The sequence below is a fragment of the Erinaceus europaeus genome, chromosome 8 (genome assembly GCF_950295315.1).
Source record: "Erinaceus europaeus chromosome 8, mEriEur2.1, whole genome shotgun sequence".
Lineage (NCBI taxonomy): Eukaryota > Metazoa > Chordata > Mammalia > Eulipotyphla > Erinaceidae > Erinaceus > Erinaceus europaeus.
This window is the reverse complement of record NC_080169.1, coordinates 35,465,877-35,610,055: the sequence shown is the minus strand read 5'-3', so window position 1 is coordinate 35,610,055 and position 144,179 is coordinate 35,465,877. Positions and strand designations below refer to the sequence as shown.

General features: G+C 37.3%; 1 protein-coding gene across 2 annotated transcripts; it reads left to right on the top strand.

The window, feature by feature from the left end:
- Positions 1 to 68,401: 68,401 nt before the first annotated feature.
- Positions 68,402 to 107,695, top strand: AHR (aryl hydrocarbon receptor). 2 transcript variants are annotated; one of them, XM_007534482.3, is made up of 11 exons: positions 68,402 to 69,120; positions 79,880 to 80,067; positions 91,754 to 91,854; positions 94,436 to 94,525; positions 96,771 to 96,894; positions 98,596 to 98,720; positions 99,230 to 99,432; positions 100,099 to 100,208; positions 100,754 to 100,895; positions 102,734 to 103,967; positions 105,243 to 107,695. In XM_007534482.3, the coding sequence occupies exons 1-11, from the start codon at positions 69,056 to 69,058 to the stop codon at positions 105,384 to 105,386; spliced, it is 2,526 nt and encodes an 841-aa protein (XP_007534544.1). In that variant the 5' UTR covers positions 68,402 to 69,055; the 3' UTR covers positions 105,387 to 107,695. The 2 variants fall into 2 exon arrangements, with proteins under 2 accessions (XP_007534544.1, XP_060052120.1); XM_060196137.1 differs by having other exon boundaries at positions 105,148 to 105,385.
- Positions 107,696 to 144,179: the final 36,484 nt, after the last annotated feature.

Below are 144,179 nucleotides of genomic sequence, written 5' to 3'. Positions count from 1 at the left end.
CCACTTGGTCGATTCCAAATTATATTCCTCCATGAGGATAATTTCTGGAACCATCCGTTCCACCCCGGTTCCATGGCTGCCAGTTCTTAGCAACATCGCCCAGCCAGATATTCATCGGGATGCGGCATCATCTAAGTTCATTTCCCACGTCTACGCTCGACCGGACCTGCCAATATACGTGGATATCTTCGCCCACCCTGTCCAACACTTGACGTCTCCTCACCCAATCTGGTCCCCTACGCCTACACTGAACTTCTCTGTTCCAGACTCTTGGAAACAGAGCTAGCAGTCAGCTGAGATAAAGAACAAACACCTCATCACAGACCCCTGCAAGCGTCAACCCGGCTTTGACCTAGCACGTTATGATTGGGCCCTCCTCAATCGCTATCGAACAGGCCATGGCCGCTATGTTCCATCGCTGGGGAGCCAGAGACAACCCGAACTGGCCCTGCGGCTACAGACAGACTATGACCCACATAGTCAACGACTGCCACCTCTCCAGATTCAAAGGAGGTCTCGAAACTTTACATCAGGCTCAACCTGATGCTGTTGACTGGCTATGGAAGAAGGGCAAATGCTAGAAGAAGAAGAGGGACTCTTTTGTAAACTAGTTAAATATCATTCTGATATGGAGCCACGTGCTTCCAGAAAATAGTACTTTATGCCTATGGAACTAGTCTACTGGATACAAATAACCACAACTTAGACTGTACATTTAACTTACAGCAAAAGGGAGTAGGAAGACTTCCAACCTAAATGGTTGAAGTTACTTTGGGACTCACTGAACCATGCATAGTGTTGAGACAACTGCCTCACACAAGAGTAAGTAATGCTGAAAATTTAGTCAATAACTGGCTAATTCCAAATAGTACAAATCCACAGAGCATTTCTTTAGCAGACTGTTTATTGTGAAACAGGAACAAATCAAGAATTTCTCCATTAAATACATGTACCTATGTACATGTGTGAATATGAGCATGCACAAGTGCATGTGCGCGCTCGCACACACACACACACACACAATTTTGGACAGATAATGGACATTAGTTTTTCAATAACTACTGAAAATATTTTCGTTTTGGAGTAACTTATTTGTACCTTCCTCTTTTTTAAAATTTTTTTTTATATAGGAAATCTAAATGCTCATTTGCAATGGGATTTTTTTTAATATTTTCATTTTTTTAATTTTTTTATTTAAGAAATAACAAAACCATAATTAACAAAACCATAGGGTAGGAGGGGTACAACTCCACACAATTCCCACCACCCAATCTCCATATCCCACCCCCTCCCCCGATAGCTTTCCCATTCTCTAGCCTTCTGGGAGCATGGACCCAGGGTCGTTGAGGGTTGCAGAAGGTAGAAGGTCTGGCTTCTGTAATTGCTTCCCCGCTGAACATGGGCGTTGACTGGTCGGTCCATACTCCCAGTCTGCCTCTCTCTTTCCCTAGTAGGGTGTGTCTCTGGGGAAGCTGAGCTCCAGGACACATTGGTGGGGTCTTCAATTCAGGGAAGCCTGGCTAGCATCCTGATGGCATCTGGAACCTGGTGATTGAAAAGAGAGTTAACATACAAAGCCAAACAAATTGTTGAGCAATCATGGACCCAAAGCTTGGAATAGTGGAGAGGAAGTGTTAGGGGGGTACTCACTGCAAACTCTAGTGTACTTCTGCTTTCAGGTATATATTTTGTACTAGTTTATGGATACGTGTGAACATAAGCTCTCTCTCACAGAAACTGGTGTATATCTAGGTTTTGGGACTTTGTTAGAAAGTGGACCTCCTGAGATGAAATTAGAGTGTACTATAAAAGGAAAGGTCTCACCCGAGTAATGAAGCTGAAGGGTTGTCATTCCACACGTGAAGTCTCTGGACACAGTCTGAGGTGAAGCATGTTGAGGTGGCAATCGTTGCTTTCGTTAGGTTGTGATCGGCGGATGCAATATTATTTGATATGGATTCGGAGAGGCATACGGGAAAGTGGGCCCTATCCAAGGGTTCCAGGACTGGGGGAAGTAATGGCTCTATAGTGGAGATGTGAGGTTCTTGCTGTCTTAGGGTTCAAAAAGACAATTGATAGTTAATGTTATCATCACATTATTTGGTAATTGGATTAACTTTGAAAAGTCCTTTTGTTATGGTTTGCTGCACAGTACCCAGTATCTTGTATATAGCTGTCCTATTGGATGCTTCTAATCTACTTGGTCTAGGCTTTTGAGAGAGTCTGCATATCAAATACACAGCCTATATATTAAAAAGATTCAGTTTGTGTTTTGAGAAACTTTGAGACATACAATTGATTTCCCCCCCTCATATTAATTAACTACTGATTTATATGTCTACATTTTGCTAGGAGTGTACATAAACACCATTCCCACCACCAAAAGACTGTGACCCATCCCTCCTACCCACTCCCACCCCCCACTGGCCCAGGAAGCTGCATGTCTAAGAAGATTTGAAAGGGAAACTAAAAGCAGGACCTGACCAAATTGTAAGTAGGGCACTAAAGTAAAAGCCCTGTGGTGAGGGGTAGACATGCAGCTTTTTAAAAATTTTTATGAACTTTACCTCTTGATTTATGTTCTTAAGAACCTATTACTTTTTTTTGGTAGTTTTTTTTTTTTCATTTTAGATCTTTCATGTCTTCTGGATTATTATCTCCTTGTACTTGATCAGCTATAGTAGATAAAGCAATAGGCAACCAAAGATATCTGTGTTCTCCTTTCTGGAACCTTTGAATGTATTATTTCATATGGCAGGAGGGAATTAAGATAATAATCAACTGAGTTTAAAATAGACAGATTTTTTTTCTTTCTTTCTGTCTCCAGGGTTATTGCTGAGGCTTGGTGCCTGAGCCATGAATCCACCACTCCTGGAGATCTGTTTTTCCCCTATTGTCGCCATCATTGTTTTATCATTTTTGTGGTTATTATTATTGTTGTTGTTACTTTTTTGGATAGAACAGAGAGAAATGGAGAGAGGAGGGGAAGACAGAGAGAGAGAGAAAGATAGACACCTGCAGATCTACTTCACCGCCTATGAAGCGACTCCCCTGCAGATGAGGAGCCCAGGGCTCAAACCAGAATCCTTAAGCTGGTCCTTGTGTTTCACGCCACGTGTGCTTAACCCTCTGTGCTATTGCCCGACTCCCAAATTAGTCATATTTTTAAGGATTATTTGTGTGCTGGGAAATTGTGCAGGTGCAGTCACATCTGCCATGTTGTCCCCTCAGGCTATTGCTAGTTCCCGTGAGAGTTGGGACATTCTCAGAGCGCCTGTTCTGCCATGTTGTGCCCTCAGGGCATTGTCTATTCCCCACAATAGTTGCAGTGCTCTGGTTACTCCTCCCCCTTCCCATTCTCAAGAGAGTTATTATCCTACCCTGGAGTGCTATGGTTACTTCTCCCCCTTCCCATTCTCCAGAGAGCTACTCCCATAAAAGCCCTTCTTCTTCCGCACCTCACTCTCTTGCCGTCTATTCATTTCGGTGTTTAGAGGCAGGAAAGGCTACTGCGTGAGGCGGCCATTTTTGCTACCTCCACCTGGCCCAACCTGCTTCTCTTTCACCAAACTCTGAGGTGCCAGCACAAATAAAGATTTGTGTTCCCTCTTTGCTCTGGATCTCCTCTCTCTCTTCTCCGCGGCGCAGCACAACATTTGTGTGGACTTGACCTAACTATAGCTTTAAGCATAGAATATTTACTGCCTGTGGTCAGAAAGAAAAAAACACAATCATACAAGCAGGACTTAGAAGTTTTGACCTCCATTTCTGGTGTTAGTGATGGAGGAAGGGAGGCATGAACTAAGAGAACAGTTTCTCAAAGATGACAAAAACAGAACTAGTTTCTACCCTAGAGTCTCTAGAAAAGAAAGCAGCTTTATAAACACATTGATTCTAGATCATTTGAAATCTGTATTGAGATTCTATATATAAAACATGAACACAATAACTTAAATATTAGGTCATTAATGTTGTAGTCATTTGCAACAACAGTTAATGAACAACTAATATTCCTTCCACCCCTAAAAAAAGTCTGTTATACTTAGTGACAAAATTCTGTTGGATATTGTTTGAATCCATAGAGGAGATAATCCTGCCCCTCACCAACCTTTCAGTTTGAGAAACTTTTTTCTAACTGTTGGTCTTGATCCATCCTTTCAAAAACAATGATTCTGAAGTTCCTAAGAAAACTGTTAGTGGGAGGTAAGATGGCGGCGGCCTGAGAAATCGCTGACAGCGAGTGCTCTGATAGCATCATCGGCAACGGTAGGATTTTCTGCCTTTAGCAGGCCAGTCAATAAGGGGGGGGGCACCAAAGAAGTGATTACAGTTTAATTTGGGTTAACAATTAGAGCAAAGGTGACACGGACTAGCGGGGCTCCAGAATTCCCAGGCGGCGCCAGGCAAGGCGAGTGCGCAGGGCATTGTCCTCCGCCCGCCCGGGAAGGCGGCTCCTCCACCGGTTGCAGAGCCCAGCGGGCAGAGGACCCGGAGAGAGCACTTTAGCTCGGGGGCTGCCTCTTGGGAGTCGCGAGGGTCCACCGCGACCCTGAGGGTGGATCCAAAGACTTCTTGAGTATAGCTCTCATTGGATCAAAGGACTTGGAGCTAGTTTTCATTTTTGAGAAATCCTTTAAAAAAGTCTGGAGGGCGGGGTTTCCCGGAAGATGGCGCCCGGAGAAGCGGCCAGCCTTTGAGCTCCGGACACATCTCGTGTAAACAATAGGATTTTCTGCCTTTAGCAGGCCAGCCAATAAGGGGCCATAACGGTCATACCAAGGATGTGTCTATAACTTAATTTGGGTTAAGAATTAGAGTAGGGGGAAAAAATTCTTTTTTCTTCCTTTTAATTTTCAAGCATACATCCTTCCCGCCGCCCCCCCCCCCCCCATAAGCAGTGCCTGGGACCAGCTACTAGCAGGATACCCCATACCACCAAACAGGGTCTTTTTTTTCTTTTTTTTTTTTTCTTCTTCTTTTTTTTTTTTTTTTTTTAATTCACTGATACACATTTGGGAAGTTCCTCGCACTGCTCTTTAATTACAACTCTTCTTCTTATCTTCTCCCTTTTCTCTCTCTTATCTCTTTCTATCTCTCTCTTTTTTTTTTTTTTTAATCTTGTCATACACTTCTTTCTTCTTTGCCTTTCTGAATTTGTGAATTACTTTGGGGAAGAAATCTGACCCAGAGTGGACTCTCTACGTGTGTATCTCTGCTCTAGTTCCCTTTACACTCTTGTTACCCTTAGAATATACACTGGATAGTAGATTTGCATAACTGTCTATTCTTGCTATCCTCTCTTCCTTTTCTCTTTCTTCACTGGGATTTGGTTACTATTTTTTCACGGACTGGAGAAATTGTTTGGCTAACTGGTAACGATTAAACTCCTTCAATACTTACTTCAGTTGCTACTGTTATTCCGGAGGTTGGTGAGTGCAATTGTCATAAAGGTATTTAGTACAGTGTTACTTGTGCTCAAAACACAACAACTGAGGAACAACAGAGCATTAAAAAAAAAAAAGAGAGAGAAACACATAAATTTAAAAAAATAATAATAATAATAAAAAAATAAAAAAATGGGTAGATTAAAAACAAATAAAACTGCTACCCCAATGAATGAAGACAAGAGCCCAGAAGAAACCACAAATCAGTCAGAAGTAACCATAGATAAGAAAAGTATGCAGGCAATAATAAACTTATTAATCACAGAAATGAAAACAACATTGGAGGAAAGAAATGGCAGTATTAGGGAAACAACAGTTGAGACCCCCAAGGAAAATACTGATTATCTTGAGACAATTAGAGAACTGAAAGCTGAAATAGCTGTAATGAAGAAAGAAGCTGAGGCAAGGGAAAGCAGACTAACAGAAGCAGAAAACAGAATTAGTCAGACAGAGGATGAGTCAGAGAAAACTAAGAAAGAGGTGAAAGAGCTTAAAAAGAGATTGAGAGACACTGAAAACAACAACAGAGACATATGGGATGATCTCAAAAGAAGTAACATTCGTATAATTGGCCTGCCAGAGGAAGAAAGAGAGGAAGGGGAAGCAAACATCCTAGAGGAAATAATACAAGAAAATTTCCCAGACCTGAATAACAGAAAGGATATCAAGGTGCAAGAGGCCCAGAGAGTACCAAACAGAATCAACCCAGACCTGAAAACACCAAGACACATCATAGTCACAATGAGAAGAAGTAAGGATAAAGAAAGGATCCTAAAGGCTGCAAGAGAGAAACAAAAAGTCACATACAGGGGAAAACCCATAAGACTTTCTGCAGATTTTTCAACTCAAACTCTAAAAGCCAGAAGGGAGTGGCAAGATATCTATCGAGCCCTGAATGAAAAAGGGTTTCAACCAAGGATTATGTATCCTGCTAGACTTTCATTCAAGCTAGATGGAGGGATCAAAACCTTCTTAGACAAACAACAGTTAAAGGAGGCAACTATCACCAAGCCGGCCCTGAAAGAGGTACTAAAAGACCTCTTATAAACAAGAACATCACTATAATACTTGTAATATATCAGAGTAAACAAATTGTTTTTTAGAACAATGGCACTACAATACATTAAATCCATAATATCAATAAATTTCAATGGCTTAAACTCACCCATCAAAAGGCACAGGGTGGGGGGATGGATCGGAAAACATAACCCAACCATATGCTGCTTGCAAGAATCCCATCTGTCACAACAAGATAAACACAGACTTAAAGTGAAAGGATGGAAAACTATCATACAGGCTAACGGTCCACAAAAAAGGGCAGGAACAGCCATTCTCATCTCAGACACGATAGATTTTAAATTGAATAAAGTAATAAAAGATAGGCAAGGACATTACATAATGATTAGAGGATCAATCAGCCAAGAAGACTTAACAATTATTAACATCTATGCACCCAACGAGGGACCATCTAAATACATTAAACACCTATTGAAAGAATTTCAAAAATACATCAATAGTAATACAATAATAGTGGGAGACTTCAATACCCCACTCTCACACTTAGACAGATCAACAAAGCAGAGAACCAATAAAGATACAAGAGAATTGAATGAAGAGATTGACAGACTAGACCTCTTGGACATTTTCAGACTCCTCCACCCCAAAAAACTGGAATACACCTTCTTTTCAAATCCACACAACACATACTCAAGGATAGACCACATGTTAGGCCACAAAGACAGCATCAATAAATTCAAGAGCATTGAAATCATCCCAAGTATCTTCTCAGACCACAGTGGAATAAAACTAACTTTTAACAACAAACGGAAAATTATTAAAAGACATAGAATTTGGAAACTAAACAACATGCTCCTTAAGAACCACTGGGTCAGACAGTCACTCAAACAGGAAATTCAAATGTTCCTGGAAACTAATGAAAATGAAGACACAACCTATCAAAATATTTGGGACACAGCTAAAGCAGTACTGAGAGGGAAACTTATAGCTATACAATCACATATTAAACACCAAGAAGAAGCCCAAATGAACGAACTTACTACACACCTCAAGGACTTAGAGGAAGAGGAACAAAGGAACCCTAAGGCAACCAGAAGGACAGAAATCACTAAAGTTAGAGCAGAAATAAACAACATCGAAAATAAAAGAACCATACAAAAGATCAATGAAGCCAAATGTTGGTTCTTTGAAAGATTAAACAAAATTGACAAACCCCTAGCCAGACTCACCAAACAAAAAAGAGAGAAGACTCAAATTAATAGAATTGTAAACGATACAGGAGATATCACAACTGACACCACAGAAATCCAGAGAATTCTGCGAAACTTCTATAAAGAACTATATGCCACCAAGCTAGAGAATCTGGAAGAAATGGAACAATTCCTAGAAACCTATGCACTTCCAAAACTGAACCAAGAAGAACTACAAAATCTAAATGCACCAATCACAGACAAAGAAATTGAAACCGTTATTAAGAATCTCCCCAACAACAAAAGTCCTGGACCAGATGGCTTCACAAATGAATTCTACAAAACTTTCAGGAAACAGTTAATACCCATACTTCTTAAGCTATTCCATAAGATTGAAGAAACAGGAATACTCCCTTCCACCTTTTATGAAGCCAACATCACCCTGATACCAAAAGCTGATAGGGACAGAACAAAAAAGGAAAACTACAGACCAATATCTCTGATGAACATAGATGCCAAAATATTAAACAAGATCTTGACCAACCGGATACAGCAACACATCAAAAAGATTGTTCATCATGACCAAGTGGGATTCATCCCAGGAATGCAAGGCTGGTTCAACATCCGTAAATCAATCAATGTCATTCATCACATCAATAAAAGCAAAGCCAAAAACCACATGATTATCTCAATAGATGCAGAGAAAGCCTTTGACAAAATCCAACACCCATTCATGCTCAAAACTCTACAAAAAATGGGAATAGATGGGAAATTCCTCAAGATAGTGGAGTCTATATATAGCAAACCTACAGCCAATATCATACTCAATGGAGAGAAGCTGAAAGCATTCCCCCTCAGATCAGGGACTAGACAGGGCTGCCCACTGTCACCGTTACTCTTCAACATAGTATTGGAAGTTCTTGCCATAGCAATCAGGCAAGAGAAAGAAATCAAAGGGATACAGATTGGAAGGGAAGAAGTCAAGCTCTCACTATTTGCAGATGATATGATAGTATACATAGAAAGACCTAAAGAATCCAGTAGAAAATTACTGGAAGTTGTTAGGCAATATAGCAAGGTATCAGGCTACAAAATCAATGTACAAAAATCAGTGGCATTTCTTTATGCAAACACTAAATCTGAAGAAGAAGACATCCAGAAATCACTCCCTTTTACTGTTTCAGCAAAATCAATCAAATACCTAGGAATAAAGTTGACCAAAGAAGTGAAAGACTTGTATGCTGAAAACTATGAGTCGCTACTCAAGGAGATAGAAACTGATACCAAGAAATGGAAAGATATCCCATGCTCATGGATTGGAAGAATAAATATCATCAAAATGAACATTCTCCCCAGAGCCATATACAAATTTAATGCAATACCCATCAAAGTTCCACCAAGCTTCTTTAAGATAATAGAACAAACACTACAATCATTTATCTGGAACCTGAAAACACCTAGAATTGCCAAAACCATCCTAAGGAAAAGAAACAGAAATGGAGGCATCACACTCCCAGACCTTAAACTATATTATAAAGCCATCATCATCAAAACAGCATGGTACTGGAACAAAAATAGGCACACAGACCAGTGGAACAGAATTGAAAGCCCAGAAGTAAATCCCAACACTTATGGGCATCTAATCTTTGATAAGGGGGCCCAAAGGATTAAATGGAAGAAGGAGGCTCTCTTCAATAAATAGTGCTGGGAAAAACTGGGTTGAAACATGCAGAAGAATGAAATTGAACCACTTTATCTCACCAGAAACAAAAATCAACTCCAAATGGATCAAAGACCTAGATGTCAGACCAGAAACAATCAAATACTTAGAGGACAACATTGGTAAAACACTTTCCCATCTACACCTCAAGGATATCTTTGATGAATCAAACCCAATTGCAAGGAAGACCAAAGCAGAAACAAACCAATGGGACTACATCAAATTGAAAAGCTTCTGCACATCCAAAGAAACTATTAAACAAATATAGAGACCCCTCACAGAATGGGAGAAGATCTTCACATGCCAGACATCAGACAAGAAACTAATCACCAAAATATATAAAGAGCTCAGCAAACTCAGCCGCAAAAAATCAAATGACCCCATCCAAAAATGGGCAGAGGAAATGAACAAAACATTCACCACAGAGGAGATCCAAAAGGCTAACAAACATATGAAAAACTGCTCTAGGTCACTGATTGTCAGAGAAATGCAAATTAAGACAACACTAAGATACCACCTCACTCCTATAAGAATGGCATACATCAAAAAGGACAGCAGCAACAAATGCTGGAGAGGATGTGGGGACAGAGGAACTCTTTTACATTGCTGGTGGGAATGTAAATTGGTACAGTCTCTGTGGAGAGCAGTCTGGAAAACTCTCAGAAGGCTAGACATGGACCTTCCATATGACCCAATAATTCCTCTCCTGGGGTTATACCCCAAGGACTCCATAACACCCAACCAAAAAGAGGTGTGTACTCCTATGTTCATAGCAGCACAATTCATAATAGCTAAAACCTGGAAGCAACCCAGGTGCCCAACAACAGATGAGTGGCTGAGAAAGCTGTGGTATATATACACAATGGAATACTATGCAGCTATCAAGAACAATGAACTCACCTTCTCTGACCCAGCTTGGACAGAGCTAGAAGGAATTATGTTAAGTAGACTAAGTCAGAAAGTTAAAGATGAGTCTGGGATGATCCCACTCATCAACAGAAGCTGACTTAGAAGATCTGAAAGGGAAACTAAAAGCAGGACCTGATCAAATTGTAAGTAGGGCACCAAAGTAAAAACCCAGTGGTGAGGGGTAGACATGTAGCTTCCTGGGCCAGTGGGGGGTGGGAATGGGCAGGAGGGATGGGTCACGGTCCTTTGGTGATGGGAATGGTGTTTATGTACACTCCTAGCAAAATGTAGACATATAAATCAGTAGTTAATTAATATGAGAGGGGGAAATCAATTGTATGTCTCAAAGTTTCTCAAAAGACAAACTGAATCTTTTTAATAGATAGGCTACGTGTTTGATATGCGGACTCTCTCAAAAGCCTAGACCAAGTAGATTAGAAGCTTCCAATAGCACAGCTATATACAAGATACTGGGTACTATACAGCAAACCATAACAAAGGGACTTTTCAAAGTTAACCCAATTAACAAATAATGTGATGATAATATTAACTATTGATTGTCTTTTTGAACCCTAAGACAGCAGGAACCTCACATCTTCACTATAGAGCCCCTACTTCCCCCAGTCCTGGCACCCTTGGATAGGGCTCACTTTCCCGTATGCTTCTCCCAATCCATACCAAATAATATTGCATCCGCCGATCACAACCTAACCAAAGCAACGATTGCCATCTCAACATGCTTCACCTCAGTGTGTATCCAGAGACTTCACGTGTGGAATGACAACCCTTCAGCTTCATTACTCGGGTGAGACCTTTCCTTTTATAGTACACTCTAATTTCATCTCAGGTAGTTCACTTTCTAACAAAGTCCCATAACCTAGACATACACCAGTTTCTGTGAGAGAGAGCGTATGTGCACACGTATCCATAAACTACTGCAAAATATATACCTGAAAGCAGGATTACACGAGAGTTTGCAGTGAGTACCTCCCTAACACTTCCTCTCCACTATTCCAATCTTGGGATCCATGATTGCTCAACAAATTGTTTGGCTTTGTATGTTAACTCTCTTTTCAATCACCAGGTTCCAGATGCCACCAGGATGCTGGCTAGGCTTCCCTGGATTGAAGACCCCACCAATGTGTCCTGGAGCTCAGCTTCCCCAGAGACACACCTTACTAGGGAAAGAGAGAGGCAGACTGGGAGTATGGACCGACCAGTCAACGCCCATGTTCAGCGGGGAAGCAATTACAGAAGCCAGACCCTCTACCTTCTGCAACCCTCAACGACCCTGGGTCCATGCTCCCAGAGGGCTAGAGAATGGGAAGGCTATCATGGGAGAGGGTGGGTTATGGGGATTGGGTGGTGGGAATTGTGTGGAGTTGTACCCCTCCTACCTTATGCTTTTGTTCACTAATCCTTTCTTAAATTAAAAATTAAAAAAAAAAAAAAAAGATATCATCAGACGCTCACAGGATATAGAGAAAAAAAAAAAAAAGAAAACTGTTAGTGTGAGATCTACTTTGGTGCACAAACAGAAAAACATAAAACCCTTTGATATTCTACAAGATATAGATTGAAAATTAAACTTCTTGAAAGAGAAATTAACATTCTTTGTCTGGTTTCCATTCTCAACATGTAGCAGTTAGAATTTGTGCTATCAATATTGAAACTCACTTGAAACCTCTTGAAAAACCAGGGTGAGTTGTATCTAGCGTAGTCCAAATCTTAGAGAGCTAAGAATGGCTATGTTTGGAAGCAATGGCTACACATAATGCATTTTCTATCTGAACTTTCTTGTTCATCCTTACAGCTCATATAACGTATACAAATTTGAACAAAAAAGAAAAAAAAGTCTATCAAGTCATCCTAAAAAATAAAAGGAAAATACAAGTCAAGACTAGTAAGATAACAACTGTGATGGTCACCAGTGTCATTATCAAAAACTCAGGGTGGAAAAAAAGTTAGAGTGGGAAAAAAGAATGACTGTTTTGGTTGAAGTGCCTATACATGTACCATTTAGGGACTGAAAGATATTTGAAGAGGCTAGTAGGCTAATTTCCAGAAGTTAACCAAAGTAGGTTTAAATAATTCTAATTCAGATAATTACTTAAGGAAAAACTAATTTTCTTTTGTGGCCCACATTCTAGGCAGGGTGGAAATAGTCTTAAATGCTGATCATAGCAGATACTGGTATGCTTGATAAATACTGATACTGTGTAGTAGGTACCAGCATAGGATAGGAGCCACAATGGGGTTATTACACCAAGTGTGACGTGCATCCCTATTACAAACCCTATAATTAAAATACATTGTATTTGCAGTATTGTAACAGCATACAAACATTAAATGGATGTTAATTCTCAGATATGCCTACTCTGAAGGAATCAATAAAATGTAATGAGATTAAAATTAAAAGAATCAAACCAGTAAGCTGATATTACACCTTGACCTAGTACAGAGGGAGTTTGGGAAAATTGTCAAGAAGTAAAGAATTAAGAAGACAGTCCTGAACAAGTTAATTACTTGCAATGATCAAGTATATTCCAGTAAGATAAAATGATCTTTAAGTAACTCTTCTTGTATAGTATATGTTTTTTTAAAGACAAAATACGAATTTAAAGATTGGCCATTGTTAGTGATAACTAAGTTGTATCAATTACTCCGTAAATAGTTAATTAACAATGAGATATCCACAAAGAAAGGTATTTATTGTGTCCAGGAAAATAATGCCCTAATCAGTGCCCCTAAAAGCATTTCCCTAACTGTAAGGGACAAAGGGCTTTTAAAGGGAATTCTGGAACCTGAGGACTTGAAACTTTAAATGTAATGGGCCAATGTCTTTATTACATTTAATTATCATTAACTATATTGATGACAATGTGGTCAGAGTTATCTTGGAATGAATCACAGTGAAGAGGTTATATTAGACAATATAACATTATATGCTAACAAGAGTTAAAATAATCTAGATGCAAAAAATATTGATATAAAAGTGAGTACTGGGAGTTGGACGGTAGTGCAGAGGGTTAAGCGCATGTGGCACAAAGTACAAGGACCTTCAAAAGGATTCCAATTCCAGCCCCTGGCTCCCCACCTGCAGGGGAGTCACTTCACAGGTGGTGGAGCAGGTCTGCAGGTGTCTATCTTTCTCTCTCCTTCTTTGTCTCCCCTCCTCGTTCCATTTCTCTCTGTCCTATCCAACAATGACGACATCAATAACAACAACAATCATAACTACAACAACAATAAAAAAACCGAGGACAACAAATAGGAAATAAATGAATAATTTTTTTTAAAAAAGTGAGTGCTTTGATGTATGATTGAAATCATAACATCTCTATACATCCAAAGCTGGTATGCTTCCTAATGGAGTAACACCTTACACAATAATTCATGCCACTGTCTCTGCTAATAGAGTAGTAAGTGACGTACCCTCTCTTCCAGTCTCTCATTCTTACCAAGCTATTCTAATTACACATGTTCAAACATCACTTCTACTCTACTTTCTATATGCCACAGAAAGGGCTCAAGATTCAGATTTTATTCTTTTATTTATGTTAGTTAACTTGGGGAAAGTCACTTTCCCTGGACTTCAGCATCTGTAAAACAGGACAATAAGATACATGCACACAGTACAAGGCAGTTATCAGGGTCAAATGAAAATGACAGTGCAAACTATAAGTGAGCATCTTTGATAGTTGTTATAAAAATTGCTGGTTTGGGGGCAGGATGTAGAGTACCAGGTTACATGCACACAGTATGAAGTGCAAGGACCAGCACAAGGATCTTGGTCCAAGACTCAGGATCCCCACCTGCAGGGGACAGTTTTATAAGCAGTGAAGCAACTCTGTAGGTTTCTATCTTTCTCTTTCCCTTTCTTTCTTCCACTTGTCTCTCAATTTTTCTCTGTTCTTTTTATTAACCTATTTACTTATAAAAAGGGAACATTGACTAAACCATAGGATAAGAGGGTACAACTCCATGCAATCCCCACCACCAGAACTCTCTCTGTATGCCATCCCCTCCCTTGATAACTTTCCTATTTTTTAACCCTCTGGGAGTATGGATGCAAGGTTATTGTGGGATGCAGAAGGTGGAAGGTCTGGCTTCTGTAATTGCTTCCATGGGCATTGAGAGGTTGATCCATATGCTAAGCCTGCCTCTCTCTTTCCCTATTGGGACAGGGGCTCTGGGGAATCAAACCTCCAGGACACATTGGTGGGGTTGTCTGTTCAGGGAAGTCTGGTGGGCATCATGCTAGCATCTGGAACCTGGTGACTGAAAATAGAGTTAACATATAAAGCCAAAAAAGTTGTTGACAAATCATGAACCTAAGGGCTGGAATAGTGCAGATGAAGAGTTGTGAGGGGAGGGTCTCTGTTTCATAGATAGCTAGTAAACATATTTTAGTTATATTCCAAAAGGCCTGTGGCTATACTTTTTTTTCCCTGAGCCTGAAATATTATATGCAGGTGGATCCAAGTTATTTTCTAGGAAGGTGATGTAATGGCTAGAAAAAGGATCAGAAAGCTGCATCAGAGAAGAGAGTAGCTCCCAAATAAGGGAAAGGTATATAGATATTCTTGACTGTAAACCCCATCAATTTGATGTGATCTGGGGCCCATATTCAGCTTAGGAGTCTATGTGACCTCTGCATCCCTGTAGATCTGAGCTCACATCCTGTGGTCATGAGTAGGAATGTTTCAAGCTACCCCAATATCAGGACCCATTTTCCTTAGGTGTAGCATAGCACATGTAGTCCAGCCTCCCTTTGGAGGATGGAGCATTCTCTACCATTGTTGATCCAAGTTGTGGGCAAGGTCCTACGGGGGCCCACAAAGGGGTCTATTGTGTTGTTCTTGATAGAGATGACCTTTAACAATGGAGAGAGGGATTTATGAGAAGTTTATGCCCATCATATCTGTTTGGGAATCAAAAGACTACCCAACTAGGGCCCCAGCTGATGGTGTGGCCTAATAATGACTAAAGAGTCATCATTAAAGTATGCCAGTCTCTTGCCCTTATTCAGCTTTTGCAGTCCTTAATTTTATAAAGTTAGCTTTGGAGTGAGTGAAGGAAGTATAATAGGAAGTAGGTGAGGAGGATATCTAAGTCTATGTAGACACTGTTTCATTAAGAACTTCATACTGACTCATTACAGACTACTGTGTAATTTTGCTTTCAAGTATATATTTTTCCCTAATTTATGGATACATGTGAACATATGCTCTATCTCATGGGACCTGGTCTATATCTAAGTTTTGGGACTTTCTTAGGAAGTGAACCACCTGAAATGGAATTAGAGAATCCAATGAAAGGAAAGGTCTCACATGAGTAATGAGGGTGCAGGGTTGATATTCCATGCCTGATGTCTCTGGACACAGTCTGAAGTGAAGCATGGTAAGGTAGTACTCCTTGCATTTCTTAGATTGAGATCAGGGAATGTGATATCATTTGGTATGAATTGAGAGAAGCATGTAGGAAAGTGAGCTCCACCATAGAGGTTCCAGGACTGGGGGAAATATAGACTCTGTAGAGGAAGCGAGAGGTTCCTTCTGTCTTAGGGTTTAAGAAGGAAATAGATGGTTATTGCTTTAATCACATTATTTGGCAATTGGGTTAACTTTGAAATATCCCTTTGTTGGGATTTTCTGTATCATACACTGTCAGAAAATTATGAGGATGTGGTAGAGCCTGGCAGTGCTTGACCTAAGGAGTGTATCTATTTTGTCAGTCTCTCTCTCTACCAAGAGATTGAGCAAGGAGGGACAGGAGTAACTCCAAAGGTGTGCCCTGTCTTATCAGACTCCCTGCCTCACAAAGCACCCTGCATTCCTGATACTATGGCCATTAGATAAAAAGAAAGGGGGAGATGCCAGGAAATTTTGAGGAGCCTCACACAGCATCCTGCATTTTTCTGTCTCCAGGAGCCTGGAATTCCGTAAAACATTAAATCAGCTCCCCTGCTCCACCCTGCATTCCTGATACTATGGCCTATCTACATAATCATTATTTTGCCTGAAAGATCCCCACCCATTTCATTCCTTTGATCTATCTTCTTTCTACCCTTCAGACCCTCTCTGCCTGCAGGGATTTATTAATCCTATCAGTTAAAACCCTCGAAACAGTTGCTAAGGAAGTTCCTACCTTTCCAGCCCCTTCTGCCTTTCTCTGTCCCCTTCCTAGTTGTTTCTGTTTCCAACTTACCACTTCTGGGTCTGCCCTTTAAAATCCCTGGCTCTCTTATCAATAAAGGAATTGCATTGCCACCAACATGTGTTTGGTTCCTGAGTCATCTCCCTCGCATTGCTGAGTGAGTAGCAACCCAGGCTGGTTCCAGTCGAGTTCTCTTCAACCCAGAAGTACATGCTTGGAAGAGGCAACCCCATGCTATCCCAGCAATACACAACTTCACCATAATTTATGTCATTTGACATTATTTGTATATAGCTGTGCCACTGGTTGCTTCTGTTCTCCCTGGTCTAAGCTTTTAAGAGAGTCAACATATCAGAGTCAGCCTTTGATTTGTGCATTAAAAAGTTTGAGATATTCAACCAATTTCCCCCTTCTCATATTAATTAAATTGTGATTTACATGACTAAAAATTAGTAGGAATGTACATAAACACCATTCCCTCCACCAAAAGACTGTGTCCCATCCCATATCTCTCCCTCCCCCTCCCTCCACCCTGTGAAGTCGAACATCCACCCTCACCTTCAACCCAGGGTTTTACTTTGATGCCCTACTCCAAATTCAGTGAAATCCTGCTTTGAATTTACCTTTATGTTCTTGTATCTCAACTTCTGTTGATGAGTGGGATTATCCCATACTCATCTTTATCTTTCCGACTTAGCTCACTTAACATAATTCCTTCTAGCTCTGTCCAAGATGGGTCAGAGAAGCTGGGTTCATTGTTCTTAATAGCTGCATAGTATTCTATTGCATATATATACCATAACTTTCTCAGCCACTCATCTGTTGTAGGACACCTGGGTTGCTTCCAGGTTTTAGCTATTATGAATTGTGCTGCTATGAACACAGGCACACACATATCTTTTTGGTTGGGTGTTATGGAGTCCTTGGCATATATCCCAAGGAGAGGACTTACTGGGTCATATGGAAGATCCATGTCTAGTCTTGTGAGATTTCTCCAGTCTGCTCTCCACAGAGGTTGCACCAATTTACATTCCCACCAGCAGTACAGAAGGGTTCCTTGATCCCCACAGCCTCTCCAGCATTTTTGCTATCCTTTTTGATGTATGCCATTCACACAGGGGTGAGGTGGTATCCCAATGTTGTCTTTATTCACATTTCTCTGACAATCTGTGACCTGGAGCAATTTTTCATGTGAGTGTTACTCTTTTGAATCTCTTTTGTAGTTAATGTTATGTTAATATCCTTTGCCCATTTTTGGATGGGGTCATTTGCTTTTTTGGTGCTAAGTTTGCTGAGCTCTTTGTATATTTTGGTTATTAGACTCTTGTCTGACATATGGCATGTGAAGATTTTTTCCCATTATGTAAAGGGTCTCTTTGTTTGTGTGATAATTTCTTTGGTTGTGCAGAAGCTTTTCAATTTGATGTAGTCCCATTGATTTGTATCTGCTTTATTCTTCCTTGCAATTGGGTTTGTATCATCAAAGATGTCCTTGAGGTTTAGGTAGGAAAGAGTTCCAACAATCTTTTTCTCTAAGTATTTGAAAACTCCTGGTCTAACATCCAGTTCGTGAACCATTTGGAGTTGAAAAAAATATCCTTGAGGTTTAGGTGGGAAAGTGTTCCACCAATGTTTTCCTCTAAGTATTTGATAGTTTCTGATCTAACATCCAGGTCCTTGGTCCATTTGGAGCTGACTTTTGTTTCTGGTGAGATAAAGTGGTTCAGTCTCATTCTTCTGCATGTTTCAATCCAGTTTTCCCAGCACCATTTATTGACGACTGTCTCCTTCCTCTGTTTAACACTTTGGACCCCCTTATCAAAAAAATTAGATGGCCATTGGTGTGGGGTTACATTTTTCCTTTTAACCAAATAAAGGATAATGAAGTAAAATAAAGTATATGATTTTAAAAAGGTTTATTCTGTTCTTTTTTAATTACCTCATTGTGTTTTTTATTATGGTTACTCTTTCTTTTTCAACAGGTAGGTCATAGTGAAAAAAAGTAAGTCAGAAGTCTTTGCATTTCTTCTTTGGAGAAGGTTTTGCCCATCCCCCCATTTTTCTAGGGTTTTTTTTTTTTTTTCATTATTCAAGTTAGTGAGTTCTTTGTATATTTTGGGTATCAGTCTTCTGTCAGATATGTGACACATAAAGACTATGGGATAGTCTCTTTCTTAAAGTGGTGATTCTTTTTTTGCTGTTCAGCACAGTTTGTAATATCCCAAACTTGGAAGCAACCCAGATGCCCAACAACCAATGAATGACTAATAAAGTTTTGGTACAAATAAACAATGGGATAGTATGCAGATGTTAGAAATGTTAGGGTCATCTCCTTTGCAATGTCTTGATCAGAAGTTAAAGGCATTTATATTGTATGGTACAAGCCAGAAAGAGAAAGACTAATACCAAATAAGATCACTTATAGGTGAAATTTAAGATTAAAGGACAGAAGGGAAACCAAAATGAAACTTCGAATTGGTGTGATATATTGGACCAAAGCAAAGGACTCTGGAGAAAGAGGGAATAGGACAGGATTGAATTATATTAAGGTTCTTGTGTGTCTCTTATACACTTATCAAGAGGAGATGAGAAGCTGTCCCTATGTGTTAAAGACTATGCAACAAACCATTAACCATTAAAAGTAAAATAAGTCATGTCCAAATGATGACAACATCCACTTGAACACATACATTACCATGTGGAAGACCCCAGGTTCAAGTCCCTGGTCCTCAACTACAGGGAGGGGGAAGTTTCATAAGTGATGAAGCAGTGCCGGAGGTGACTCTCTCTCTCTCTCTCTCCCTTTATGTCTCCTCTCCCCTCTCAAATTTACTCTGTCCTGTTCTTAAAACGAAAAGGAAAAACAATGTCTTCTGGAAGTGATGGATTAATAATTCAGTTATCACTGAGTCCCAGGAATAACCCTGCTAGCAACTAAAAAGAGAGCAATCAAGAATCATAAGCATATTTTCTCACAGATAAGAAACTATAAATTCATTTCAGGGGGTCGTACAGTGGCACACCTGGTTAAATGCATGCATAAGGGCCCTGGGGTATGAGCCTCCCCACCATCACCACCTACAGGGGGAACATTTCATGAATGGCAAAACAAGTACTGGAGGTTTCTCTCTGCCTCTCTTCCTTCTCTATTTCCCACTCCCCTCTCAATTCTCTCTGTCTGTTTAAACAAAGCCATAGCAGTAACCCTAGTGATAATAAATAAATAAATATTCAGTTTAGAGTAAAGAAACTGAGGTATAAAGACAAAACAGTAATAATACAGAGATTTACAATCTAGTAGTGGTGGATTCACTTTTAAGAAAAAAAAAAAGATTAAAAGACTCCATTACACAGGAAAACACCAGAGAATGTATTGGAAACACCAGAGAATGTATTGGAGTTTCAGAAAGAGGTGAGGCAAGGAAAGAACAGAAACCATAGTCAAAGAAATAATAGTGGAAAATTTCCAAATCTTAGTTATAGTCAGAACTTATATTTTCAGGAAGCAGAGAGACCTCTCAAATTCCTAAACCCAAGTAAACCTATGCTAAGACACATAATTATAAAGCCATCAAATTCAAGGGCAAATAATAAGTTTTTCAATCTGTCAGGCAGAAGAAGAAATGACTTATAAAGGAAGCACAGGCAGACTCATGTCAGACTTTTCAGCAGGAACCACAGAGGCCAAGAGAGATTGGAATGACATATTCAAGGTGTTAAAAGACAATACATTTACTAGTCATATATGCCTCATCCTACAAGTCTGTTATTCAATACTCAAGAGCAATAAAAACAGTACCGCATAAACAAAAAACTAAGTTTGCCATCATCAAACCTGTCTTTGAAGAATTACTGGAAGGAATGCCATAGCAAAAGAAGTGAAGGTCATTTAACTCTCACTTTTTCAAAAGAATCTGACAGTTATTTTCAAATATATATTCCTATTAGGAAAGCACACACTGCTGCTTCTGTTTCTTATGATGATATCTTTATTTCTTAGGGAGCTTCTCTAGTGTGACAGGAAGTTTATTTCCTAAAACTATGGATAGTAGCTTTTGTGCTTTTTCAAACACTTCAGCTACAATGCACAGGAGAATACCCTGCTGCCCTTTCAGAATTAATGAACCTCCCATGGCTACTAACTTACTATGAGGGAGTAGTTTAGAATTCAGGAAGATTATATTATTTTTTTATTATATCAGTGCTCTTTTATTTTGCTAACTGAATGTCCCTGACATTTCCACCATTATACTTCTTTTCTTGCTTTTATATCCCAAATCTATAAATAAGACTGAATGTCCACTGCCTCTCTTTTCCTTTCAACCCATAACTGTTCTTATGACTATGTTTCAATATTCTGTGTTAAGAACTTTTTTTAGCCATCAAATGTCTTTTTCCTTGTGATTTCTTTATCACAATAAACAAATTCCATAATTTTTTAAAAGTGTGTTCACTCCTTGAATTCAACACTTCTCAGTGACAACCTTTCTCATCACCCTCTAATTAAACTTTATCCTTCTGCATCCTGTGAGTATTCCAGAGCCATCTGCACTTAACCCGCTGCGCTACTGCCTGACTCCGAGTACCTTCATTTCGATGCCTATAGTTACCATATACACTTATTTATCCATCCACACATACATCACCCATTCATCTACCACCATTATTCTCTACTCAATCTTTAAGACAAGTTTATTTATTAATGACTTTTACAGGAAAAACTTTGGTAGCAGTTTTCACTGGATTAGGTACAATAACACATTAAGCAGCTCTACTCTATAAGTAATCTTTATCTGCCTTTAAATTGCCTTCACTCCAATAGCACCATGCACCTGACTTCTCTCCTACAAATGAGTCAGATCAGTACAGCTGAAACCACCATATCCCTTTGTTTTCTCTTATTAGATTATAGGAAACTTCATGAGGGAAAAAGAAGGTAGAGAAAAACACCCCTTCATAATGATAGTTTAATTAATAATGTCCTACTGCCAATGTTATCCTTATTCTAAAGAACTGTTATATTTTTCATTGCTTTTAGCAAAGAGTTACTTCCCTTCTGAGGTTCAGCTTCCAACAATAAAAAGCACTTACTTGACTTTCCTACTTAGAGAGAGACATTAATGGCTTAGCAAAATAGCTCCACTGGAAAGTGTACTGCTATAGAATGTGCACATGTTTTGCCAGGCTCAGATTTGAGCCTAGATGTGCTACATTGGAAGAAGCTTTGTTGTCATAGTGTCTGCTCTGATCTCTCTCCTTGTTGTCTAGTCATTGTCCTGTACTGTCCTGTCCTGCCCTGCCCTGCCCTGTCTTTTCCAGGGCTTTTGGTGGGGCTTGGTGCCCGCACTAGGAATCAGGAATCCATAGTTCCTGTAGGTGGTTCTCTCTCTCTCTCTCTCTCTCTCTCTCTCTCTCTCTCTCTCTCTCTCATGTTTCATTTGAAAGAACAGAGAGGAGTTGAGAGGGAAGGAGGAGACAAAAAGGGAGAGAGAAAGAAAGACACCTGTAGACCTACTTTACCACTTGTGAAGTGTCCCCAATGCAGGTAGGGAGCAGACAGAACCAGGGTCCTTGCACAGGTACTTATATGTAGTACTATGTGTGCTTAACTGGGTGCACACTGCCAAGGATCCTCTTTTGTCCTTTCTCTTGTATTTATTTATTTATCAATAAGATAGAGAACCAGAGCATCACTTTGGGACATATGATGTCAGGAATCAAACTCCAAACCTCATACTTATGGGTTACATGCCCTAGCTGCCCTGCTACACCCCAGTGGCAGGCTATGATTTCTGTGGGTAAGCAACTTAGGAAATAGGCACCTATGTTGTAAATCTTATTTTTTTCCCTTCTGTTGCCCTTTGTTGTTTTATTGTTGTAGTTATTATTGTTATTGATGTCATCATTGTTGGATAGGACAGAGAAAATGGAGAGAGGAGGGGGAAACGGGGGGGAGATAGGAGATAGACACCTATAGACCTGCTTCACCGCTTGTGAAGGGATTCCCCCTCAGGTGGGGAGCCAGGGTCTCAAACCAGGATCCTTATGCCAGTCCTTGTGCTTTGCACTACCTGCACTTAGCCCGCTGAGCTACAGCCCGACTCCCATAATCTGTTATTTATCCTGCTCCATTTTAAGTCTTGTTATTTGTTAGCTTTATTGATTCTTCAATTCACAGAGTAATCATTTAGTAAATATTATCATGTAATTATTACTGAGTAGCAGGTACTTTGGTTCTGAAAAAAGATATTAAATATAATATAAACATGCATTGCTTTCATAGAATAGGAAAAATAGATATTAAACCAGAAGTTACAAAAATATTTGAGGAGTATCCTCATGAAGGAAGTATCAAGTTCTGTGGAATCATATGGTATTAATATCATCTCAGTTCCACTACCTGTTGGCAGTGAGATCATAATAAAGTTGTGTAAACCCTCAAAGGCTCATTTCCTCATATGAAATGGTTGCCAATAATAATGCTCACATCTCAGATTTGATATGAAAGTTAAATTTCTTTTAAAAATCACTCTGTGAGTTTGGAGTAGGGCATCAAAGTAAAAATCTCTGGGTGGAGGGTTAGAGTAGATGTTCAGCTTCACTTGGGATTGTGTGGGGGCCAATCAGTACTTTGGTGGTGGGAATGGTGTTGATACATACTCCTATTAACTTGTATTCTCATAAATCACTATTTAATTAATATGAGAGGGGAAAAACTGATTGAATGTTTCAAACCTTTTAATGTACAGACCATAGGCTGAGTATATGTTCCTTCAGTTTAAGCACTTAAGACTTCAAACATGTAACCAGACTAAATTTTAACAGTGGTCTAAAATTGTTAATACATTTCTAATAATGACTTGTTCTCTGAAATGTTGAGTCTTCTAAAATCTTAGACCAGGGAGAACAGAAGCTATCGGTAACATTACTCTATAAGACACAGCTAAATACAAATAATATCAAAGAACATAAATTACGGTGATGTTGTATATGATACAGCAAATCCTAACAATAGGATTTTCAAATTTAACCCAAATGCCCAATAATTTTATTATAGCAATAACTATCTATTGCCTTCTTTTTAATATTTAAATATTTTAATATTATTTATCTATTCCCTTTTGTTGCCTTGTTTTTTATTGTTGTAATTGTTATCGCTATTGATGTCTTTATTGTTGGGTAGGACAAAGAGAAGTGGAAAGAGGAGGGGAAAACAGAGGTGGGAGAGAAAGATAGACACCTATAGACCTGCTTCACTGCTTGTGAAGCGACTCCCTTGCAGGTGGGGATCTGGTGGCTCGAACTTTGTACCACCTGCATTTAACCTATTGAGCTACCACCAGACTCCCTCTATTGCTTTCTTAAACCCTAAGTCAGAAGGAACCTCCTGCTTCCTTTTTTTTTTTAAATTTTTTATTTAAGAAAGGATTAATGAACAAAAACATAAGATAGGAGGGGTACAACTCCACACAATTCCCACCACCCAATCTCCATAACCCACCCCCTCCCATGATAGCTTTCCTATTCTCTAGCCCTCTGGGAGCATGGACCCAGGGTCGTTGAGGGTTGCAGAAGGTAGAAGGTCTGGCTTCTGTAATTGCTTCCCCGCTGAACATGGGCGTTGACTGGTCCATACTCCCAGTATGCCTCTCTCTTTCCCTAGTAAGGTGTGTCTCTGGGAAAGGTGAGCTCCAGGACACATTGGTGGGGTCTTCAATCCAGGGAAGCCTGGCCAGCATCCTGGTGGCATCTGGAACCTGGTGATTGAAAAGAGAGTTAACATATGAAGCCAAACAATTTGTTGAGCAATCATGGATCCCAAGCTTGGAATAGTGGAGAGGAAGTGTTAGGGAGGTACTCACTGCAAACTCTAGTGTACTTCTGCTTTCAGGTATATATTTTGCAGTAGTTTATGGATACGTGTGAAGATATGCTCTCTCTCACAGAAACTGGTGTATATCTAGGTTTTGGGACTTTGTTAGAAAGTGAACTACCTGAGATGAAATTAGAGTGTACTATAAAAGGAAAGGTCTCACCCAAGTAATGAAGCTGAAGGGTTGTCATTCCACACGTGAAGTCTCTGGACACAGTCTGAGGTGAAGCATGTTGAGGTGGCAATCGTTGCATTAGTTAGGTTGTGATCGGCGGATGCAATATTATTTGGTTTGGATTGGGAGAGGCATATGTGAAAGTGGGCCCTATCCAAGGGTTCTAGGACTGGGAGAAGTAGGGGCTCTATAGTGGAGATGTGAGGTTCCTGCTGTCTTAGGGTTCAAAAAGACAATCGATAGTTAATGTTATTATCACATTATTTGGTAATTGGGTTGACTTTGAAAAGTCCTTTTGTTATGGTTTGCTGTACAGTATCCAGTATCTTGTATATAGCTGTCCTATTGGATGCTTCTAATCTACTTGGTCTAGGCTTTTGAGAGTGTCCGCATATCAAATACACAGCCTATATATTAAAAAGATTCAGTTTGTGCTTTGAGAAACTTTGAGACATACAGTTGATTTTCCCCCTCTCATATTAATTAACTACTGATTTATATGTCTACATTTTGCTAGGAATAAAGTTGACCAAAGAAGTGAAAGACTTGTATGCTGAAAACTACGATTCGCTACTCAAGGAAATAGAAACTGATACCAAGAAATGGAAAGATATCCCATGCTCATGGATTGGAAGAATAAATATCATCAAAATGAATATTCTCCCCAGAGCCATATACACATTTACTACAATACCCATCAAAGTTCCACCAAGCTTCTTTAAGAGAATAGAACAAACACTACAATCATTTATCTGGAACATGAAAACACCTAGAATTGCCAAAACCATCTTAAGGCATCACACTCCCAGACCTTAAACTATATTATAAAGCCATCATCATCAAAACAGCATGGTACCAGAACAAAAATAGGCACACAGACCAGTGGAACAGAATTGAAATCCCAGAAATAAATCCCCACACCTATGGGCATCTAATCTTTGATAAGGGAGCCCAAAGGATTAAATGGAAAAAGGAGGCTCTCTTCAATAAATGGTGCTGGGAAAACTGGGTTGAAACATGCAGAAGAATGAAATTGAAGCACTTTATCTCACCAGAAACAAAAATCAACTCCAAATTGATCAAAGACCTAGATGTCAGACCAGAAACAATCAAATACTTAAAGGAAAACATTGGTAAAACACTTTCCCACATATACCTCAAGGACATCTTTGATGAATCAAACCCAATTGCAAGGAAGACTAAAGCAGAAACAAACCAATGGGACTACATCAAATTGAAAAGCTTCTGCACATCCAAAGAAACTATTAAACAAACAGAGAGACCCCTCACAGAATGGGAAAAGATCTTCTTCACATGCCAGACATCAGACAAGAAACTAATCACCAAAATATATAAAGAGCTCAGCAAACTTAGCACCAAAAAAGCAAATGACCCCATCCAAAAATGGGCAGAGGATATGAACAAAACATTCACCTCAGAGGAGATCCAAAAGGCTAACAAACATATGAAAAACTGCTCTAGGTCACTGATTGTCAGAGAAATGCAAATTAAGACAACACTAAGATACCACCTCACTCCTGTAAGAATGGCATACATCCCACACGTGAAGTCTCTGGATACATTCTGAGGTGAAGCATGTTGAGGTAGCAATCCAGAGACTTCACATGTGGAATGACAACCCTTCAGCTTCATTACTCGGGTGAGACCTTTCCTTTAATAGTACACTCTAATTTCATCTCAGGTAGTTCACTTTCTAACAAAGTCCCATAACCTAGATATACACCAGTTTCTGTGAGAGAGAGCTTATGTGCACACGTATCCATAAACTACTGCAAAATATATACCTGAAAGCAGGACTACACTAGAGTTTGCAGTGAGTACCTCCCTAACACTTCCTCTCCACTATTCCAAGCTTGGGATCCATGATTGCTCAACAAATTGTTTGGCTTCATATGTTAACTCTCTTTTCAATCACCAGGTTCCAGATGCCACCAGGATGCTGGCTAGGCTTCCCTGGATTGAAGACCCCACCAATATGTCCTGGAGCTCAGCTTCCCCAGAGTCACACCCTACTAGGGAAAGAGAGAGGCAGACTGGGGGTATGGACCGACTAGTCAACGCCCATGTTCAGCGGGGAAGCAATTACAGAAGCCAGACCTTCTACCTTCTGCAACCCTCAACGACCCTGGGTCCATGCTCCCAGAGGGATAGAGAATGGGAAAGCTACCATGGGAGGGGGTGGGTTATGGGGATTGGGTGTTGGGAACTGTGCGGAGTTGTACCCCTCCTACCTTATGCTTTTGTTCACTAATCCTTTCTTAAATAAAAAATTAAAAAAAAAAAAAGTATGGCATACATCAAAAAGGACAGCAGCAACAAATGCTGGAGAGGTTGTGGGGACAGAGGAACCCTTTTACATTGCTGGTGGGAATGTAAATTGGTACAGCCTCTGTGGAGAGCAGTCTGGAAAACTCTCAGAAGGCTAGACATGGACCTTCCATATGACCCAATAATTCCTCTCCTGGGGTTATACCCCAAGGACTCCATAACACCCAACCAAAAAGAGGTGTATACTCCTATGTTCATAGCAGCACAATTCATAATAGCTAAAACAGGGAAGCAACCCAGGTGCCCAACAACAGATGAGTGGCTGAGAAAGCTGTGGTATATATACACAATGGAATACTATGCAGCTATCAAGAACAATGAACCCACCTTCTCTGACCCATCTTGGACAGAGCTAGAAGGAATTATGTTAAGTGAATTAACTCAGAAAGATAAAGATGAGTATGGGATGATCCCACTCATCAACAGAAGTTGACTAAGAAGATCTGAAAGGGAAAATAAAAGTAGGACCTGACCAAATTGTAAGTAGGGTACCAAAGTAAAAACCCAGTGGTGAGGGGTAGACATGCAGCTTCCTGGGCCAGTGGGGGTTGGGAGTGGGCGGGAGGGATGGGTCACAGTCCTGCTTCCTTTATAAAGCCCAAACTTCCCCCAGTCCTGGAACCACTAGGGTAGGGCTCACTTTCCTGTATGCTTCTCTCAATTCATACCAAATGATATTGCATTTGCTGATCCCAACTTAATCAACACAATGAGTACTACCTTGGCATGCTTCACTTCAGACTGTGCCCAGAGATGTCAGGCGTGGAATGTCAACCCTTCAGCTTCATTACTCAGGTGAGACCTTTCCTTTCATAGGATTCTCTAATTCCATTTCAGCTGGTTCACTTCCTAACAAAGTGCCCCACCCCCAAAAAACACTCTGTAGAATATTTGATATATACTAGGCACCAAATACATACTAGGTGGAATGATAAAATTAATTTTATGTAGCTACACCATTTTATTGTGTTCTTTTTCACTTTTATAAGTCAAAATTATTTTTACTTAGTTCTCATAAGCAATATTTTCCAATTATGACTCAGTGCTTTTTTTTTTTTTAGTTTCTTTATTGGGGGATTAATGGTTTACAGTCAATAATAAAATACAATATTTTGTACATGCATAACATTTCCTCATAACAATACAACCTCTACTAGGTCCTCCTCTGCCATTATGTTCCAGGACCTGAACTCTCCCCCAACTCCAGAGTCCTTTAGTTTAAGGCAATATACCAACTCTGGTTAAGTTCTGCTTAGTGTTTTCCCTTATGATCTTGTTATTCAATTTTTGTGTATGAGTGAGACTCAAGGCTTTTAAAGATAAATGTGTTCATTTATTCGACTGCTCAGGCATTCTTTTATTTAACAAATACATATTGAGTACCCAGTAAAGCCAGAACCTGTATCTGGCAATGCTAATAGGACAACAGTCCTAGGTAAACATGGTAGTTGGTTATGTTAAGTCTAAATTCATAATTTCCAAAGGCAGTGTACAGACCTATCAGAATCAGACCCCGTGCTGACATGACACCATTGGTATCACATAGAAATGACAACACTGTCAGGGAGGGGATAGGATACAGAGATCTGGTGGTGGGAATTGTGTGGAGTTGTACCCCTCTTATCCTATGGTTTTGTCAATGTTTCCTTTTTATAAATAAAAATAAATAAATGTAGAAATAAAGAAAAAGAGAAACAAAGAAAGAAAGAAAGAAAGAAAGAAAGAAAGAAAGAAAGAAAGAAAGAAGAAAAGAAAGGAAGAATGAATATGGAAGCTTTTAAGGTAGGGGATTGAATATAGAACTCTAGGGGTAGGCATCGTGTGGAAATGTACCCCTCTTATTATATAGTCTTATCAATATTTCCATTTTATAAATAAAGTTTTTTAAAAAGAAAAGAAATGACAACACTGTTTTCCACTAGTTGAATCACATGGACCATCAATAAAGGTATGTGATGAACTGATGAGGACAGAACTTTTTTGCAATACCTGAATCATTAAATTTTTCTTGGCTAATAGTGCTAAAGCATTTTGCAACCCCACATGCAGAAAGTTAGAGAATAATGAACTATGACTCAAACACAACTTAATAAGAAAGACTTGACATTTAAGTCTTGTGAAATGTATAACTTTCTAATACTAATTCCTAAAATTTCTGACTATAACACATGTGCTTTAACAGATACTTACATGGTAATAGCCTTAAAAAGGAGACTAGAAGGTGAAAGAAAGATCCTTAGTTGTTTTTCAAGAGTAACAGTATTATAGAACAAGGAGGAATGGTAAAATAAATACCTAATTTGTTATATTCTTGCTTATTTTTTCTCATTACAACTTTTAAAAATTTATTTATTTATTCCCTTTTGTTGATTTATTGTTGTTGTTGTTGGATAGGACAGAGAAAAATGGAGAGAGGAAGAGAAGATAGAGAGGGGGAGAGAAAGATAGACACCTGCAGACCTGCTTCACCACTTGTAAAGCAACTCCCCTGCAGGTGGGGAGCCAGGGCTCGAACTGGTTTCCTTACGCTGGTCCTTGTGCTTTGTGCCACCTGTGTTTAACCTGCTGCGCTACAGCCCGACTCCCCTCATTACAATTTTTATTATCCTTTCTATGGATAATTTTAGTGGATTATTTTAGTATTCTACTCACTTTGAACCTCTTAGTGAGGTTTCCAGTAAATGTTAGGTTCTCAATAATAATAAAAAATCTGAATTCAATATTTCCTGAGACTAAAGTGATTTATTCTTTTTGTTATTTTTAATTTTTTATTTATGATTTAACACTGATTTATAAAATTATAAGATAACAGGGGTATAAATCTACATAATTTCCACCACCACTAGAATTTGGTGTCCTCATTTCCCTCCAGCAGAAACTACAAGTTCACCCCAGAACTTGATTATATATCTATACACATATTTTTTGTCCATGTTTGTTCTCTTCTATAGTCGTACCTTCACTTCCTTTCTAAGTCACACTTATACCTATTACTACTTCTGAGTGTCCTTCCTTATTCCTGTTCTCTCTCAAATAAGCAAAACAGTGTCTGACTTCCTCTGGTGTTTTCCAGATTTACTTCCCTTTCAGTCTTTGTATAAAAACAAAGATTCATGGTGATAAATGTTTCTGGTCCAAGTGGAATTAAAAGTTCAGAGCCCTTTGGTCATCTTATCATTTTCTCTTTTTGGGAGTATGGACCAAAATTCTGTATTTGTTTCTCTGATGGACATAGGCATTGAGGGACCAATTCATACCCCTAGTCTGATTATATTAATCTGTAGAACAGGGAAGAGATTTATTCTTTATTGAAGTTATGTTAGTTTACACAATGATATATTTTAGGAGTATAATTTTACCTTTTGAAGTTTTCTTTTTCTCTTATCAAACCAGCACTTCCTGGAGATTTATGTATCTATTTAAAAAGATTTGGAAAGTTTCTGAGTTAGTGTTAGACAGAAGAACTTCCAAGTTGGCATTAATTTTATTTAGTGTCAGGTGTCCTTTATACCTTCTAGTTCTTGGACATGAGTTTGCCAGTTTCCTAAGTTCATGTTTTACTATAAAAATAGGTGTTGCCATATGCCATTCTCACAGGAGTGAGGTGGTACCTCAGTGTTGTCTTTATTTGCATTTCTCTGACAATAAGCGACCAGGAGCAGTTCTTCGTATGTTTGTTAGCCTTTTGGATCTCCTCTGAAGTGAATGTTTTGTTTATATTCTCTGCCCATTTTTAGATGGGGTCATTTGCTTTTTTGGTGCTAAGTTTGCTGAGCTCTTTGTATATTTTGGTGACTAGTCTCTTGTCTGATGTATGACATGTGGAAATCTTCTCCCATTCTGTGAGGGGTCTCTTTGTTTGTGTGATAGTTCCTTTGGCTGTGCAGAAGCTTTTCAATTTGATGTAGTCCCGTTGATTTGTTTCTGCTTTAGTCTTCCTTGCAGTTGGATTTGTTTCATCAAAGATGCCCTTGAGGTTTAGGTGGGAAAGTGTCCCACCAATGTTTTCCTCTAGGTATTTTATAGTTTCCGGTCTAATATCCAGGTCCTTGATCCACTTGGAGCTGATTTTTGTTTCTGGTGAGATAAAGTGGTTCAATTTCATTCTTCTGCATGTTTCAATCCAGTTTTCCCAGCACCGTTTATTGAAGAGAGCCTCCTTCTTCCATTTAATACTTTGAGCCCCCTTATCAAAGATTAGATGTCCATAGGTGTGGGGGTTTATCTCTGGGCTTTCAATTCTGTTCCACTGGTCTCTGACTATTTTTGTTCCAGTACCAGGCTGTCTTGATAATGATAGCCTTATAATATAGTTTGAGATCTGGGAGTGTGATGCCTCCATTTCTGTTTCTTTTCCTCAAGATAGTTTTGGAAATTCTAAGTGTTCTCTGGTTCCAGGTAAATGATTGTAGTTTTTGTTCTGTTCTCTTAAAGAAGCTTGGTGGAACTTTGATGGGTATCGCATTGTGTATGGCTCTGGAAAGAATATTTATCTTGATGATGTTTATTCTTCCAATCCATGAGAATGGGATGTCTTTCCATTTCTTGGTATCAGTTTCTAATTCCTTGAGTAGTAACTCATAGTTTTCAATATACAAGTCTTTCACTTCTTTGGTCAGCTTTATTCCTAGGTATTTTATTGATTTTGCTGCAGCAGTGAATGGGAGTGATTTCTAGATGTCTTCTTATTCAGATTTAGTGTTTGCATAAAGAAATGCCACTGATTTTTGTACATTGATTTTTGTAGCCTGACACCTTGCTATACTGCCTAATAACTTCTAGTAGTTTTCTGCTGGATTCTTTAGATTTTTCTATGTATACTATCATATCATCTGCAAATAGTGATAGCTTGACTTCTTTCCTTCTGATCTGTATTTCTTTGATTTCTTTCTCTTGCCTGATTGCTTTGGAAAGAACTTCCAATACTATGTTGAAGAGTAATGGTGATAGTGGACAACCCTGTCTAGTCCCCGATCTAAGGGGGAATGCTTTCAGCTTCTGTCCATTGAGTATGATGTTGGCTGTAGGTTTGTTATATATGGACCCACTATCTTGAGGAATTTCCCATCTATTCCTATTTTTTGTAGAGATTTGAACATGAATGGATGTTGCATTTTGTTGAAGGCTAGATTATCTCAATAGATTATCTGCATCTATTGAGATAATCATGTGGTTTTTGGTTTTGCTTTTATTGATGTGGTGAATGACATTGATTGATTTACGGATGTTGAACCAGCCTTGCATTCCTGGGATAAATCCCACTTGGTCGTGATGAACAGTCCTTTTGATATACTGCTGTATCCAGTTGGCCAAGATCTTGTTTAATATTTTGGCATTTATGTTCATCAGAGATATTGGTCTGAGTTTTCCTTTTTTGCTGTGTCCCTATCTGCTTTTGGTATCAGGGTGATACTGGCTTCATAGAAGGTGGAAGGGAGTGTTCCTGTTTCTTCGATCTTATGGAAAAGCTTTAGAAGTGTGGGTATTCCCTTTTTTTTTTTTTATTTAAGAAAGGATTAATTAACAAAACCATAGGGTAGGAGGGGTACAACTCCACACAATTCCCACCGCCCAATCTCCATATCCCACCCCCTCCCCCGATAGCTTTCCCATTCTCTATCCCTCTGGGAGCATGGACCCAGGGTCATTGAGGGTTGCAGAAGGTAGAAGGTCTGGCTTCTGTAATTGCTTCCTCACTGAACATGGGCGTTGACTGGTCAGTCCACACTCCCAGTCTGCCTCTCTCTTTCCCTAGTAGGATGGGTCTCTGGGGAAGCTGAGCTCCAGGACACATTGGTGGGGTCTTCAATCCAGGGAAGTCTGGCTGGCATCCTGATGACACCTGGAACCTGGTGACTGAAAAGAGAGTTAACATACAAAGCCAAACAAATTGTTGAGCAATCATGGACCCAAAGCTTGGAAAAGTGGAGAGGAAGTATTAGGGAGGTACTCACTGCAAACTCTAGTATACTTCTGCTTTCTTACTTTGGTGCCATACTCCAAACTCAGTCAATTTCTGCTTTGCGTTTCTACTTCTTCTTCCTTTTTTTTTTTTTACATGCATAACATTCCCCAGATTCCCATTTAGCAATACAAGGATATTCCCTTTTCTGATGTATGACATTCTCACAGGAGTGAAGTGGTATCTCATTGTTGTCTTTATTTGCATTTCTCTGACAATCAGAGACTTGGAGCATTTTTTCATGTGTTTCTCGGCCTTTTGGATCTCTTCTGTGGTGAATATTCTGTCCAAGTCCTCCCCCCATTTTTGGATGGGGTTATTTGTTGTCTTGTTGTTGAGTTTGGCAAGTTCTTTATATATGTTGGTTATTAAACTCTTGTCTGATGTATGGCATGTAAAGATCTTCTCCCATTCTGTGAGGGGTCTCTTGGTTTGGGTAGTGGTTTCTTTTGCTGTGAAGAAGTTTTTGTCATACACCAGAAAAGGGAACAGCAGCAAATGCTGGAGAGGGTGTGGGGTCAAAGGAACCCTCCTGCACTGCTGGTGGGAATGCAAATTGGTCCAACCTCTGTGGAGAACAGTCTGGAGAACTCTCAGAAGGCTAGAAATGGACCTACCCTATGATCCTGCAATTCCTCTCCTGGGGATATATCCTAAAGAACCCAACATATCCATCCAAAAAGATCTGTGTACACATATGTTCTTGGCAGCACAATTTGTAATAGCCAAAACCTGGAAGCAACCCAGGTGTCCAACAACAGATGAGTGACTGAGCAAGTTGTGGTATATATACACAATGGAATACTACTCAGCTGTAAAAAATGGTGACTTCACCATTTTCAGCCGATCTTGGATGGACCTTGAAAAAATCATGTTGAGTGAAATAATTCAGAAACAGAAGGATGAATATGGGATTCTCTCACTCTCAGGCAGAAGTTGAAAAACAAGATCAGAAAGAAAACACAAGTCAACCTTAAATGGAATTGGCGTATCGCACTAAAGTAAAAGACTCTGAGGTGGGTGGGTGGGGAGAATACAGGTCCAAGAAGGATTCATAGGACCTAGTGGGGGTTGTATTGTTATATGAGAAACTGGGGAATGTTATGCATGTACAAACTATTGTACTTACTGTTGAATGTAAAACATTAATTCCCCAATTTAAAAAAATCAGGAAAAAAAAAGAAGTGTGGGTATTAACTGTTTCCTGAAGGTTTTGTAGAATTCATTTGTGAAGCTGTCTGGTCCAGGATTTTTGTGGTTCATTGATCTTTTGTATGGTTCTCTTATTTTCGATGTTGTTTATTTCTGCTCCAATATTAGAGCATACATCAAAAAGGACATACATCAAAATGGACAGCAAACATCATGGCATGCAGCAAAAAGGACAGCAGCAACAAATGCTGGAGAGGCTGTCATGACAGAGGAACCCTTCTGCACTGCTGGATGGAATGTAAATTGGCCCAGTCTCTCTCAAGAGCAGTCTGGAGAACTCTCACAAGGCTAGACATGGACCTTCCATATGACCTAGTAAGTCCTCTCCTGGGGATATACCCCAAGGATCCCATAATACCCAATCAAAAAGACATGTGAATCCTATGTTCATAGCAGCACAATTCATAATAGCTAGAACCTGGAAGCAACCCAGGTGCCCAACAACAGATGAGTGGCTTAGAAAGCTGTGGTATATATACACAATGGAATACCATGCAGCTATTAAAAACAATGAACCCTTGGGAGTTGGGTGGTAGCACAGAGGGTTAAGCGCAGGTGATGCAAAGTGCGAGGACTGGCATAAGGATCCCGGTTCAAGCCCCTGGCTCCCCAGCTGCAGGGGAGTCACTTACAGGTGGTGAAGCAGGTCTGCAGGTGTCTCTCTTTCTCTCCCCCTTTCTGTCTTCTCCTCCTCTCTCAATTTCTCTCTGTTCTATCCAACAATGATGACATCAATAACAACAGCTACAATAAAACAACAAGGGCAACAAGTGGGAATAAATAAATAAAAATTAAAAAAAAAGAACAATGAACCCACCTTCTCTGACCCATCTTGGATGGAGCTAGAAGGAATTATGTTAAGTCAGCTAAGTCAGAAAGATAAAGGTGAGTATGGGATGATCCCACTCATCAATGGAAGTTGAGAAAGAACAGAAAGGAAAAATAAAAGCAGGATATAACTAAATCTAGAGTAGGGCACCAATGTAAAAACCCTGTGGTGAGGGGGACATTTGGCTTCCTGGGGCAGCGGAGGTGGGTGGTGGGGGTGGGTGGGTGGAATGGGACACAGTCTTTTGGTGTAGGGAATGGTGTTTATATACATTTCTACTAATTTGTATTCATGTAAATAACAATTTAATTAATATGAGAGGGGAAAATTGTATGTCTCAAACTTTTTAAAACACAGACTGAGTCTTTTATTAAAAAGTCTATGAATTAACATAGGCTGAGTCTTTCATATGTGGACTCTCTCAAAAGCCTAGACCAGGTAGAACAGAAGCAACTTGTGGCACAGCTATATACAATATGCTGGGTATTATACAGCAAACCCTAACAATGGGACTTTTTAACCCAACTCCAAATACCAAAATTAGTTAACCCAATTACCAAATAATGTGATGATAACAATAACTATCCATTGTCTTCTTGAACCCTAAGACAGCAGGAACCTCACATTTCCACAATAGAACCTGTATTTCCTCCAGTCCTGGAACCTTAGGGTGGGGCCCACTTTCCTGCATGCTTCTCTCAATGCATATCAAGTAATATTGCATCTGCCAATCACAACCTAATCAATGCAACGAGTGCCACCCCAGCATGCTTCAATTTTGACTGTGTCTAGAGACTTCAGGTATGGAACAACAACCCTTCAGCTTCATTACTCGGGTGAGACCTTTCCTTTCATAGTACTCTCTAATCCCATTCCAAGTGGTTGACTTCCTAACAAAGTCCCAAAATCTAGATATAGACCAGGTCCCCTGAGATAGAGCATATGTTCACATGTATCCATAAACTACGGCAAAATATATACCTGAAAGCAGTACACAAGAGTCTGCAGTGAGTACCCCACAACACTTCATCTACACTATTCTATTCTTTAGGTCCATAAATGTTCAACAATTTGTTTGGCTTTGTATGGTTTTTTAAAATATATTTTTAAAAATATTTATTTATTATTTATTCCAATTTTTTGCCCTTGCTGTAGTTATAATTGATGTCATCATTGTTGGACTTGATAGGGAGAAATTGAGAGAGAAGGGGAAGACAGAGAGGGGGAAAGAACGATAGACACCTGCAGACCTGCTTCACTGCTTGTGAAGCGACTCCCTTGTAGACAGGGAGCCGGGGGCTCGAACCAGGATCCTTAAGCAGGTCCTTGCACTTTGCGCCACCTGTGCTTAACCTGCTGTGCTACCACCTGACTCCCTGCTTTGTATGTTAACTATCTTTCAGCCACCAGGTTCCAGAGGCCAGCAGGATACCAACCAGACTTCCCTGGACTGAGGAATCCACCAGAGTGTTCTGGAGTTCTGCTTCCCAGAGCTCCACCCTACTAGGGACAAAGAGAGACAAACTGGGAGTATGGATGGACCAGTCAATGCGCATGTTCATTGGGGAAGAAATTACAGAAGCCTGACCTTCCACCTTCTGCAACCCACAATTTCACATAGAGAATGTGAAAGCTATCAGGGGAGGGGATGGTATATGGAGTTCTGGTTTGGGGAATTTTGTGGAATTGTACCCCTCCTATCCTATGGTTTTGTTAATGTCTCCTTTCTTAAATAAATAATTAAATAATAATAACAATAAAGGAATAGGTATTGCCAGTTGCATTTTTTTTTATTTAAGAAAGGATTAATTAACAAAACCATAGGGTAGGAGGGGTATAATTCCACACAATTCCCACCACCCAATCTCCATATCCCACCCCCTCCCCTGATATCTTTCCCATTCTCCATCCCTCTGGGAGCATGGACCCGGGGTCATTGTGAGTTGCAGAAGGTAGAAGGTCTGGCTTCTGTAATAGCTTCCCCGCTGAACATGAGCGTTGACTGGTCGGTCCATACTCCCAGTCTGCCTCTCTCTTTCCCTAGTAGGGTGTGTCTCTGGGGAAGCTGAGCTCCAGGACACATTGGTGGGGTCTTCAATCCAGGGAAGCCTCGCTGGCATACTGATGGCATCTGAACCTGGTGACTGAAAAGAGAGTTAACATACGAAGCCAAACAATTTGTTGAGCAATCATGGACCCAAAGCTCGGAATAGTGGAGAGGAAGTGTTAGGGAGATACTCTAGTGTACTTCTGCTTTCAGGTATATATTTTTGCAGTAGTTTACGGATACGTGTGAAGATATGCTCTCTCTCACAGAAACTGGTGTATATCTAGATTTTGGGACTTTGTTAGAAAGTGAACCACCTGAGATGAAATTAGAGTATACTATGAAAGGAAAGTTCTCACCCGAGTAATGAAGCTGAAGGGTTGTCATTCCACATGTGAAGACTCTGGACACAGTCTGAGGTGAAGCATGTTGAGGTGGCAAGCGTTGCGTTGATTAGGTTGTGATCGGCGGATGCAATATTATTTGGTTTGAATTGGGAGAGTCATACGTGAAAGTGGGCCCTATCCAAGGGTTCTAGGACTGGGGGAAGTAATGGCTCTATAGTGGAGATGTGAGGTTCCTGCTGTCTTAGGGTTCAAAAAGACAATTGGTAGTTAATGTTATCATCACATTATTTGGTAATTGGGTTAACTTTGAAAGTCCTTTTGTTATGGTTTGCTGTACAGTACCCAGTATCTTGTATATAGCTGTGCTATTGGATGCTTCTGATTAACTTGATCTAGGCTTTTGAGAGAGTCCACATATCAAATACACAGCCTATATATTAAAAAGATTCAGTTTGTGTTTTGAAAAACTTTGAGACATACAATCGATTTTCCCCCTCATATTAATTAACTACTAATTTATATGTCTACATTTTGCTAGGAGTGTACATAAACACCATTCCCACCACCAAAAGACTGTGACCCATCCCTCCCACCCACTCCCACCCCCCACTGGCCCAGGAAGCTGCATGTCTCCCCCTCACCACAGGGTGTTTACTTTGGTGCCCTACTTACAATTTGGTCAGGTCCTGCTTTTAGTTTCCCTTTCAGATCTTCTTTCTCAACTTCTGTTATGGGATCATCCCATACTCATCTTTATCTTTCTGACTTAGCTCACTTAACATAATTCCTTCTAGCTCTGTCCAAGATGGGTCAGAGAAGGTGGGTTCATTGTTCTTGATAGCTGCATAGTATTCCATTGTGTATATATACCACAGCTTTCTCAGCCACTCATCTGTTGTTGGGCACCTGGGTTGCTTCCCTGTTTTAGCTATTATGAATTGTGCTGCTATGAGCATAGGAGTACACACCTCTTTTTGGTTGGGTGTTATGGAGTCCTTGGGGTATAAGCTCAGGAGAGGAATTACTGGATCATATGGAAGGTCCATGTCTAGCCTTCTGAGAGTTTTCCAGACTACTCTCCACAGAGGCTGTACCAATTTACATTCCCACCACCAACGTAAAAGGGTTCCTCTGTCCCCACAACCTCTCCAGCATTTGTTGCTGCTGTCCTTTTTGATGTATGCCATTCTTACAGGAGTGAGGTGGTATCTTAGTGTTGTCTTAATTTGCATTTCTCTGACAATCAGTGACCTCGAGCAGTTTTTCATGTTTGTTAGCCTTTTGGATCTCCTCTGAGGTGAATGTTTTGTTCATATCCTCTGCCCATTTTTGGATGGGGTCATTTGATTTTTTGGTGCTAAGTTTGCTGAGCTCTTTATATATTTTGGTGATTAGTTTCTTGTCTGATATATGGCATGTGAAGATCTTCTCCCATTCTGTGAGGGGTCTCTTTGTTTGTGTGATAGTTACTTTGGATGTGAAGAAGCTTTTCAATTTGATGTAGTCCCATTGGTTTGTTTCTGCTTTAGTCTTCCTTGCAATTGGGTTTGATTCATCAAAGATGTCCTTGAGGTGTATGTGGGAAAGTGTTTTACCAATGTTTTCCTCTAAGTATTTGATTGTTTCTGGTCTGACATCTAGGTCTTTGATCCATTTGGAGTTGATTTTTGTTTCTGGTGAGATAAAGTGGTTCAATTTCATTCTTCTGCATGTTTCAACCCAGTTTTCCCAGCACCATTTATTGAAGAGAGCCTCCTTTTTTCATTTAATCCTTTGGGCCCCCTTATCAAAGATTAGATGTCCATAGGTGTGGGGATTTATTTCTGGGCTTTCAATTCTGTTCCACTGGTCTGTGTGCCTATTTTTGTTCCGGTACCATGCTGTTTTGATGATGATGGCTTTATAATATAGTGTGAGATCTGGGAGTGTGATCCCTCCATTTCTGTTTCTTTTCCTCAAGATGGTTTTGGCAATTCTAGGTGTTTTCATGTTCCAGATAAATGATTGTAGTGTTTGTTCTATTCTCTTAAAGAAGCTTGGTGGAACTTTGATGGGTATTGCATTAAATTTGTATATGGCTTTGGGGAAAATATTCATTTTGATGATATTTATTCTTCCAATCCATGAGCATGGGATATCTTTCCATTTCTTGGTATCAGTTTCTATTTCCTTGAGTAGCGATTCATAGTTTTCAGCATACATGTCTTTCACTTCTTTGGTCAACTTTATTCCTAGGTATTTGATTGATTTTGCTGAAACAGTAAATGGGAGTGATTTTTGGATGTCTTCTTCTTCAGATTTAGTGTTTGCATAAAGAAATGCCACTGATTTTTGTACATTGATTTTGTAGCCTGATACCTTGCTATATTGCCTAATAACTTCCAGTAATTTTCTGCTGGATTCTTTAGGTTTTTTATGTATACTATTATATCATCTGCAAATAGTGAGAGCTTGACTTCTTCCCTTACAATCTGTATTCCTTTGATTTCTTCTCTTGCCTGATTGCTAGGGCAAGAACTTCCAATACTATATTGAAGAGTAATGGTGACAGTGGACAGCCCTGTCTAGTCCCTGATCTGAGGGGGAATGCTTTCAGCTTCTGTCCATTGAGTATGATGTTGGCTGTAGGTTTGCTATATATAGACTCCACTATAATGAGGAATTTCCCATCTATTCCCATTTTTTGTAGAGTTTTGAGCATGAATGTGTGTTGGATTTTGTCAAAGGCTTTCTCTGCATCTATTGAGATAATCATGTGGATTTTGGCTTCGCTTTTATTGATGTGGTGAATGACATTGATTGACTTATGGATGTTGAACCAACCTTGCATTCCTGGGATGAATCCCACTTGGTCATGATGAACAATCTTTTTGATATGTTGCTGTATCCGGTTGGCCAAGATCTTGTTTAATATTTTGGCATCTATGTTCATCAGCGATATTGGTCTGTAGTTTTCCTTTTTTGTTCTGTCCCTATCAGCTTTTGGTATCAGGGTGATGTTCATTTCATAGAAGGTGGAAGGGAGTATTCCTGTTTCTTCAATCTTATGGAATAGCTTAAGAAGTATGGGTACTAACTGTTTCCTGAAAGTTTTGTAGAATTCATTTGTGAAGCCATCTGGTCTAGGACTTTTGTTGTTGGGGAGATTCTTCAATTTCTTTGTTTGTGATTGGTGCATTTAGATTTTGTAGTTCTTCTTGGTTCGGCATATGCTTCTAGGAATTGTTCCATTTCTTCCAGATTCTCTAGCTTGGTGGTGTATAGTTCTTTGTAGAAGTTTCACAGGATTCTCTGGATTTCTGTGGTGTCGGTTGTGATATCTCCTGCATTGTTTGCAATTCTATTAATTTGAGTCTTCTCTCTTTTTTGTTTGGTGAGTCTGGCTATGGGGTTGTCAATTTTGTTTAATCTTTCAAAGAACCAACATTGGCTTCATTGATTTTTTGTATGGTTCTTTTATTTTTTATGTTGTTTATTTCTGCTCTAACTTTAGTGATTTCTGTCCTTCTGGTTGCTCAGTTGCATTGTTGATATTGAAAAGACATTACTGTATTTAGCAACTGTCAGAAAATGATTATCTAGCTGTCTGAGTCATCTTCAATAGACATATTTGTCATCATTTTTATTCACTTTCTCTCTCTCTCTCTCTCTCTCTCTCCCTCTCTCTCCCTACAGGGTTATTACTTGGGCTTGGTGCTGGCACTATGAATCCACTGCTCCTGGAGGTCAATATTTTAAATTTTATTGGGTAGGACAGAGAGAGATTGAGAGGGGGAGGGTAAGATACAGAGAGGGAGAGTAAGATAGACACCTGCAGAAATACTTCACCACTTGTGAACTGCCCCCCTGCCCCAGAAGGTGGGGAGCAGGAGCTCTAACCAGGATCTTTGCCCTGGTCCTTCTGCTTCATACTATGTGTGCTTAATCTGGAGCACTCCCCCCCCCATATATATAGAGAGAAAGATAACATTTTGCAGACCCTACATGCAGAAATTTAGAGAATAATGAACTGTAATATATATATATATATATATATATATATATATATATATATGGAGAGAGAGAGTGAGAGATAACTACCTAATAATTTTCACTCTTCAAATTTAGAATTAAAAAACAATTTTTATTTTTAGCTACACAGTCTATCACAATATTTTATTTTCAATTTGGATTCTGGAGTCTAATAAAAAATAAATTAAAGATATGTAAAGATCTGTTTATCCTACACCATTTACTATTTGCATCTGATCATGGAAGTTATAAGAAACCTATAGATGAAAAGGGAAAACTTATGGATATTACAAAAACTGTTATTGAGAATATATCATCATATAATTGAGAGAACAAATGATTTAGTCAACTTAATTGATTTGACACCAAGGCTATTTTCACTCTACACAGAGACGTTAACTTACAATCATTACAGAAGACAAAGACATAGAATAAGGAAAGTTTTCTTATTAAGGGATTCCACACAACGAAAGGTAAAAGAAAACACAAATCATAGCTTTCTAATACAAGGGAAGAAAGAAAAAGAAATAAGATGATTACTTCATTTTAATTTTTTTGAACAATCACTTTCAAATGAGTATGATAGAAGGTATGCGAAATATCAGCAGCAACTCTCAGGTCACTATAGCCCTGAGTCAACCAGAACCCCTCACTCCTTGCTTTTTGTATTTACATAATGCCAGGTATCATCACATGAACATAGTGTTAAATTGACTGCAGTTTTAATTTCTTAGCTTATTTTAGTGTGATAAATTATTTATATAATTTTAAAAGAGAAATATATAGGTCTAGTTCAAAGCTCTGTGAATAATTTTCAAGCTATAAAATTTTTTTTAAATGTAGTTTTTTTCATAAAAATATTGAGGTCTACCTAGTAACGTCTTTTCTAAAACCCTTCCTCACGAAATGCTCATAGCAAGATATAAGAATGTGGGCCTTCTAGTCAGGGAATCCTCAGATTTCCACATAGACATAATGGGCCTAGACCTCTAACAGATCCTTCTCACTGATGACTGTCACTGGTCATCTCCATGAGGAACAACATAGTAGACCCTCTTGTGGGCCTCTACAGGACATTGCCCTCAATGTGGATCAACAATGGTAGGGACTGCCTCATTCTCCAAATGGAGGTTGGGTTAACATACTCTACCATTAATGCAGCCTAGATTGTTCCTAGTTATGACCGCAAATGCGAGCTCAGACCCACCGGGATGCAGAGGTTACACAGGCTCCTGTGCTGAATATGGAGCCCAGATCAAATTGACGGGTTTACAGTTAACATGTATATACTTTTCCCATATTTGAGAGCTACTCTCTGCCCAGATCCAGCTTTCTAGTTCCTTTTCCAATTCTGACACCATCTCTCCAGACAATACATTTAGCCTACCTACATGCTAGCTGTTGGGAACAGGCAAAAATTAGTAAAGTCATGGGCCCTTTGGAATATTTCTAAAATAGACGTACTAACTTTTTCCATAATGGAGACCCCAAATCTCACCTGCTATATTCTTACCTTTAGGTTCCTGATTATTCAACATTTGTTCTGCTTTATATCTTAGTGCTTTTCAGCCACCAAGTTGCAGATGCTACCATGATGACAATTTGACTTCCCTGGGCAAATGACCTCACCAGTATGTCCTAGAATCACACCCCTCTGGAGCCCTACCCAACCAGGGAAACATAGAAACAGGCTGGGGGTATGGATTTGCCCATGACCATGTCCAGCAGAGAAGCAAATACAGAAGCTGGACCTCCCACATTTTGCTCCCCACAAAGATATTTGGTTAATACTCACAGATGGATAAAGAATAGGGAATCATACAGTGGAGGGGATGGGACACAGAACTCTAGTGGTGGGAACTTTGTGAAATCATACCCTTGTTATCTTCCAATGGAGAGGAGGGTATATGGAACTCTGGAGTTGGGAACTCTATGGAATGGGTATAATTCTTTTTTTTTTTTTTTGACAATTCTTTTTTTTTTTATTTAAGAAAGGATTAATTAACAAAACCATAGGGTAGGAGGGGTACAACTCCACACAATATGGGATATGGAGATTGGGCGGTGGGAATTGTGGGGAATGGGTATAATTCTTATAATTCTCTTATACCACAATCTTGTCCATCATTATTAAATCATGAATAAAAAATATTTTAAAAAAGAATGTGGGCCTATAAACCAGGAGAGGTCAGCAGCTTCTAGTGATCAAATGATAACTTATATATTTAGAATACTCATTATGGTGTAGTTTTACTTTATGTTAATTCTACTAGTATGAGGGTTTATTTTCTTATTATTTTTTGAAGATGTTATGTAAATGGTAGGACTCAAAGGTTACCATGCACAAGTACCTGGTTTCAAGTTCCTAGTCCCCACCTGCCAAGAGGACGTTTTAATCAGGGGAGCTGTGTTGCAGGTATCTCTATTTTTCCTTGTCTCTTTCTCCCTCTTTCTTTGTCTCTCACCATTTATCAAAAATAAAGAAATGGCTACTAGGAGCAGTGGTGCCATGCAGGATACATTTCTACTTAGGAAATAAGATATATATTATCCTATTCTTCCCCTTACCAGGTGTTATGCTGGGACTCAGTGCCTAAAGGAGCATATTATGAGTGCAGCTGAATGATTTAAAACAGATGCTCAAATAGCTCAACAGGAAGAAAGAGATTTGCCTGGCTTGCATAGAGAAAGCTTCACTCAAGCGGTAGTTTTCAGCAGCCTTGCAATAAGTGAAATTTATTGGTTTTTTTTTGAAGATAACTTAAAATCTTAACTTTTATCACCATTCTTACCTAATTGAAAATGAGTATATAGTAGACAGGCAAATAAAGGTCTATATGTCACTTAATATATCAATGTGAAAACATGGATTCAACTCTCCAGTAAAAGGATTTATAAACTCTTTTACCTCTTACATCCATCCTCATCTTGTTTTTATGATACATTTATTTTACATTAACATGACCAAAGGAGAGAGACAGAGATAGACAGACAGTTACCAGAGAACAGCTTCATCATATGTATTACTGTGGATAGATCCCAGGGCCTCACACATACAATATATCATGCTGCTAAGTCGCCATCCTGGCCACCCCAGAGAGGTTATAGACAGCCTTACATACTTATGTTTATGCCTAAATAGCAATCTTCTCCAAATATATTGCCTTTCACTGGATCAGGGAAGGGAAGCAAAATAATTAATAATAATAATAATAATAATAAGAGTTAGTTTCTGTAGTATTTCATCTTGATGAGGAATCTCTACTGGTAGAATATACATAGGACCCTATAGTTTACTTTTCATTAGAAATGTGAGTCATTGCAGAAGCCAGGAATATTGTTCCAATGATGTTTCTTCATGGGAACTTTGTTTTCTTTATGATTGTGGTGGGAGTAATGATTTGTAGTATAGTTGTCTAAACATGGGCACAATTTCCCAGCTCCATGTGATGGGTCTCTGCAAATTACTCTCACCTCCAACCTAGGACCCCTACATCTTCTTCCACTAACACCACTCCCCCAAATGGAGGAACTTGGCTGAAATTACTTGGAAGAGAGACTATCTCCCAGGTCAAAAGAAGAAATAGTGAGACATCATCTTAAACTAACTAGTGGCAGTACTATTTTCAACATCATATTCTCTTTCCCTCTCTTCCTTTTTTATCTTTTAGTTTTGTTCAGATGTTATCTTTTCTAGTGATTTTCATAGTATCTTTCCTTCTGGTCACCCCAAAGAAGCCAACCATTTTCACCTCTGTGAGTTTTACTTATTTACATGCTGATTCCTCAACTGATTTAATAGTGAGTTTTTGAAAAGAGAGAAAAATCTCATTAATCTTTAGTTTTCTTAACAACTAACATAACTCCCAGGACCCAGTAGCTATTTAACAAATAATCGTACAATTATTATTTATACTTTTATATTGACACAGGGAGATGGACAGAGAGAGGGGAGAGGGAGGGATGTGGAGGAGGGGAGGGGGAGGGAGAAGGAGAGGGAGAGGGAGAAGGAGAGAGAGAGAGAGATGAAGAGATGACAGTGGGTACCAGGTCTGAACCTGGGTTGTGCACATGGCAAAACAGCATACTATTCCAAGTGAGATTGCACAATCATTGAAATATACCACAAAGCACCTATCTGCTTCTAACCCTCCACATAGTTCCTGACCTAGTTCTCTAAATTAATTTGTTTTAGATGTGCATAAAATAATTTTTAAAAATCATGTCTAACTATAGTGAAGTCTTCACAGTTATAAGATGAATAATTTTCAAAGTGTACTAAATGGTTAATACTAAAGTGTTCTGACTTGAAGAAATGATTAGAATCTAATCAATAAGAACACATTGACTCCATCTATAGAAACTAGTTAGAATTAAAACTCTAAGGGGTCAAAGATAACTCACTGGGTTGAGTGACTGGATTACCATGACTGTAACCCAGGTTTGATCCCCATAACCAAATGGAAGGTGTTATGACCATGGTAGAAGGTTTAGTACTATGTTTAGGTTTAGTGTGTCTCTCTGCCTCTCTCTATTTCTCTCCTCTCTCTCTGTCTTTCTCTTTCTCCTCTCATGTGTCCCTTTATCTGAATGAAAATTATGACTCAGAGAACTCATCCAATTTCTTTTTTTAAAGGACAAAATGACTAAGCTAAAAATAGAAAAAAAATTAAATCAGAGAGAAAAAAGTTGCACTTTAGAAATAATTTTTATTATATCTATATAAACCAGTTAGATAAATAGGGTCTTATAATCTGAGAACTAAGGAAACTCATGATTTGAGCATTCTATCAAATTACCATTTTGGAAGTTATGTGAAACATGCATTTGGAAAGTAATACAGACATACTGTATTTTGTTAGATGTCTGATCTTAAGTATCTGAGGGCTTGGCTGATTCCATAAAATTGTCAGTGTTGTAAGAGGTTCTTCTCTGCCCAATTTAAGACTTCCAGGTATCTGTCTTGAACTTAGTGGGTAAATAAGGATTTCTATCTAAATGCTAACAAATTAAAGTCTCTTTGGTTTTCTACTACACACCACTAGCAATGAGCCTAGGTACTTCAATCATTATAATAGGCACAATCTAAGTTTATATGTATATTCCAATATGGATTTTCTCTCTGATGGTCTTCTTCTTCCAAATTTGATGTTTTTGTTATTTCCTCAGTTCTTTAATCAGTGATTCTTGGTATGAGTTTATTGTTTCAAGGAACTCCTAAAACCACATACACATTCTGTGTATGTTGATATTCTCCTTGGAAAAGTGTACAGGATTTTTTTAATAACTCTTACAAAAGTTCTTTGCATCCTTAAAGATGAAAGTTTAACTGTTCCACTGATTGCTGCTTTCCTTTCAGTATTCCACCCTGAACAATATTTTTCTGTTTTCTGTTCTCTTTTTTGAAGGGCTATAATAGTTAAAGCTTCATTTCCTATTTATAAATATAAATATTTATTACATCCTGATTCATAACAAATAGCTATCATACTCAAAATCACTCTTAAACTCTAGGTATATATTTCAAAATTTCCAGGATCATTTTTTATTATCACTATGTCATTTTAAAATAGTCATTACAGGCCAACTCACTAGCTGGTATTAGAAAATCAATAGAACCTTCAGTTATGGTTACTACATGCATATATACTCCATAAAATATGACAAAGATTTTACATGGATTGTATAATTTAATTCTTAAAACAAACCTAGGAAGTTTATAGATAAGAAGACAGAGACACAGAGAGTTTATATAATTGACTTACAATTACATAAATATAAAGTTAGGGAGACTGAGTTTGAACTAGCGTGAGTGTCTCTAGGGTCAAATATTTGACTCTTGTGCTACATAAATAGTCACTCTAACAGGCTGGGGGTTGAGAACATTTTGAAGAAAATTAAGAAATTTTACACATGTATAAAAAAACTTTACTGTAAATAATCCTCCAAATAAAAAATAAATGTAAAGAAGTCACTTCTATAGTTTAATAGCAGTTCAGAGTTGGAGACAAAGTACTACAGTAAAAACACCATGATTCCCAGAGGCCAGAGAAGCAAGTCCATGTGTTTTAGCCAAGTTTATTATTTGACCAGCCTACTTCTCAGTTCTCAGTTGCCATCAGATTCCCATCTATATTATCACATCTCATCAAACTAAATTACAAATCCTTTCCTTAATATATCGTGCTTCCCTCTCATGCTTCTCTGCCCATCTATATCATTTAGTAGGATGGAACACTGGGCCATTCATCTTGTCTTTTACAATGACCATGTAGTTCACCTGGAAAGTACCTCCTTTGCCATGAAACAGGCTCAGGACTGACTTCTATCATATTGGGGTAAGTTCTAGTACTGTGTTATCTTTCCCTCTCTCTTCTGTTCCTCTGTATTTCTCTCTCTCTATCTGAAGAAGTTATCCCAAAGTGGTAAAGTCTCAATGATGATGGGGAAAAAATTTTTTTTCAGGATTATTTCAAATGAGTATCACCTTCTAAGTAACTGCCTTAAGAAGGGTTGATTGCTCTTTATTATCTTACATTTATGGCCCTATCAGAGAGTTTGGTTATTGGTATTTTTGCTTTCATAGATAAATCCTCTGAGGATAGATAATCTGTCTGTTGTGGTATCATTGTGCAATGCCAGGTATTTGTAAGTTTGTCTAGTTAGTGGTCTTCAATCTTTATCTGCGATTTGAGGTTGCACATTGTTATGGAAATATCCACAGAATATTGCTTTGTTGTAGCTACTTTCCAAATAGTCATATATAATTTAAGTAATATTAATATTCCACAAAAGTAATATCCCTGACATGCTTGCTTAGTACATGAATTGTTGCATCTAAAAAGTTTTTAGAAATGCCAAAATTAAACATAAAACAAGGGAAATGTTAAGAAAGCCTATGAAAGTCTGTTTAGAAAGATGCCAATAATTAATATTACCAACACAGTTCAGTGGACATAAAAACAGCCAATGAGCAATAGTGGTGGGGAACCTGGATATTCAGATGCAAAAGAATGATCTCAGGAAGACCAGGGAGGTGATTCAGTCAGTAGTACTGAATATGTGCAGCCCACTGTGGTGGGAGTGGGGGGCCAATAGGAAAATTTGCAACAACTTCTTGCATAAAGAAATTGCTTTGCATTAGCTGCAACCCGGACTGGGTTACCTGGGTCTCATGTTGTCTCCTTTAACGGTACTTGTTTCCTCTACAAAGCAAATTCACTGATTTCCCAGTGTCTTAGGAGTAAGGCCCAGGGTCCTAGTTTCTTTTTTTATATATTTATTTATTCCCTTTTGTTGTCCTTGTTATTTAATTGTTGTAGTTATTATTGATGTCATCCTTGTTGGATGAAGAGGAGGGGAAGACAGAGTGGGAGAGAAAGACACCTGCAGACCTGCTTCACCGCCTGTGAAGCGACTCCCCTGCATGTGGGAAGCCAGGGGTTCGAACCGGCATCCTTATGCAGGTCCTTGAGCCATGTGTGTTTAACCCGCTGTGCTACCGCCTGACTCCCCCAGGGTCATAGTTTTATTGCACTGAATGCAGGACAGGTGGGTAGGCAAGAGAAGAGTCTTCACAACCTAGAACAAAGGCTCAGATACATGTATAGGAATGCCAAGGTGCAGAGTAATCCTTACCAGATAGTTATTGCTCTATTCTTACCAATCTATCTTCCACTGTCCAAGATATATATCCATGGAACTAGGAGAATGCAGGACAGATGGCCAGTAGGCGACTTCAGGCAAATGCCAGCCCCCTAGTCCTCTGGGCATGCACAGCAGAGGCACTTTCTGCCTTCCAGCAGAGGGCACTCTTTTTTCTTCAATTTTCATAGAATCAATGGCCGGGTGAACAGGGTATGAATTCAATCACTCTCCTCACTAGGACATTTAATACCCATGTTTTAACAATTTCAATCCCATATAACAGCATTAAAGCACTGCCTTTGTTGGTGGGAATGGAAACCAGTAAGACCCCTTTGGAAAAGTGTACAGAGAGTCCTCAAACAAATAAAAAAGGAAATACCTTGTAATCCTTCAATACCACACCTAAGCTTATCTCTAAAGAATATGAAAACACTAATTTAAAGGTTCATATAGACCCCATTGTTCATAGATGCATTAGTGGAAACTGAAAAGCATATGAAGAAAACCTCAATATCCATCAATACATGACTGGATAAAGATGTTATGGAATATATGTATTCAGAGGGCTACTACATACTCTGTGATTAAAAAAGATGATACTGTGTCCTTCAGAACAAAGTGGGTTATGATGCTTAGTGAATTAAGTAAGGAAGTGAAAGACAACTACCATATGGTTTCATTCATACATGAAATATAAGGAATTACTTAAAATACATAAACTTGCAAAAAAAAAAAGTGAGTGAGTTATTTCTAAGACTTTGTGAGAACTATAGTAGTTACCTTCTGGGGGAATGACAGAAATTTGGTGGTGGTTGTGGTGTGATTACTTTATAATCCTGTAATATATAATTAAATCACTAATAAAATTAAAAAGGAAAGAAGGAAGTCTGGACAAATGACACACTTGATAATGCATAGCTTTGGCTTTTGTGTGACCTAGGCTTAAGCTCAACTACCACTGCATTGAAGAAAGCTTTAATACTATCATTTCTTTCTCTGTGTCTCCCTTAAAAAATATAAAAGAATTAAGTTGCCCAGGTGTTCATCAACAGATGAGTGGCTGAGCAAGTTGTGGTATATATACACAATGGAATACTATTCAGATACAAAAAATGGTAACTTCACCATTTTCAGCCGATCTTGGATAGACCTTGAAAAATTCACGTTAAGTGAAATAAGTCAGAAACATAAGGATGAATATGGAATGATCTCACTCTCAGGAAGAAGTTGAAAAACAAGATCAGAAGAGAAAACACAAGTAGAACCTGAACTGGAATTGGTGTATTGCACCAAAGTAAAAAACTCTGGGGTGGGTGGGGTGGAGAATACAGATCCAAAAAGGATGACAGAAGACATAGTGAGGGTTGTATTTTTATATGGGAAACTGGGAAATGTTATGCATGCACAAACTATTGTATTTACTGTGAATGTAAAACATTAATTCCCCAATAAAAAATTAAGTTGCATCCTAACAGCACATAATTAGTCAAATTAATGCAATGTGGAACAAATGCTTACCATTAATGTAAGAGCTAAAGCCTATACAATTCCAAGGGAGAACTTTATAATCTTGAATTTGGCTTTTTAGATATTACACTAAAACATAAACAATACAGATAAATAAGTGTGAATAAATCATTGGACTTTATCAAAATTAAAAACTTTGTACATAATAGGATACTATAAAGAAAGGGAAAAGTTAAAAAAATAAATGAAAAGTCAAGAAACAGAATAGAAAAGTACTATCTGAACATTATATATCAAATACTTGCAAATTACATACTTATGGTTGTATGATAGTCAGAATATATGTAAACTCCTACAATAAAATAACCTATCTAAAAACTACAAAGTGTGTGTATGTGTGATCAGGGTCTAGCATATATGTAATTTCACCACTCCTGGACACTTTTCTATCCAAAGAGACAGAGAAGGAGAGGTACCACAGCATCAGTGCTTCCTCTTCTGTGATATCACTTCCTGTGTAGTGTTTGGGCACAAACTGGAGCAATAGTACATGGAAAAGCACATTATGGAATGAGTCATCATTCCAGCCTAAGAACAAATAATTTAAATAACATTTCTCAGAAGAGGATATTATTCTGAAGATACACAAATGACCATAAATACATCAAGACATACAACATTATAGTAATTAAGGGAATCATACTATAACGGCAATAATAAAACAGAATAGCAACATTGTTGGCAAGGATGCAGAGAAATTAGAAGCCTTATACATTGCTGGTAGAAATATAAAATGATGCTTCTACTTGGAAATCAACTTGGCAGTTCCTCAAAAAAGATAAAAATAATTACTGTAAAATTCAGCAAATTTAATCCTAAATATGTCTGAGAGAAATGAAAATATATTCCACAAAAGACTTGTATCTGAATGTTCATTGCTCATTCAAAGTAGTAAAAAAATAGAAATAATACAGTTGTCTATTAGCTGATGACTAGACAAAGTATGCTATGCTGAGAATATCTTATTCAGCCTTATAAAGGAATGAAATACTAATACATGCACAGCACAGATAAACTTGAAAACATCCTGCTAATTGTAAGAAGTGAATACAAAGGCCATATTATATGTTATCCTAATTATATTAAACATCTGGAATAGAAAACCCAAATAATAAAATAGATCAGTATTAGCATGCTAGTAATTGGCAGTAAATGCGGAAAGATTGCTTGTGATGATGGAATTTTTTTTTTTTTTTTTGAGATGATGGAACTTGAGAAATTTAGTTAGGAATGAAGGTTTTATAAACTTGCAAGTACACTGAATCTAAATGATATGCAATATATTTAAAACGGTGAATTATATGGTAGGTGAATATCATTTAAATTTTTTTAAAAAACATCTGTTTTATAGGGTTGTTGTAAGAGAAAATGAAAGAAAGTCTGTTAAATGCACAGGGCCAATATTTGATAGACATGTCAAGGACAGTTTGTGTCTGAGTGAGCCAAGCTGTCTGTGCTTCTTGCAAGTATCACGACAACAAAGGCAGGTCATTGGCTTAAGGATGAACACAGAATCCTAGTCAGCAGTTGAATAAACCAGTTATTGAAGTACGATTGTGACTAATATGATGATTGCTGCATCACACAACAGATATTTAAAAAATGCAAAGCGAATGTTGTGATCACGTCAGAATTTTGTAACATTTCTATGAACTACACTTTCTGCAGTAAAAAAGTTTAACAATTCATGCTAAGTTATGCTGTATATAATACCCTGGTGGTTACCTTATCTTGTAATGAACACTTGACTTTCAGAAGTATCACAGAACATCATAAAAGTCACCTTAGTCATAAGAAACATATACAATTAATTGGTTATGTTTCTGCATTCCTGAAAGATGTGTATGCTTCACTAAACACTTAATCTGTCTGACCGAAGAATAAGACATTAATAATTTTATTTTGATGATGAGCTTCTCTATACATAGAGAAGTAACTTAGCTAAGTACACTAGTTTTAGGAAGTCTTGCTTTCTAACTTGTGGTGTTTTTTAAGAAACATATTTTCTCAAGAATGTTCACTTTAAAAAACAGCCTATAAAATTTTCAAGCTTTGCTGACAAAGAAGCACAACTGACATGTTTTATTTTATTTTATTTTATTTTATTTTATTTTATTTTATTTGCCCCCAGCTTGGTTCCTGCACTATGAATCTGCTGCTCTTGGAGGCCTTTTTTTTTTCATTTTTATTGAATAGAGAAAAAAACTGAGAGGGGAGATAGACAGAGAAACACCTGCAGACTTGCTTTACTGCTTGCAAGGTGCCACCCTGCAAGTGGGGAGCAGGAGGCTCAAGCCACAGTCGTCCTGTGGGTCCTTGTGCTTCATACTATGTGCACTTAACTCAGTGAGCCACCTCCCAACCCCTGGGGATACTCTGTAAATAAGTGCTTAATATTAAAATTTAGGGAATAGCACAATCATGAAGTAGTTCATGAAGTTTAAGTTAAAAGATAAGATAAAAGCACATTCACTTTTCTGAAATGATCAGTTGCTTTTGAATTTTTAGGTTAAACATCTTGTGTGATAAGCAGTTAACAACATTAGGAAAAGAAAGAGCTAAGGAAAAAAGGAAAAGAGAAAACCATTTTTAAATAAGGTAGAAGATAAGTAAAGATAAGAAAATTCACAGAATGAAGGCTAAAGTAACTGTGAGTTTTTCCTTTTAAAATATATTTTAGTAGCTAAACTCAGTGTTACAACTCCTTTTACTGGCTAATATCTATTTTGAGAGGTTTGTAGTACATAAATAAAACTGAGAAGAAATTATTCTAAAGCCACAAAGCCTGAATTCATCATGCTATTGATTAAAATTTGGGATAAATGTATAGCACATAGTTGCTTTACTCTGTATATTTCTTACTGTTGTATATAGTGATTTCACTAAATAGATTGAAGTAACTTTATTGGTAAAAGTTTTTGGGAGTGTGTACTAACACAAAAAGAAAAAGAATCCCCTTTGCACATATTCTAGTATAAGTACTTGTTTATCACATGTCATTTGAGAATATTTCCAGCATGATCTGTTGCTTTGAGATAATTTTGTTAGAGTTTAATATATGGACCAGAATTACCTACTATCTCAATCACTTCTAGATATACCAGCAGAAAATTTAAGTACTTAAACTGAATCTCTCTCTCTCTCTCTCTCTCTCTCTCTCTCTCTCTCTCTCCACACACACACACACACACACACACACACACACTTACCACTCAGCTCAGGCTACTGGAGGTTCCTATGCTTGAAACAGGGACCTATTACATGAAAGCTTTGTGCACAATTCCTGAGCTTCTCTTTAAGTTTCCTAATTTTTAAATTATCTTTATTTATTGGCCAGAAACAGCGAATAAATTGATAGGGAATTAAGAGAGACACCTGCAGAGACGGAGAGAGGCAGAGAGACACCTGCAGCACTGTTTCATCACCTGCAAAGCTTTCCCCCTCATGGTGGGAAATGGGGCCTTGAACCCAGATTGCTATGTAACAATTATGCTCAACCAAGCGTGCTACCACCCATGCCCCTGAGCTATCTTTCTGGTTCTTTACTGTATCTTGAGATTTTTCATATGCCAAGCAAGACTTTATTTCTGTTTTTAGCCCTGGCCCTAGCATATTTCTTCTCCCTTTCTCAAGCCTTATTTTTTGCACTAATGTCTTCTTGTAAGGCACTTGAAAGCCCCTGAGTAGAAATAAATATTTAATCCTAGAGATTAGGTTATATATCCTTTTACATGTGCTTTCAGGGGACTTGCTCATAATTAGATTGACCATCATTCTCAAACTCGTCACATGACATTTTCTCATCACTAGCCTTATTCCACATACCCAATGTCTTTTGTGAAAGTAAGGCATAGGCCATGTCTTACTTTCGATGCTGTCACCCTTTACTCAATATAATGCAAACACCTTAATAGCAAGTAAGTATACCTTTATGTCTATAAAATGAATATTATACTATATAATTAATAATTATTAATAAATACTACAACTAATACAAGATAAGATAAAAATGTGGGGGCCCGGCAGTAGAACAGCAGGTTAAGCACACATGGCAAGAATCACCAAGGACAGACTTAAGGATCCTGGTTTGAGCAACCGGCTACCCTATCTGCAGAGGAGGCTGCTGCATAAGCAGTGAAGCAGGTTGGCATACGTCTTTCTTTCTCTCCACCTCTCTATCCTCCCCTCCTCTCTCGATTTCTTTCTGTCCTATCTAACAACGACAGCAATAACAACAATAATAACAACAAAGATGAACAACAAGGGCAACAAAAAGGAAAAAATGGACTCGAGGAGCAGTGAATTTGTGGTGCAGGCACCAAGCCCCAGCAATAACCCTCGAACCTAAAAAAAAAAAAAAAAAAGTGTGAAGTATAAATGGCACAAGTAATTTTTTATAACATTTAAAAAATTTTTTATAATCTTAGTTATTTATTGGATAGACACTGCCAGAAATTGAGAGGAAAAGGAGTGATAGGAAGAGAGATAGAGAGACACCTGCAGCCCTGCTTCACCACTTGTGAAGCTTTCTCCTTACAGGTAAGGGACTGGGGGCTTGAACATGTGCGCTCAACCAGGTGTACCACCACCTGCCCAGCACAGGTATTTTTTGAAGTCACTTTATAGAATGCATTCAATTTGATTAAATGGAGAGTAGGGTTTCCAACAAACTAAATAACGGGGAGTCGGGCTGTAGTGCAGCGGGTTAAGCGCAGGTGGCGCTAAGCACAAGGACCTGCATAAGGATCCTGGTTCAAGCCCTGGCTCCCCACCTGCAGGGGTGTCGCTTCACAAGCGGTGAAACAGGTCTGCAAGTGTCTATCTTTCTCTCCCTCTCTCTGTCTTCCCCCTCCCCTCTCCATTTCTCTCTGTCCTATCCAACAACAATAATAACTACAACAATAAAACAACAAGGGCAACAAAAGGGAATAAATAAGTAAAAATAAATATTTTAAAAAACTAAATAATGAAGTATGAATTTAACATATTCAGGAAATGATAGAAAAATTGAGCTTGTTGAAGTGTAAGACATGTTAAATGGGATGACAAATTCTGATAAGGAAATAGACTTATATTGCACCAAACAATGAACTTTTGAGGATGGAGAGGGAAGGAATGAAGTAGCAGGGGCCCTGACCTATGACATTAGAAAAGGACCCAAGTTGTGATGAGAAGGTTTTCTATCATGGGAAAGGTGAGAAATTGTACTCATGTGTCAACAACTATATTGTAAACCATGAACTCCCTGAATAAAATGATTTGGGGAATTTGAAAATGAAAATAAAGTTAGAATGTTAATGGAGTTATTTTAAAATGGATATTTAAAACTGAACTGATGGACAAGAACAAACTACTGGTTCTTGAGAAGGGAAAAGGCATGTGATTAAGAACAAATTATTTCCATAGCATAAGTTATGGTACTCTAAGATGTAGTGCAGAAAGGGAAACTAAAGGCAGGATCTGACTAAACTGAAAGTAGGGCATCAAAGTAAAAAACCCTGTGGTGAGCAGGAGGGTGGACATGAAGCTTCCTGGGCCGGTGGGTGGGTGGGAGGGGACACAATCTTTTGGTGATGGGAATGGTGTTTATGTACACACCTATTAAACTGTAGTAATATAAATCACTATTTAATTAATATGAGAGGGGGAAAATTGATTGTATGTCTAACAAAGGGACTTTTCAAAGCTAACCCAATTACCAAATAATGTGATAACAGTAATTATCCATTGTCTTCTTGAACCCTAAGACAGCAGGAACCTCACATTTCCACTATAAAACCTAAACTTCCCCCAGTCCTGGGACCCTAGGGTAGGGCCCACTTTCCCATATGCTTCTCCCAATTCTTATCAAATAATAGTGCATCCACTGATTGCAACCTAATCAACAAAATGATGGCCACCTCAACATGCTTCACTTCAGACTGTGTCCAGAGACTTCAGGTGTGGAACAACAACCCTTCAGCTTCATCACTTGGGTGAGACCTTTCCTTTCATAGTATTCTCTAATTCCATCCCAGGTGGTTCACTTCCTAACAAAGTCCCAAAACATAGATATAGACCAGGTTCTGTGAGAGAGAGTATATGTTCACACGTATCCATAAACTAGGGCAAATATATACCTGAAAGCAGTAGTACACTAGAGTTTGCAGTGAGTACCCCCAGCACTTCATCTCCACTATTCCAACCTTTGGGTCCATGATTCTTCAACAATTTGTTTGGCTTTGTATGTTAACTCTCTTTTCAGCCGCCAGGTTCTAGATGCCATCAGGATGCCGGCCAGGCTTCCCTGGACTGAAGAACCCACCAATGCGTCCTGGAGTTCAGCTTCCCCAGAGACTCACCCTACTAGGGAAAGAGAGAGGCAGACTGGGAGTATGGGTCCACCAGTCAACGCCCATGTTCACGTCTACGCTTGACCGGACCTGCCAATATACGCGGATATCTTTGCCCACCCTGTCCAACGCTTGACGTCTCGTCACCCAATCTGGTCCCCTACGCCTACACTGAACTTCTCTGTTCCAGACTCTTGGAAACAGAGTTGGCAGTCAGCTGAGGTAAAGAACAAACACCTCATCACAGACCCCTGCAAGCGTCAACCTGGCTTTGACCTAGCACGTTATGATTGGGCCCTCCTCAATCGCTATCGAACAGGCCATGGCCGGTGCGCCTCTATGTTCCATCACTGGGGAGCCAGACGACCCGAACTGCCCCTGCGGCTACAGACAGACTGTGACCCACATAGTCAATGACTGCCACCTCTCCAGATTCAAAGGAGGTCTCGAAACTTTACATCAGGCTCAACCTGATGCTGTTGACTGGCTACGGAAGAAGGGCAAACGCTAGAAGAAGAAGAAGCGGTGAAGTAATTACAGAAGCCAGACTTCCCACCTTCTGCAACCCACAATGACCCTGTGTCCATGCTCCCAGAGGGATAGAGAATGGGAAAGTTATTGGAGAGGGGATGGGATATGGAGATTGAGTGGCGGGAATTGTGTGGAGTTGTACCTCCCCATCCTATGATTTTGTTAATGTCTCCTTTCTTAAAATAAATAAATAATTTTTTTTAAAAAGATGTAGTGCAGAGATTCAAAGTAAACATGAAAACTAAAAGATTTTTAAATAAATATTTCTTATATATTATTGGATAGAGACAGTGAGAAATTGAGAGGGGAGAGAGGGAATTATGGAGAAAGAGAGAGACAGAGAGGAGAGAGAGAGAGACCTGTAGCCCTGCTTCAACACTCATGAAGCTTTTCCCCTGCAGGTGGGGTCCAAGGGCTTGAACCTGGGTCCTTGTGCATTGTAATATACTGTAATGTGAATGCTTAACCAGGTGCACCACTGCCTGACCCATAAAACGGTTTTTTTAAAATAATACAAGAATTGGGAGCTGGGCGGCAGCGCAATGGGTTAAGCACACATGGTGCAAAGCGCAAGGGCCAGCTTTAGGATACTGATTCGAGCCCCCGGCTCCCCACCTGCAAGAGGTCGCTTCAAAAGCTGTGAAGCAGGTCTACAGATGTCTGTCTTTCTCTCCTCCTCTCTGTCTTCCCCTCCTCTCTCCATTTCTCTCTGTCCTATCCAACAACAACAGCTATGACAACAATAACAACTATAACAAGCACAACAAGGGCAACAAAAAATGGGGAAAATGGCCTCCAGGAGCAATGGATTCATACTGCAGGCACCAAGCCCCAGCAATAGCCCTGGAGATTAATAATAATAATAATAGTAATAGCCAGTAAAATGTAAAAATGGTAGGTGAAGTCATGAATATAGTATTACATGATAGAATTTTATGTATGTGGAAGTACGTTTTTACTTACATAGAACACTAGAAAGTTTGTGACTTATTCTAATAGTTAAAATAATATCAAAAAGCTTAAGTTATAAATGTGGTTAATACTCAATAGAATTATCTTGTTTTTCTGAATTTTCCTATTGAGGAGAACAGGATGAATTTTATGACTATTGAGGTCAAAGTAACTTTAAATCCTGGAAGACTAAAGCCAGGGAAAAGTATATATAATCTGTTAGCACATGAAGAATTAAATGACTAAGTCTAAAAAATTAAATGATAAGTCTAAAGGGTACAGAAAAGAAATAGAAACAAGAAACAGAGAAAAAGAGACAACAGTAAACAGATTAGCAAATAATTTGAAGACCTTGATATTTTAATATTGATTGGGCATATGAATCAGCTTAAAGGTGAATAGATTTTTCCACAGACGGAACAATAATGTTTTTTCTTGGAAAAATATAATAAAATGATTGTTTTGTTCCTTTAGAAAATATGAACTCAGAGAATACAGAAAACAATATTTTTCTAAATCTGGCAAAAATCTTGACAATACTCCCAGAGAGATAAAGAACAGGAAAGCTATCAGGGGAAGGGATGGGATATGGAGATTGGGTTGTGGGAATAGTGTGGAGCTGTATCCCTCTTATCCTATGGTTTTGTTAATGTCTCCTTTCTTAAACAAATGATTAAAAAAAAAAACAAAAATATGGGCAAATATGTAACAGCACACATAGTTACAGAAATAACAATCAACACATATCTGTGATCTTGGGAAAACTATTGCAGTTTCCAATGGAGCAGATAGGGACACAGAAATCTAGTGATGGGAAAGGTGTGGAATTATGACCCTGTTATTTCATAATTTGTAAATAAATATTAAATCAATAACAATATAATCAAAATACTTATTTAAAAAAGAATTGTATTTGTCCATTCAATTTCACTTATAGATTTAGTCATATTATTATTTTGACAAATTATTCCTTCCCTTATAAAACGTAACAGTAAAAACATGGAGTGAAATATTCATTTCAGTACTAAGAAAAGTATAATATAAATATATACATATTCTGACAGATTAGAGATTTATAGTATCTAAGTACCTACTAAATATGAAATTACTTCTTCAATATTACGTTCTAAGGAGAAAAGATATTTTATATGATGACATTTACCTGAGTGAAATTAATAACAGAAAAATACCACAAGGCAATTTTTGAAAATATTTGTTATATAATGTATACCCATTAAAATAGTAAACAATACTAAATACAGGTACTATAGTTTAATAATATGATTGTATGAGGTATGAACACTATATATATATATATATATATATGTATATGTATACATATATATATCAAGTAGTGTTTACTAGACATAATCAACTTGGTACTTTAAATGGACAGAAATTTATTACAGAAAATAAAAACTTATAAAATAATAGGAAAGCTTTGAAAAAGGTTCCAGACTGCATTTCCAGATATGTTTGTCTAAATTTTTTATTATCTTTATTTATTTATTGGATAGAGACAGTAAGAAATCAAGAGGAAAGGGAAGATAGAGAGGAAGAGAGATAGACACCTGCAGCACTGCATCACCACTTGCATAGCTTTCTCCCTGCAGATGGGAACCTGGGTCTTGAATCTGGGTCCTTGAACATTGTAACATGTGTGCTCAACCAGGTGCGCCAACACTTCCCTCCTCCCCCAGAAATTTTTTCCTTTCTTTCTTTTTCTTTTTCTTTTAGCCTCCACTTGCTGTGGCTCAGTGCTGACATTATGAATCCACCACTTCTGGAGCCCCCCCTTTTTTTAATTTGATAGGACAGAGAGAAATTGAGATAGGAGGGTAAATAGAGAGAGGGAGAGAAAGACATCTGCAGACCTGATTCACTGCTTGTGAAGAGACCATGCCCTCCCTCCCCCTGCAGGTGGGGATCCTGGGGCTCTATCAGGGATCCTATTGCAGGATCTTGCACTTAGTACTACGTGCACGCTTAACCCTGTGCACTACCACCTGACCCTCAGAAATGTTTTTTAGAGAAAATCACAGAACTGACCTATAAATGGAAACTGCTACTACATCAACCAAAAAAAGTAAGAATCCAGATGTCATTACATAATTTATTAAGTTCAAAATACTCTGTAGTTGTAAGTAGACCATCAGGAGTCCAACATTGCTGCCACCACAACAACCTGTCAAACCCATGAAACTTAGATTCTGGGAATTATCATACAAAATCAGGTCTTCATAATCTTAATTATTCACAGAAAACAATACAAGCAACAGGAAGATGACCTTTGCTTGACTTCTGGCTTCCAAATTTCAATAAGTGTATCTAATTGGCTGGACTTTCTTTGTATCTGCAACTTTAATTAAATGGGAATCTGGGAAGTGCATTTTTTAGTCTTTCATCCTCTGTAGAATGAAATGTATACTGGAAATAAGTGGATAAATGATAAACCAAAAGGTCCTACCCATCACACTGTGATTCAAAGATTTTCAAGAGGTTTTTCAGTCAGGATCACAGATCTCACTACTGTTAGATCAACAAACCAGAATTAAAAGATTTTGGCCACTTGCCCAATGCTCTTTCCACTACATCAGTCTACAGTACTGATTATTCCCTGACGACATTTGCCAAAGGAGACATATTTTCAAATCTTGTGCTAATTATATTTTTCACTGAAGCATTAATTCAGGCATCTGTGAATATTGTTACCTTTTAGACTCATGTCAAACTTAGTTGTTCTTTCAAACTCAGACTTAATCTTATTTTACAGTACTTACAGTTAAACCAACATTGCAAGAGTTTAATACCTTTGAGTATTTTTTCTCAGCAGGCTTGCTGCTTAATCCATTTAATGTCAGAACAACACAGACCTTCTTATTAAAATGGGAGAAAGAACATTATTAGTAACTCTATTAGTGGGGTAAACCTGCTTATATGGCAATGTGTTTACCTTATTTTGATCTTAATTTGTATTTTCTAGTCATCTGCAGTACAGTGTTAAAAGGGAAAAGATATCCTCACTTTTAATGATACATAAGAGAAAAATAGGAGAAAAATAGAAAAAGAAAAATAATCTTAGAATGTTATATGTTATTAAATACTGTATTAAAATAAACATTGACTATACAAACAAAATACATGGATACTACTATTATTTTTATTTTTTAATTTTTTAAAATGTATTTATTTTCCCTTTTGTTGCTCTTATTGTCATTGTTGTTGTTATTGATGTTGTCAGTGTTAGATAGAACAGAGAGAAATGGAGAGAGGAGGGGAAGACAGAGAGGTGGAAAGACAGACACCTGTACACCTGCTTCACCGCCTGTGAAGCAGGTGGAAAGACAGACACCTGTACACCTGCTTCACCGCCTGTGAAGCGACTCCCCTACAGGTGGGGAAACTATTAAATATTTTAATGGACTACTAATAATGTTTCACTATTAATTACACAATAACTTTCATTACAAATGTTTTAAAGCAACTTTAGTAACTATTTTGCCGTAGGAGTTTTTTATAAGCCATTTCACTGCTCTAGGGAAGACTTAAATAGAGACACAGAGACAGGGGACAGAGATATGGAGATACACCACAGTACTGGACTCAAGGCAAAGTACTTGCCCATCTAAGTTGGATAAACATTCATACTCAGTGATCTCAGTTTATAAATACCTTGTGTATACATTAGAAGGATGGGAGCCAAGAGAAGGTAACATGGGTAAAACACAGGACTTTCTTTTTGTGGGGGACAGGGATCAATCTTTGCTGCTACATATAGTGGGATGGTGTGATACTCTGATCTCTCTCTCTCTCTCTCTCTCTCTCTCTCCCTCTAGGTGTTTCTTTGGGTCATTGAATAAATTAAGTGTGGGAGAAAATAGAGTACTATTTATGTTTGCTATACAGTACCATATCTATAGATACAAATAGATGTCTATGCTTGTGTCTAGATTTAACAAGATTATGATAAAATTAAAATGAGTTAAATACATGTTGCTATATTTGAAATAATTTCCTTCTAAGTTAAAGTCTAATTCTGAGATTTTCAAATATAGACTTAATTTGTATTTAATATTATTCATGTATCTTCCAAATACCAACCATTCTAGAAGTACTCAGGTTAATGATTTAGCTAATAAAGGTAGATGTATGCTGGTTGTTTTGGTGGTCATGATTTGCTTCAGAAATCATGAAACAGGTTAGCATAAGTCTTGAAAACTTACAAACTTCTTTTAAATAAACATGGAAGACAAATCTAACAAATATTTGGAAATTTTGGTTTATGGAGAGGCTAGGTGTCACTGACAACAAAATCATGCAATTAGTATACTTTTAAATACCAATGAACAAAATGATTATTTGATTTAATGCTAATTTTCAGGACACATTTTGCTTTATATAAATATACTCAATAACTATAGTGAATTCAACACCAAATGTGGACTGAAAAAAATGTAAGAGATTCGTCCAAAAATAGGGAATAAAATTTTTCTAATCCGTTTCATTAAAAATACTTGCCTCTAAAGGTAGATGTGAGCTCCATCTATATTCTCATGGAAAAGCAACAGAACTTTGAAAGTTATACAAGGGAAATTCTGATAGACTTCTCTGGGAGGGAAGTGTGGAGGAACATGCTACTTATACAGGACACTCCACCCTCAACTACATCCCCTCAATTAATTATGTGACCAAATTCCCATTATCAGTATCAACCTACCAAGTAGGTAGTAGATTTTTCTGATGATTGGTATGTGGTTGACCAAAGTGTGTCCCAGTAATATTCCTTATTGCACATGTTTTTATGTAGTATTATTGTGAAAAGATTTGACTTGGGATACAAGTTAATATTTTTCTCAAGAGATTGAAAGAAACTATTAATTTAACACACAAGTCTGATAACAAATTCATAGTTAAGTATATATAAGGAAGCATGTAGAGAAAAAAATTCAATTTAAGATAGTTGAATAAGTGGATATGAATATAGATAAGAAAGTCCAGATGAATAGAACTGAGAGCCTAAGAGTCAGCTCCTATTGACAACCGTTTTTTTGTTTGTTTGTTTGTTTGTTCGTTTGTTTTTTTGAGAAAAGGGCTTAAAACATGTGATGAAAATATCTTTCAACAACTGTTATTGGGAAAGTTGGGTTGAAATGTGCAGAAGAATGAAACAGGACCATCACATGTCACCATGCATAAAAGTCAACTCCAAGTACATCAAAGTCATGGTCATTAGGTAACCATTAAATTTATAGAAGTAAACACTGCAAAATATTTTGTGATATCTTTTTCAGTAATGTCTTCAAAGTCTCATGCCCAACAGCAAGGGAAACAAAACTGAAGATTAATCAGTGGAACTACATTAAACTTAAAAGCTCTTCAAAGTAAAGGAACCATCACCAAAGCAGAAATATACTGTACAGAAGAGAAGACAAGTCAAACATCAGACAAAGAAGCTATTAACCAAAAACAGATAAAGAAATCATAAAACTAAACAAATCTCATGTAAAAACAGGGAGAGGATTGAACATAATGTTCACCAAAAAAGAAAGGCAGAGGACCAACAGCTATATAAAAACAATGTTCACTGATTATCTCAGAAATGCAAATAAGACAATAATAAAATACCACTTTACATCTGTGAGAATATCATACATGATGAAGGGCAAAAACAAGAAGTTAAGGGGGTCAGGCAGTGGTGCAGTGGGTTAAGCGCAGGTGGCACAAAGCACAGGGACAGGCTCCCTGTTTGAGCCCCAGGCTCCCCACCTGCAGGGGAGTTGTTTCACAGGCTGTGAAGCAGATCTGCAGGTGTCTGTCTTTCTCTCCCCCTCTCTGTCTTCCCCTCCTCTCTCCATTTCTCTCTGGCCTATCCAACAATGAACAACATCAACAATGGTAATAATAATAATAACCACAACGAGGCTACAACAACAAGGACAACAAAAGGGGGGGAAATGGCCTCCAGGAGTGGTGAATTCATGGTGCAGGCACCGAGCCCAGCAATAACCCTGGAGGAGAAAGAAAGAAAGAAAGAAAGAAAGAAAGAAAGAAAGAAAGGAAGGAAGGAAGGAAGGAAGGAAGGAAGGAAGGAAGGAAGGAAGGAAGGAAGGAAGGAGAAGAAAGAGAGGAAGGAAGGAAGGAAGGAAGGAAGGAATAAGTTAAGAAGGCATTTAGCACTTATAATTTCTCTGTGTGGGTGTGTATGAGCACACACTTGTTGGAAAGAAAACAATGCATAAACAAAGAAATTATTTAAACCATTACAAAGTGTAATATATTATGCATTTTTATTTTAAAATATTTTAATTTTATTTATTTATTTTGAATAGAGACAGAAAGAAATTGAGAGGGACAGGGAAATATAATGGAAAAAGAAAAACACTTATAGCACTGCTTTACTGCTCATGAAGCCCCCTCCCCCCCGTAGGTGGTGGTGACTGCAGGGCTTGAACCTACGTTGTTGTTGTGCACTGTAATGTGAGAGCTCAACCAGGTGTGGTGTGCCACCACCTGGACCCCACCACAACTTAAATTCGAGGCTGTGATGAGCAAATCGTTACTCTCCCGGGGTCTGGGTTTTCTCCTCTTCTTAATGAAGAGTTTAGCTATACTAAAGATTCCCAGAATATACCAGTTCACGAAACTCTTAATGTCCTGGTAATTTTCTCACAACATTGTAGAGTAAAAGAAATATTTAATTTCATTTATTAAATAATTAGATCCAAACATACTATGTGTGTCTGTCTTAAAAACATGTTACCTGTTTAAAACTGAAGTACATATACATTTAACTCTTATATCCCATTCTTAATATACTGTTCATACATTATTAAGACACTTTAAAAATTCTCTGGCCTAGGGATTGAACTTGAAACAACTATTATCATTTTCTATTACACATTTTTCACTGTCCTTGTGCTTCATGAGAGCAAGGTATGAAAGCTCACACTCATATAAGCATGATAAATAACATCAAAAGGAATGGAGTCAATGTCATGTTGAGGTTTCAAGTTACTGGCCTTGGTCATGACTCTTTCATTTGCTGTGGTGCCTGTGGATCACCTCAATGTACATTTTATAAAGCATGGGTTGTGCTCTCTAAAACTTTTGATACTTATAATGTGCAATAGAAGGGATAGAAGTAGAACATGAATGACTATGATTATACTGAAGGCCTTGGGTAAGGAACTGAAGGGTGAAAAGAGGAGGAAAAAATTATGATAAATGTTCTATCGCCAAGAAATGTAGTTCCCTCCTTACTTCACCTACCACCATATCTCAGAATTCCTCAAAAGCATCCATGGGGAAACCTCTCCTACCCAAGCTGAATTTCCCTTCAGAAATATCCTTAGGTACTCATTTCATAGACCTTATCATAGTTGCAATCATACATTTATTTTTGTAACTAGTTTATTACATTTTGTGTTTCTTGTTAGAATGTAAACCCTTAAAGTAGGTGTATTTTATGGGCCAGGTGGTGGCGCACCTGGTTAAGTGCACATGTTACAATGCTCAAGAACCCAGATTCGGGCCTCTGGTCCCCACTTGCAGGGGGAAAGCTTTGAGAGTGGTGAAGCAGTGTTGCAGCTGTCTCTCTGTCTCCTTATCTCCGCCTTCCATCTCAATTTCTGATGGTCTCTATCCAATAAATAAATAAAGATATTTTTTAAAAAATTAAAAAAACATTAAAAAATAGGTATATTTATGTCTGATATTGCTATTGTACATACCACAATGTCTGCCATATTATAGGAGTTAACCCTCATAAAATAAAATTTTAAAAAAGTTATGTACTGTAATATAGGATCATCATTTATTTCAGTTATTATTTAATTTAATTCTATAACTTCTGATATGAATACTAGTATTCCTAAAACTTACAGTTCCGCAAGAGAGCTAGCTTACCAGTTATATAATACCTTGCATGGTGAAGTCCAGGTTAAAGCCTCAGTACCTTTTGGGAGATAGGTACAACACTGAAGGAGCTTCAGTGCGGTGGTGTTATCTCTTACTCTGTATCTCTCTCTGAATGGAAGACCATCCAGGCTCAATGAAATCATGCATATTTGAAGTTGTGGTTCCTCAACGGAAGTGGGGAAAGGCCAGGAGGATTGCTCTGCCATGTATCAGAATCTGAAACCTCAAAAAGTAACCTTATCTCAACTGAAAAAAAAAAAAAAGGCTAGGCAGTGGTGCTTTGGATTACTCAGCCAAATATCCATAAACTCTTATAGGAGAATTAATTGTTATAAGAAAAGTCATACAAACTGCATAAAAAATGCTCATAGAATATCTTATCAAATAGCTACAAATTACACTTTGAAAACCATGTTCTGAGATTATATTAAAAGTAGAAAATGACAGCTTGTAGAAAACTTTAATTAACATACTAAGAAAAAAAATTAGGTGCACACAAAAAAATGTAAGTGCACAATGCCACTGCTAAAATGAAATGGATTCTGAAAATCCTTTTGGAATTCTATTTTAATTCTGTTTATATAAAAACCATTTATTTAACTAACATTAAAATATAGATAAGATAGTAATCCAGATATAATTTCTAAGTGATTAAGATAATATTGTGTTGGAAGGTGACATTTTGGTAGTAGGTAAGATATATTGGCACATATTTTGAGAGTATATGAAATTGTACCCATGCTACAAATCTTGTAAAATAACATTTCATCAATAAATATTAACAATAAAACACAGAAATGTATATGCTGGGAGTCAGGCAGTAGTGCAGCGGGTGGCACAGGTGGCAACCGGTTAAGCGCACATGGTATAAAGTGCAAGAACAAGCATAAGGATCCCGGTTCCAGCCCCCAGCTCCCCACCTGCAGGGGAGTCGCTTCATGGGCAGTGAAGCAGGTTTGCAGGTGTCTCTCTTTCTCTTCCCCTCTGTCTTCCCCTCCTCTCTCCATTTTTCTCTGTCATATCCAACAACAATAACATCAATAACAACAACAATAATATAACATAGGACAACAAAAGGGAATAAAAATATTTTTAAAAATGTATATGCTATGAACTGTCTGATACATAGTTTTCTATTTTCACTTTATAGAGGATTATTTTATTTTATTTATTTTATTTTATAGAGGATTATTGTCACAGCTGCCCAAGATAGGAGTTGGCATATCTTACCTTTTATCAAGCTGTCATCTTCCTCCACCATCAGACACAGGATCTTCACACTTAGTCTTTAATCTGCTGTGATACATCACATCACCTGGACATCTCAATCTGGAAAACCCTTAGGATCTTGACAAGCAAACATACTGTTCTGTGTTCATTATTTTAGTTAATACAGAAAAGTCAGAAATTTTGGAGTCTTCTAATGTGAAACTGTTCTCTCTACGCTTATTTCTTTAGCTGCTGTATAATCATCTACATTTTTTTCTCTATCTTTGCTCAATTTCCCTGGACTTTCACATAGTCTATTTTATTATCTTGAACTCTTCCTGTATCTATCCACTTTCCCATTATTTATATTTAAAAGGCTTCCATCCTCTACAAAATACAATTTTAACTCTATAAAAAGACTTCATGATTTGATCCCAGAATTCCTTAACTTGAGCTTCTCACTGCTCTCTCCATTCACATCAACCTGTTTACTAACCTCCAAACCTTCTTGGCTTAATTGCTTCCCTTCTTCCTAGCTTATTTCTTTCAGCCTTACTGAAGACTCATTGTAATGTAACAACATTATCGTGGCTGGGGGAAAGAAATTACCATGTATGGAAAACAAAATGTCAGGGAAACTTCTCTCTTAGCTTCAACTCAGATGTGCCCTCCTGACGTCTCTAGCAAGATGAGTCCCAACTGGTTAGTACTGTTCATTGTAAATTTGAGAGAAAAGTTAGTTGAGGGAGTCTCTCGTGTAGAGAAGTCAAGCTCACTATTTGGCAGGTTTATACTTGAGATAATTTAGCTACAAAGATTTTGCTCTGTGCAATGTTTAACACCTTGTCCCACTGGAATTGTGTCCCACAAAGGCCTCCCTTTGACCTCATCAAGAGGACTATTGAGGGGCGTGGCTGTGTGGAACATAAACAGGTAGGAAAGGGTGGAGCTCTCTAGAGAGGTGGAGAGGCGGGGCTTTCTGGAAGGGGCGGGGCTATGTGGAGGGGGCGGGGTTATTAGGATCTGGGCAGGGCCTTCAGGGTTGCTGGCAGTTCTGCTATTCAGCCGGTGCTCAAGGTGGCCGCAGACAGCGCGGGCGAGGTCCACTCAGTCCTGAGGCTGCCCAGGACCACTGCTTCGGACTAGTGGCATCCGCGTAGCGAGCTGAAGTTGGTGACACCCGGGTCTGGTGACTGGTGCCCAGTGTCCCAGCTCCACGGGCGGGAAGCTGCCAGGACTGGGGAAGCCCCAAGAGCAGCGAGGCGGCGCCTCCCTTAGCCCAGGGGCCGCGGCGAGGTTCCTGGGGCGCGGCGCCACCGCCCCCTCCTCAAGCCGGGATCCAAACAGGCGGCCCAGACTCCTCCTCCGCCCTCCCGGCCAGGCAGCCTCACCTGTGGGCAGCGTCGCACCGCCTCCGCGGGTGTAGACGGCACCTGCGCCGCAGTGCTCGCCGGCCTCCGCCCCTCCCTCCCTTCTTCTCTCCTTCCCTCCCGGCGCCAGGCCCGGGCGGCGCACCTGGGCGCGTGGGGGGCTGCGGAGCCGAGGCCTCTGGGACGCGACGTGCTCGCCCTGCCCTGGGAAGACCGCAGGTGGAAGGGGCGCGGTTTCGTAAATCCCAGCGCGGGCCACTGCAGTGGTCCCGGAGACTTGGCCACCGCCGCACAGGGAAGAGTCGCGGCCGCCGCCAGTCGGGCACCATGAACAGCAGCAGCGCCAACATCACCTATGCCAGTCGCAAGCGGCGGAAGCCGGTGCAGAAAACGTGAGTGTCCACCAGCGCGTCCTCGCAGGGCCTGGCACCCAGACACTCGGGTGCGGGAGAGCGGCTCTCCCCATCTCGCAAACGCACCCCCCTCCCACCCCGGCAGTCCAGGGATTAGGTTTGTTCCCGCCATGGTCCCTGGGACAGATATTTGGAGCCCCGCAAGGAGATCAAGGCCTTGGATTTTCCCAGGTTTGATTATTACATTCAAGCCCCTGTTCTTTCTGACCCTCTTGACAAGCCCCCCAACACCCCCCACCCCCACAAACACACACACACACTTGCTTCTCTTTGAGGTCCTGATTTGTTGACAGCTCTGGTCTGCCTTGTGAGGTTGGTGGATTAGTTAACATAAATCCGTCCTAAAATCCCCTTCCACTGAAATTCATAATTGCAAAAGAGGTTAATGGAAGGCTAGTTCTCATTTGGGTGTGTTCTTGGTAGAGGGAGATCTTTTAAAGTGCTAAACACGTGCTGACTTCGTGAAAAGGCCAGAGTGCCCCGAAGGTGTTTTTGATTCCCTGCAGCTGACTTGTGTAATGCTTTTATTTACTTATTTGGATGTAATTTTGTAATGCTCAGCTTGACCTTATTTATAGGTAAAGTATTCAGGAATAGTAGCAGGTATGACTGAGTATAGTGAACTGTATACTTTGGGCTTTTTTTCTATCTCTATTCGAGCAACCTTTTGGGTCCAGCTTCTTTATCTCTTCAGAGATAAAGTTTTGGAGTCTGTTTAAAGTTAGAGACTTGAAACTGGGATTCTTGAAACAGACCTATTGTTTCCTGACAACTTTCTTTAGCTCCCTTTCCTCCCCTTACAAAATTTTTTGGATTCTCATAGATTAAAAACTTGTATTTTTCTCTTTTTTTGGGGGGGGGCGAGTTTTTTGTATATTACAAGTAGTTTAAAACAGTATTTTTCAAAAGTCTCTGTTCTTAAGGCAGATTTACCTCTGCAATGAACTGTGTTTATGCATGTGCTTATTCTTCAATATCTCTGAGTTATCTAGCTCTTTCAGGTTTTCATAAGAGAAGTTAAGAACACATGAAGTCTGCTCAGCAAATACAAGTGTTTGGTTAAAACTTAATTTAGATCGCTAATGCTAACCAAAAAAGCAATGTAAGGTTAATGTTCAGAACTAGTTACTAGTTTAAAAAAGTTTCGTTATTCTGGAGTTTTAATTCTCGCTTGAAATGTCAGTGGTGATACCTCTTTAGATCTAGTCTTGATAGTAAAAGGATTTTTGTCTACAAGTAAATTGATTAAAATATGGATATACTGTCCTGCAATGTGACCAATATTTGGAATGCTGCCATATCAGTATTTTGTTTTGGTAACTTTGAGATGTTGGCCTACAAGAAAACCAGAAACAAAATCACTTTGCGTTACAAAGAGCTATTTCTTGTAACAGGTGTACTAGTACAGTTTGCCTTAACATCCTTCATGATTACAAGAGGCATTCCAAATACATTCTCTTATATATTTATCAATATAATGTTACAATTAATAGAGGTATTAGAGGTTTTATGGTCAGAAAATATGAAGGTCTTCCTGATGTATTTTTAAGTTACTGTATTTCGGAAGGACAGAAATGATTTCTTTAAAGGCAGTCAAATGCCTTGATTTTGTACTGAAATGTTTGATATTTGCGGATACTAGCTAGTAAAAATGTTCTTTTAAAGATTATACCCGTTTTGCTTGTGTAACCCACACCTTTTTTTATTTTATCGTATTTCAGTATGTTTATGTATTTCAACATACTTCCTGACTTTAATATTATTTTGTTTACTAATCTCTTGTGATACAGTATAACTAAAGCATTTTTATATTTACCTTAATTTTAGCCAAATGCCCATTAATGCTTTATTGAGTAATATGTATTACCTCTAACCTTATAGACCTTCTAAAGCAGCATATTACATCCTACAATAAGCCAGCGCTGACATTTGCAGAGTTGTGTGAAACTGTTTATAAATGCTATTTGAATGATAAATGGTTGAATTTATGTTAATCAAAGCTCATTTTAGGAATGTGATTGTTAAGATTAATATTAAATTTAGTATGATTTTTAAAGCTGAATTAACTCATGCCTTATGGGACCTAAAATATGCCAACATTGTCAGAAGAAAATAAATCTTGTTTGAGCTAAAAATGTTTTGAAACTAAACTTTAATTCCGTAAGTGATGGGCAATTTATTTTACTTAAAGAGGAAATATGCTGTGACTTAAACATATGACTGTACCTACAGATATCACTTAATCAACTCATAAAATTTTAGAATTTAGGTGACATAATTTTACCAAAGACTCTTTAGTCAGTCTTCAACTGAATTTATTAAACAAGATAAACTCCCTCTAGTGGCAAATCAAATATTGAAACTTATATGTATTAGTAGGAAATACATCCTGAATGTATTGACTTAAGCCCATTAAAACAGTTTGTCTATAGAAAATAAAGAATTTGTTTTTCTTTGGAGTAATAAGAATTATAAAATTAAAGAATCTGAAGTAGCATTTGCCCAATTCATGTTCCTAATGTGTGGAGGGGTTTTTCAAAGGAAATTCAGTAATTGATTCTATTATAATTCCCTTTAAAATGCTCTATAGCTAATTATCCAGTTTTAAATGTTTCTCTTAGTTTTTTTTTCTTCTTTTTTTTCTCGTTTTATTGCCCTGGCCATGAAAACATTGTTGTTGAGTTCCTTTATTATGACCCATGAAGATAGGTTCACTACTGAATTAAATAGAGTGCATTTTTCTCTAGTGATGGTTTTGGATATATTTTTGAAGTTTATTCACATGGGTGAAGTTTGTGGTACTTCATTTTACCATATTTTAGGAAGTTAGTACTGAATGTTAAGTAAATGACATCCACTTAAAAATTGTGTCAACAGTAATCTTCCAACCAGAAATTGTGAAATTTCAGGGCTGAAAATAACTGATCATTAGTTGATATTATTTACTTTATTAATATATTAATGTTAATATAATATAAAATATTTTGCTTACTTTTCTTTAAAGGAGGGAACCAATTTCCAGTCATTTAATATTTGAAAAGTATTTTAGAGTACCCTTGAGATCTGGGAGTTTCTTTGCCACTTATTGCTTGCTTTCTTAGAAAAAAAAAAATTCCTGTGATTGGAATCGTAAGTGGAATACAAAGTGTTGTAGTGGTTACAGATTCTTTCCTTTTCTATTTTATAATTGATTTATTGTATATTTCTGTCTCATCTTCATAACATTTGTATCTATGCTTGGGTTTCTGGTCGGTTAATGGAGAAAGACTATGCATTTTGGTCTCCTAGTTTCCTTTTTCGGCATAGCATTCTAGAGAAGGGTAGTTGCAAAAAGATGTGTGGCCTACATTCACGAACTTGGAAGTGCTACCTGCCTTTCAAATCTGATTTAAATATCAGTTCTCCATGAAGTCTTTCCCCATTAGTCTACCTTAGTTCCCCATTAGTCTCATATTTTTCCTAAACTCCTTCAACATCACTTTTAGAGCACTTACATTATTGAGCAATGCATTGTTTGATTTTTGCCTTGTTTTAGACTGTATATTATTCTCTTGGAAAATGTAAGAACTTTATTTTTATTTTCAAACATATACGTTTAGCATTGATTTACAATACTACAAGGTTTTGGGAGTGTAGTTTCACACACACACCCATGCAAACACACACACTCACTACTGCATCTACCACCAAAGTTTTCTTGGGACAGGGAAATAGTGTAGCCTGTTAGAGCACAAACCTTGATGCCCCAGGTTCAGTCCAGCTTATGCTAGATTTGAGCAATGCTTTGTTTCTCTCTCATTCTTATTCAGAGAGAGAGAGAGAGAGAGAGGAGATTCATTTTTTTGACATTGTAGCAACATATTTAAAATGTTTCTGGTGACATAAGTATAGTAGACTCAACTTAGTCAAGAAAGAAATACTGAAAAGTGTAGCTATAGAAAAGGAATTTAAAAAAGCATCCTTAGCTTTTATTTTGTTTTCAGGATTATGAAAGTGACAATGCTACTTTCTAGAGTATTAATACATGTTCTGAGTTTTCACCACTCCCAAGTGTTGTGCCGGAAATGATTTCATATTCCTTACCATAAAATTTACATATCAAAAGTGGGGACTGGGAAGAAGTCTTTATAACTTATAACTTTATAACTTATAACTTTATAACTTTATAAACTTTATAAAGTTATAAAGACTTATAAATCTTATATAACTTATAAATCTTTATAACTTATAACTTTATAAAGTTATAAAGACTTATAAAGTCTTTATAACTTTATATACAGTAAGAGAATGAAGAAATTCTCTCAGCCAGAATTCTCAAAAATTTTTGAAGGTATTGTTTACATTAATAGAGCAATAAAATATACAGTTGTATTCAGGTTAACAGTGAAATTTGACATTTGTGCCACATATCACTGCTCCAACCTTATATGAAGTATATGATTTATGACTATAAGCATATCGAGAGATGCATATGTATGGATAGAAGCCATGCGGGGGATAAAGAATGGATAGATTTAGAAGTTGGGCTTAATTGGGTGTAGCAGAGATGTGGCAGAGATTTATTGAGGATTAAGTCAACTTAATAGCTGTTGGATGGAGAGTAATGCTTCACTGAATACAGATGATGGGGGTGCCTGCATTATGGAAAATATGAGTGAGAAGCCTACCAGGTATAGGTGCTGTAAATAAAATTAAGTACGTAGCCTGAAGCAGTAAGGATAAATTGAGTCTCCCAGAGAAAAAAGCTAATAGAGGAAATTCAGTCCTGCACTAGGTAATTTCTGTTAGAAAATGTCACTTTATGAGGTCTTGGAGGTGACACATTGGATAAAGAGTATTGCTGTCCTTAGTTTGATCCTCAGCAGGGATAGCTGGATCTCTTTCTTTCTCTCCTATCTTTCTAGTAGAATCTTAAAAAGGTAGGCGGTGGGGGGTTGGGGGGGGGGGGGAGGCAGGCAGTACTACAGTGGGTTAAGTACACATGGCACAAAGTGCAAGGACCAGCATAAGGATCTCAATTCAAGCCCCTGCCTCCCCACCTGCGGGCGGGGGGGGGGGGTCTCTTCACAAGCGAAGAAGTAGATCTGCAGGTGTCTTTTTCTCCCCCTCTGTCTTCCCTTCCTCTCTAGTTCTCTCTGTCCTATCCAAAACAACAGCAGCTATAACAATAAAAGCAAGTGCAATAAAAATAGGGAAAGAAATGGCCTCCAGGAGCAGTGGGGATTTCTAGTGCAGGCGCCAAGCCTCAGCAATAACCCTGGAAGCAAAAAAAAGGAAAGAAAAGAAAATATTACTCTATAACAAGTATAATAGTATATGATTAAGCTGAGTTAAACATTTGTCAAGTTTATTTCAAAGACTGGTCATAAGTAATTATCGTATCAGACATTTTAATTTGGGATATTACAAAGTCTTTACATTTAGACATGCTGTTGGACTTGTTATCACCACTGCTTTAGAAAAGAAGTATGATATACAGCCAGCTAGAGCCTTGATTTCGCAATAATTTTGATTTACAGATTGGAATACGATTTTTTTCAGGTTAAGGTTTAAAAAAATAAATATAAAGTGATCCATAGCCTGCCCAAAAATTTGTGATCTCACTGTTTCAGGAGATGTATGGACCCAGATCTACTGAATCCAATTTTACAGAAAATACTTGAATTTCATTTGTAGTCTTTTATTTATGTATGGTAGTATATATTTTTAATAAATTTAGAAATAATACTAATAAAAGTAATAGCATAGTTCAAGTCAAATGTTACACTAATGTAGGATTACATTGTGATTTTTTATTACTCTGTATATTTCCAATATATAAGGATAAGTGTCAAGTATTTTCACAAAGTAGTTTTGAATACTTTCCCAAATTCAGTGACTAATTCTTTCAAATTATTACTTCTAACAACAGTAGATTTGTAATGTTAGATCCAATGGGTATTTATCAGCGCTGACTTAGTCAACTCTATGCATTTACTTTGTTCAGTGATCTCCAATATATTCTTCCATTTTTCTTTCTGTATTATTTTTCCTTTGTAGTTATTGTCTGTCTTCTCTTTATTCTTGTACCTGCATGCTAGTATCACTGAGATCAATCCTTAGGTGTCTTCTTTGCTTGGTATACCTTCTATAGGCAATATCCTGAGTTACAAAGTCATCACTTACAAACGCTTCTCACACAAAATGCTTTCCTCTCCATTTATTCTCAAACTTAATCAGTCAGCAGGTCATTTTAGCTCAGTGAGCTTTTGATTCTGGCTCAAGCTTTGTGCCAATGTATTTTCACATATTACAAATAAATATTCATGTTAGCAAGTTACCAGTCGGTAGAGAATTGTATGGCTGTGTACTATAGGTAAAAGCTAAAATTTAATTGCTAAATTGGAGAAATAATTAGGGTTAACTTTGATTTTAAATTTGATTAAAAATACAGGAGGTGACCTGGAAAATAGTCCTTGTTTTCTTGTTAATTTGTAATCTTAAACCAAACCAGTTTTTATGACTGACATAAAGTCCTGTGCTTAGGTATATCCACAATATCTCTCCTATATATTGCCCCTGTTAATGCTTCCCTGCTTTCGTACTCAGACTGATTGTTTTCTCCTCCTCCTCCTCTTCCTCCTCCTCCTCCTCCTCCTTTTTTGGACATTTCTGAATAGCAAAGATTTTCATTATTAATCCACTTTGTGTCAAATGCTATGCAGTGTACTGGGAATACAGAAGTGATTAAGTTTACATCTAATGTCAATAAAAAATATGTGTATTTAGTTTATGTAACACCTAGGATGTTGATTTCATTCATTATAATGATAATATATTAAAGCTATAGCCTATATTGCATTGTGTAATGGTGCATTCTCATTTAGTGCAGGATTAAATATGTAAACAGCCAACCCAAGACAGGCAACAGTATTCCATGGAGATAAACCTTTAAATGTCTTTCTTGTACTGCTGTTGTTGTAGCTTCCTGGTCATATAGGTTTATCTTATTTCAGTGTGTTTTATTACTGAAAATACACCAAAAGTACAGGATTGGATTTCATTTTATTTCTGGAAGAATATTCCTAAGTGGAATGTTTACAGAAGACATTTTCAACCAATAATATAAGGTATAAAATTAGTACTGAAGGAATTAATTGTGGTAGGTTTAAGTATTCTGCTTGACAAATAGAGCAGATCTAAGAACAAGGAGAGGCTAAAAAGTAACATCTATGGGAACCAACCAATCATCATTAACTCTGTAGTGCAATGTAAAAGAAAAAGATACTAGGAGGAAATGAAGCCAGTGAAACAGGAGGTTGTAGAAAGATCAAAATTTTGTTTGCTTGACAGAGAGATGTGGATTGTACAGAGCTACTAACAGACTTGAGTTAGCTAAGTGACAATGGTTTATATATTAGAACACAGTGCTCACTCTAGTGAATGCTGTCTGCATCCTATTATTTCCTGTCATTAGAGTCAGTTTAATAGAATGCAAGACTGGTCCTGTGAATCCCAGCTGAGTGTTTAAGAAGATTCAGATACATAAGTCCAGTTTTTTACCACTTCTGTGGGAATACTTGCTGTTCCCTATATTCAGATTTTTTTTTATTCTTTTGTTTTTTTTCATGTTTCTATTTGAACATCACATCGAGAACATCTGGCTATCAAAACCATTACTTTCTCCCCACCCTTACCCTTACCCATAACCCCTCCTATATATATGTCAGCATTGTTTTATTCTGCCTTTAGGTGCAGGGATTTAACCTGGAACGTCAGAATCTCAGGCATGAAAGTCTTTTGCATAACTATCTCCCTATACCCCTTAGTTGTTTATTTTTTCCTTCTTAAGACGTAATAGTCTGAAAAGTTATATTTGTATTCACTTCTGCATCCCTCCACTGGAGTGTAAGCTTTATGAGAACAGGAACTTTATTATTGTTTTGTTCACTGCTCAGTATTCTGTGTTTGGTAACCTGGTGGTTACTATTTATCTATTTTTTCAGAGTGACCTCCACCATCTTCCCCTTTTCTTTCTTGCACACTGTTGTTCCTTCTTCACATATGCTACTTCTCACACTTCACCATTCCTCAGTCATGGCCCCTCCTTAAATCCTTTTCTTCTATGAAGGCACACCATTTTCATATACCATTTTCCTATATAATTATTTTTTGAGAGCTTCCATACTGTTCTTAGCTCTGTACCACTTTTTAAATAAATGGAAGAGTGTTTTCCTGGACTTCACAAGACATCGTAGATGCACATAAATATTTCTTTGAGTTAATGTCCAGTAGAGAATTAACCAGTCGAGGAGAAAATGCATTATAGGCAAAACTAAAATCCAGTTGACATACTGAAGAAATGTTTCTTGAGTTTGATTATAAATGTAGTGTGATTAGCGGGAAATAATTAGGGAGCCAGTCACCAATTTTAGTTATATTTATAATTATACGAACCATCCAGAGAAATTACTGATGAATACTGATCGATAATATTTTTGCCGTTTTTTAAATTTATTGCTCCATTTTGAGTGTCAAACTGTAATAGAAAATTAGAAATAGACAAATTCTAAGAAATTATTCAGGTAGAGTAAAGGTATGTTACAATTTCATATTTTCATCATTTTTGTTTTAATATTCAGTATTCACATAAATTAAAATATAAATTACTGGGAGTCAGGCGGTAGCGCAGCAGGTTAAGCGCAGGTGGCACAAAGTGCAAGAACTGGTGTAAGGATCCCGGTTCAAGTCCCGGCTTCCCACCTGCAGGGGAGTCGCTTCACAGGCGGTGAAGCAGTTCTGCAGGTGTCTATCTTTCTCTCTCCCTCTCTGTCTTCCCCTCCTCTCTCCATTTCTCTCTGTCCTGTCCAACAACAATGGCATTAATAACAACAATAAAAATAATAATAACGACAAGGGCGACAAAAATGGGGGAAAAATAGCTTACAGGAGCACTGGATTCACAGTGCTGGCACCAAGTCCTAGCAATAACCGTGGAGGCAAAAAAAATATATATATATATATATATATATATATATATATGATTTAGGAATGTTTTGATTGAATAAAATAAATAACTTAAGCCAATTTCTATATATATATATATATATATATTTTTTTTTTTTTCTTACCAGCACACTGTTCAGCTCTGGCTTATGGTGGTGCAGGGGGATTGAACTTGGGATGTTGGAGTCTCAGACATGAGAGTCTGTTTGCATAACTATTATGCTGTCTACCTTCTGCCCTCCAATTTCTACTTTTTAAGGTTATATAAGGTAGTTTAATTTAAAAAATGGCTTTGCTAGAGTCAGGAAGAATCTTGGCTGTAGATAGAGAGCATGGGCCTTGCATGTGTGAGACCTTGAGTTCAATCCTTAATAAGAAAACAGGAAAGACAGAAACAAACATTATATCACAAAGGGCAGAGCAGTGCTCTGGTCTCTCTCTCATAAAAATAAAAATAATTGTTGTATAAATAACCCAGATAACTTTTTATCATTCTGGCAAATGGATAGGTCCAGAGATATGATCTAAAAACCCCACTCTTTTAAAATAACAATATTTCAGCATGGGTATTTGCTGATCTGTCAAGTTACTTTAAATAACGAATTTCTACAGAAATTCTACTGCAGGGGAGTCACTTCACGAGCGGTGAAGCAGGTCTGCAGGTGTCTGTCTTTAAAAAAAAAAGAAGAAATTCTAGCTAAAGGATTGGCTCTTAACTATGAGAATTTTTTAAAAAGCGTAAATAACCAAGTATACCAGGTATATTTAAAATTGTGCTAAATGATGGGTTTCACTGAAATTTCTAATGAAGAAATAAACTATAAAAGATACATACAATAATAACAGTAAAAGGGGCGGTTGGTAGTGCCGAGAGTTAAGCGTACGTGGCCCGAAGCACAAGGACTGGCTTAATGATCCGGGTTCGAGCCCTGTCTCCCCACCTGCAGGGGAGTAGCTTCACTAGCAGTGAAGCAGGTCTGCAGGTGTTTCTCGTTCTATCCCCCTCTCTGTCTTCCCCTTCTCTCTCCATTTCTCTCTGTCCTATCCAACAACGATGACATCATCAACAACAATAATAATAATTACAACAACAATAAAACAAGGACAACAAAAGGAAATAAATAATAAAAATAAAAGAAAATAATAATAGTAATAACAGTTGTCATATTGTCATTCAATAATTTCTAATACCTAAAGTAAATTTTTTCTTGTTTTTTAATATTGGAAGTTCTTAAGAGTGGGCTGGTGGGTTAACTGACAGGGTTTTAGAAAGTTGTCATTAATGGGATTAAAGTTAAATATAGGAAGCTAGGATGATAAAGATAAGCTTCTTAATATAGGATTATTCTGATTTATTGGCAATATAAGTTATGGAAGGTTGCTTTTGTAGAAGATAGCAAAGCATAAATTTTATATTATATATTGAGAATTTATTAGTTTTCCCCTTCCTTTAACAATGGCTGTTAGGTGGGGAAATATACTATTAGATTTAATTGGAAATCACTATACCACATATGTATAAAGTGTGGTTTTTAGGTGTAGTCTGCATTGTCAATAAAAGTGTTAAGAATTTTACCTATGTCTTTGTTTCTCTTAAGTTGTGAAAGGAACATTTTTAAAGCATTTATGCAAAGGTTTATATCGATTTTAGGTGTTTGTTCTGTTAGAGAAATATTTGAGATATTAATACCATAGTTTGGTTTTTTATCATATCTTTTAAAGGGTTTTTATGGTTATTTTGTTTGTTTTTCAGTGTCAAGCCAATCCCAGCTGAAGGACTCAAATCAAATCCTTCCAAGCGACACAGAGACCGACTTAATACAGAGTTGGACCGTTTGGCTAGCCTGCTACCCTTCCCACAAGATGTTATTAACAAGCTGGACAAACTTTCAGTACTTAGACTCAGTGTCAGTTACCTAAGAGCCAAAAGCTTCTTTGATGGTAAGACAAAAGGTTGCATTATTCTGAGATCCCTTATAAAATATTTATGTTAAATAAAGCTGTTTCTGCTTCTTTGTTGAAAATTGTAGAATTAGCCATCTGTGAAAAAAGTATTGATACATAATAAAACATGGGGCAGTTTAATATTTCTATAAAGCATTTTTTAGCTTCACTCATCAAAGGTACTGTCACTAAGTGATAATGATGCCATCTTTGAAAATAAGTATATTTGGAAATCATTTCATTAGATATGTAAGATTCTAATTCTACTTATTTTAATTCATTGTTTTAGAGCCTATTTTTTTAAAGGAAAGAATGTTAACTCTACTATATTTTGTTTAATTTCCTTTAACATGTCTCTCTAAGTGTGCCATTGTGTTTTTATTTTCAAAATCACATATGCTTCTGATATGTTAACTGGAACTTTATTGGTCATATCAGAGGTTCTCTACCTGGGCTGATTTTGAGGTAGTGAAAAAGTGGCAGAGGGAGAGAAGGAAAGAAATCACAGCACCAAAACTTCTTTCAATTTGTTGAATTCTGGGCTCAGATATAGTCACACACATGGCATAGCAGTGCGCTATCCAAGTGATCTATTTTGTCAGCTTGGGAAATGTAATTTTAAAAAATTGCTTCCTATTGGAATATATACTTCATTATAAAAGTCAATATAATTGGATTTCAATCTCTTCTGTGACTATTTGACTTTACTAAGACTAGTTAGGATCCCTTTACCTCAGTTAGCTCAAACTTTAAAAAATTAGACTTGTGCTAAGCTACTTTTTTAAAACTTTTACATTTTTTAAACGTTTTTAAACATTTTTTAAACATTTTAAAAATTTTAAATGAAAATTCTATTTGGAGAATATTGCCTTGATATTTTTATGTGAAATAATTCTTTTTTCTTAATTTTTTTAAATTGGGGGATTGTTTTACAGCCAATAATAAAAATACAGTAACAAAAATAAAATATAGTAGTTTGTACATGTATAACATTTCTCAGTTTTCCACAGAACAATTCAACCCCCTCTAGGTCCTCCAGGACCTGAAACCCCCACCCCTACCCCACCCAAGAGTCCTTTACACTAAACCCTGTCCAGGTTGTGGTTTGTTTTCTTATTTTTCAACTTCTTTTTATTATTATTTATTACTAGTGATTTAATAATGATGGACAAGATTTTGCAATGAAAGGGGTATAATTCATATAATTCTCATGACCAGTGTGCCATATCCCATCTCCTCCATTGGAAGGTTCCCTATTTTTTCTCTTTCTGGAAGTATAGATCAAAGATCTCTTAAGTGGCACAGAAGGTCTAAGATCTAGCTTCTGTAATTGCTTCTCTGCTGGAAATGGGCTTCGACAGGTTGATCTATACCTGCACCCTGTCTCTACCTTTCCATAGTGGGGTAGGGCTCTAATGAGGGGTGAGGTCCTCTGCCAAGGGAAGGCAGGCTGGTGTCATGGTAGTATTTTTCAACTTCTTTAAATGAGATCATCCATGTTCATCTTTCTCTTTCTGACTTATCTCATTTTACATGATTCCTTCAAGTTCCATCCAAGATGGGGTAAAGAGTGAAATTGCTATTTTTTAATAGCTGGGTAGTATTCCATTGTGTATATTTACCACAGCTTAGCCATTCATCTGTTGTTGGACACCTGGGTTGCTTCCAGGTTTTGGCTATTACAAATTGTGATGGATGAACATACCTTTTTTGGATGTGTGTGTTTGGTTACGTAGGAGAGGAATTACAGAATCATAGGGAAAGTTCACTTCTAGTCTTCTGAGAGTTCTCCAGACTGCCCTCCACAGTGGTTAGACAAGTTGACATTCCCACCAGCAGTGCAGGTGGGTTCCTTTGTCCCCACACTCTCTCTAGCATTTCTTGCTGCTACCTTTCTGATGTCTGACATTCTGAAGTGTTATCTCATTGTTGTTTTTATTTGCATTTCTCTGACAAACAATGACTTGGAGCATTTTTTTCATATATTTGTTGGATTGGGGATCTCTTATGTGGTGACTACTCTGTTCATATTCTCTCACCATTTTTGGATGGGGTCATTTGTTGTTGCCGAGTTTGGTGAGCTCTTTATATATTTTGATTATTAGCCTCTTATCAGATGTATGGCATGTGAAGAGACACCCCCCCCCATTTTGTGAGAGGGGTCGCTTTGCATGGTGGTTTCTTTTGCTGTGAACTAATACTTGATTTCCATTTTTAGCCATTATTATGTCAGAACTAGGTTTTTATAAGAAATCCCCATTATTTTAAATATATCATGTTATTTATAAACACTCAAGAAGAATTAATGATAAAATATCTGTGACCTATATCAGTGGTTCACAAACCTTAACATGCTTATAAATCACAAAGATATCTGAAAGCAAAGGTTCTTATTTAGTAGGTGTAGGTGTGGTCAAAGATTTTTGCATTGCTACATGCTCTCAGATGATGTTGATACTACTGCTTTCGTTGACAAGGAAGTGCCTGGAGTACACATGTATTCATACTTGAATTTGTGTTTAAAATGTCTCACAGCAGTTCATTTCCCAGTGGGTTTATATTTAGATAATTTGGTGTGTTCAGTCTGAGAGACTTGTTCATTTACTTGATTATATAATATTTATTATATTAAATATATCTTTATTATATATTAAATATATATTTATTATATTACATTTTTAACAGTTGTGATCAAGGCAATCTACAATGATTTGAGAATAATGATGTCAGGGAAGGATATAATAGACTTTTAAGTTCCCTTTTATCTATTTAGGAAGTCAGTGAAGTTTAATTTTCTTCTAAGTAGACCTGTTATCTTTGAGATGAGTTGTTATGCTCATGTGTGGATCTATCAACTATACACCATTTTCATGATAAAGCTGAAACTAAAACCCAAAGTTTTTAGATGTGCTATGCAGTTTTCCTTTTTGACGGTATCTCTGTTATCTCTTTTAGGAAACTTTCTAAAAATTTTTTATTGGGGTTTATAGTAGATACAGTTATTGTTACGTATGTAAATTTTCTAAGTTTCTGTAAAACACTCAGCCACAACCTATGTTTTCCTCCACTATCATGCATTAGGACCTGGAAGTCATCTCTGCCTTTCCCAGAGTTCTTTACTTTGATGTGATACACTTTGTTTTATAGGAAAAACTTGTAACCCCCAGATCCACAGTTATTGAAGTGTTGTTCCCAAACAAGCAGCATTGGCAACACTTGAAAACATATTGCCAGACCTTGGACCCACCCTATACCTAAGCAAGAGACTAGCATATTTATTTATTTATTTATTTATTTATTTATTTATTTAGCTAGGTGCTTGTTGAAGTTGAAGATTCAGTGCCATAAATTGTAACCCTAGACACTCTTTGAACAACCTCGCTGAGTGCAGTTCTGCTTCTCAGCATTTATTCACATGATTCCTGGGTGAAGGATTCTAGGTAGGGAAGAGATGCTGTCCGCCCTTAGACAGCTTACAGTGTAGATGCAAAAGAGGTATTATTCTGTGACTCTAGTAAAGATGTATTGACTTAAATATTTTTAGTTCTAGCTCCTCTATTATGAGAAATCAAATTTTATATATATTAAAAGAAAAATGTATAGCTTATCCCATGCTTAGTAATAATAGAGCAGAAATGAAACTTTGCAGAAAGCATCTAGCTGGCCATATAAATTCAAACATTTATTGCATTCCCACGTGTGCATACAAGCAGAATCATATACATAGACTCCAAAGCCAAGCCTGTAAAAAGTGTTTTAGTTTAACAGGGCTTATCCTGTAGTTTTTATTTGTTAAAATAGTATTTTTCAACTCTTAATAAATACGTTTATTTTTAATAAATATATATTTAATAGTAGGAATTTGTTATATTTGTGCTATTCCTTTATCAAATGTATATATATATATGTATATATATATATATATATATATACACATATATATATATACTTATATACACATACATCATTTTAGGCACTTTATAGCCTCTTTGAAAATTTTTTTATATTTATTCCCTTTTGTTGCCCTTGTTTTTTATTGTTGTGGTTATTATTGTTGTTACTGATGTCATCGTTATTACATAGGACAGAGAGAAATAGAGAGAAAAGGGAATGACAGAGAGGGGGAGAGAAAGACACCTGCAGACCTGCTTCACCACCTATGAAGTGACCTCCCTGCAGGTGGGGAGCTGGGGGCTCGAACTGGGATTCTTTCAACGGTCCTTGCACTTTATGAAGTCCTTGCCTTTTAAACTTAAGCATATAGATGAATAAACTGGAAAGTTTGTTAAAAACACATTGTTGGGACAATTTTCTGCTAATTCAGTAGATTCTCTTTTTAAAAAAGCATCCTGGGTTCTATAAGCATTTTAAAAAGGAATCTGTGATAGTGATTTAAACTGGGCTTGAACATACTCTAAAGTAGTAGTATTGTCTTTTTTTTTTTTTTTTTTTGCTTGTTTTGCTTGCTTTCAAAAAGAGTGATGGGAGACTATGAACATTTTGGTTTTTTACAGAATGAGTGCATGCATTCTATTAGCTTGTTTAATACAGGACCAGAATTAGATGGGAAGTGAGATAAGTAACAAGTAAAATAGCAGGTACCAAAGTCTTCTCTAGAACATTTAGGAAGGCAGTGCATTATTTTTAGAGCATACGATTTTTATGGTACTACTTAATGAACCAACAAATACTAAATCAAGTTAGGACAGTAGTTAAAGTTTTTGTGTGCAGATAAAAAGTACTCTCCAGCTCCTGGGGAAACTGTATAGCAAAGTGAAGGGAAGCTCTAAGTGAATAACAGGATGCAAACAGGGGGTGTGTGGATTCCTGCGGAAAGAACAATATAAACGTGTAATCATAGAATCTTGTTAGAAAGGAAACTCAGGTTTTACTATAACAATAGATATTTTTCCAAGAACATACACCTATTTATTGTGAGTTTAAATAATCCAACTTGGAAAGATCTTCTTAAACTGTGAAGATATATCTTTATTACTATGATTATCTGAAACCAACACACAAATTTTAATTATAACATTAATGTTAGACTTTTATTTCTCAATTTATGAGGTACCAGAAACTAAGTCCAGAGGCTCATGAATATAAAATATATTCTCTGACTCTGAGCTACTTCCGCAACCCCTGTGCATCTTTTGACCCAACTTGCACTAGTTGTATTTTTCTCAGTGCTTTCAGTACTCCCTTTTGTTATCATCAGTCACATTTTTTGTTCCTTTACCATCATCTTACATTTATTTCTTTGATTATTTATTTATTTAATTTAGGCTACAGAGGGAAGTTAAAATGGTAGGAGGAGATAAAGAGAGATAAAAACACCTGCAGTGCTGTTTCATTTTGTAAACCTTCCTTGATGCAGGTGGGCACGGGAAACTTGAATTCTGGTCCTTGTAAACTATAATGTGTGTACTCACCAGGCATGCCACCATGTGGCCCCTCACTCTACATTTATTGTCTTGTTCTTTTTTAAAAAAATAAAATTTTATTTATTTTTAATAATTTTCTGTATTTATTGGATAGCGAGTAAGAGAAATCAAGAAGGAAGGGGGAAGCAGCACCACTTTACTGCTTGTGAAGCTTTCTGCTTTCAGGTAGGGACTAGGGTTTGAGCCCTGGTCCTTACACACTGTAATGTATGTGCTTAACCAGGTGCACCATCACCCAGCTCCCTAGTCATTTTCTTATTCATTTGATGTTCCTTTTTACTCCCAATTTATTTATCTGCCAATCTATGTACATTTTAAAATTCTTTTGATCATGTAGATGAAATGTACAAAATGGACTCTAAATATTTTGTCACTGTTTAGAAATCTGATACGATGGAAATCCTGAATTAGGTAGATACTTAATTTTTATTTTTTTCATAATGAACACTTCTTGACATCCTTAATATTAGTAAGTAACCAAATACTATATTAATTAAAACAGTAACACCTTTTCTTCTGTGTTCTTATTTTTAAAAACATTCTTAAGCAATGTGTTTTTTGAAATTATTCTATAGAGATTTTTTAAATATTTTTAGAAAATAACATACACATGCAAAATTCCTGGTGTTAGCAATAAAACCCTGGAGAAGTGCAGTTTTTACCTCTCATGATAAGATTAAATCAAAGGACAAGGTAGCCTGGGGACATTTTAAACAAGGAAATAAAGTACAGCCTCAGGAAATAAGATTGAATATATTCTACATATATGAACCAAAAACTGTGGCCAGAGTTCCAAAAAATCGATAATAATTATAGTCAGTTTTCCCTATTAAATTTGAATGTTAAGATCAAATTAAATTTCTTTAATTAAAAAAGAACACATAGAGTGAAAATTCAAATCACATAGTGAGTATTAACCTACCTCTGAGATGGCAAGTACTAAATACCATAATGACTATGAGCAACAGTAGTTTACCAAGGAGACTAGGGTTTGGATGGACACAGTCCTCCCTTTTTTGTTAAGGAAAGGATTATTTCCTTGTATGCTGTGCCTTTTCATGCTGTACTTGGTGTACATTGGACTTGTTGGTCAGTATGGTAATATTATGGAGATTAATTTTGTCATATAATTTTTTCTGAATCAGGTTTCATGATCACATTTTAAAAACACTTTTTTGGTAGCAACTTTATACAGTTAGCAATTATGGGTATGACTAGTCCATTTTCTCTGTCGAGAAACAAATATGCAATAAGATATAAAAGAAAAAATTCTAGAAACAGTAGTCAGGTTCAGTGATATGTAGTGTTTCTTAACACAATAAGTTGCTCATGGTATTGAATGGCATCATTCATTTTAAAATTACTAATTATGAAATTCCTTTTATTCCCCACTGCATTTAAGTAATGGTTATCCTTTGTCATTTTTGTGGGATGTTTAATTTGCAAAGAGGAAAACTTAAAAGCAAGAAAAATATGTTATCTTTCAAAATACACTAATCTTGACAAGTTTGGGTGTCTGAATCTCTAATTCCACTAAGTGAAATGTGGAACAGTTAAAATGAACCAGATAGTAAATCCCCTTTAGGTGCTGATTTTTTTTTTTATTCAACCATTTAAGACTGGTGTGAGGATTACTATTGTTCAGAAATTTGAAGTACTAAGTGCTTAAGATATAGTAGGTGCTGATTTTTATTTAATTTCTTAGTAATTTTTATTAGTGATTTAATAGGAATTTACAAGATAATAGGGGTGTAATTCCATATGTTTCCCACCACCAGAGTTCCATGTCCCCAACCCCTCCATCAGAGGAAGCTGCAAGGTCACAGATACAGGCTGATTTTATAGCTATCTCCATATCTGTCTTTTTCTTTTTCTTTTGCCCATTTTTCCCCCAAGGTCCTCACTTTCTTTATTACTACTTCTGAGTATCTTTCCTCTTTTCCTCAAGATTCTTAGATAAAAGAAACAGTGCCTGGTTTCCTCTGGTGTTTTCTAGATGTGCTTCCCTTCCGGTGTGATGGTATAAAAACAAAATTCCTGGAGGTCTGAGGGCAAAGGGTCCTTTGGTTTTCTACCCCTATCATTTTTACCCCTCTGGGCATGTGGACCAAAATTCCTCTTGGGCTGCAGAAGGTGTGAGTACTGGCTTCTGTAATTGTTTCTGTGCTAGACTTGGACATTGGCAGGTCGCTCCATAAGGGGCTGATTTTTATAAAGATGAGTGATTGTATTTTTTCTGTACATGGAATTTTAAGACTAATTTCTCTAGTTTTTACATTCCTGTGTGTTTGGTAAATTACAATGTTTCAGTATCACTGCAATTGGAATCCATTTTTAAATGTTTATTTCTTTATAGATGGGAATTGAGAGGGAAAGAGATACCTACAGTATTCCTTAAGTGCTCTTAAAGTTTTCCTACTTGCAGGTGGCCACAGGCATCTTGAACTCAGGTTCTTTTGCATGGTGACATTTGGATTCTACTGGGTGTGCCACTTCCTAGCCCCAAGTGTAATTTATTTTAAATTCTATACATTTAAATTTTGGAAAAAATAGGAAGAATGATTATTTGCCTGAAATGGTTTTTTTAATTTTTATTTATAAAAAGGAAACACTGAAAAAAAAATAGGATAAGAGGTATACATCTCAACACATTTCCCACCACCAGAACTCCATATCCCATCCTGTCCCCTGATATCTTTTCTATTTTTTATCCCTCTGGGTGTATGGAACCAGGATCATTATGGGGTGCAGAAAGTAGAACCTCTAGCTTCTGAAATTGCTTCCCTGCTGAACATGTGTGTTGGCAGGTCGATCCATACTCCCAGCCTGTCTCTATCCCTAGTGGAGCAGGGCTCTGGGGAAGTGGGCTTCAGGACACATTGGTAGGGTTGTCTGTCCAGGGAAGTCTGGTTGACATCATGGTAGCATCTGGAACCTGGTGGCTGAAAGAAGAGTTAGCAGAGTGTCATGCTTTAAATGTCAAGTTTTGTGAGTTTCAATTAGCCACAGTATTTTGTATCTTAATTTTTACTTGTTTTTTTCTAGAATTTACATCCTAAAATATGAAACTAAACATTTTATTACCTTTCATGACTAAAACTGTATCTATTGACTCTTACAAATTTTCTTTTTTTTAGCTTTATATAACCAAATTCATGTAAATTTAAATATGGCAGAATAAATAATTGAACTATGGAAATAGTATCTCTTATGCTGACTAAAGTGATTTCTATGGATCAAGAATTTAATTTCTCTTTATTTTGGTATTTTAATTTACAGTATAAATTTCACTGGATTCTGTGAATCAGTGCAATTTTATATAGTACCTCTTAACCTGAGGTATACATACCAAAGATTCAAACAGAGCTTAAATGCAAGATGTCTTTTACTGTTTTACTACTGCGTGTCCTGTGTCTTGTAAATTTGATGCATTGATGGGTTTCCCTTTGACTGTTACTTACAGCTTCACGACTAAGCTTAAATCTCTTCAAGAATATCTCTGGTTAGAAATGTATGCCTTTTATTTTTTTTTAACAGCAAGTCATACACTATCATTCTATTAAAATTAGCTACCAGTTATCAGGTAGTAAGAAAATATTGCCTCCAAGCGCATATATATTTAATGCCTATAGTTAAATCTTTTAATTTTTATGAGTTTTTTTATTTGGCTAATCTAATTGTACAACATCCTCCTATTCCAGTGTTTTAGAAGTTATAGGCAAATAGAATATAAAATAAATCACTTTAATGTCTGTTCTGAGCCACAGTTATAGTAGAATTGCATATAATTAAGTGTACAGTTAGAACAACATTTAATAACATCTTTGAAAGTCATCACTATGTAATTAATAGGAATAAATCTAATTCCGCACCCCTCCCACCAGGGTTATTGTTGAGTCACAGTGCTTTCATGACAACTTCACAGCTCCCAGCAGCCATTATTTAAATTTTCTTTGCTAGAGGATGAAGCAGAGATGGAGGAAGGGAAGGAGGGAGGGGGAGAAAGAGAGATGGAGAGATGCAGCCTGAGACCAGAGTATTGCTCTACTCTGGCTTATTGGTGGTACTGGGAACTGAACCTGGAACCTCAGAGCCCCAGGCATGAAAGTCGTTTGCATAACCATTATGCTCTCTCCCTAGGTATCTAAATTTTATTTTATGACTGTCATGTAATTCTAGTGGTATAGTATTGAAAGTGCCATTTAAATTGGTGTTGAAAGTGTCCTGCAGATGCTTATCACAGGGAGATAAGAATTTATACCCATATGTTAACACCTGTACTGTAAACCATTTACCTCCCGATAAAATGATTACAAAATTATAACAAGTCATGGTTTTGAATACTTTCAGTTTTTTGTTATTGACATAGTATAATCATCTTTACAGTCCTACTAAGATACTCAGTAAAAGATCCTATCTAGAAATCAGAAAACAGTTATACCTGGCATATATTTTTGCTGTAAGCTCTCCATTGTGATTTGAGTGTGTAAACTCAACAGGTAACAGATTTACTCTATCCTTTTGACCTTACCAGCTCTAAAATCCAGAAGTCACCTAGGAACTTTACATTTTATTTTAATCCATATGGATAGAAGGTAATGCTACTGACAGTACCTGGACAGGACCTTTTTTTAAAGTCATAATCCTTTTTTAGTACTTTTATTTTTATTTTTTATTTATTATTGGATAGAGATAGAGAGAAATTGAGAGGGGAGGGGGTAGAGAGGGAGAGAAACTGAACATGGGCATTGACAAGTATATCCATATTCGCAGCCTGTCTCTCTCTTTCCCTAGTGGGGCAGGGTTCTGGGGAAGCAGGGTTCCAGGACACATTAGTGGGGTCCTCTGCCCAGGGAAGTCCAGGTTGAATTTAACCTTCAGTTCTCAGGCATGAATGCTTGTATTGAACTGGTGTATCAGTGCTCTGCCATAATTTTTATACTTTATAAAAAAGTTATCCATAACTTTGGGAAATAAACTGAATACTGGTGAGCTACTCAGCCTTAGAAGCTTCATACATATTTTCAATATCCTTCATAGCAACCATTCAAAGTACCACTTCATATCTAAAACAGCATACAAGTTTAGTACATGTAGAAATTTTAACTAAATTCTTGTTCGATATTAATATTTATGTGCTCTGAAGTTAATTTTTTAACAGAGCTTAGGATAGCTAGTAAGTAAACAGCAACTATCATTATTTCTGTTCAGCTAAGTTAGGAGAGAGTACATTGTACCACACTTTTTAAAATTCGAGTATGCATTCCAACATACTATTAGACTTGTCCATTGTAATTCACAAGCAGACAGACTATATTAATGAAGCAGAAGCCACTTTACATTATTTAATCATGAATAAATGCAAAATTTTGTGAATGATGTCAAAATACGAAAGGCACAAAATGCAGATGAAAAACATGTTCTTAGGATGATTTAGCAGAAAGATGTTGAGTCTCCATGAGCTGAATTATATTCATAGGGTAATATTCAATCTTACCCTAACAGCAGTATTAATAGTTCTAGCTTGGAACAAAGCTGAGAATTCTAACTTATTAGAAATACATTTAAAATATATGCATTTTTAAAGATACATCAATATGTTTTCTCTTCATCACTACTGATGGTTTGGTAAATGGTATGTTTATTGGAAAATTCATAGTGTATTATGGCATGGAATAATAGAGAAATATGATATTATCCTAAGAAATAAGCTAATATCACCTGCATCCTACAATGACCTTGGGTCCATACTCCCAGAGGGTTAAAGAATATGAAAGCTATCAGGGGAGGGGAGGGGATACAGAGTTCTGGTAGTGGGAATTGTGTGGAGTTGTACTCCTCTTATCCTGTGGTTTTGTTAGTGTTTCCTTTTTATAAATAAAATAAAAATAAATAAATAAATAAATATGTTAGTATGTTAAGTAATAACTTTTCCAACAATCTAAGAAATATTAAAAATTTGTAGAGGTTATGTTCTGAAGAAATTTAATCTCCTAAGTAAAAAGAAGTAGGAGAAATGTGTCTATCAGCATGATGCAAGTGTTTGAAACTCCTAAACTTTATGCCAAACTTATACAGTAAACTCATCATTATTTTTAGCAGTCTATTAAATGAGATGGAATATTATCCACTGGCAAAGTATTATTTACTTAGTCAACATACTATCAGTAACACCACAACATTTCAAATTTTGCTTATATTAAAGCTGCTGACTATAATTTTTTTTCTTTTTTTCATAGTTGCATTAAAATCTCCAACAGACAGAAATGGAGTCCAGGATAACTGTAGAACAAACTTGAGAGAAGATCTGAATATGCAAGAAGGAGAATTATTATTACAGGTAATTGGATACAGATTTTTATAATAAGGGCAATTATAAAGGGAAAGGTCTTTTAATTATCCCGCAGTTTATTTAGCATTCACTTAGTATTTGATGCCACTTTCAACTGTAGTAGTGGTGTGATACTATATATAGTAGTACCCTTTTATCTGTTGTTTAACTTTACTACTTTTCAGTTTACCTGTGGTCAGAATTAAAATGTTCACTTTCTAGATGAGTTAAAATTTATTATTTTATAAGGCATAAAATGAAAAACAGAGGTACCCTATTTATCTTTTCATTTTTTACTCCATGTCTTAATTTCCTTTTTAAAAATTTTTTTTATATTTATTTTATTTATTTATTCCCTTTTGTTGCCCTTGTTGTTTAATTGTTGTAGTTATTATTGTTGTTGTTGTTGTTGGATAGGACAGAGAGAAATGGAGAGAGGAGGGGAAGACAGAGAGGAGGAGAGAAAGATAGACACCTGCAGACCTGCTTCACCGCCCGTGAAGCGACTCCCCTGCAGGTGGGGAGCCGGGGTTCGAACCGGGATCCTTATGCTGGTCCTTGTGCTTTGCGCCACCTGCGCTTAACCCGCTGCGCTACAGCCCGACCCCCTCCATGTCTTAATTTTCATATACTTAAGCATACTCCATCCAGTTCCATTTAATTGTGCTTCTTAAAATCTAGTTTGATTTTCAAAATTAGCAATTGTAACACAGACACAAAGTTAACACATAGGTTTAGAAAAATGTTGACATTTGATTTGTGGTTGTCATAAACCCTCAGTTTGTGAAAAAAACAGTATCTGAGTACTTGCAAAACACAATGAAGTACAAAAAATGTGATATGCTTATATTTATATACTTAATGGATATCATTCTCTAGAAAGAAGCAATTTTCAGGATGAGGAGTTAGAATAGTGGGCAGGGGCTGGGCAGGGTCTGGGCAGTGGTGCTCTCAGTTGTTTCTACACATTACAGTAAGGACACTCAGTCAAGCTTTTGGGCAAGACTCACTGAAGGGAAGCTTCAGGAATGGTGAAACAGTGCTGTAGGACTCATCCTCTCTTCTTCCCATCTTTCTGACCCTCTCAATTTATCTGTGTTTTCATCCAAAATAAACAGAAATTATAATAAATGATAAATAATAACTAGAAAATAATAAATTAGAAATTATAGTGGTAAAAAGTAGCAATGAAAATTTAAGAATACTTCATTTTAGAAGTGTTGATTATTAAAGCTTTTGTAAGTATAATAGCACAAAACCCTTGAAAGAAGGTTGAAAAGGAAGACTGACTTAATACATTCACCTCTTCTAATAATGGGGTATCTGTTGGACTTTGTGAGTATCTTAAGGGGGCAATATCTTGGTAATCCTTTAAATAAATAACTTAATGTGTTCAAGTTGATATGTAGTGGTTTCCTAAGTGATAAATTAATTAATTGTTATTATATACCTTTGTAGTTTCTTGATGTGTGATCATAAGAATGTTTGTATTTCCACAATCTGATATTTTTGTAGTACCTTAGCACTGAGGTACTAAGTTAGAAGAGATAACATGTCATATTTACCTAATAAAGTGCTTGTTTATCCTGTGATGCTACTGAGACTTGAAGAAGTAAATAAAGCTACACTGTTGATAAGAGACAGTAATCCAGTGCAAGTCTTTAACTCCAATCGACTTTGTTCTGAAACTAAAAACTCTGTTTCTTTTTATATGAAGAGAGTTTCAGAAAAGTTTAGTCACAATCAGTAGTGAAATATATAGATCAAGTGCCATGTTGAATTGAAACATGAAATGTAAAATCTGACAGAATTTAAAGGATGTTACAACAATGCTTAAGGTATGTGAAAATGTAACATGATCTAAATACTTTAGTTATTTAAGAGGATTATATTAGTATCAGTATTGGACTTGATTATACAAAGAAATAATAGGAAATATATACAAAGGAAAGAGAGTATAACTTCAAAACTAAAAAAAGGAAATAAAAAAATAATTGACCTCAAGCAAGCAAAGTCAAAAGGGCAGGAAAAAATAGGAATAACATATTGTATTAAGTGGTAACTTCAAGGCTAAGTAGATAAGTAATTAAAAGGACCATATTTTCTGTACATCTGTTTTTCATATGTATATTAGTATTGTGTGTCTATTATATGTATTTTATATGTAGTCTGTTCCCCAGTTAAATTTTCTATGTTTTATTTTGAAAGTATTTAAATTTCAAATGGTGTAAATAATTTTACACAAAGATTATCGGATCTTTTTTTAAAAAACAAACAATATTTTTATCACTATTTTTTTTTGCCTCCAGGGTTATTGCTGGAGCTGGGTGCCTGCACTACAAATCCACTGCTTCTAGAGGTTATTTTATCCCCATTTTGTTGCCTTTGTTTATCATTGTTTTTATTATTAACCTTTGACTTCTCACATTTAAATCCTGTAAGCTACACCCTGCAAGCACACTCTCACTAGCCATGTTTTAACCATTGTGATGTACATATTTTTCAGCAATCATAATAGCAGCCTCAACTGACAGTACATATGAGTAAAAATTAGTCATATTTCTAACTTCATAATTTTGCTTCTTTGTAGGCTTTAAATGGCTTTGTGTTGGTTGTCACTACAGATGGTTTAGTCTTTTATGCTTCTTCTACCATACAAGATTACCTAGGATTTCAGCAGGTAAATAAACCTTTTTTCCCCTAGGCTTTTGTATTTTTTTATAGAAAATAAAATTTCTGTTTGCATATCAAACTTTAGAGATTCAGTAGATAATTTATATATAAAATATTAGTTAACATGCCCTATAGCATAAAATAGATATTTGAGCTAGTATACTTTATACTATTACTTATTGTGCAATATGATTTCTTAGAATATTTATGTAATTAGTGGATACCTTGTTTCTTTCACTTATTGAAAATCTCTTATGAGGGAAATGTGTATAAGGATGTAAATGAGGTTTGGATGGAAGTAGACAAGAACATTTATCAAATTAGGTTAATATGCTATGGGGGTATGTGACAGCTATGAAATAAATTAATCAATATCGAAAAGCACAAGCAAAGGGAACAGTTGCCATATATTTTTAATTCTAATTTCAACTGGATTATAAAACATTTCCCTGAAGGAAAGATTTAAACTAGCCTAAATAAGTGTAGGATTCAGGTACGGCTGTGGAGGGAAGAAAGATAGAACTACCTATAAGCACTAAATATATCTGATTTGTTTAATAGCATTGTTATTGCCACATTTGAGGGATAAGAACTTATCTAGGGGCCAACTGGTGGTTCACTGGGTTAAGTGCACATGTTACAATGCACAAGGACCCAGGATCAAGCCCCTGGTCCCCACCTGAAAGGGGAAAGCTTTGCAAGTGGTGAAGCAGTGCTGCAGGTGTTTCTCTGACTCTCTCCCTCTCTGTCTCCCCCTTCCCTCTTCTGGCTGTTTCTATCTAATAAATAAAGATTGTTAAAATTAAAATAAACTAAACCAATGTTTGAGAACATTTTGTAAGTAAACTTGAGTGGTAGCTCTTCTTATATTTTACTAAATCTAAATTTTACTGTACATGGAATCACTTGAAGAATTTGATAAATCTAAATAGGCCCTTAAGGCCTTATTCTCAAGTGTTCTGATTTATGAGTTAGAATGGAGCCTATGAATATGCTTTTCTAGCAGGTTCATTGGTGATGCCACGGTTTCTCATTCAAATAAAACTGTGTATACTATGTATACTGGAGTTGAAGCTGTTTTCTATATGCAATGAAAGTCACTAATTTATTTTGTTAAAGGGAACGTGTATATGCCAACCTGTGTTTCTGATAGTAGTTCTGGCATTTTTGTGATAGGTGTTACAAGAATGCTTTAATGCTAGAGAACTGAGTTCACAGGAGATAGAAGTCTTAATGAGTAAACTACACTGCCACAGAGTAAAATTTGTCTTTTAAAATTTTAATGAAAACACAATACTGCTTGTATCCTGTTTGAAACTTAACAAATTGCATACCTATCTTTATCATTATTTGATAACCTGATTGAGAAGATGTGAAAGAAATTAACTTGTAGCAAGTTTTTCTCATATACATGCAACCTAGGTATGCAGTCTTTAAAAAACATCCACATTCAATATCAGTAGTAGTTAAACACCATTTTAAAAACTAAGTTGTAACTCATTAGTGGGTAGAGAAATTGATATATTTGGATTTTTATCAACTCTTTGTTTAGAAATAAATAGAATATATGATAACATCTCCCACAGCAAAGTGTGTATATTTTCCATATGTGCTTATATGTGTGATAGAAAATAGGTGTCGTCTTTTACCAAGAGTTGCAATAAAGTTAGAAAAATGCTGATTTTAGTTTTAAAGGCTTAATGCCATAGCAAATGCTGAGATGCAGAGAAAAGTTTATGATATTATAAAATAATCCCTTATTCAATGAAATCTGTACCAAATAAAATCACCATTACTTTAACACTGAAGCTTGAACAGCAAAGAGATAATTATATGAATTTAAAATTACATAGCACATAGTTTATGCTATTAAGCTTAGAGAAGTAAAAGGCAACTGGTTGTTTAGGCATATTTCATGAAAGAGGTAGGATTAGAAAATCAATAAATGAGTAGAAATAAGCAGAACTTCGTACACTGTAAGTAAGGAATGAGGAAGTGATTTGACTGGAAAGCATTTGCATTTGCGTAGGGAAGTGATGACAAATAACTTTTGATGTATTAGCTATTGCACTGTTCTCTTTTTTTTGTTTGTTTTCTTTTCATATCTTGACTGACCAGATATCATTGCAATCAGTTAAATTTTGACTCATAAACATTGCTGAAATTCACGAATCTTGGTAAATTTTGATATTATTTTAGCAATTTTCTTTAATCTGTATACTTTTTCCCATGATGTTTTTCTCTCTGTTTAGTCTGATGTCATACATCAGAGTGCTTATGAACTTATCCATACTGAAGACCGAGCTGAATTTCAGCGTCAGCTTCACTGGGCATTAAACTCCACACAGAGTACAGACTCTGGACAAAGAGTTGATGGTGAGAATGTTTGCTAAAAGATTATATTAAGGATTTTTTTAATATAATTTTTGCAAAAGGAAGTAACTCCAGGGTAAAGGTTAGGAAGAAATAGAAAAATGTGAATCTGTAAATGTTGACCAGGGTCATGTCACAAAGAGCCTGATTGTATAAGGGATACTTTTTAAAATGCATTTATAAAATATAAAATATCAACAAGTCCATAGGATAAAAGGGGTACAATTCCATACAATTCCAACTACCAGACTTCTGTATCCCAGCCCATCCCTTCCTTGAAAGCTTTCCTATTCTTTATATGGGAGCATGGACCCAGGCATCATTATGGGGTGCAGAAGGTGGAAGTTGTGGCTTCTGTAATTGCCTATTGAACATGAACATTGGCAGGTCTACCCACACTCCCAGCCTGTTTCTATCTTTGCCTAGTGGGGCAGGGCTCTGGAGAGGTGGAGTCCCAGGGTACATTGATGAGGTCCTCTACCAGGGGAAGTCAGATTGGTGTCTTGGTAGCATTTGCAACTTGATGACTGAAAAGCATTAAAATATAAAGCAGAACGAATTGTTGACTAATTATGAACCTAAAGGCAAGAATATAGCAGATGAGATTTGGGGGTCTCCATTTTGGAAAAAGTTAGTAGGTCAATTTTAGGTATATTCCAAGGGGCCCATGACTTCACCAGTTTTTGTCTGAGCCCTATAGCTAACATGCAGGTGGACCCAAGGTATTGTCTGGGGAGATGGTGTTAGAGTTGGAAATAGGAGTGGAAAGTTGGATCGGGGAAGATAGTAGCTCCCAAATATGGGAAAATCATATAAATATTGTTAACTGTAAACCCCATTGATTTGATCTGGGGCCCATATTCAACACAGGAGCCTGTGTAACCTCTGCAACCCTGTTGGTCTGAGCTCACACTCTGAGGTCATAGATAGGAACATTCTAGGCTAAACTCACTGCTGGACCTATCTTCCTAGAGTGGTAGAGTATTTTGGCCCAGTCTCCCTTCAGAGAATGGGGCAGTCTCTACCATTATTGATACATACTGAGGGGAAGGGCCTCTAGGGGGCTGCAAAGGGACCCATTATATTGTTCCTGATGGAGATGACCAGTGACAGCGGAAAGAGGAATCTGTTAGAAGTCTAGGGCCATCATCATGTCTGTGTGGGAATCCCAGGATTCCTTGTCTAGGGCCCTGGTAATGAGTGTATAAGAGAGATTTTGACAGCTCTTTCAAGTAAAAAAGTATTACCATACTCAGTAATATAGAAACTCATGTTACTGTCTTTTGGGAAAGACATGTGCTAGGTTAATAATTATGAGTAAATAGTTCAGTGTTTGAAACATACCAAATAATGAACCAAACTAGTATATGCAAGTACTGATAAAAAATACTTTTCTCAATATAAGTAGTGTTTTTTTTTGAAGTTTATGTAAGTATTAAAAAGAGAAAAAAAAACATTAGAAAATGTGGAAGTTGTTGACAATGGTAACTCAACAGAAATCTGAATTTACTAGGTACTGTTTCATGTAGTAATAGGTGACATCCATTGAATTTTATTTTCAAGTAGTTCTACCAGGAAATGATTGTTTCTGTCTTCAGAATACAGATTCCAGTTTGAAAATCAATACACATTTCAGTTATTCAAACATTTAATTTTGAATCAAAATGAAAAGGAAATTTATATTGCTGTTATTTTTTTTTTCAGATGCCAATGAACAGGCAGCAGTCTATTATAATCCAGCCCAGCTTCCTCCAGAACACTCTTCTTTTATGGAGAGGTGCTTCATATGTAGATTAAGATGTCTGCTAGATAATTCTTCTGGTTTTCTGGTAAGGTGGAAAATAAATCTGGTATTTGATAGATAAACCTTACTATTTTCAAATTGCTCTATTTAGTGAGACCAGTCTTCTTTGGCTATAAAATGTATGTTATAAATGTGTTGGGACCCAGTAGAGCATATACTTTACTTTGTGAGGACCAACCCTAGTTTGGGCTATCAGGAGAAAGTCCACTTGATGATTTTATCATTGGTTAGTCAAAAAATATATATTGAGTTGTGTGCAAGGAGCTGTGCCAAGTAAGAATGATAGGGAAGTTGCCTTCTCAGAGAAGTACACAGATATTCTTATGGCCAGTTACCTGGTTGAACAGTTGTCAAACCGCACATTGAGGCAAATTCAGTGTGCTTACTATGAGAGATGGGAAAAGGGAAACATAGCAGTTGTCATCCAGAAATATTTTATGGGATTATCGAACACCATGGAAATGGCAATGATAGAACCTTTTAAAAAGTAATGATTTTGACTGTTGACTTTAATGAGCATTTTTGTGTTTTAAGACAATGAACTTCCAAGGAAGATTAAAGTATCTTCATGGACAGAACAAAAAGGGGAAAGATGGATCAATGCTTCCACCTCAGCTCGCTTTATTTGCAATAGCTACTCCACTTCAGCCACCATCCATACTTGAAATCCGAATAAAAAATTTCATCTTTAGAACCAAACATAAACTAGACTTTACACCTACTGGTTGTGATGCCAAGTAAGTGAAAATTTTTCTCTTTTGATGTCATCAAACATAGATTTTATTATAAATTTGTCAGAATGTAAAATATATATACAGATTATAATTATTTTCTTTCTATATAGCCTTTTGTCACAACTACTATAATTTTTATACTTGTAGTAATGTCTGAATAATAAACAATAGTATACTTCGTAGTATATTGATGACATTTATTGTTTATATATTTGTTTAACACATTTAAATTATAAAACTTTGATTTTTAGTACTAGTTTAGTAACATTCAAAAATTTATCAACTATGAGATTATTACGCATTTATTTTATATCAAAACATATCACTTTCTCATTTCTAAATTAAACTGCAGAGGGATTTGAAAAAAAAACTGCCCTTCAAAAATGGATCAAGAAACATTTTAGATTTTAATTGAAAATTTAGTTTTACCTACCAGTTAATTTCATCTTTAACTCTAATTTTCATGCTCTTTAGGAAATGAAAGTAGTCTGAAATTTACAACCCTAAGCAAAAGAAAGTAGTTACGTAGGTAGGATTTATTTTTCTCTGCTAAATTGAAATGCTAAATGTCACCTAAAAAATACAGAAAACAGCTTCTCCTAAATGAATTTGTGTTGATAACTTTGCTAAATTTTATTTTCATTTTTATTTTACCTTTTAATAAAACAGAGGAACAGTTATTTTAGGCTATACTGAAGCAGAGCTGTGCATGAAAGGATCAGGATATCAGTTTATTCATGCTGCTGATATGCTTTATTGTGCTGAATACCATACCCGGAGTAAGTCATCATTGCTTATGAACATGTTCAAAAATATTACATAGTAGTATTGCTCAAGGAAACTATTTGGATAAAATTCTGCCTCATAGCATTTGGTGATTAACCTAAATTATACTCTTAATTTATTAATTGCTCTACAGTTGCCACACAAATAGAGTGATTTACTATGAAAATGACTGTCCTGTGATTTCCTCTGGAGCTTTTTAATGGCATCATTAATTTACAGACCATTAAATTTATACTTTATATAATATGCATTAAGCTGTAGGGTGTGTTTTCTATTTGAAAAGTTTTTTTTCTAAACTATTCCCATTTCATAAGACTAGAGTAAATCTTCATTTTTAAATAATAAATTCAGTCTGAAATAGTACAGAAATGAATCCTAAAGAACTATTTTTATGCATTCAATAAGTTTTATTTAAAGTTGTCACGTATCGGTCACCTTCAGTAATAATAAGGGTTTAAATAATTCGGGTTCTTTGTTTTAAAGATTTTCCTTAATTAATATTGATTTGGAGGTTAATAATTTATTTTTTCAATTTTAGTGATCAAGACTGGAGAGAGTGGCATGATAGTGTTCAGGCTTCTTACCAAAGCAAAGCGATGGACCTGGGTCCAGTCTAATGCACGATTAGTTTATAAAAACGGAAGACCAGATTATATCATTGCAACTCAGAGACCTCTAACGTAAGCACAACATTTTAGAATACCTTTTTAAAATTTTATGATAATTTGTTTTATAAATACTCTTATATGGAAACTTAAATTCTAAGAATTATGGAAACATTGAGTTGTCAGAAAAGTCATAACCCATTTTTGCACAGAAAAATACTTGTGACTTTTCCAACAACCCAGTACATATAAGAAAGAAAGTGTGTAGAGCTGTGGAGACAGTATAAAATATATTATTTCAATTATAGGAAGAAAAGATGAAAAGAAAGTAATTGGGTGCCACCTATGGAATAAATAGAACACTGGAGTCTGTACAGTGCAAATGTGCGTGGCCCAGAGTCCGTATCTTGGTGTCATCATACAGGAACACCACAGCACAGGGCATGCTCTCTGATGACAGAGTGGTCTTACTATGGTGTCTTTTTTTAATCATATCTCTCTCTCTCTCAAATATAAATTATCAAATCCATGAGCAAAGGCCCTGACACAGGAAAAAAAATGAGTATATTTTCTGATTGGTGATTTTCAAGCTTCATATAGATCCTGAAAAAATAGTACTTTGTGAAATAGTTGCATATTTGATATTTGGGATTTAAGAGAGGATCAAGGTGAATTTTACTCTTTTACTTAATATGTATATTCAGTTGACCAGTATTAAGTCTGTAAAAACCATCTTTTTTGTTCCTCACTGTACTGCATTTTGTTTTAGAACTTGTGTCTGTGGTTCTGTTAATGAGCTCATGTTCTATTGGTTTAGTTTTCTTTTTTGAATCAACTACAGATTTGTTTTTATTTACTTTTTATTATTTGGTCATTGCCAGGACTTCATTGCTATAGTCCTACTTCAGAGAGAACAAGAGACACCATAGCACTAAAGCTTCCCTCAGTGAAGCAATAGTCCCATGTGGTGTATTGCGGGCTTGAACCCAGATCAGACACATGACAAAGTAGGCACTCTGCCAAGTGGACCAACAGCACTTTCTTAATTAGTGTATGTTGCTAATAATAAGTCTTCATATCTGAGTGCATGTACAACATTGTGTTAGTTTAGCTTTTTTTTTCCCCCTCAAGACTGATGGGGCTCTTCTCTAACCTTTATACATCACTATGTATTTTAGGTGTTAATTCCTACCTGAAAATCTATTAGACTTTTGATGGAACTATGTTAAAACTATAATTAGGGAGAAAAACACATGTATGCTAAATCTTCCAAGTACATGAAAACAGTTATCAGTTTCAGTCTTAGCCTCAGCCTAAGGGTGGTAAACTGATATTTTGAATATGCCATTAATTAGTAGCAGAATAAAAAAAAAACATAAGACCTAAGATTATTTTTCTCCATGAGTTGTGGGCTCATTTGAGTAGAAATTAATCTATGTAACATATATATATATATAAATATATATATATAAATATATATATGTATAAATAAATAGTAATATTGTTCTCTGTGCCTTGACTTACGAATTATTTTCCATTTAAAAGTTTCTAAGTTTCATTTTTTTTAATTATGTCAGTGTAGAACTTCTGAGTTTTATGTTTGATTTTGTTAAGTATCTTCTACTCAGTTTTCTCAGTTCTTATAGGTTGAAACTTTATACTGCATGAAATGTATTGTTTGTGTTGGATGTCACTGGAGTCACCAACTGCACGTTCGGGTGACATCTATACCTCAGTGTTTGGACAGGTTATAACTTTTTTACATTTGGCTAAAAAGAAAATATTTTTATAGCCTCAGTCATCAGGAAAAAAATTACATCAAAATAGCTCTTTTTCTGCTGTCAAACCTAAACGTATTTTGCTACCTAAGATACTATTCTCTCTGATATATGTTCACTCACACACAATTCTAGAGATGAAGAAGGAACAGAACATTTACGAAAACGAAATTTGAAGCTGCCTTTTATGTTTACCACTGGAGAAGCCGTTTTATATGAGTTAACCAGCCCTTTTCCTCCCGTGTTGGATCCCTTATCAACAAGAACAGAAATTGCTGCTAGAGATTCTGCTACTAAATCAGCTCTAAACATGGAATCTTGCAACCCCAGTTCTCTCTTGGGTGCCATGATGCAACAAGATGAGTCTATTTATTTTTATCCTACTACAAGTAATGCACCTTTTGAAAGAAAAATTTTTAACGAATCTATGAATAATCACAGTGCTTGGCAAGACAATATTATACCAACAAATACTGATAATATTCTGAAACATGAACCAATGGGCCAGTCTCAAGAAGTGAACTCAACACACACTGAAGGTCATGCTGGACTCTCAGATAATAAGAACAGTGACTTGTATAGCATTATGAAGTACTTAGGTATTGATTTTGAAGATATCAAGCACATGAAACAGAATGAAGAATTTTTTAGAACTGACTTGCCTAGTAGTGAGGATGACTTCAGAGACATTGATGTAGATGAAATCCTAACATATGTCCAAGATTCTTTAAATAAGTCAACCTTTGAATCCTCTGGTTACCAACAACCACAATCTGTGGCTCTGAATTCAAGTTGTATGGTACAAGAGCAATTACAGTTAGAACAGCAGCACCAACTACAGCATCATCAAAAACATGTAACAGTAGAACAGCAGCAACAGCTGTGTCAGAAAATGCAGCATATGCAAGTTAATGCCATGTTTGCAAATTGGAACTCTAACCAATCAGTGCCTTTTGGTTGTCCTCAGCAGGGTATGCAACAATATAATGTCTTTTCAGACATGCCTATGACCCATCAAGAATTTCCCTACAAATCTGAGACTGACACTATGCCTTTTACACAGAACTTTCTACCTTATAATTACACTGTGTTATCACATCCATCTGAGGAAACACAAGTGGACTTTACCATAGGGAATTTTGAGCCATCCCCTTACTCTTGTACTAGTAATAATTTGGAAGATTTTTCTATGTGTTTGCAAGTTCCTGAAAACCAAAACCATGAATTAAATCCACCATCAAACATAGTAAGTCCACAGACATGTTATGCTGGAGCTCTGTCAATGTACCAGTCAGAACCTCAGCACAGCCATGTAGCTCAGATGCAGTACAATCCGACAACACCAGGCCCACATACATTTTTAAACAAGGTAAGAATAAACCCTATAGATGATTCTTCTACATTCTAAACATGAGTTATAAATTTATATCAGTTATATAAGATTATATAAGATTTAATCTAATATTCAGTGGCTACTTCTTATAAGCCAATACATATGTAGTATATCAATAAAAATATATTGGCCAGAATCATAAACAGATTGAGGACTAAAGTAATATCAAAGTTACTATGCGATGAGATGAAAACAGTTAAATATGTACATCCTTTTATAAATTTAAACTTTAAAATTCATTTGAATTTAAAATAATTTTTCAAAGTTCAAATATATATATATATATTTTCAGAATAAGGTTAAATTCAGTAAACAAGTATACTTTCTTTAAATTCCTTTGCCCTAAATGATCCTTGAATTCATTTATAAGCTACTTCCTCAGAGTTCTTTTGGAATCTCTCTATCTTATATGCCAGAAATGTATTCATTTTTGGATAGAGCCAGAAAGATAAAAAGGGAATGGGAAGATACAGAGAAAAAGAAAGACACCTAGCACTGCTTCACCACTCATGAAGCTTTCCTCTTGCAAGGGCTTGAACCTTGGTTCTTGAACATTGTAATGTACACCACTGCCTGATCACCCAGATCTTTATTTCATCCTGTAAATTTAAAAAGAAACTCTTTTCTGGCATTCTTTAAAAAGTCAATTTATCTTACTTTCTATAATATAATAATGTTATAATTTTATTGTTCAGATATTTAACAGAACCCTTATAGGAGGAAGTATACTTTATTTGAATGTGTCAGTATTCACGTTTTTCTGTTAGAAAGTGTAGTTAAGTTTGAAGAAAATTCTCACTTAAGTTTGCTGGTCTGTTCACCGTTTATATTCTATACAATGTACCCTAATTTTAAAATGTTACTTTAATCTTGCCTAGTTGTTCTGATGTAAATAAGGACATTCTGACTTAAGTGGACATCCATGTCTCATTCACCACTTAATACAATTGTAGTGTATAACTGTTACTATGTTGAGATACAGTCCTGCCATTTCATTGTTTTTTTTTATTAACTTGCATCTGTAGTTAACTTGCATCTGTTGATATGATCATAAGACTTTATAATTTTGCTGATGTGTTGTAGATTTATTTGCTGATTTGCATATGTGTGCAGCTAATGCATATGATATGCTCGGTATTTCTTCATTACATTAAAGTTCAGGGTGAAGATTTAAAAAATACATTTTTGGATATTACTGAATGACAAGATACCTGAAGATCTAATAAGTACCACTGCTGTTTTTGCTTTCAGTTTCAGAATGAAGGCGTCCTAAATGAAACATATCCAGCTGAATTAAGTAATATAAGTAACATTCAGTCCACTACACATCTTCACCTTCATCATCCCTCAGAAACCAGACTTCTGCCTGATTTGATATCTACTGGATTCCTCTAATTCCAAGCCCAATTTTTACCTTGGTTTTGATGAATCCTTAGTGATTGAAATCAGCAAGCTTCTGTATAGGCATTGATGTTCCAAATTAAATTTTAATGATTTTTAGGAGTTAGAAAACATCTAAAGGTCAGAGGTGATAGCATAATGGTTATGCAAAGAGACTCATGCCTAAGGCTCCAAAGTCCCAGGTTCAGTACCCCACACCACCATAAGCCAGAGCTGATTAGTGCTCCAGTAAATTGAAAAAAAAATCTAAACCACATATAGTACAGTCATTAAAATAGAAAGTGTGCTGCCACAGAAAAATGAACTTACATCTACATTTCACATTATTTGAGTACCACAAAATATATATAATTTTATTCAAGTAATATTTGACATTCAAATAAGAAATGTTTCTATTAGAATTAAAACAAAATACTTTGAATTTTGCACTTAAAACTTTGGATTTGTTGTATTAAGAGTCTGTAAAAGTAAACTATGCCCTAGTACTTTTAGCTTCGGCTTTTATCTTACAATTAAATATATGGTTTGGTGCTTTTATGAAAAGGTGTAATATATTCTGAATGCTTCCTTATTAATGTAAGTGCCTCACAATTTTACCAACTTATTGCACTGTAGGATGTATATTTTTTTATAAAGTATGCTTTTCTTCTTCTGTACATTAATAGTATTCTGTGCGCAAAATACTATTTATATTTTCAATTTTAGTGATTTTTATCAATCCAGGCATGTTTTAACTGCACTACTCACCCATTTTTCTTCAGGTAAAAGACTAATAATGATTGAAAATAATTATTACATAACCTTAGGTGCTTCTAGACTTTAAATGTTTTATGTGCCTTATGTTGAAAAATCCAGCAAGTAATATGTCTTTCCAGATTATTTCTCAATTTCTCAATTATATAAATATTTTAAAAGTACTAAAATTCAGTAGTTTTTCAGAAGATATATATATCATTTGCCTTTATTAAAATCTCCTTACACCAATATAGTTGAAATTGCAATGTAAAAAAAATACTGCTTTATTTATAGATTTTAAGTTAAGTGAAGTATCCATTTCAATATGTATGCATTCTTTAAAATTTGTTCCAGATTTATAATCCTTTAAGATATAGTATGTTGACTTTATAAAATTTCACTTACTCCAGTGGAAAATATTTATTTTTCTCGTATTTGAGGAGTGTTATGATGGAATATAACAATTTTTGGTGCAAGTATTATAAGTTGTGGTGCATTTTATAGTTTATAGTGAACAGACTATTTGTAAAAATATTTTTAAAAAATAGTTCATACCAATACATGTGCATAAAAATTTAGGCTTGGCATAGTATGTCATTGTGTCTTTTTTAAGATACCAAATAATGAATTCCTCTTTGCTTAATATGGAATTAAGAGAACTCAGTGGTTGTTTTTTTCTATCAGTGGCGGCAAATGATTCTTCTAATCTTATGGTAATTTAAAAATGTTTAACCAGATGATTTAAAAGAAGAGTTATTATTTTAGACTAATTCAACATCTGAAAGCATAGAAGTGTTTTTCATGTAATGTATAAATACATGATGAAATCCCAAACAAAATGTAATATTAAGGTAAATTTCATTTCTTTTGTAAATACCTATACATATGACTACAGACAAAATATCGTTCAGCTCTGTGCATTTCTAGTCAAAACTTTGACTGTTGAATCTCAATTTAAGAGTTAAAGAAGCAAATTTATCTGAAACATTTCATAAGTCACTAGATTGAGACAGATCAATGAATGACCCACTTTTACGCCTTTTATTAAAGTCCTAATGTCAAATATTTTTGGCCTAGCTTACATAGCATTGGAATAATTGTATAGGCTTTTAAATTTTTGAATATGACCAATATATAATTGAGATTTTAAAGCAATAAGGTATGTTTTTATCTATATAAAATTTAAGAATAATAAGATTACATTAAAATAAGAACACCTTTGTCTTGCCAAACAAGAATGCTTTATGTTCAGTTATTTTAAAAAATGCCCACTTCTGTGGATGAGGAAATGGTCTAATTTGAAATTTTCATATACCAGGCTGTACATAAGAATATCAGAAGATTTACTAGTGTTGTAATATATTACAAATCATTCAGTCATTTTATGCACAGCTAGTATTTTCATTATTACTATACTTTAAGTAAATGTTTTCAAGACTTTTCTCTTTCCTTCAATGTATTACTGCTTACATATGCCATGCATACATTTTTGTTTAAAAATGTCATAGTATCCTAACAATCAAAATTGTATATGATAATATATGTTAATAAAATAATCAATATGAGTAGTATGTTTTACTGTAAATTATTTTTGTTCCATATAATGGAAATGGGTATAGTCTAGTATTATGTTAGGAGGAGGCAATCTGTACTATTTAATGATTATGTTAAGCCAGTAATACATAAACTTTTTCTATCTTAATGTAAGTATAAAAAAGTAAAGGAATAAGTTCACACTGTAGGAATGGCAAGTTCTACTTTTACAAAGTATAGTATCACCAGTGATAATCATGACATTATGTCTGCTCTGAAAAGATGCTGTAATGACACATATTAGCTCTGTGGTATTCTGAAAAATCTCAAATCCACATTGAGAAATTCAAAAATTTCCTGAAAATATTCTTGACACTACTTGTTAATAAAGAAAATGAAAAATTGTTACATATCAGAGAAAACTAAGGACATATGACAAATATATCAGTCTGCATCACATCGTGTGATCAGAAAAAAATGGTCTTACTGGAAAGATTTTGTCGTTAATATTCGGGGCTCCAGCAGGCCAGGCTAGCTTCGTGGCGGTAGACAGAGACGATCATAGACAGAGACACATGGCTGGGCCAGGAAGCTGTATTTCTTTATTCATAAACAACGATTCATAAACTAAACCAAACCAATCACCACACAGATCTGTCCTGCATCCTTCTCCTCCGGCGGCTGCGCCAAGAACTCCGGAACTATGTAGCATAGGGGGCGGGGAGAAAGAGAGGCGTGAAACTAGCAAGGGCCAAACCAATTCTCCTGGTGGGGGGGAGAGCAAGACCAAACCAATGTGAAGCATAGCAGCCCCTTTTCTTTTTAACTAAATGACCATAGTATGAGGGGTGTGGGGTGAACAGAAATCTATATTGTACAGGCATTTATTTTTTTAAAGAAACTGGCACAAACATGGAGGAACATGTAAGCAAGCAACAAAAAGCAGTTTACTGCCAAGGGTACGCTTAAGGGGGACCTTTTTTTGCCTCTGGGGGGCATTACTTGCCTCGATGGGCATTTTTTAGCATGGGCATTTTTAGCATAGGGAACAGCCTAGAGTCCCAAGGCAGCTGGCTGCAGTCAGTCTTTGAGAAACTCAGCAGCACAAAGGGAAGCTGCAAAGTGTCCAAGAGGTGTACCAGTGAGTCCAACAGAAATGCCAGTCCAAAGCAGATGTCCACGGAAGAATGCCAGGGGCTGGAATGTTGTATGAGGAAGGTCAGCTGTTGGAATTCCACTTTTCTGTAGAGACTATGAAACATGACATAAGAAAGGGGGACATGTGGGGAGCCACATGCGCCCTCAAGGTTGCTATTGGCATGGCCATAGAGTCTTTGTTAAAAGATAAGTTCTTTTTCCCCATGAATCACCCAGGACCTTCCAGATAACGGCTGATTACCATGACAAATAAAAAAACAATAAATAAATAGGAAAGATACATCCCCCAATACTCAGTTGGCTAAGGCACCAAACCTCTTTTTCTATAAAAAATTCAAATCAGATGCCCTGATAACCACGAGAAGCAGATTTTTTTGTGTTTCTTCCACAGGGATCCCAGAAAAAAACATCTGGACCCCTGCACACCCTGACATCACCCACTAGATGGCACGACTACAGTGGCACACCCCTCCCCAAAACCCTAGATGTCACCTGACGCGATCTGAAGAGCCTGATTCACAGACTCCAGGGACAGAACTTTTTTACTGCTTGTCTGCCTTTCCTGCTTCTGCTTTGCCTGTCACGTTTTGGTGGTTCCAGCTCACTCTCTACAGAAAAGCGGAATTCCAGTGGCTGAACTTCCTCATGCCATTTCCCCTGCCATTTCTCCCCCTAGTCACCTACTTTGGATTGAGACTTCTATCGGACTTGCTGGTATACCCTTTGGACACTTTAGACAATTTTACAGCAGCTTCCTTCCCTTCACATTTCTGGTTTTTCATAGACTGACCCTGAGTAGTTCATAGACTTTACAGACTGTTGCCCTGGCCATTAGATAAAAGGAAAGGGGGAGATGCTGGGAAATTGTGCAGATGCAGTCACATCTGCCATGTTGTCCCCTCAGGCTACTGCTAGTTCCCGCGAGAGTTGGGACATTCTCGGAGTGCCTGTTCGGCCATGTTGTGCCCTCAGGGCATTGTCTATTTCCCCACGATATTTGGAGTGTTTTGGTTATTCCTCCCCCCTCCCATTCTCACAAGAATTATTATCCTATCCTTGAGTGCTACGGTTACTCCTCCCCCTTCCCATTCTCATGAAAGCTGCTCCTATAAAAGCCCTTCTTACGCACCTCTCTCTCTTGCCGGTGCTTCACTTTGGTGTTTAGACGCAGGAAAGGTTACTGCGTGAGGCAGCCATTTTCGCTACCTCCACGTGGCCCAACCTGCTTCTCTTGCACCCAACTCTGAGGTGCCAGCGCAAATAAAGATTTGTGTTCCCTCTTCACTCCGGACCTCCTCTCTCTCTTCTCTGCGGTGCAGAATGACACCTCAGGCCTTCCCTTGGCAGCACACTGGTTCTTGTTGCTCGCTTACTTGTTCCTCCATGTTTGTGCCAGTTTCTTTAAAAAAAAAAAATGCCTGTACGATATAGGTTTCTGTTCACCCCACACTCCTGATACTATGTTCAATTAGTTATAAAGAAAAGGGGGAATTGTTGGTATGCTTCTAGTTCTGCTTCTGGGATCTAGTTCTGCTTCTGTTACATTGCTTGACATTGTGGTCTATTTACATGGTCTTTTCTGTTACACTGGTTTGGTCTCACTCCCCCACCCCCCCCCCCCGCCTCTGGGAGATTTGGTTTAGCCCTTGCTAGTTTTGTGCTCCCTTCTCCCCGCCCCCTACCCTACGTACTTCTGGGTTCCACTCTGCTGTGGGAGGAGAAAGATGGAGGAGCACATGGTGTGGTGATTAGGTTGTTTGCCCACATGTGAATAAAGATTAAACTGTTCTCAGCTCAGCCATGTGTTTCTGGTCATCTGTTACCCGCTCATGAAGCCAGCCCAGAGAAAACAACAAGATTGCATAAATCTAAATGTAATTTAGTATAGTTAATAGTTTTATGACTTTGCTGTTTGAGGAACCTGGATGAAACAAAAGAGCTCTTATCTTTATAACTTTTAGATTAATTTAAAATATATATGGGAGTTGGGCAGTAGCGCAGCAGGTTAAGCACATGTGTCGCAAAGCTCAAGGACCAGCGTAAGGATCCTGGTTCAAGCCCCCAGCTCCCCACCTGCAGGGGAGTCACTTCACAGTGAAGCAGGTCTGCAGGTGTCTATCTTTTTCTCCCCCTCTCTGTCTTCCCCTCCTCCATTTCTCTCTGTCCTATCCAACAATGATTACATCAATAACTACAACAATAAGAAACAACAAGGGCAAAAAAAGGGAATAAATAAATATTTAAATATATAGATATATTTAATTTTTATTTATAAAAAGGAAACACTGACAAAAGCCATAGGATAAGAGGGGTACAACTCCACACAGTTTTCATCACCAGAACTCCATATCCCATTCCCTCCCCTGATACCTTTCCTATTCATCCCTCTGGGAATATGGGCCCAGGGTCATTATGGCATGCAAAAGGTGGAAGGTCTGGCTTCTGTAATTGCTTCCCTACTGAACATGGGCATTGACAGGTCTACCCATACTCCCACCCTGTCTCTCTCTTTCCCTAATAGGGCAAGGCTCTGGGGAAGTGTGGCTCCAGGACACAATGGTGAGGTTTTCTGCCCAAGGAAGTCTGGTTGGCATCATGTTAGCATCTGGAACCTGGTGGCTGAAAAGAGTTAACATATAAAGCCAAACAAATTATTGACTAATCTTGAATGTTAAGGCTGGAATAGTGTAGAAGAAGAGTTGGGGTAAAGACATGACTTTTTTACTGCCACAAAGTACAATAAATATCTGTACTATTTCTCTGTGCTATCAAAAATCTCAAGTTGGAAATACACATATACATTGATACATTGGTATCAACCCTTCTCATCCTATTGACTGCTGTTTTGATGAAAATCTTACTTGTCAGTGTCAAGTTCGATGTTCTTTCCCACTTAGATAACCTGGGATCTTCCTTTTAAAGGAGTAATTGAAAATCAGAAAGAGTCTGAAGCACTTTGTACAAAAGTTAGTCAAAAATGATCTGCCACTGTCAACCCTTCAGCATCATTACTTGGGTGAGACCTTTCCTTTCTCATAGACTCCTTAATTCCATTTCAAGTGGTCAAAAACAAAGCCTCAAAACCTAGATATAGACCCAGTCCCATGAGATAGGGCAAATTTATCCATAAGTCATGGCAAAATATATACCATGAAGCAAGAGTGCACAATAGTTTACCATAAAACAACAAATGAAGCAAGCAAGTAGATCTAAAATGACACCTTAAAGTACCTAATGAAATAGTTTCTAGTTAGACCGAGATACCCTCCTTACCTACTTCCTATTACACTTCCCTCAGTCACTCAAAATCTAACCTTATCAAAGTAAGGACTACAAAAACAATACAGGCAAGAGACTGGTATACTTTTAATGATGACTCTTTAGTAACTTTCAGGCCACACCATCATCTGGGGCCCTAGTCCCTTGTCAGAGAGTCCTGGGATTCCCACACAAACACGATGAACCTAGATCTTGAATCCCTCTCTATTATCACTGTTCATCTCTATCAGGAACTACATAATGGATCCCTTTGGGGGGGGTACATAGGACCTTGCCCTCAGTGTGGACCAACAATGGTAGAGAATCTTCCATCCTTAAAGGGGGGCTGGATAACATACTCTACCACCAGATGATGGGTCCTGAAATTGGTGCAACTCTGAATGTTCCTACTGATAACCACAGAACGCAAGTTCAGACCTACAGGGATACAGAGGTCACAAAGACTCCTATGCTGGATATGGGTCCCAGATCAAATCAATGGGGTTTACAGTCAACAATATTTATACACTCTAATCATATTTGGGAGCTACTCTCTTCCCTGATCCAGCTTTCTAGCCTTATTTCCAGCCATGACATTATCTCCCCAGACAATAACTTGGATCCACCTGCATATCAGACATCAGGCTTAGGCAAAAACTTAATAAAGTCACGGGCCCTTTGGAATATACCTAAAATAGACCTGCTAGCTATTTCCAAAACGGAGACTCCAAATCTTCATTTGCAATAATACAGCCTTCAGGTTCATGATTAATCAACAATTTATATGGCTTTATATGTTAACTTTTTTTTCAGCCACTAGGTTCCAGATGCCAACCAGACTTCCCTGGACATATGGCCCCACCACTGTGTCCTGGAACTCCACTTCTTCAAAGACCTGCCCCACTAGGGAAAGAGAGAGACAGGCTATGGATTGACCTGTCAAAACCCATGTTCAGTGGGGAAGCAATTACAGAAGCCAGACCTTCCACCTTTTATACCACATAATGACACTGGGCTCATACTCCCAGGAGGTTAAAGAATAGGAAAACTATCAGGGAGGGAATGGGATATGGTGCTCTAGTGATGGGAATTGTACCCCTCTTATACTGTGGTCTTGTCAGTGTTTCCATTTTATAAATTAATTAAAAATTAAGAAAAAAATTATCTGCTAACTTACAGCCAAGAAAGCCAGAGTAGGGAAGAATAAAATTTACTGAAGATAGGAGAGGTATTTGTAGGAATAAACCAGTCGTGGAATGGAGATTTAGAACTGAAACTGAAATTTCTGTCAGAATAAGTTTTTTTTTTTTAATTTATTTGTTGGGGGGTTAGTTTGTATACTAGTAACATTTCTCAGTTTTTCACATTTCTCTGCTCATAAGATGTCCCAGGACATAAGCAACTCAAGGAGAATTGTCTTCACCAATAATTGTGTATGGCCCTACTTGTTTGTTCAAATAAAATATTTATCCATCCCCTCATGACCACATCCCTTTTCTTGGCTGCAGAGACAACTGCTATTTGAAAGAATTAAGATAAAAACCTGAAAAGTTTTCTGTCCCCAAATAGAGTTGCTCTTATTCTCTATGAAAATAACTATGAAACTGACACTGACCAAATTCTTGAAAACATAATCTACCATATCACTTCTCACAGTCTATACCTATGCCATACCATCTTCCCAGCTACAGTCATATTTCCTATTTTATTTATTATTGGATAGTGACAGAAATAGAGAGTGAAGAGGGAGATAAGGAGAGAGACAGATACCTGTAAGCCCAGCTTAACCACTCGTGAAGCTTTCCCTTTGTAGGTAGAGACAAGGGGTGTGAACCGGGGTCCTTGGAACTGTAAGCAACAATCCTCTTTCAAATGGAAAAGCAAAACTTCATTTTATAGGCAGCTTAAAGGCCCCCATTGTATCAATTCAAATTCTTTTTAGATTTTGAATTTATTGAGAAATAGTATGAAAAGAATTCCTTTTTATAAATAAAAATGCAAAAATAAAACAGTATGAAAAGTCATTAGAAAGCATAATTTCGCACAAAAGGGGATTAACTCATTCCAGTTTTCCATCCCTCCAATCTAATAAAGAGCATGGTCTGTAGATAGATTTGAGAAATGCAGAGGCTGGCTTATCATTGCCATGGTGTATGAGGCTAGAGACATAAAAAAAACAATTAACAGGAGAGAAATGCCCACTTATCACTGCTACCACCATCACCATGTCATCTTTGTTACACAGCATTCTTTATTTCCTTTTTAAGTATTTTATTTATAAAAAAGAAACATTGACAAAACCATAGGATAAGAACCGTATAACTGCACACAATTCCCACCACCAGCATGCTGTAGCCCATCTCCACCCTTGATAGCATTCCCATTCTTTAACTCTCTGGAGTATGGAACCAAGGCCATTGTGGGATGCAGAAGGTGGAAGGTCTGGCTTCTGTAATTGCTTCCCCTGTGAACATGAGTGTTGACAGGTCGACCCACACTCCCAGCTTGCCTCTCTCTTTTAGGGTGGGGCTCTGGACACATTGGTGGGGTTGTCTGACCAGGAAAATCTAGTTGGCATCATGCTAGCATCTGGAACCTGGTGGCTGAAAAGAGAGTTAACATATAAAGCCAAACAAACTATTGAGTAATCAAAACCTACAGGCTGGAATAGTTCAGATGAAGAGTTGGGAGGGTCTCTCTTTTGTAGATAGCTAGTAGGTCTATTTTAGTTATATTCGAAAGGGCCTGTGGCTGTATTAGGTTTTTTTTTTTTTTTCTGCTTAGCCTGAAATTAGAAATTAGAAATTCTGGGGAGATGATGCCATGGCTGGAAAAAGGACCAGAAAGCTAGATGAGGGAAGAGAGTAGCTCCCAAATATGGGAAAGGTGTATAGATATTGTTGAGTGTAAACCCCATTGATTTGATATGATCTGGGGCCCATATTCAGCTTAGAAGCCTATGTGACCTCTGCATCCCTGTAGATCTGAGCTCACATTCTATAGTCATGAGTAGGAATGTTCCAAGCTGCCCCAATATCGATCCATCTTCCTCAGGTGTAGCATAGAATATGTTGTCCATCCTCCTTCAGAGGATGGAACATTCTCAACTGTTGTTTATCCAAGTTGAGGGCAAGGTCCTATGGGGGGTCCACAAAGGGATCTGTTTTGTTGTTCTTGATAGAGATGACCATTAACAATGGAGAGAGGAATCTGTTCATGGTCTAGGCCCATCATGTCTATTTGGGAATCTCAGGACTCCCTTAATAGGGCTTCAGCTGATGGGATGGCCTGATAGTTACTAAAGAGTCATGCTTAAAGTATGCCAGTCTCTTGCCCTTATTCAGTTTTTGCATTCCTTGCTTTGATAAGCTTAGCATTGGAGTGAGTGAGGGAAGTGTAATAGGAAGTAGGTGAGGAGGGTACTAAGTCTAAGTAGACACTTTCATTATGAACTTCATACTGACTCACTGCAGAATATTGTGTACTTTTGCTTTCAGGTATATGTTTTGCTCTAATTATAGATATGTGAACATATGCTCTATCTCATGGGACCTGGTCTATATCTAGGTTTAAGGACGTTATTAGGAAGTGAACCACCTGAGGTGGAATTAGAGAATCCAATGAAAGGAAAGGTCTCACCCAAGTAATGAGGCTGAAGAGTTGACATTCCACGCCTGACATCTCTGGACACAGTCTGAAGTGAAAAATGCTGAGTACTCTTAGTGTTGATTATGTTGGGATCGGCAAATGCAATATCATTTGGTATGAATTGAGAGAAGCATGCAGGTAAGTGATCCCCACCCTAGAGGTTCCAGGACTGGGGAAAATATAGTTTCTATAGAGGAAGTGGGAGGTTCCTGCTGCTGTAGGGTTTAAGAAGGCAATAGATAGTTATTTGCTATAATCACATTATTTGGCAATTGGTTTAACATTGAAATATCTGTTTGTTAGCATTTGCTGTATTGCTTACAATTCTACTTATTTGAGTATTCTCTCTTTTTTAGTGAGTCTGGTTAAGGATTTGTCAATATTGTTTAATTTTTCAAGAGCCAACCAACATTTGGCTACATTGATCTTTTGTATGGTTCTCTTATTTTTGATGTTATTTCTGCTCTAATTTTAGTGATTTCCATCTTTCTTGCTACTTTAGGGTTCCTTCTTTCCTCTAAGTGCTTAAGGCATGTAGTAAGGTCATTTATTTGAGCATAAATAAACTTTTTGTTGTTCTCTAGTGTGTGATTGTATGGCTAGAAGTTTCCCTCTCAGTACTTCTTTATCTGTGTCCCAAATATTTTGATAGTTTGTTTCTTCATTTTCATTTATTTCCAGGAATATTTGGGTTTCTTGCTTGAGTGCCACTCTGATCCAGAAGTTCTTAAGCAGCATGTTGTTGAATTTCCAGATCCTGTGACTTTTAGTAATTTTCTGTTTGTTGTTGAATTATAGCATTACTCCATTGTGGTCTGAGAAGATACTTGGGATGATTTCAGTGCTGTTGATTTTGTTGATACTGTCATTGTGGCCTAACATGTAGTCGATCCTTGAGGATGTGTTATGTGGATTTGAAAAGCAAGTGTATTCTAGTTTTTTGGAGTGAAGAACTCGGAAAATGTCCAGGAGGTCGAGTTTGTCCATCTCTTATTTAATACTCTTGTTTCTTTGTTGATTCTCTGTTTTGTTGATCTGTCTGTGTGAGAGTGGGGTGTTGATGTCTCCCACTATTATTGTATTACTATTGACATATTTTTGTAGTTCTTTCAGTAGGTGTTTGATGTATTTAGATGGTCTCTCATTGAGTGCATAGTTGTTAGTAATTGATAAATCTTCTTGGTTGATTGATATTCTAATCATTATGTAATGGCCTTGCCTATCTTTTATTATTTTATTTAATATAAAATCTATGTGGTAAGTCGGGCAGTTGAGAAGCAGGTTAAGCACATGTGGCACAAAGCACAAGGACCAGAATAAGGATCTTGGTTCGAGCCCCTGGCTCTCCATCTGCAGGGGAGTCACTTCATAAGCGATGAAGGAGGTCTGCAGGTGTCTGTTTTTCTCTCCCCTTCTCTGTCTTCCCCTCCTCTCTCCATTTCTCTCTGTCCTATACAACAACAACAACATCAATAACAACAACAAATAATAACTACAACAATAAAAAACAAGGGCAACCAAAAAGGAAATAAATATTTTAAAAATCTAAAAAAAAGTCTATTGTGTCAGAGATGAGAATGGCTCTTCCTGCCTTTTTTTGTGGTCCATTAGCTTGTATGATAGTTTTCTATCCTTTCACTTTAAGTCTGTGTTTATCTTGTTGGATCAAATGGGATTCTTGCAAGCAGCATATGGTTGGGTTATGTTTTCTGATCCATCCTCCTACTCTGTGCCTTTTAATGGATGAGTATAAGCCATTGGCATTTATTGATATTATGGATTTAATGTATTGTAGTGCTATTATTCAACAATTTGCTCTGTTATTTGGCAAATATTATGGTGATGTTCTTGTTTATAAGAAGTTTTTTAGAACCTCTTTTTGGACAGGTTTGTTGATAGTTGCCTTTTTAAGTGTTGTCTGTCTGAGAAGGTTTTGATGCCTCCATCTAGTTTGAATGAAAGTCTAGCAGGATATATTATCCTTGATTGAAACCCTTTTTCTTTCAGGGCTCAATAGATATTTTGCCATTCTCTTCTGGCTTTTAGAGTTTGAGTGGAGAAGTCACTGATAATCTTATGAGTTTTCCCCTGTACGTGACTTTTTATTTTTCTCTTGCAGCCTTTAGGATCCTTTCTTTATCCTTACTTCTTTTCGTTGCAACTATGTGTCTTGGTGTCTTCAGGTCTGGGTGATTGTGTTTGGGACTCCCTTGGTGTCTTGAATCTTTCTATTGTTTAAATCTGGGAAGTTTTCTTCTGTTATTTCCTCTAGAATGTTTACTTCCCCTTCCTCTCTTTCCTCCTCAGGTAGGCTAATTATACAAATGTTACTTGTTTTGAGATCATCCCATATGTCTCTGTTGTTTTCAGTGTCTCTCAATCTCTTTTTTAACTCTTTTACCTCTTTCTTAGTTTTCTCTAGCTCATCCTCTGTCTGGCTAATTCTGTTTTCTGCTTCTATTAGCTTACTTTCCCTTTCCTCAGCTTCTTTCTTCAGTTCAATTATAGTATTAGCTTGTTCTGCTAATTGGCATTTTTAGCTCAGCTATTTCAGCTTTCAGTTCTCTAATTACCTTGAGGGAGCTAGTATTTTCCTTGAGGGTCTCCTCTTTTGTTTCCCTAATTCTGATATCCCTTTCCTCAATAGTTGTTTTCATTTCTGTGATTATTAGGCTTATTATTGCTTGCATATTTTTCTTATTTATGGTTACTTCTGACTCATTTGGAATTTCTTCTGGGCTCCTGTCCTGATTCATTGTGGTAGCCATTTTATTTGCTCTTGACTTAACTTTGTTTTTTTTTCATTGATGAGTTTTTTTGTTGTTGTTCTGTCATTCTTCAGGTGTTGTATATTGAGTACTAGCCATGCTATACTAAAGACCTTTCACAAATTCAGTCACCAATCTCAGAAATTTCAACAGTAGCATGTATTGATGCATTTCAACCAATACCAGTTAGCCAAACACCTCCAGTCCAAGAAAAAATAGCAATCATGACCAAAAGAAAAAGAAAGAGAATGGAAAAAAGGTAAAGAAAGAATAGAAAAGTATGCAAATCTACTGTCCACAATAAATTCTAGGGATGACAAGAGAAGAAAGGGAAGTAGAAAAGACACACACACACACACACACACACACACACACACACACCACAAATAGCCCACTCTGACTCTGATTTCTTCCCCCAAATCACAAATGAATGTCAGTGAATTCAGCAAGCAAGAGAAGGAAGAAAATAAGAAAAAAGAAAAAGCGGTGAAAAGAAAGTGTTTTTTTTTTTTTTTTAATTAGCTAGGAGGACAAAAGGAGAATGGAGGCAAGAGGTAGAGAGAAACAAGTTCCTATAACATTGGATAGGACACCCAGTCACCTAATGGAAAAAAACCACAACAGTCAATTTTGGTCAACTTGAATAAGGAGGAGGGAAAAGGGACACACGTATATAATAATAGTAATAAAAAAATAAACCAGAGTAAAAAACCCTAACAGTGTATCTGTTGTTTGGACCACTCTGGTGGCTCCGCCTATATCTTTTTTTAAAGCATTTTATTTATTCATGAGAAAGATAGGAAGAGAAGAAGAACCAAACATCACTCTGGTACATGTGCTGCCAGGGATTCACACAGCATTCTTTTTAGTAAAATCTATCAAAACCCTTTTTACTACTCATTATTTCACTTTGTGAGTTCTATGTAGGTTCTAAGAGAAGCAAAACTAATCATTCAGATATTTTTAGGAAAACAAACAAACAAAATCACGTCTTCTATCAAAATGTTGCATAATTTATTTTACTTGCTTCTTTGTTTGTACTGCCAGGAAGCACTGAATTTAATTTTGTATTAGATGCAACAGCTTCCTGCAGCATCTTTTTCAGTTACTTCTATGCATGATATATTGCCATACCTACTCCATTTGTTACTGCTTGCTATTTTTTTTTAGCTTTTATGCATGCTTTAAAGATAGGATACAAAGTGAGGCCAGGCAGTGGCACATTGGATTGAGCACACATATTACAGTGTACAAGGATCCAGGTTCAAGCCCCTAGTCCCCACCTGTAGAGGGAAAGCTTCACAAACAATGAAACAGTGCTGCAGGTGTCTCTCTCTGTCTCTCCCTCTTTTATTTTTCCTTCCTCTCACTTTCTCTGTCTATCCAAAATAAATAAAAATAAAATATAGAATACAAATTATCTGTAGATAATGTGGTTAGCACATGCAGTGACACAGAGAAAATTCTAGAGAAAAAAATATTCTATTATTGCCTTAGATAAAATATGGGACCATAAAACTTAGGAGCTTTTACAGGAGACACTGACTCAGACTAGAAGTAGTAGTAGAAGTAGTAGTAGTAGTAGTAGTAGTAGTAGTAGTAGTAGTAGTAGTAGTAGAAGTAGTAGTAGTAGAAGTAGTAGAAGTAGTAGTAGTAGAAGTAGTAGTAGTAGTAGTAGAAGTAGTAGAAGTAGTAGTAGTAGTAGTAGTAGTAGTAGAAGTATCTTAAGATAAAATGATGATGAAAGCAAATATTTTCACTCTTTTCTGCCTTTCCACAGGCTATAACCTTTTTCATTTTAATTATTTTAAACACAAATTTAAAACTATTTTCAACTCCATGAAATCCTTACATTTTGATTCTCTAATTTACCAGTTTTAAGTCACACCTTGCACATGGCCTGTTTTTCTCCTTGAACCAGAATACATCATATAACCTTATAATTGTAAGTCCTTTCTTTTGTGGATGGGGGTCATACTGAAACTGGAGTCACTGCGACGAACCCACACAGACTAATGAGAAAGTTCAGGGGCTGGGCAGGATTTAAATCTCTGCTTCCCACTTGCAGGGGGATGCTTCACATGTGAACTGCAGGTATCTATCTTTCCCCTTCACTATCTCCCCTTCCCTCTCAACTTCTCTCTGTCCTGTCAAATGAAAGAAAAAAAAATAACTGCCTGGAGTGTAGATTCATAGTACATGTACCAAGCCTCGGCAAAACCCTGGTAACAAAAAAAAAAAAAAAAGGAAAGGAAGTAAAGGAAGGAAGGAATGAAGGAGTAAATTCCAGTAACATACTTTGAGGTAAGGAAAATGAGGCCAAAAAGACATGGTGACTTGTTTAGGTCACAGGCAATGGTAGGTATGGAATGGTAGAGTTGTACCTGTGTACTAGTAAGCTTTATAAGACTAAATATTTTAACGGCCATTATACAAGTGCTTTGTTCTGATGTTTTGATCAGTTCAAGTTGGCTATTGACTCATTATATTTCAATGGTACTCATGATTAATATGTATATATTTTTTTAAAAAGCAATTAAAATCACCAAATTATTGTCAAAGATGGAACAGTGATCCCCGAAGAGAGTCATATTCTAATCCTCAATCTGAATGCTAGAGAATATTTGCAGATGTTAATAAATTCAGGATTCTAAGTTGGGAATTTAGTCTCTACTGTCTTAGTGGAACCAGTGCAATCACAAGAGTCCTTACTAAAGGTGAGGCAGGAGGGTCACAGAGAAGGGTTATGTGGTGACAGGAGCAAAGTTAAGATGGATGAGAGAGAAGGGATTTGTAAATGCTCTGCTGTCCACCTTGAAGATAGAAGTGCACAAAACAAAAATTACAAATAACCTCTAAAATCTGGAAAAGACCAGGGATGTAATTCTCCCAATGTTTACAGGAAAAAAAATAAAAAGCAGTCCTTGGTAATCTTGGCTTCTGACCTTTCATACCATAAAAAAACAAAATGTTGCTATTTTTAATGTTTTATTTATATATTTATGTATTTAATAGAGAAAAATTAAGAGGGGAGGAAGAAATAGGAGGAAAGAGAGATAGCTGCAGCATTGCTTCACTGCTCATGACAAATCCCCCCTGCAGATGGGGAGCAGCAACTATAATCTGGGATCTTTGTAAATAAAGTGTGTGCAACCAGATATGTCACTGAGCCCTTAAAATTTTGCTGTTTTAAGCCACAAAGTTTATAATAATTTGCTACAGCATCAATGGGAAACTAATGCAACTGTTTAAGATTTTAACATGTAAGAGTATTTCAGAAAAAAAAATACTTCTCTATTACATACATTTCTAAATATAAACAGAGAAGATGTTTCCTGTACCTCTCTCACTGACCACCCTGCAGGAGAGGACTAGGACTGACAGAATTCCCCACCTCTCTCATTCACCTTCAGGTGCATCAGAATGTGCAAAAAAAAAAAAAAATTGATTTAAGGATAATAGTGGTGTCAGATGAGGTCCAGCATTGTCTTGGTGTTGCAAAGTAATGTGAAAGAGCACTATCTGATCTAGTTTAATTATATGTTTGATTTTTCTGGATTTTTCAGCTCACAGAACAAGTTGTGAAATACAATGCTTATAGCTGGACATGTGATTCTGAAGAAGGGCCTGTCAGTGTGTTTTGTCTTGGCAAATTACCCTTGTTCTTAAAAGAAAAATGGCTTCATTGCAGTAAGACATTACACAAATAGCATCAGCTATACATTTTTAAGTGATTGTTGTGTACTTAAAATTAGCAAAGTTATTTTGAGAATGCTTTTTACAGCTATACATCTGAGAAGTTTTTTTTTTTTTTTTACATATACTGTACTTTTATCACTCAGAAGGGTCTGAGAAAAGGCCATTAAAAGAGAGTAAGTGACCCAAAACTGTCAGAAAAGCTATTTTAATTTTATTTTTTCTGAACACTGCAGCATGATTTTTTCTATTTAGTAGCAATTGCACATCCATTATTGGAATTGATTCTGACTACTACATTGTATGGTGAATTTTTATGGAGAAAAGAAAAGATTGTTTATAGCCCAGCTAATAAATGATTGCGAAGATCATCTAGCATTCAAGTTTAATCTTTAAAAAATATTACAGCATAACCTTCCACTTCAATATTTATTCATGCATTCAAGCAGTTAGAATTTTACTTGAAGTTCAGATGTCAAACTATAGGTTAATCCTTGACAGTGAAGCACAATTACTATTGTAGAATCTGTTATAGAATAACTACTGAGGAGTTACAATTCCTATAATTGAATAAATTGAGACTATAAAGAAAAGAATAATGCTTGCTCATCCTAAAATGTCAATCATTTGTCCATAAAGTTAATATAACTGGATTTAAAAATTATTTGGCTATTTGGATGAACAGCACTTGAGAGGTTTTGCTCCTTGATTCAAGTGAGGCATGAAATCCCAAGTATGTGCCACTGAACATTCATATCAACTAGGATATTCAAGATGACACTTTGCTCTAGAGAATTTGGGCTTTACTATAATGTTTAATGTGCCTCTGAACAAAGCCCATGTATAAAATGTATTCTTCACATTTATATACATAACAAGGAAATGTACTTAAATTAAAATTGAATATTCTTTAAACTGTGTAAGAATACCTCCGTTTAAGATAAAAGTAGAAGAGAACTTAAACTCCATTATTGTCCTTGAGTTTATAAGCTACAGTATTTAAAAGTTCAGGTAAAACTACCAGCTGTTTTGGGGGTCAGGTACTGGTATACCCAGTTGAGTACACAGTATCATATTCAAGGGCTTAGGTCCAAGTCTTTGGTCTCCACAGCAGGGGAAAATTTTACAAGTAGTGCAGCAGGTGTCTCACTTTCTCTGTCTCATCCTCTCCTTTCAGTAACTCTCTGTCCTACAAATAGAAGGAAAAAAAAGGTTACTTAGGGTGTGGATTCATGCAGGCAACTAACCTCAGTGATCATGCTGGTGGCAATAAAAATTTAAAAAAATAGATAATAAGTAATATAGAGGATAATATGTAATGTTATATAATAATACACACACACACTCACATGCACGCACACACACGTGTGTGCGCCAGAATTCCGTTCTACTATAGGTGTGCAAAATCTTTGAGTTGTTACCTGCTTTACTACCTAGAACATTATTCACAATATTTTAAAAATTTATTATTGGGTAGAGACAGAGAAATTGAGAAGGGCCAGAGGAGATAGAGGGGTAAAAAGACAGACACCTGCAGCCCTGCTTCACCACTTGTCAAGCTTCCCCCTTGCAGGTGGAGACCAGGGGCTTGAGCCTGGGTCCTTGAGCACTGTTATGTGTTCTCTTAACCAGGTGTGCCACCGCCTGCCCCCCCCCATTATTCACGATATTTTAAAAGAGTTTTAATCTTGATAGTCTTTTTAGTCAATGTCTTCAGAACTACAAACTGGTTTTTGATGTGTATTTTATTTATAGAGGATACTAAAATGTAGGTTTAATGATCAAATAAGTATAACCATGAGATAAGTATTAATGGGATTCTTTAATTTCATGCCTGTACAGTACAGAAACTACATGCAGTATCTTTCAAACTTATGTGACACTGAGCTCATCACATGATTTGGTATTCTGAGAAAAATTATAATTTGATCTATAGCAAGAGATCCCAGGTTTTTATCTTGAATTGTTCCTATGACTCTGAGCCTTTATTTTATTTATTTATTTTTTTTTAATTTTATTTATTTATTTATTTATTCCTTTTGTTGTCCTTGTTGTTTTATTGTTGTAGTTATTATTGATGTCATTGTTGTTGGATAGGACAGAGAGAAACGGAGAGAGGAGGGGAAGACAGAGAGGGGGAGAGAAAGACAGACACCTGCAGACCTGCTTCACCGCTTGTGAAGTGACTCCCCTGCAGGTGGAGAGCCGGGGGCTTGAACCGGGATCCTTCCGCTGGTCCTTGTGCTTAGCGCCACCTGCGCTTAACCCACTGCGCTACCGCCTGACTCCCGAGCCTTTATTTTATAAATATGATTAGAATATTTTTGAAGCATCCATCCATATTAAGATTATGTACCATGATATTTCTAAGCACAGAAATAGACCAATACAGCTTTTCTGTGTGCAAAAAGTTTAGTATTATTTTCATACCTGAATTATACACTTTGTAATCTCTTCTCCATATCACCTATAAGTGAATTTTACATTTTCTTTTGATTGATTTTTGGCCATCAAAAAACTCTATACTATAACCATTCTTCCACTCACCTTAACTGTTCTGATTAAAAATCTACTAGTGTTTCACTGTTGGACATAAGCTATCAATATACTTATGAATGGAAAGGTCGATCAAGATGGAAACCTCCTGAAGTCCCCTCCTCCCAGTAATACAGTGAATCTACTTTGGGAACACACAAAGCAATTAAACTCTGAAAGTAATCCAAAAATTGGCAAAGAACTCCACACACTAAAGACAAAAGAATACCTGTGTCAAAACAGGTAAGAAAATCTGAGACATTCTCAGAGTAAACCACATCACTCAGTAGGAATAATACCAGACTGCTGAGAAAGAACTACCACTCAGCTTCCTTCTGAGGAGCAAGAAATTTAGACTCAGCATTTAGTAACTCAGCTTCTAAGACTCACAGCTAAGAAACAGCCCCCAAAACATATGACTGAAAGTCAGTGAGACTTATGTTCACCATACTACTGCAAACAAAGGAGCAATTGTTCACAAGCATATAAACACATGCTCTAATGCTGTCCCAAATTCTAAGAATTATCAGAGAAATTTAAAAAATCATATTCCTTACATTAGTATCAAGAAAAATAAAAATAGTGATTTATCCAAGGAGATGAGAGAATTCCATATGCTGAAAGCTATAAGACACTGATAAAAGAAGATAAGCTTAAATATCCTTTAATAGGTATGAGAATATCTCCATTTAAAAATAAAAGTATACTAAAATTTAGACTCATATTTTCTACATTATATATAAATAAGTGTAGATCAATCAATAAATGGAATGTATCAAATAAATGGGATGCATCAAATAAATGTATATTTTTAGCTCATGGACTGGAAGAATATTTTTAAAATATCCAAAGCAACCCACACATCCAATCTAATCCCTATCAAACTTCAAATGTCATTTTTCACAGAAACAGAAAAAACATTAAATACCTAAGAAACCATAAAAGAGTCTCAATAATTACCCAATATTTGGAAAAAGCAGAAAAGTTATAGTAATTAGTTACGCACCTTAGCTTACCTAGGGGGGGTGTATGCTTTGTCATACTTGTAATCTAATTTCAATCTTCCAACACACTGGGCGATGCTTTAGTTTTGTGGTGTCTCACTCACTCTTCCTCACATATCTGTCTCATTTTTTTCTATCCGTAAAAGTTTTTAAAATGAGTAATCAAAATAAATAGTATTGCTATTAAAATAGACACATTGACCACTGGAACAGAAATTAATGAGCCCAGAAATCAAACAGTACACATATGTAGTGAACTTATATTCATCCAAGAATACAATGGGAAAGTTATATTCTCTTCAGCTAGTGGTAGTGGAAGAACTAGATAGCCATATACAAAACAATGAAACCAGACCTCTGTTTTTATACTACATACGAAAATCAAGTCAAATGGATTTAAGACTTGAAGTAAGATGGAACCAGTGTGACTTACAGTTAACAATACTTATATACTTTTCCCCATATTTGGAAGCTACTCTTTTCCCTGATCCAAGATTTCTAGTCCTTTAACTATATCACCATATCCCCAGACAGTAACTTAAGGTCACCTGCATATTAGATGTCAAGCTCAGGCAAAAACTAGTAGGGTCATGGGCCCCTCAGAATAGACCTAAAATAGACCTACTAGCTCTTTCCAAAAAGCAGAAACCCCAAATATTCATCTGCAGTATTCTAGCCTTTAGGTTCATGATTAGTCAACAATCTGTTCTCCCTTATATCTTAACTCTTTTTCAGCCACCAGGTTCCAGATGCTAGCAGGATGCCAACTAGACTTCCCTGGGCAGACAACCCCACCAAGGTGTGTTGGAGCCCCACCTCCCCAGATCCCTGCCCCACTAGGGAAAGATAGACAGGCTGGGAGTATGGATCGAACGGTCAATGCTCATGTTCAGTGGGGAAGCAATTACAGAAGCCAGACCTTCTACCTTCTGCACCCCATGATGATCTTGGGTCCATACTCCCAGAGGGATAAAGAATAGGGAAGCTATCAAGGGAGAGGATTGGATAGAGAGTTCTTGTGGTGGAAATGGTGTGGAATTGTACTCCTCTTATCCTATGGTATTGTCAGTACTTCCATTTTATAAATAAAAGAAAAAAAAAGATGTGAAATCTTAAAACCAGAAGAAAGCACAGTTAGTTTAACTTTGATCTTGGTAATGATTTTTTGATTATGACATCAAAAACAAAATAAGGACATAGTGTTAGAACTAATGAGCCATTTTCTGCTCAGCAAAGGAAAAAACATCATCAAAATAAAATGGCAATCTAGAGAACAGTTTAGAGAATGGAATATATTTGCATGGCTATAACTGGTAGGAAGTTAATATCCAAAATTTGCAAGTAATCCATACAACTAAATAGAAAAAAAAATCTGGAGACAATCTTTAAAAAATATACACAAGGGAGTCAGGCTGTAGCGCAGCGGGTTAAGCGCATGAGGTGCAAAGCACAAGGAGCGGCATAAGGATCCCGGTTCGAACCCCGGCTCCCCACCTGCAGGGGAGTCGCTTCACAGGCGGTGAAGCAGGTCTGCAGGTGTCTATCTTTCTCTCCTCCTCTCTGTCTTCCCCTCCTCTCTCCATTTCTCTCTGTCCTATCCAACAATGACAACAACAATAATAACTACAACAATAAAATGACAAGGGCAACAAAAGGGAATAAATAAGTAAAATAAATAAATAAAAAAGGAAAAGATATTTTTTAAAATATATATATACACAAATTAGGACATGACCCATTATCAGAAATATATAAATCGAAACCATGAATTTCACCTCACACCTGTTAGCATGGTTATGAGCAGTAGCCAAAGTATGGAAATAGCCTAGTCATTGACAAATGATTGAATCAAGAAAAGGTGACATGCTACAGTGTATTACAGTCATATGAATTTAATGAGGTTTTGGTCAGTGAAGGAGTATATTTTAATGTTATCAATCGAGAAACACTCAATATGCCTACCTTGCAGGTTGTAGATGAAATATTTTACATAAGATTTCAATAAATATTAATTAACATAGTTCTGAGCATTTATGTGGTATGTACAGATTTAAAGCCCTCCTTTTTTTCGGCATACACGTACCAGGACAAATTAAACAGTTGAAAGTTATATTTATATTGGAAGAAAATATTTTCTATAATGATACAAGTGGAAAAGAACTTAGAAACCCTCTTATCTTTACTTCTTTCTTATTTATAGAGAATGTTGAACCAAGGTAAACAAAAGGAAGCAAACTTTCCCAGAGCAGCATGACTAGTCATGAAACAAATGTACATATCTTTTCATGAATAAAACCTGTTATATTTAAAGTATCAGAAGTTAGGACTTTATCATCACAAAATCAAGATCACCCAGTAGAGATTTCTAGGCTTTAGTTTAGGGGCCTATCAAGCCTCCTCCATCTTGCTACAAAGAAGATTCTAATTCTGATATTCCGTATTTCTAAGAAGCTCCCTGGCCTACACATTCTGCATATCAATTATGCATAGGCCACACCCTGAACTGGTCTGTGTGGAGCTGAGCCTCAACAAGAAAAGTATGTAAGACTTTCCGCTGAGAAGTAATTCTTTTCTGGTATGATAAGGACTTCCCATCAGAGAGTTCTTTTGGTGTGCCTAGGGTGAATGAATTTCTTGTAAGTACTTATTTCATTAAAAAACAACAAAGTAAATGAACAGGGTGGATGGTTTAAATGTCTTCGATTTGTGCAAGTGGACAAGTTGTATTCCTACATGTTTTTGGCAGAGGAACCTTCTCACAATTAAGAAAATTCACATCTGTGTCTCCCACTCAGTCTGAGCCTGCTTTGCTTCCTCTTAAGTAATAATCAACATTGCAAAATTGCAACTAGGCAACTAGCAAAACGTTCCCAGGAAATACAAATGCTAGTTTTTCAGTCATAATAAATTATCTTCCCTAAACTGTGTTACTTCCTATATACACTCATTCAGGGCTTTCTCACTCAGCACTTTTAACATTTGGGGACTGGTCATTCTTTGTTGGTGGTGTGTGTTGGGGTTGGGGGCTGTTTATAGGATATTTAGCAGCTTTTCTGAAGTAGTCATGCCTTAGTGAAACCTCTTTCAAATCAAGTAGACTTTTTATCTCTGGCGTGTTGTGACTTCCAACATGAAATCTGAACATCTTAATTTAGTCTCAAATTTGAACATCTTAATTTAGTCTCAAATAAATACCCCTTTGACTATACTGGCATTCAATAGTCTCTTTCTTGTCAATAGCTTGGAGTCCTATAGCAGAATACCATGCACTAATAGTCTAAACAATAAGCATTTATTTTCCACGGTTCTAAAGGTTAAAAATCCATGGTTGGGGGGCTGGGCGGTAGCACAGTGGGTTAAACACACATGGCATGAAGCACCAGAACTGCATGAGGATCCTGGTTTGAGCCCCCTGCTCCCCAACTTCAGGGGAGGAGGTGGTCATTTCACAAGTGGTGAAGCAGGTTTGCAGGTGTTTGTCTTTCTCTCTCCCTCTCTGTCTTCACCTCCTCTCTTGATTTCTCTCTATCCAAGCCAACAACAGCAATAACAACAATAGCAATAACAATGGCAACACAATGGAAAAAATGGCCTCCAAGAGAAATGGATTCATTGTGCAGGCACTGAGCCCCAGTCATAAACCATGGAGGGGGAAAAAAATCCATGGTTGGATTCTTGGTAAAGTCCTGCTTCCTAATTTAGAAAAGGCTTTCTTCTCGTCATATTCTTCCAGGGAGAGAAAAAGGAGCTTTCTCTGCTCCTCTTCTTAGAAGGAAACAGGTTCTAAACTATCCTAAATTCTGTTCTTAGAACACTACTAATTCCATTGTGAGGGTACACAATATAATTACCTCCCAAAAGCCTCATCTCCATATATCATATTAAACATGGGAATTTTTGTGGGATTGTGGATACAAACTTTCATTTGACAGCAACCCACTATGTGATGGTAGAGCCCTACCATTAGTTAAAAGATATGACTTTTTTAAATTTATTTTTTATTTAAGAAAGGATAAATTAACAAAACCATAGGGTAGAAGGGGTACAACTCCACACAATTCCCACCACCCAATCTCCATATCCCACCCCCTCCGCTGATAGCTTTCCCATTCTCTATTCCTCTGGGAGCATGGACCCAGGGTCGTTGTGGGTTGCAGAAGGTGGAAGGTCTGGCTTCTGTAATTGCTTCCCCGCTGAACATGGACTCTCTCTTTCCCTAGTAGGGTGGGTCTCTGGGGAAGCAGAGTTCCAGGACACATTGGTTGGGGTGGGGTCTTCAGTCCAGGGAAGCCTGGCCGGCATCCATGTTAATTTATCCTTTCTTAAATAAAAAATAAAAAAAAAGAATAGGAAAGCTTGATAGCTTGAGAGGGGAGGGGATGGGATGCAGAGCTCTGGTAGTGGGAATTGTACCACTCTTATCCTATGGTCTTGTCAGTGTTTCCATTTTATAAATAAATACATTAAAGTAAAATAAAAATAAATAAATAAATACTATTTTGGACTTAAAAAAAGATATGACTTGTTTAAAACATAGAATTCTATAATTTGTTAGTTTAATTCCACTGTGGTCTGAGAAGATGCTTGGGATGATTTCAGTGCTCTTGAATAGGCTGATGCTGTCTTTGTGGCCTAACATATGGTCTATTCTTGAGAATGATCCATGTGGATTTGAGTAAAATGTATATTCCAGTTTCTTGGGATGAATGACTCTGAAAATGTCCAATAGTTCTAGTTTATCTATCTCTTCATTTAGCTCCCTTATGTCTTTACTGATTTTCTTCCTGGATGATCTGTCAAGTTGAGAGAGTGGGGTGTTGAAGTCCCCTACTATGATTGTGTTACTGTTAATATATTGCTGTAGCTCTTTCAGTAGAAGTTTGATGTATTTAGATGGCTTCTCATTGGGTGCATAGATATTAATAATTGTTAAGTCCTCTTGATTGACTGATCCTCTGAGCATTAAGTAGTATCCATTCCTATCTTTTTTAATCTTATCTATTTTAAAGTCTATCATGTCAGATATGAGAATAGCTGTTCCTGCCCTTTTTTGTGGGCCATTGGCTTGAATGATAGTTTTCCATCCTTTCACTTTAAGTCTGTGTTTGTCTTGTTGCGTTAGGTGAGTTTCCTGTAGACAGCATATTGTTGGGTTGTGTTTTCTGATCCATCTTCCTACTCTGTGTCTTTTAATAGGTGAATTCAGGCCATTCACATTTATTGATATCAAAGATTGAAGATATTTTAACGCCATTCTTGTAGAGTTTTAGAGTGTTTTGATATATGTTCTATTTGTGGTGGTCTGGTTGTTTATAGGAAACCTTTCAGAACTTCTTTCAAGGCAGGCTTGGTGATGGTTGCTTCCTTCAACTGTTGCTTGTCTGAGAAGATTTTGATGCTTCCATCTAGTCTGAATGACAATCTAGCAGGATATAGTATTCTTGGCTGAAAGCCTTTCTCATTGAGCACTCGATAGATATCTAAACTATTAAACTAACACTTAACAATCAACAAAAGATTAGTAACAGTACCAAAATGTGGAAGCTCAACAGTACACTTCTTAACAACTTCTGGGTCAAAGAGGAAATCAAGGAAGAAATCAAAATGTTTCGAGAGTTCAATGAAAATGAAGACACAAGCTATCAAAATATTTGGGACACAGCTAAAGCAGTCCTAAGAGGGAAGTTCATAGCTATACAAGCACACATTAGGAAACAAGAAAAGGCACAAATAAACAACCTGATTGCACATCTTAAAGACCTAGAAGAAGAACAACAAAGGAACCCTAAAGCAACCAGAAGGACAGAAATTAAATTACTAAAGTTAGGGCAGAAATAAATAACATTGAGAATAGGAAAACCATACAAAAGATCAATGAAAGTAATTGTTGGTTCTTCGAAAGAGTAAACAAAATCGACAAACCTTTATCCAGACTCACAAAACAAAAAAGGGAGAAGACCCAAATAAATCGGATAGTAAATGAAAGAGGAGATATCACAACAGACACCGCAGAAATTCAACATATCATGCGAGGCTTCTATGAACAACTATATGCCACCAAGTTAGAGAACCTGGAAGAAATGAATGATTTCCTAGATACCTACCAACTTCCAAAACTAAGTAAAGAGGAAGTGGATAACATGAACAGGCCCATCACAGCTAATGAAATTGAAACAGTTATCAAAAATCTTCCCAAAAATAAAAGTCCTGGACCAGATGGTTTTACAAATGAATTCTACAAAACTTTCAAAGAAGAACTAATACCTCTACTTTTAAAAGTCTTCCAGAAGATTGAAGACACTGGAATACTCCCTGCCAGCTTCTATGAAGCCAACATCACCCTGATACCAAAAGCAGACAGGGACACAACCAAAAAAGAAAACTACAGACCAATATCTCTGATGAACATAGATGCGAAAATATTGAACAAAATTCTAGCCAACCGGATACAGCAGTATATCAAAAAAATTGTTCATCATGACCAAGTGGGGTTTATCCCAGGCATGCAAGGTTGGTTTAATATACGTAAATCAATCAATGTGATCCACCACATCAACAAAAGCAAGACCAAAAACCACATGGTCATATCAATAGATGCAGAGAAAGCCTTTGACAAAATACAACATCCCTTTATGATCAAAACACTACAAAAAATAGGAATAGATGGAAAATTCCTGAAGATAGTGGAGTCTATATATAGCAAACCTACAGCCAGCATCATACTCAATGGTGAAAAACTGGAAGCATTTCCCCTCAGATCAGGTACTAGACAGGGCTGCCCACTATCACCATTACTATTCAACATAGTGTTGGAAGTTCTTGCCATAGCAATCAGGCAGGAGCAAGGAATTAAAGGAATACAGATTGGAAGAGAAGAAGTCCAACTCTCCTTATTTGCAGATGACATGATAGTATACATGGAAAAACCTAAGGAATCTAGCAAGAAGCTTTTGGAAATCATCAGGCAATACAGTAATGTGTCAGGCTATAAAATTAACATTCAAAAGTCAGTGGCATTCCTCTATGCAAACACTAAGTTAGAAGAAATTGAAATCCAGAAATCAGTTCCTTTTTCTATAGCAACAAAAACAATAAAATATCTAGGAATAAACCTAACCAAAGAAGTGAAAGACTTGTATACTGACAATTATGAGTCACTACTCAAAGAAATTGAAAAAAACACAAAGAAGTGGAAAGATATTCCATGCTCATGGGTTGGAAGAATTAACATCATCAAAATGAATATATTACCCAGAGCCATCTACAAATTTAATGCTATCCCCATCAAGATCCCAAGCACATTTTTTAGGAGAATAGAAAAAATGCTACAAATGTTTATCTGGAACCAGAAAAGACCTAGAATTGCCAAAACAATCTTGAGAAAAAAGAACAGAACCGGAGGCATCACACTGCCAGATCTCAAACTATATTATAGGGCCATTGTCATCAAAACTGCTTGGTACTGGAACATGAACAGACACACTGACCAGTGGAATAGAATTGAGAGCCCAGAAATGAGGCCCCACACCTATGGACATCTAATCTTTGACAAAGGGGCCCAGACTATTATATGGGGGAAGCAGAGTCTCTTCAACAAATGGTGTTGGAAACAATGGGTTGAAACATGCAGAAGAATGAAGCTGAATCACTGTATTTCACCAAATACAAAAGTAAATTCCAAGTGGATCAAGGACTTGGATGTTAGACCAGAAACTATCAGATACTTAGAGGAAAATATTGGAAGAACTTTTTTCCGCATAAATTTTAAAGACATTTTCAATGAAACGAATCCAATTACAAGGAAGACTAAGGCAAGTATAAACCTATGGGACTACATCAAATTAAAAAGCTTCTTCACAGCAAAAGAAACCACTACCCAAATCAAGAGACCCCTCACAGAATGGGAGAAGATCTTTACATGCCATACATCAGATAAGAGTTTAATAACCAACATATATAAAGAGCTTACCAGACTCAACAACAAGACAACAAATAACCCCATCCAAAAGTGGGGGGAGGAATTGGACAGAATATTCACCACAGAAGAGATCCAAAAGGCCGAGAAACACATGAAAAAATGCTCCAAGTCTCTGATTGTCAGAGAAATGCAAATCAAGACAACAATGAGATATCACTTCACTCCTGTGAGAATGTCACACATCAGAAAAGGTAACAGCAGCAAATGCTGGAGAGGGTGTGGGGTCAAAGGAACCCTCCTGCACTGCTGGTGGGAATGTCAATTGGTCCAACCTCTGTGGAGAACAGTCTGGAGAACTCTCAGAAGGCTAGAAATGGACCTACCCTATGACCCTGCAATTCCCCTCCTGGGGATATATCCTAAGGAACCCAACACATCCATCCAAAAAGATCTGTGTACACATATGTTCTTGGCAGCACAATTTGTAATAGCCAAAACCTGGAAACAACCCAGGTGTCCAACAACAGATGAGTGGCTGAGCAAGTTGTGGTATATATACACAATGGAATACTACTCAGCTGTAAAAAATGGTGACTTCACCCTTTTCAGGAGATCTTGGATGGACCTTGAAAAAATCATGTTGAGTGAAATAAGTCAGAAACAGAAGGATGAATATGGGATGATCTCACTCTCAGGCCGAAGTTGAAAAACAAGATTAGAAAAGAAAACACAAGTCGAACCTGAAATGGAATTGGAGTATTACACCAAAGTAAAAGACTCTGGGGTGGGTGGGTGGGTGGGGAGAATACAGTTCCATGAAAAATGATGAATGAAATAGTGGGGGTTGTATTGCTAAATGGGAATCTGGGGAATGTTATGCATGTAAAAAAAAAAAAAAAAAAAGAAGTAGAAACGCAAAGCAGAAATTGACTGAGTTTGGAGTATGGCACCAAAGTAAGAAAGCAGAAGTATACTAGAGTTTGCAGTGAGTACCTCCCTAATACTTCCTCTCCACTTTTCCAAGCTTTGGGTCCATGATTGCTCAACAATTTGTTTGGCTTTGTATGTTAACTCTCTTTTCAGTCACCAGGTTCCAGGTGTCATCAGGATGCCGGCCAGACTTCCCTGGATTGAAGACACCACCCATGTGTCCTGGAGCTCAGCTTCCCCAGAGACCCATCCTACTAGGGAAAGAGAGAGGCAGACTGGGAGTATGGACCGACCAGTCAACGCCCATGTTCAGCGAGGAAGCAATTACAGAAGCCAGACCTTCTACCTTCTGCAACCCTCAATGACCCTGGGTCCATGCTCCCAGAGAGATAGAGAATGGGAAAGCTATCAGGGGAGGGGGTGGGTTATGGAGATTGGGTGGCGGGAATTCTGTGGAGTTGTACCCCTCCTACCCTATGGTTTTGTTAATTAATCCTTTCTTTAATTAAAAAAAAAAAACAAGTAAAAAAAAAAAGAATTCTATAATTTGAGAGTATGAAGGAGGTTTTAGAGGCCCTCTGATTCTCAAGTTGGACACTGAATTTAGGTTAGAAAGATCATTACTGGGAATAATTCTTTCTGATCAAATGGTGAACTCAAGATTATTACTATCCAGTTTTAGTATAGAGATTGTTTAGCCAAAATTTCATATTCCATGTCCAAATTGAGTATTTGTTGACATAGTCCTGAGTGAGAAGTAATCAACAATGCCTCCCTTGTTATCAGTGCAAGCTTAGAAAAGGTGAAACCAATGATCTTCAGAGGGAAGGAAAAACACCAGTTGTGAAATTTTATAAGCTTTATGTAAAGTGCAAATGTAAACACATCACTTTAAAATAAATTCTTTACTCCTTACTCAAAATTTCTTAACAGCTAATTTCTGGAGCAAACTATGTTTACCTGCAGTGAGAGCAGGACAACTGACAGCATGTCCCATTGAGTTAAGAGAGACATGCTTACTGAAGTATTAATGAAAAATATTTTAGCAGCACTTTTTTGTTAAGTACAGTGGTGGTGGGGGGGAGTAGGAGGACGCCTACTAACTTACTTGCCTGATTTTTTTTTTTTTTTTTTTTTTTTTTTTTGCCACCAAGGTTAATGCTAGGGCTCAGAACCAGCACTATGAATCTACTGCTCCTGGCAACCATTTTCTCCTTTTTGTTTTTCTTTCCTATTTTATTTGATAAGATCGGAAGAAATTAAGAGAGAAGAGGCAGTCAGAGAGAGACAGAGAAAGGAAAGACAGACACCTGTAGACCTGTTTAACTGCTCATGAAGCATCTCCCCAGCAGGTGGGGAGCGGTGGCTTAAACTTTAGTCTTTGTGCAGGATAATGTGTGTGCTAGCTGTGCCACTGACTGCCCTCTATCTTGTCTGATTTTCTTCTTTCCTTCTTTCTTAAAAAATAATATTTTTTGTATGTGCTGCTGGCAGATTGAACTCAGGACCTCATGCTTCAGAGTCCAACACTTTTTTTTTTAATTTCTTTATTGGGGAATTAATGTTTTACATTCAACAGTAAATACAATAGTTTGTACATGCATAACATTTCTCAGTGTTCCATGTAACACTACAACCCCCACCAGGTCCTTTGTCACCTTTCTTGGACCTGTATTATATTAAAAATAATCTTTTTAGTTAGTTATTAGAAAGCTAGGAGGATAGAGAGAAATCAGACATCATTCTGGTACATGTGCTGCCAGCGATCAAACTTAGGAGCTCATGCTTGAGTCCAATACTTTACCAACTACACCACCTCACAGACCACTTGCCTGATTTCTTTATTCAGTTGATACTCACCTAAAAGTTGGAAGCAAATTGCAATGTTCAAAGTTAATTCACTCATGAAGTTAGTGTAATCCCATATTTAAGAGTGATAAAGTAAATTTACCTTTGACAAGCAAAACAACCTTTGTTAAGATAACTAGATATCTATAACCTGATTTTCAATTCTTAATTCTTAGGATATTTTTGAAAGATGGGCATATATAAGATTTTTCTCATCATTAATCAAAACTGATATTGAAGTTAAAAAATAAGCATTGGTAAAAAAAAAGTCAACTTTTCACATGAAACATTTTAGTAAATATGAAATAGAATAAAAGACACATTTCCTGAGTGGTGAGTTTTAATTTAATGTACTGATACAAATATGGGACCTTTTAAAGTTATGTTAAACCCAGGAATGAGGCTTCCTGAAAGGATAATTGAGTTCCCCTGTAACTGGAATTTGTTTCATGGAAAAGAAATGGAGGCTAAAACATATCCTCCCAAAAAAACCACAACAAAAACACAGAAATTTGTTTTACTTATCAAAGACAGTGTTAAATAGTACCATATAAATTTACTTTAGATTATTTTCTAGCTAGAGTAGATTGATTTGAACCATTACATTTACCCAGGTCATGTTTAGACCTAGTAGTATATATTTATATACCTTTCTTTCTTTCTTTCTTTCTTTCTTTCTTTTTTTCTTTCTTTCTTTCTTCCTCCTTTCTTTCTTTCTCTCTCTTTCTGTCTGTCTATTTATCTATCTATCTACCTATCTATCTATCTATCTATCTACCTTTCTGTCTGTGTCTGTCTCTCTCTCTCTTTCTTTCTTGCCTCCAAGGTTTTTGCTGGGGCTTGGTGCCTGCAATAGGAATCCACTGCTCCTGGAGGCCATTTTGTTTTTCTGATTGTTGTTGTTGTTGCTGTTATTGTTGTTGTTTCTGAATAGGATAGAGAGAAATTGAGAGGAGGGGAAGTCAGAGAAGAGAAAGACACCTGCAGACCTGCTTCCCCCTGCAGGTGGCGAGCCAAGGGCTGGAACAGGGATCTTGTGCTTTACACTATGTGGGCTTAATCTGGTGCACCACTGACCCCTTCCCTCACCCCTTTTTTGTTGGGGAATTATACAGATGCAGTCTTTGCCCTCAGGTTTTGCCACTCCCTGCGATATCCTCACAGTGCCCTTTTCAACCAATCCTGTCCTGACACGTCATTCCTGGTTGTTGCCCTATAAAGCTCTCTCACTTCCACATTCTCTCTCTCTTGCCTGGTGGTGAGGTAGCAGGGACGGCCATTTTTGGCTGAATCCACGTGGCCTGAACCACCCGTCTGACCCAACAATAAAGATTTGTGTTCCCTCTTTGCTCCAGATTTCTTCTCTGTGCACAGCCCAACACTTTTTTCTTTTTCCCTACTCAGCTCTGGCTTATGATGGCATGGGGTGACTGAACCTGGGATTTAGAGACTCAAGCATGACAGTCTCTTCGCATAAACATTATGCTATCTACTCCCACTCTATTCCTAAATATCTGGATGTGGCTACCCTGAATTCCCACAGATTTCTTAAATATATTTTAAAGAATGTAGGGAGTCCCGCAGTAGCGCAGCAGGATAAGAGCACATGGCACAAAGCGCAAGGACCGCTGTAAGGATCCAGGTTCGAGCCCCTGGCTTCCCACCTGCAGGGGAGTCAGTTCACAAGCGGTGAAGCAGGTCTGCAGGTGTCTACCTTTCTCTCCCCTCTGTCTTCCCCTTCTCTCTCCGTTTCTCTCTGTCCTATCCAACAATGATGACATCAATAACAACAACAACAATAATAACTACAACAATAAAACAAGGGCAACAAAAAGGGAATAAATAAATAAATATTAAAGAAAACAAACAAAAAGAATGTAGTTCCATTATCTTCTGGTAGATTTCAAACTCGGTATAAACTATATAGAGCATTGGCTGTGCTAGACACATATTTAAATGGTCCCTATTATGATAGGCACTAAGTATTTTGTGGTACACAAGATTTTTCTTCTTGCCTCTTGAATATGAACTGATTGTAATGTCTCCAGTCTCTAGAGTTTAGCAAAGTAATGCAAAATGACTCTCCAAAGCTGGGTCAGAAAAGACCAAGAAGTTGTAAGGACCATGAATGTAAAGCATTTATTCTTCCAGTCCCAAACTGCCATATAAGTAAGAATGAGAAGGTGTGAGGAATCCTGGGCCACATGGAATTCCAAGATGTTAGGTGTTCTTGTGAAAGTTCTATGATTAGCTTTCAAGTGACTGCAGTTCCAACACCAGGTGTGCGTGTGCGTGTGGGAAGCCTCCAAGTAATTCCTGCCTTCTGCCTTTTAAGTTAACCACAACTGCCTGACTCTGAAGCTGAGGATCCTACATTGTATAGCACGAACAAGCAATCTACTGTGACTTGTCCAGTCACTGACCCCTAGAATCTGATAGTATCATGAAATGATGGCATTTTATGTCACTAATATTTGGAGTGATTTTCCACAAAGCAGTAAGTAACAATTGTCTTCAAGGTTGGCTAAAAATAAATAACAACATGGTAAATGAAACTTTTTGTACTGGAAAAATGCAGTATTTTAAATGCAGCAAGTCCTTGGATAACATAATTTTGTTCAACATAATGCATTATTTCACTGTCTGTAGGCCACTTTTAATTCAGCTAGAGAGACAGAGAGGGAGAGACACCATAGTCCCAGAACTTCTAGCACCATGACAACTCCCATGTGGTACAAAGGTTCAAACCTTGCCTATGTGGAGGGTAAGACACATGATCCATCAGTAAGTAAGTTCTCTGGTTCTAAATGTCATTTTGAGGGATCTGGCAATGGCACACCCAATGAAGCTTACATATTACCAATAGCAAAGACCTGGGTTCAAGTCTCCATTACACCTCTTCAGGAGGGACACTTCACAAGTGCTTAAAAATATCTGCAGGTGTCTAACTTTCTCACCCTCTCTATCCCCCCTCCCTTCTCAATTTCTCTCTGTCCTACTCAATTAAAAGAAAGAAGAAAAAGAGAAAGAGAAAGAAAGGAAAGGGCCCTGGGAGTGGTTGATTAATAGTTCTGGCCCTGAGCCCCAGCAACAACTCTGATAAGAATAAAATAATGGGGGGTCGGGCGGTGGTGCAGTGGGTTAAGCGCATGTGGTGCGGAGAGCAGGGACCAGCGTAAGGATCCCCATTTCGGCCCTCAGCTCCCCACCTGCAGGGGAGTCGCTTCACAGGCCGTGAAGCAGGTCTGCAGGTGTCTGTCTTTCTCTCCCCCTCTCTGTCTTCCCCTTCTTTCTCCATTTCTTTCTGTCCTATCCAACAATGAACAACATTAACAATGGCAATAATAATGACCACAGCGAGGCTACAACAACAAGGGCAACAAAAAGGGGGAGAAAATGGCCTCCAGGAGCGGTGGATTCATGGTGCAGGCACTGAGCCCAGCAATAACCCTGGAGGAAAAAAAGAGAATAAACTAATAGTATTAATAATAATATGATAAAAGGTGATGAGAAAAAAATCATAACCAATGACAAATGGGAGATTATTTGTGGTCTGATTTTGTTGTCATTCATTACATAAAGTCACAATTTCCAACAACCTTTTGATGACATTAAAAAGTTACTCTACATCAACTATAATGAAAGCTTCCAAAAATAAGGACATTCTAAGCAGCAGCAGATTAAGTCCTTTTATAATAATTCAAACTAACAGTGTATTTAAGAACACAATTAGATGTGGTGTGAGGAGGAGTTAAGGAGAATTAATGATAGATGCTTTAGTTTGTAAAAAGCCCTTTCCTCTTTCTATCAGTCCTTCCTAGTGAGTCCAAAATCAAATGAAAGGTTCTAAGAAAACTATCCTTAGATATTGGCAGTGCCTGTTAAGGAAGAAAACTTAAGTCTGAAATATTTGGGGACCTGGCAGTAGTGCAATGAGTTAAATGCACGTGGCCCTAAGCACAAGGAACTAACATCCAGGTTTGAGCCCCTGACTCCCCACATGCAGGGGGCTCACTTCATAAGCTGTGAAGCAGGTATGCAGGTAGCTTTCTTCTTCCCTCTCTGTCTTCCCTTCCTCTCTCGAGTTCTCACTGTCCTATCCAACAACAATAACAAGGGCAACAATACAAACAACAACAACAAATGGAAAAAAATAGCCTCCAGGAACAGTGGATTTGTAGTAGAGGACCAAGCTCCAGGAATAACCCAGGAAAAAAGAGAGAGAAAGGGAGAGAGAAAGAGAGAGAGAAGAGAGATACTTTTCTTGGAGAATAAAAGATGATTGAATGAGAAAGAGACTAATATTGTCACCAATGAAAACAACATTCGCAAGGAGATTTTTGAGGAAACTGAACAAACCAACAAACAAAAAATACTGGTGGTCTGGGTGGTAACGCCTTGGGTTAAGCGCTCGTGGTGCAAAGCCCAAGGACCAGCTGGCTTAAGGATCCCAGTTCGAGCCCCCAGCTCCCCACCTACAGTGGGGTCTCTTCACGAGCAGTGAAGTAGGTCTGCAGGTGTCTATCTTTCTCTCCCCCTCTCTGTCTTCTCCTCCTCTATTTCTCTCTGTTCTATTCAACAATGATGACGGCAATAACAACAATAGTAACAACAACAGTGAAAAACAACAAGGGCAGCAAAAGGAAAAAAAATGGCCTCCAGGAGCAGTGGATTCATGGTGCAGGCACCGAGCCACAGCAATAACCCTGGAGGCAAAAAATAAAAAACAAAAACAAACAAAAAACTGCCTATATTCAATTTCTGTCTGTGAATGAGATTACCCCATATTCATCCTTCTCTTTCTGACTTCTCTTTCTTCCGTCCAAGAAGGAGTGAAGAAAGTGAAATCACTTTTTTTAACTTATCTATTGTTGGACATCTGGGTTGCTTCCAGGCTTTGGCTATTAAAAATTTGTGCTGCTGTGAACATAGGTATACACAAATCTTTTTGGGTGGGTATGTTGGTTTCCTTAGGATATATACCCAGGAGAGGAACTGCAGGGACATAGGGAATGTCCACTTCTAGTCTTCTGAGAGTAATCCAGACTACTCTCCACAGGAGTTGGACCAAATGACATTCTGCCAGCAGTACAGAAGGGTTTCTTTGTCCCCAAAACCAGAGTCTTACTTATTTTTAAGATGGTACTAATGGCACCACTACTTTCTGACATTGTAGTAGGCTAAATTCTTTTTTTTTAATTTTTTAAAAATATTTATTTTATTTATTTATTCCCTTTTGTTGCCCTTGTTGTTTTATTGATGTAGTTATTATTGTTGTTGTAGTTGTTGGATAGGACAGAGAGAAATGGAGAGAGGAGGGGAAGACAGAGAGGAGGAGAGAAAGATAGACACCTGCAGACCTGCTTCACCGCCTGTGAAGTGACTCCCCTGCAGGTGAGGAGCCGGGTTCGAACCGGGATCCTTATGCCGGTCCTTGTGCTTTGCGCCACCTGCGCTTAACCCGCTGCGCTACAGACCGACTCCCAGTAGGCTAAATTCTAATACTTCACATAAACTGTAAAATGTTCCTGGTTGGGTTAGATGCCTCAGAAGCTGCTATTAGAATAAGGTTATCTTGGAAATTTATACTGAAATGCTGCTATATAGTGAAGTACTTTTGGGCATCTCAAGTGTTTTATAAGTGTATTTTATTTCAGCTATGTTTTAGTATCCAAAACAACCTTGTCAGATTGACCTGATGTTTATCAGATTTTCTTTCTTTTTTTTTCAGTATCAGGAAAAGCCTTGCTGCCCACTCACCTGGTTTGTTTTCATTTTTCTTTATGTTAATTTATATATTATAAATCATGTGGTCAATTTCTTTCTTTGTTTTGGCATTTGGAAAACTAATGCGACCCAAACCTCAAAATTAAATCAGCTGATTTCTTTTGTCTCTCTTTTATTTCTCCTTTGCTCTTTCAAATTCAGACTTTGACTTTACATTTTTAAAATAAGATCTATGTGTACTTGATATGCAGGAAATTTTACATACTTCTGCAAAATCATTTGCTTTTTTGATGGGGGGGATGGCCAAGGCCACACTACTTGAGCTGACTTTTTCAGATAGAGCAAGAGAAACCTCAGTACCAAAGCTGCCTCCAGTGTCATAGTATTCTCACGTGGACCATGAGAGGTTCAATTATAGGTTGGGTGAATAACAAAGCAGGTGGTTTTCCATGTGATCTAACTCAGTCGTCTAGCACTTTTAAAAAATTCTTTGGTTAGTAACATTAGAGAGAAAGAGGGAGAGAAAGAATCAGAGCCACATGCATGTTTTCTGGTCTAAGATTCTAGCCACTGCTTCCTGGACTCATGAAGCTTTGTAAGGGGATTCAAGTAATTTGTGGAGTGGTCCATTGTAAGTTAATTAGATTGAAAATATTTTTCTGGGCCAGGCATTAGTATAGAGGGTTAAGCACACATGTCATGAAGCACAAGGACAGATGTAAGAATTTTGGTTCAAGCCCTGACTTCCCACTTGCAGGGGGTTGCTTTTCCAGCAGTGAAGCAAGCATTTAGGTATCTTTATCTCCCCTTTTTTTTGTCTTCCCCTCCTCTCTCGATTCCTCTCTGCCCTATTCAACAATGACAATAACAGCAAGGGCAACAAAGTGGAAAAAAATGGCCTCCAGGAGCAGTGGATTTGTCATGCAGGCACTGAGCCCCAGCAATAGCCCTGGAGGCAAAAGAGAGACAGAGAATACTTTTCTTGAAGAATACAAGATTATTGAATGAGAAAAAGACTAATATTGTCCCCAATGAAAACAATATTCACATGGAGAATTTTGAGGAAACTAAACAAACAACAACAACAACAACAAACGGGGGCTGGGCAGTAGCACAGTGGGGTAAGTGCTCACAGTGCAAAGTCCAAGGACCAGCATAAGGATCCCAGTTCGAGGCAATGGCTCCCCACCTGCCAGGGGGTCGCTTCAGGAGCAGTGAAGCAGGTCTGTAGGTGTCTATCTTTCTCTCCCCCTCTCTGTCTTTCCCTCCTCTATTGATTTCTCTCTGTCCTATCCAACAACAATGACAGCAATAACAACAACAATAGTAACAGCAACAGTGATAAACAACAAGGACAGCAAAAGGGAAAAAATGGCCTACAGAAGCAGTGGATTTGTAGTGCAGGCACTGAATCCCAGCAATAACCCTGGAGGCAAAAAATAAAAATCAAAACAAACAAATAAGCAAAAACAAGCAAAAAAAAAAACTGCCTACAGTTTAGTGAGTCATGGAACAGTAAGAGAAGCAGTGAAGATATTTGGAATTGAAGACAGTGGAGGAACTTCTGACTTAAAAGCCAAAAGAACTCTGTCTAGGAAGATAAGTCTCAAAACTTTTAGGGAGAGTGAAACCCTTATGTAAAGTAAGTAGAAAATAGAAATGAACCTCTGCCAAAGCCTCCAACTCCTGGGCCAGAGCAACCTGCTAATTCAGGGCAGGGAAAAGGAGTGACAGCCATAAGATAACAATCCTCTGACAGAGAAAATAGGTTATGTTGTCACCTGACAAGACAGTCATGTCTGCCATGCTGAGAGAAGAACAGAATTAAAAGAACTCCAAACAGGACTGGAAATGGAGATAAGAAACGTAATGCCTAAACTCAGGGGTGGGAGGGATCAAGAAGTGATATTCCTAATGACAGAATTCACTTGTGCACTTCACAGGTAAATGTGGCTATTTCCACTCACTGTCTCATGGGGGAGTGGATAGCTGGCCCTGGTCTTGGCCTTGTAGCATTGTAGCAACTTCT

Coding starts and splice junctions, on each gene's coding strand:
- AHR (XM_007534482.3), top strand. CDS start 69,056: ATGAACAGCAGCAGCGCCAACATCACCTATGCCAGTCGCAAGCGGCGG. Junction 80,068..91,753: donor AGCCAAAAGCTTCTTTGATG/GTAAGACAAAAG, acceptor TTTTTTTCATAG/TTGCATTAAAATCTCCAACA. Junction 99,433..100,098: donor CCTACTGGTTGTGATGCCAA/GTAAGTGAAAAT, acceptor TTAATAAAACAG/AGGAACAGTTATTTTAGGCT.